Genomic DNA, 144,179 nt, shown 5'->3' with positions numbered 1-144,179 from the left:
CTTTCTTTGCCTAATAGATTACACTTGTAAAGAAAAGTATTAGAACTGTCAGATAAGGAAATATTTTATTAATCAATTTGGCTGACAATGTTACAGCACATTGCTTCACAAATGGCTGATGTGGAACTTCCGGAGCACTAAGAATTTCTGAAGTGACTTATGTACTCATACGCTTTTAAACCTTAGTGTATAACCACGTTGCAATTCCAAAACCAAATTCACCCGAATGCCTAAGAGAGCGCATCATAAACCTGTACTTCAATTTTAATCCTTAGGGGGAAAAAAACAAAATTAAGAATACAGATTGCTTCAACTCTTCTCTAATACCCTCGGGATCCGCCGGGATCTCAAACTTCAAACACCTACCATCAAACAGAACCCCTTTATTGGAGGGACAAGGGTAAGTGGTTAAGTTTCTGAGAGATCATGCTGAGATATTCATTTTCATTTTCAAGGTTAACCTAACTCTTTTATGAATTGCTGTCTATTGGAAAAATGAACTGAAAGTCCATTAGAGACTTTCTATTCTTCCACTTCATTGGGCTAAGAATTGGCCTTGGTCTTAGGGGTAGATAATTCAGCCAGAGAGTAATCCAAGAAACAAAACCAAGTCCACTTGTTTCATCTAGCACTTATTATGGTATGTCCACTGATCCTGCTGATATCCTGACATGTTCTTTTTAATGGCATTTTTTTAAAACCATGAAAGTACATATTATTTTATCATATTTCCTCAGTTATCATTTTTCCTCAAACTATTATTGTATATTTTAGATAATCTTGAAACTAGTTTATTGTAGTAAGAAATTTAAATATTTCTAGGTTGTTTTAATTGTTGTCCACACTAAGTGAAGTTTTAAATCCTTATTTGTAGGAATGAACATTGCTTTGCCTGTTAAATAAAAACTAAAGGAAAATGAGAATTACTTGTAATTAAAATAGAATATAACCACATTTTCCAAGTTGCCATTTCAGAAAGTTAATATATCAGTGTGCCTTTAGATCATTTTTTCTTTTATTGTAAATCCAGATTTCTAATAGAATTAAATAAAATACTTAAATTGTATGACAAAATAATTCCATACCACTGAAAACTTCTTCAGCCATGACCTAAACTTTTTGTGATTTGTCGTGAAATTTTCCCCTAATTTTTCATGTATGTAAGTGTAATATAAAAGCTTCTTTACTGTTTTCACATAATTAATGGCTTGACTGGCATTTTATCTTTTAAAAAAAATGTTCTCTACTCACCTTCCCTCTAAGTGCAAACAGAAATAATCTTGATTTACTTTGCATACCTTATAAGAATTTTAAATGATAATGTGTGCTGCCTCTTATACTTTGGTTCTGCAACTTTCATAATCCATCTCTAACATTGTTCTTAACTGTGGTAAAGCTACTTGAAATATAAAGTGATGAATGAATTAGCGTTGAAATTTTAAGAACAGCGGCTAGTACCACATAACACAAAGCAGAAGGGCAGTATCTGTTCTTTTTCACTGATGGAAACATAGGAGGACTCATTATAATGGCTCACTATGATTATCTCTCTCATTAACAAAGAAGTTAATGGGATGGCTTGCTCAAAAACAAATGATAAGATGTCTTAGAATTCAAAATTGTGGTTGATAATAGATGGAGGAGAAGGCAGGCCAAAAAAATGTCAGGCCTGGGAGTCAGCTAGGTTGATGGTTATGGAAGTGCATTGGGTGAGGAAGGGATGGGATGAGGGGTGCAAGAAATCAACTCTTCTAGAGACAAGAGTGCATGGGGGGGGGGGGAGACAAAAAATTAAACTTTTATATTACCTTATAAGAAAAGACAAGCATATTCTAAGGGATCATGTGGTAGAGAGAATAATGCACCCCCAAAGACGTCTGTGTTCTAATCCTGGAACCTGTGAATATGTGATGGCAAAGGGAATTAAGGTTGCTATTCAGCTGACCTTAAACTAGGGAGACTTCCCCTGGAGTATCTGGGTGGGCCCAATGTCATTACAAGGGTCCTTAAAAGTGGAAGAGGGAAATAGAAGGGAATCAGAGAGAGAGATGTGACAGGGGAAGCATATCTTGTTATTGGCTTTGAAGATGGAGGAGGGGTCCCCAAGCTAAGCAAAGTGGGAAGCCTCTGAAGTCAGGCAGAAAGAGCAAGTTATCACCTTTGTTTCATTCAGGTCCTCGACAGATTAGATGATGGCCACACAAACAGGGGAGAGCAATCAGTGTTACTCAGTCTAAGGATTCCAATGCCAATCTCTTCTGAACACGCCCCCACAGACACACCCAGAAAAATGTTTAAGCAAATATCTAGGTACCCGTGGCCCAGGCAAGTTGACACATAACATTAACTATCATACACACACACACACACACACACACACACACACACACACACACACTTTATTTTATTTTTAAACAGCCCTTATTTTTAATAATTTGTTTTGATTCTAGGCTCATGAAATTCTCCCTTATTCTCATTTCTGAAGACTCAATGAGCAAGAAATTTCAGGATTCAGAGAGTTGACTGAAGCTATACTACTGATTTTCTCTCTTCCAATACCACATAAATTAAAACACACATATCTCAAAAAATAACAAGTTCACCAGTAAACTCCAAAAAGGGGCAGAGTCTGAAAATACCAATTTCTCCCAAAAAAAAAAAAGGTACCAAGGAAAAGAACTCAAAGCAGAATCAGTCAGTGTGCCATGTAAGTCCTACCCTTCCCCCCTCACATCCTGACAACAGACTAGTCGGTCATCAAAATCATGACCTTTCTAATACCTCCATGTGTTCATTTTCTATTGCTGCCATAATAAATCACCACCAATGTGTCAGATTGAAACAACAAACATTTACTACCCCACAGTTCTGTAGGTCAGGAGTCTGGTGAGCTCCACTGGTTCCTCTGGCCCCGGTTTCACAGGCTGAGATCAAGTTGTTGGCGAGCTGGACTCTTATCTGGAGTCAAAGAGGGAAAGAATCTTTCCAAGATCATTCAGGCTGTTGACAGAATTCAGTTATTTGGGCTGCAGGACTGAGGTTCCTGTGTGCTTGCTGGCTGTCAGCTCCTTAAAGCCAATTGAACGCTTCATCTTGTTACACCCCCCCCCCCCCCCCATCTTCAAACTAGTAACTTCCCCTTGAGTGCTCCTCATGCTTGAATCTCTCTGGCTTCTTCTTCAGAGACAGCTCTTCTTCCTCCAGCGACAGAAAGCTCTCCGCTTTTAAGGGTTTATGTGATTAGATTGGGCACTCTTGGATAAACCAAGGTAATCTCCCGATTTTTTGGTCAGTAACTTTAATTACATCTGCAAAGTCCCCTTTGTCGTGTAACATCACATAACCGTGGATTTGGGGCATTAGGGTACAGACATCTTTGGGGGAGAGAGGAGCCATTCTACAGACCAAACCCCATGTCTAAAAGGAGCTAACTGCAGAGTGGCGAGGGTACCATCTTTCCCCTCTTCTGACTCAGGGATACCACAGATAATTTCTAGAGAGAAATGGGACACAAAGTCCAGAGCTACACATACCAACCTGCAGAACCCACCTCAAATGCAAAGACATTCCCCCCTAGGAATGGAATGCAGCCCCCAAGGAGGTGGGAGGAGCTGGGAATGGCTCCACTGGCTTACACAGTCTTGGGCGTGATAGCAGAGCTGAGGTCTTCCAGCAATGGCACCACACCCCCTTAGGTGAGCTGTTTCTCAGGACCCCACGGTGCTTTGGTGCTACAAAAGAAGTAGATGGATCACCAAAAATGTCCACACTCACTCTGTGGAGCAGTGGAGAAAGTAAATGTGTCAAAGGTATGGTGGAAAGGGACGTAAGAATCCTCCCACATTCTATCAGAGCAAATAACATTTCTAAGCACAGCCACCCCAGCATAAGCATGAGAAAGGAATGGCATGGCAAGTATTTACCCAAAGGAGTTGAAAATGTATGTCCCCACAGAGAAAGGGAGAAAGGCAGCAAGGAAGGAAGGGAGGGAGGGAGAGAAAAATCACTGGGGGAGAGACGGGGAGAACTAGCATGTAGAAAACAAGAAAAACAGGTTTCTTCTTTATATGTAGATATAAAACCTAAGAGAGAAAAATCCCCAGTGTTTCAAATTATTTAGAACATTAACAAAAATGCTCAAACATAGATTTTTTTTTATAATGACATGAGAAGTTTGCAGGTTTAATGAAACAATTTGAGGACCTAAACAGTATTATCAAAGACCTAATGGATGAATTTTTAAGAGCAGGACACATAATACACATGGCCACAGATTGAATAACTGACATGGAAGAAAATTGGAGGTAGTCACAGTGAAGACAGGTGAAAAAGATGGAGATTTTAAAAAATCAGACAGAAACTAAAAATGATGAAATCTAGATAAAGATAGTCCGGTATAATTGATGTCTGAAACAGGAAACTCCCCAAATAATGTTGAGATCATCCTTAATGAAAAAATATTCAATAACACTTATTAAAGATAAAGGCAGACAGGCATAGGGGCCACCACAGTGGGATTTTACAATGGGGGACAGAGATTGGGCTCAACTCCTAACCCAGCACAGGCACATGGGAATTTATTGCCAAGGAGCAGGGAGAGGGTCAGTGAATGGAAAATTACCAAGAGGAAACGTCAAGGTACAGGAGATTCTGGCTAAACTGACGGGACAGGATTCTTTGCTGAAGACAGGCCAGGATGACCAGACCTCACCTGGATGGCAAAGGGTGAGGAATCTGATCAGATATCAAGGGTGGGGCTGATTCCGGTTACACTGACTTAACAGGGTTCTTTCTAAAACTGGATTTTACAAGGAAGGGCACAGGTGGGCTGAAGAGAAGATGCAGGAGCCTGACTCAAGTTTGGTCAAGCAAAGGATCTTTGTCAACCCCCTATTCCCCTTGCCCTGTCTTTCTACTGACAGGAGAGACACTCCACTCAATTCCCTTAGAGGGGAAAATATGAAACATCAATTTTATCTTTGTTCCGTCCTTTCATTTCATTTTCTCCAGGGTCAGAGTGATTTATCTGAGGAGTGAATTTGGAATAAAGAACTGGAAATGGTGGATGGGTGCCTTTTGGCCCTTGCTTCTGATCCGCCTGTGCACAGTCTGCTCTCCGTCTCAGAGCATGTTGGAGAGCTGTCTGGGAGGCATGAGGCAAGGGAAGTAAATCTGTCTAATTCAGGAGGAATGTCATAAACCCACATGGCCTCAGCCCGCAAGTCATATTTTCTGGCTTTACAGTAATAAAGATAACATATTAAACTTCAATTAGTCTGTCTCCTGGGTCTTACTTCTTTTTTGCTTTCAAGTTTGGGAGGGAAAGAAATGGTTGATATTCATAGGTTCTCCTAAATCCAACAGAATGTTTTTTATTAAAAATATTCAAAGATATAATACAGAAAAACCTTCCTAAAATGAAAAGAACTTTAATATGCCAAGTGAAAGAGTATATGTGTTTCAAGTATATTTGTTGTATAGTATATCTCACTTGTAACTATCCTATTTTATTGATTGATTGACCTTCAAGGATAAACTTTTAAAATAGTCACATATTCCTACAGAAAAAGCAAATATCTTTGAAGAGGACCTAGATATAAAGCCAAGATTTCCTAAAGACAACTATCCACAAAGTCCTAGGTGAGTGATATTATTTAACAGAAGAGGCAAAAATGAAGTATTTTGTTTGCTTCTTTGACATTATACTGAGAAAGCCTTTCACATTCTTCTTGATTAGGTAAATATTTGCTCATAATCGTTTTTGTTTTTGTTTTAAATATTTTTATTGATTTCAGAGAGGAAGGGAGAGGGAGAGAGAGATAGAAACGTCAATGATGAGAGAGAATCATTGATCAGCTGCCTCCTGCACGCCCCACACTGGGGATCAAGCCCACAACCTAGGCATATGCCCTGATAGAGAATCAAACCATGACCTCTGGTTCATAGGTTGATGCTCAACCACTGAGGCATGCCAGCAGGTCATAATTGTATTTTAATATATCTGTTTTCCTCTTCTATTTAACAGCTAAGCCAACTGGAATCTATTTTAGTTATTATGGAAGCAAAGAATGAATTTTAAATTTAATCTTTTTTCTGAATATTTAGCACCTGTCTCAAGATAATTTTAAAATGATTCATTCTATCTTACATTGATTTGAAATATCAGCTTAATGAAGATAGTAAAAATATCTATTGCCCAGCCAGAGTGGCTCAGTTGGTTGAGTGTCATCCTATGTACAAAACGGTTGCCAGTTGGATTCCTGGTCAGGGCATATACCTGGGTTGTAGGTTTGATCCCCGGTTAGGGCACATACAGAAGGTAACGGTTTAATGTTTCTCTCTCACATTGATCTCTCTTTCTCTCTCCCCCTCAAAAAAAAATCAATAAAAACATATCCTCAGGTGAGGGTTATTTAAAAAAATAAAATAACCTGATTAAAAACTGGGTCAAAGACCTTTACAGACAACTCACCAAAGATGAGTTTCATATACTTACAAATAGCTGGTAAGTATATGAAAAGGTGCTCCACATCATATGTCATCAGAGAAATGCAAATTAAAACAACAATGAGATATCACTACACACGTATTAGAATGACCAAAATCCAGAACACTGACAATACCAAGTGCTGGTGAGAATGTGGAGCAACAGGAATTCTTATTTATTGCTGATGGGAATACAAAACAAAGCATCCACTTTGGAAGCCAGTTTGGTAGTTTCTTACAAAATTAAATATCCTCTTATCATACAATCCAGCAATCCTGCTCCTTGGTGTTTACCCAAAGGAGTCGAAAATGTATGTCCCCACAAAAGCCTGCACACAGATGTCCATAACAACTTTATTTATAATTTCCAAACTTAGAAGCAACCAAGATGTCCTTCAGTAGTTGTATGGATGAACTATAGTACATCCAGATGATAGAATATTCAGTGCTTAAAAGAAATGAACATCGAGAGAGAACCTATATGGCAGCATAGGTAACCATCTGTACTTGCCGCCTCCCACAAACACATCAAAATTACAACTAAAATACAGAACCACCAGAAAGCTGGCTGAATGGAAGTCGTACTAGAGAAGTAAAGAAGAAAGCACACTGAGACTTGTAGGAGGTGCGGAGGCGTGGAAGGGTGGGCCAGCACCCACGTGGGCTGCTTTTTTCATCAGAAGGGAGATCATCTCTGCAGAGGCTGCCCAGTGGAGCAAGGGGTCCCAGCCCCACACCAGACCCCCAGCCCAGGGTCCCAGAGCTGGGAAAAGAAGTCCCTACGGGCAGTAAGAACTATGGGCTGTAAACACCAGTGCAGATTGGAGCTCAGTGACACAGAGGCTGCTGGAGACCCAGCTGCTTCTCTTAAAACACGGGCACACAAACTGAACTTACAAGATCCTGCTTCCTCTGAGCTCCAGTACCAGGCGAGGCTCTGGGGGACCCAGACATATGAGGAGAAACTGGACTGTCAGGTATAGGGGCAGGAACTCGGGGGCGGCTTTCTTCCAGACAGAGGTGCTCTCAGGGATCATTGTTCCGATGTTGGGACCTCTCGGGTTGCAGGACACCATTTCTGCCAGTCAGCCATTCCTGTTTGCTCCACCCTGGTGATTCCCTGAGACCCCGCCCCACCCAATTTACAACCCCACCCAAGCTGTGTGCAGCTGTTTGCAAATGAATGGCTTATCCTTTCTCAGGCTAAAAACCTGTCAAACAAGCTGCAGCTGGGTCAGAAGCCCCAAATCTATCAATAAAAGGCCCAAGACCCGGCACCAGCACCAGCCTCAGCCTGCCTTGTTTCACAGTGGGGCCTCATTTGGGCACTTCCAAACTCAATACAAAGAGGAGGACTCTGCAGATCTCTCTGTAGCTCCTGCTGGGTCACCTTCCTGGAGACCCAAGAGCCAGTGTACCCAGTGGTTAGTGTCAGGCCATAGCAAATTACATCTGTACACATCCACAACTGACACACTCAAGGGCCAGACTCAGTGAGCATCAAAGCCCCACTGAAGCAAGTCCTGCTCCATAGGGATGTCTCCTGCATAGCAGCTCTCCCACTGTAGTAGCAGCTGGTCCCCACAGCCAAGGGACCTAGAGATCAATTTTTCCCAGTGATACTAGCAGCAATGGGGGCTCAACTACAACAAGACTGTGCTCATCACCCACAAAGGGGTGCACCTAGAGTGTCCAGCTCAAGTGATTGAGGAAGCTGAGCCACTGGCCCTATAGCACACCTACTACACAAGGCCACTCTATCAACTCAAGGAGACTTAGCAGCTCTACCCAATACATAGAAACAAACACAGGGAAGCAGCCAAAATGTGGAGACAGGGAAACGTCACAAACCAAAGAAATGGAAAAAAGCAAACTACTGGATATAGAGTTCAAAACTACTGTTATACCAGATGTACTGGTTAATAATGTGGATTTTTTTTCAATAGATGGAGTACACATATGTTGATATATATGCAATTTGGTATGTATGCTATTTTGTTGTATTGACAACAAGCTTCAAAACTTCATAGGTCAAATTTGCTGAAGGTGTTAACATCATAGATATTTTTATGCTTAAAAATGTCAAATTTTGTGCCAAAAAAAAAAAGCATTTGCAGGAAGTTTTAATTCATTATTTTGAAGAAAAGTGCTGCTGAAAGTTATCGTATACTTCGGGAAGCTTATGGTGAACATGCTCCATCTCAAGATACTTGTGAATGCTGGTTTAAACACTTTAAAAGTGATGATTTTTATGTGAAAGACAAAGAACGTCCAGGTCAACCGAAAAAGTTTGAAGACCAACAAGCATTATTGGATGAAGATGCATGTCAAACTCAAAAAGAACTTGAAGAAAGATTATACGCTGCTCAGCAAACAATTTCCGACCATTTACAAGCAATGGGAAAGATTTTAATGGAAGGAAAATAGGCGCCACATCAACTGAACAAAAGACAAATGGAAAACCAAAAAGTCATCAGTAAAATGTTGCTTCAAAGGCACAAAAGAAAGTCTTTTTTGCATAGAATTGTGACTGGCGATGAAAAGTGGATTTATTTTGAGAATCCAAAATGCACAGAATCATGGGTTGATCCAGGTCAACCATCAGCATCGACTGCAAGGCCAAATCACTTTGGAAAGAAGACAATGCTCTGCATTTGGTGGGATTAGGAAGATGTGGTGTATTATGAGTTTCTAAAACCAAGTGAAACCGTTAATACTGATTGCTACTGACAACAAATAATCAATTTGAACCATGCTTTGATCACAAAATGACCAGAATGGGCCAGAAGACATGAAAAGTATTTTTGCTTCATGATAATGCACCATCACACACTTCAAAACCAGTTAAAGACACGTTAAAAGATCTTGCCTGGCCAAAACCGGTTTGGCTCAGTGGATAGAGCGTCGGTCTGCGGGCTGAAAGGTCCCAGGTTCGATTCTGATCAAGGGCATGTACATTGGTTGCGGGCACATCCCCGGTGGGGGGTGTGCAGGAGGCAGCTGGTCGATGTATCTCTCTCATCGATGTTTCTAGCTCTCTATCCCTCTCCCTTTCTCTCTGTGAAAAATCAATAAAATATATTTTAAAAAAAAAAAAAGATCTTGCCTGGAAAGTATTAACCCACCCACCATATTCACCAGACCTTGCTCCTTCAGATTACCACTTGTTCCAATGGATGGAACACGTACTTTCTGAGAAGCACTTCAAAACGTACGAAGAAGTGGAAAATTGGGTCTCTGAATGGTTTGCCTCAAAACAAGAAAAGTTCTATTGGGACGGTATCCACAAATTACCTGAAATATGGGGGAAATGTGTAGCTAGCGATGGACATCACTTTGAATAAAGCACTTTTGATGTTTCTCTTGAAATTATAGTGTTTTCTTTAATTATAAAATCCACATTATTAACCAGTACACACAGGTTACTCAAGAATCTTCTAAAAACCTCCAAGGGACTTAGTGAGATTTCAAGGATCTTAGTGAGAATGCCAAAAAAATGAAAAAGGACCCATCAGAAATTAAGCATACAATGAATAGTATACATGGATTCAACAGTAGACAAGAGGATCCCGAGAATCAAGTCAACGATTTAAAATATGAGGAAGCAAAAAACACCCAGCCAGAAGAACAAAAAGAAAAAAGAATCCAAAAATATGAAGATAGTGTAAGGAGCCTCTGGAACAACTTCAAGTACACCAACATCTGAATTATTGGGTTCCAGAAGAAGAGAGAGAGCAAGATATTGAAAACCTATTAGAAGAAATAATGACAGAAAACTTCCCCTACCTGATGAAAGAAATAGACTTACAAGTCCAGGAAGCACAGAGAGTCCCAAACAAGAGGAACCCAAAGAGGACCACACCAAGACACATCATAATTAAAATGCCAAGGGCAAAAGACAAAGAGAAAATCTTAAAAGCAGCAAGAGAAAAGCAGTTAGTTACCTATAAGGGAGTGCCCATAGGACTGTCAGCTGATTTCTCAACAGAAACTATGCAGGCCAGAAGGGAGTGGCAAGAAATATTCAAAGTGATGAATAGCAAGAACCTACAACCAAGATTACTCTACCCAGCAAAGCTATTATTTAGAATTGAAGGTCAGATAAAGAGCTTCACAGACAAGAAAAAGCTAAAGGAGTTCATCACCCACCAAACCAGTATTATATGAAATGCTGAAGGGTATTCTCTAAGAAGAGGAAGAAGAAGAAGAAGAAGAAGAAGAAGAAGAAGAAGAAGAAGAAGAAGAAGAAGAAGAAGAAGAAGAAGAAGAAGAAGAAGAAGAAGGTAAAGATAAAAAATATGAACAACAAAGTGGCAACAAGTACATATCTATCAACAATTGAATCTAAAAATCAAACAAATAAAAATATCTGATGAACAGAATAAACTGGTGAATGGAATAGAATCAGGGACATGGAAATAGAACAGACTGATGATTCTCAGAGGGAAAGGGGTGGGAAGGTGCAGGAAGAGATTAAACAAAGATCTTATATGCATGTATGCATTACCTATGGACACAGACAATAGGGTGGTGAGGGCCTGGGGCGGGGTGGCAACTGGGTGGAGGGGAGCTATGGGGGGAAAAAAGAGGGACATCTGTAATAATCTCAACAATAAAGATTAATAAAAAGAAAGAAATGAGCACCAAGTCATGAAAAGATATTGAGTAATTTTAAATGCATATTACTAAGTGAAAGTAGCCCATCTGAAAAGGCCTATGTACTGTATGATTCCAACAATATTACATTTTGGAAAATCCAAAACTATGGGGACAGTATAAAGGTCAATGGTTGCCAGGGTTGGAGTGAGAGGCAGGGATGAATAGATAGAGCACAGGGGATTTTTATGAAAATACTCTAAATAATACTATAATGGCAGATACATGTCTAAACCCCAAAGCATGTACAACACTAAGCATGAACTAAGGTTAACTATGAATTTGGAGTGACTATGATGTGTCAATGTTGGTTCATCAATTACAACAAATGTACCACTCTGGTTGGGGGATGTTGATAACGGGGAAGTTATGCATGTGTAGAGGCAGGGGTTATATGTGAAATCTCTATACCTTTTTCTCAATTTTGCCGTGACCCTAAAACAGCTCTAAAAATAAAGTCTTTAAAAAATGAACAAGAGTATGAAACTTATCCTGGATATTATTGTTCATCCTTGGACACTTGCCCAGGAGATGCATGGTACTAGGATATTTAACTTCCTAAACGATTATATTAATGTTTGCACACAATTCATTCCTCCCGGGGGGGGGGGGGCGAAGTTGTTTATAGACTGATGTATTCACACCTTTTCTCCATATGATATATATATCCCACAGGGGGTGTGCAGTCCAATCATCTTGTTTACTAGTAAAGTCCCCTGCAATAATTTTTCCTTGTTTGCTCCTAACTTAGTACACAATTAAGTTCACATGTTTAACTTGCTTTCAATTATTAAGTAGTGCTTTTTTATTTTGAGTTATTTTTGCTTTATGTATTTTCACAAGTAATTTGCATGGTTTCAAACCCAAATATACAAAACAAAGTATATCATATGGGTCCTCTGTGTTCTACAAATGGACCCAATGGGAGAACTTCTTGAATTCTTTTAGATCTTTTCTCAGTTAGGGTAATTTGTAAATATAATTTCCAAGGACAGTGGTAAAGATGGCTTATAAATGCAGCAAGAGTGATTATTTAATGAAGTAAGAGTGATCATTTAGAGAAACAACAAGAAAGCAACAAAGAACTTTAGGGTTTAAGACCGTCAGATTTAGATTACCAAGAGTGGTCAAAACTTAAAAAGTAGACAGGCAGGTTTTTCTCACCAGGTGCATTTATCCCGTGTTAATCATTATTTCCCCAATGGTCATAGATTGGTAGTCTACTTCTAAAAGTCATCTGTCTGTGCTGGTGAGCTTGGGTTAGCGGTCTACTTACCGTCAGGAAGGTATTTGTTTATGGACTGAAATGTTCCTGTAAAGCCTGAGACTCAGGATGGGTGCAGCCCTTTCCTCTATGGTTCTAAGGCGGCCTTTCTTGGATGTCTCTTTCAGAAGACACGATATTCACCTGTAGTTTATGGCAGAGATCTTCCAGCAGCATGAAGGGAAAGTAGGAGGCAGCTCACCGAAAGGCTTGGATTAACTGATTACAGTAACTGTACAATACAGAATGGGGAAGAGAGAACACACACACACACACACACACACACACACACACACACACATATACAGGTCTCCCCCAAATAAATGTATACACGCTTTAACAGTGGATAGCTCAATTTTGAAAATGAAATGTATTTTAATAAACCCTGCCTTTATAATTATTCAGAGAGAGAGAGAATCTCTACTGGGGTAATATATAAATATGTGGGTCTACATAATTTTGTAAGGACTCAGATCATTATAAAGCATAATAATTATGTATTATAAAATGTTTTTCAGACTGTAAACACATTGACAAATCTTTAGGACTTTTTTATTTCACCCCTCAAGTATGAGCCACAATAGTCACTAATGGACAAGTATATTTTATTCTAGAAATGAAATTTCATGTAACTGTTGAATCTTTGTGTCAGTTCTGTGTCAGGTATTTTTGAGATGAAATGAGCATTGACTTTGAGTAAAGCAGATTGCTGTCTATAACATGGGTGGGCTTCCTCTAATCAGTGGACGGTCTAACTGACCTCCCCCAAAGAAATGTAAATTCAGCCAACATCCTGCCTACTGACTCCAACTGCACCATCAGCTCGTCCCTGGGTCTCCAGCCTGCTGGTCTACCCTGCAAATTTGGGACTTGTCAGCCTCTGCAATCACCTGAGCTAGTTCCTTAAAATAAATATATCTCTCATACAAATACGTTTACTTACACATGTACATACATACACACAAATATGGATAGGAGTATATTTCTACCCATTAGAGAGAGAGAGAGAGAGAGAGAGAGAGAGAGAGAGAGAGAGAGAGAGAGAAATACATCACAGAAACATATTTTATGTATACTTTCTAAGTACTTTTTTTAATGTACTGACTTTCAAATGTTTGTCTCTAAACTGTCGACAAGCACTTATTGTTGAGCTAATTTTAAAATATGGAGCATGCCAAATATATTTCAATATTTACAGCATCCTCCTTCGATAAGGTGAGGAATTAAACCATTAGTACTCCCTAGAAACCATCTGGGAAACCTCAAGGATGAACTGGGTGTCAAAGACACCTGATATTGTCATTTCTCTGAGGTTAGCCTCTGATCTTCAGAAAGTAATACCAAACATTCTTGTGAGAGAAAATTGGTCCTACAAGCAAATGATAAATATAGCCTGTGTTATTTCATTAACAAAAGTGACAATGCAATATTTAAAAAAAACAGAGCCAACAATAAGGTATAAGCATTAAGAATTTTAGTACTTCCTGTAATTAAGAGCCCTTGTTGTTTAACTTAAAATAACAGGTGCTCAAGATTTAAAGGAATTCATAAGGTGAGGCTGAATGAAACTTTCTGAGCAGAATATAGAAAAGACAAAGAATAATAATTTTTCCACATGGAGAGCAGACTATCTGAAATAATTTTATAGTTATTAGTCCTTTATTTTCTACTAGTAGCCCGTTTGCACGAAGATTCGTGCAATAGACCTTCATTCACCTGGCTGTCTGCACCAGTTTTCTGCCGGCACCAGGGACCCAGGCCTTGGCTGTGGCCACCACCTTCTGCCTTTTTCAGAGTCGGGGCTTGGCCCCGGGCGGTGGCCTTGGGCTCCGCGGCACCCAACATCCTTGCTAAGGATCGCAGGAGCCGACCCCCAGTGGTTTCCTGCGATCGGTGCAGGCTCCCTGCTGGTGCCCAAGGCCCGGAAAGCCTCGGCCCTTGGGACCCCCGGGAATGGCGGGAGGGGCCGGGCCACGCCCCCCCAGGTGGCTGATCGACCCCGGGACCCCCGGGAGGGGCGGAAGGGGCGGGAGGGGCCCGGACACGCCCCCCCAGGGTGCCGATCGCCCCAGGCACCCCCGGGAGCAGCGGCATGGGTCCGGCCACGCCCCCCGGGGTGCCCATGGGCCCGGCCACGCCCCTCGGGGTGCCGATTGCCCCAGGCACCCCGGGGAGTGGCAGCATGGGCCCGGCCACGCCCCCCCCCCGGGGTGCCGATTGCCCCAGGCACCCCCGGGAGCGGCGGCATGGGCCCAGCCACTTGACACTGCCATCTTGAACTTCTCAACGGCGGATATGCCACCCCGAGTCCCGCCCCCAGCCTCCTGCCGGCCCAATCGTGGGCATAGCGGAGGTGCGGTCAATTTGCATGTTTCTCTATTATAAGGTAAGATTATACTTAAGCTCCTTTTGTTTATTATCAACATAGCATCTATCAATATATATCTATATTATAAAGAGGTAATATACAAATTAGGCCGGGACTCCATAACGGGTCATGACCAGACAGGAGGAGGTTTCGCACGCAGGTGAGGCCCAGAGCGGAGACAAGACAGAGGCAGGGGGGCCTGCCTGAGCCAGCGCGGTGGCTCAGGCGGCCCCAGAGCAGACACAGGCGGGGGTGGGGGGGAGTACACTGAGAGGGAGGGGGGGCCGGGGGACGCTGCGAGTCAGGCTTGGGTCTGGCCCCCCATGGTGCCATCCAGCCTGACTCCCGGGGCAGCCAGCGCTGCATGAGTCAGGCGCGGGTCTCGGTCTCCCCTTGGGGTGCCTCCTCACCCGGCGGGAAGCGGGGCACATCCTCGTGCGATTTCAATCACGTGCTGGGCCTCTAGTATTATATATAAAGAGAGAAGAGTACAATGGTAAATAACAACTTTTAAAGTAATAAACTTCTGCTTTAAAATATGCAACTGTGACAGCAACATACAGCCGATGGGAATGGGAGGGGGGGCCTCTGGGAGCACCTCCATGGAGAGAGAGGTGTTACTATTAAACTGTCATCACAGGGTGCCATCACCACAGCACAGTGTGACATCCCAGAACTGAGCAGCTTGCAGAAAGCACTGCCTCTGGTTTACCGCTCCGCCAAGAATGTACTGCCGTGGAAGCTTTTCTGTGCAGCATTCCTCTAAAGACATTTTAGCAATGTGCTACTGGCGTGTGGTGTGGGAAGCATCAAAGACCTATCCTACCAGAATCTGTAACCCTCCCTGTGAGCAGCACAAACACACAGGGATTCCCCGTGACCACCTTGGGAACCTGTATTTGAGTTGGGAAATGAGAAGGAATTTCTGTGGTCTAAATTCAAGCCACTTGTGATGACTAAGTTTATGTGTCTACTTGGCTAGGCCACAGTACCCAGAGATTTGGTCAAAGATTCTTCTAGGTATTTCTGTGAAGGTATTTTTGAGATGAAATGAGCATTGACTTTGAGTAAAGCAGATTGCCGTCTGTAACATGAGTGGGCTTCCCCTAATCGGTGAACAGTCTTACTGACCTGCCCCAAAGAAATGTAAATTCAGCCGACATCCTGCCTACAGACTCCAGCTGCACCATCAGCTCTTCTTTGGGTCTCCAGCCTGCTGGTCTACCCTGCAAACTGGGGACTTGTCAGCCTCTGCCATCACCTGAACCAGTTCCTTAAAATAAATATATCTCTCATACATACAATTTTACTTATACATGTACATACATATTCTGTCTCTTTTTTTATGTATCTTTATTGATTTCAGAGAGGAAGGGAGCAGGAGAGAGATATATATAAACATCAATGATGAGAGAGAATCATGGATGAGCTGCCTCCTGCACGCCCCACACTGGGGATCAAGCCAGAAACCCGGCATATGCTCTAACCGGGAATCAAACCGTGACCTCCTGGTTCACAGGTTAATGCTCAACCACTGAGCCAAGCCAACTGGGTGGTTCTGTTTCTCTTGAAGATCCTGACAAATACACTGTTTAAATTTGCCCTGGGAAAATGTTAGCGTTAGATCCATTACCTTGCCAATACCTAGGGGAAGGTATTCAAAACACTGAACACCTTGGGCACCAAGTTCTGAGGAAATGGTCACTTCATAAAAACTAGTGTTGCCTAAAGGAAAGACAATTGATGTCTCTGAGCATCAGGTCTTCTGTGGGGCTTCAGATACACTCCTATTGTGTAAAACGTGCTAATCCTTAGAGTGGAGGACCAGTGCCCGGGACAGCAATGACCTGGGCCCTAGAAACTGACACTCCAGCTCCGTGGATATGCTCACTGTGCTTTGAGGTATGAGGCATATGTGGTAGAACAAGATTCTGACCTTTATCAAGCTGTCTTCCTCAGATTTCTATCATTACTCATCCTGACCTCTTTTGGGTCACCATTCCTCACAAAGAACCCAAATTATTTGTAAAGATACACTGAAGTGTTTACATTACCCTTTGAGTGAAGTCATGTGGGTTTCTTGCCTGGCTTAATCATGGGGGGGAGGGCACTTCCATTTTACTGGCAACAGTGAAGTTGGTTCCCCTAAAATACCAGGGTTAGCAAGTGTTCATCTATCAGTTTTGTTTGCTTATCTTCATAGAAACTTCCCTCTTACTGTCTAGGGAACATAAACAGAAGGAGCACAGTAGTCTTGGTGGTACAAATTCTTAAGATACAGGCAGCACAATGAATTCCAGGAATAAAGATAAGGCCATTGTGGCTGAAATACACTAAGAGTGGGAATCTGTATGAGATGAGGCCCAAGGGGGAAGTGGGACCCAGGACTTAGCAGGACTTAGCAGACCAAGTTGGAAGTTTGGAATTTCTCCTGAGTGCATAGGCAAATTTCGAAGAGTTTTCAGTAACATCTCATGTAACATTTCAGTAGGTTTTTAAAAGATCACCCTGGCTACGTATGCGTTACCAGAGAGAAAGGGGGAAGCAAGACAGTTGACTAAGCAAAAGAGGATGGTGGCTTGGACTAGGGTGGTAGCATTGGAAATGTGGTGTAGAGGTACAGTCCATAGGATTTTTCAAAGAATTTAATATGTGAATGGTGGCACCAATTACTGAAATGGGCAAGACTATTGAGGGATAAATGTGGCCACATAAATCAAAAGCTCCAAACTTCTGAACTTGAAAATTAATTTCTACTATTCTTTATTAAGGGCATTCATAAGTCAATGAATTTTTATTAGTACATATATGTAGAAATCTATAAAAATACTATATATATTCTATATGCTTTATTATCATCCATAAACCCTCAATTGGTTGACTCAAAATTATACCTCTCTTTAGGTTACCTTTGAATATATACACTTGCTACCCTTCTGTTGGCCCCGGTCTCCTAGAAATGTTAATTTAATTCAGGACTTATTAATTACTTGTGCTTAATACTAAGTACTATGCTGAGTATTACGAGGAATAGTAATGCACTAACTAAAACATGAATGGAATTCTTGAAAAAGTTACATTTTCATTAGCAAGACAAAACCAAACTGATGATGCAGCTAAATAATGAAATCAAATGATAAGTATTAAATACAAAACCTACTAATAGATTTGTGACAAAAAGTTTAGACTGTAAGGTTGGAAAAATCAGGGAAGACTTCGTGGAAGCATAAAAAAATGGAACTCCAACAAAAAGCTGTGTTCAAAAAATAGGGTAGAAATCAGCAGGACTAAAGCTCTGTTCACTAATATCAAAGATATTGGACACTTTTACAAAAATTACAGTCCTTTGAGGCTTCAGTGAATACAGAATTGTTGGAAAATTAGGTCTTCCAATTACATTTTTCTAGTAATCAGATCACCTGAAAGGATTTTGTTGCTATTTCAAAGATAATTGAGTCGGGAACATATTGAGTTGTGTTTCCTGTTAAGTACATTAATGCCATGTCACCTTTTGGCTATTTCTACGCTACTTCTATTACCCATTTGTCTCCACCAATGCTAACCCGGAGCTCAAGACTAGCTCTGGTTTCCACAGTTTACTGTCACTATTCATGCTCCTCCCTGAGATCCACGTTTTCCCATTTCCTAAGCCCAGCACTGACTCCTTCTTAAATTATACTGAACAGAATGGACATTAGAATACTCTTCTTAAAACAAACCTGGAGCCCTAGCTGGTTTGGCTCAGTGGCTAGAGCATCAGCTCACAGGCTAAAGGATCCCAGGTTTGATTCTGGTCAAGGGGCATGTACCTGGGTTGCAGGCACGATCGCCACCAGGGTACATGTGGGAGGCAACCAATCGATGTCCCTCTCTCACATCAATATTTCTCTGTTTCTCTCTGTCTCTTCCTCTTTCTTCCACTCTCTAAAAATCAATGGAAAAATATCCTCGAGTGAGGATTAACAACAACAACAACAACAACAAAAAGAAAACAGATCTGGAGATGAAGAAGAAGCTGCAAAAGAGCCACTGGAAATATTTAACTAATTTATAAATAAGACTCTGTGAAGAGAAAACTGGGATTATTTTATTTATTTATAAGGATATAAAGAGAAAACCAGACACCATTACTATAGTCAATGAATGCTATGGGTTGAATTCCATCTACCTTCAAATTCATAAGGGTGGGATCCTCATCCTATAGGATTAGTGGCCTTAAAACAACAGAGAGCGAGAGATCTCTCTCCATTTGCATGCTCTGAGGAATGGCCATGTAAGAACATGGCAAGAAGGTGACCTTCTGTGAGGTAGGAAGAGAGTCCTTACCAAGAACCAAATTGGATGACAATGACACCTTGATCTTGGACTTCCCAGCCTCCAGAACTATGAGAAATAAAATAAGCCCCCCAGTCTACGATATTTTGTCATAGCAGCCCAAGCTGACTAAGACAGTGAGCAACATCAGAGTTTGCAGGGTGGTTCCATTCCAGGTGCCTCATTTATACACCTGGACTTCAGCAGAAACAGAACACAAGAGTGAGTTGTGACAGTGCAGGTGGTCATTTCAGGGGGGAGGGGGAGAGAGAGAGAGAGAGAGAGAGAGAGAGAGAGAGAGAGAGAGAACAAAGAAGACAGTGGAGAGTGATTTACTATGAGTGACTCATCAATTCACCAACTGAAGCTGAGAACAGTCAGGCCAGGGGAGTAGAGATAAGAACACGGCTGAGGTCAGATACTGAGCGAAGTGAGTGCCACGGGGGTGGGCAGAAGAATTTTCTCTCTATGTGATGATTGTCGGCAGGGAAGCAGAACAGTTCCCTGTCAACATTGTTCATGAGCCAAAATGTTTTCAGAATCTCAGTTCAGTCCGAAGACCCTAATTCTTCCTCCATTACATGAAATTTTCCAACAGACTCGGACAACCGGGCTTCCCAAAACATTAAAAAAAAAAAAAAAAAAAGGAAGAAGAAATGGGTCTAGAACAAACCAAAAAAAAAAAAAAATTACAAAAAAAGTATAACCATTAAGGTTATGAAAGAAGTGATCTACAGAAGGCAGCTTCTCATGAGACAAGTGATGCACACAAATGATGCGAATTAGCACACCAGACCCTGTAGCTCATCACAGTAAACACCACTCTCCTACTCAGAACATGGCTTCATCCTCCTGTGCTGTGAGGAGGGGTGAATGGAAAGGTACAGTTGCAAGGTGAATCCTCTGTAATTTGTACATTTCACTGATTTGATGGAAAGAGATTTTTAAAGGCATCCCAGCATTGAAGAGTGTCACATAACCCCCTAAACCAGTAACCCATTTCCAGAAGAAATGTGGGTGAGAAAAACACGCATTTCAGATTTGAGCTGCCAAGATGTTATAGGCAGTGAAAGGAATACAATTGAATTATGATAGAATGAAAAACCCCAACTTCTGATGCTTTGTGACTGAAAAATAAAAACAAACACTCTTTATTAAGTCTGACCATCTCTGAGGCAACATGTTTAGCCTCAGGCATTCATTGTGGCTGTGCCACTGGTGGGGTCTAGAGGAAGCCGACTCAACCCGCTTCATCCCCAGGGAGAGAGAGTGTGTGGGTAAGTTCACAGAGTAAAGAATTCTCTCCATGTTACTGTCCAACAGAGTGCAGAGTGAACTGACACCCTTGTGCTATACTCAGCAAGTGGGTCCATCCTGAAATGTTAGTCTAATTATCCAACCGCCATCTAGAAAGTATTCTCCACTCTGAGAAATGTGTCTCTCGTATTCTTACAAAGGCCTGAGCTCCAAGATGAGTTTAGTACTAAGCTCCCAGGGAATTTTTTTCCCCCATAATTAATTTTTTAAGGAGAGAGATTATAGGCTGGTTCCTAACCATTCCCTGTGATTGTTGTGGTTTCTGAAGAATTTCATGAACTTCTGGTGTTTGGGGTAAGACTTCTTCGTCGGTATGTAGTTGTGCCAGCTGCCACAGTCCATTCATCATTATCTATAATAAGTAATACCAACAAGTCCCACTTTATCTGGGAGGTCCTCGGTCTGACCTGCTCAGCCTCTGGTGAACATGAAGAGTCAACAGGAGACATAAATAAGGAAATTAGCCCTGGATTAGTTTGCTAGGTCTGCCATAACAAACCGGGTGTCTTAAACAACAGAAATGTGTTGCCTCACAGTTTTGGAAGCCACAGGTCCAAAATCCAGGAATTGACAGGGTTGATTCTTTTTGAAGGTTCTGAAGGAAGGATCTGGTCCTTCTGCTCTTGGCCACCTCCTCTCTGTGTCTCTTCACATCGCCTTCCTTCTGTGCGTGTCTCTTTCTCTACACACGGCACTTTCTCTTATAAGGATACCAGTCCTACTGGATTCGAATCCCACCCTAAGACTCCATCATAACTAATTACATCTACAATGACCTTCTTTCCAAATAGGGTCTCAATCTACGGTACTAGGGGTTAGGACTTCAATATGTAAATTTGGGGGAGACACAGTTCAACCCATCACGACATCAGTGGGATAACACTGCGCCAATAAGTGGCCCTTACTTTCCCAAGCTTTTCTTTGGAGCAGGCACCCTGTAGCTATCATCTTATTTCATCACTATCTCCCTGTCTTGGTCTGCTTTGGATGCCATAACTAAATACTATAGGTGGACGACTTAACAAACATTTATTTTCTCAGTTCTGGTGGCTGGACAACCCAAGATCAAGGTCAAGCAGGATTCATTACTTGGTGAGGACTCTCTTTCTGGTTTGGAGGCAGCCACCATCTCATTGTGTACTCACATGATCTCTTCGTAGTGCAAATGTGGAGAGAAAGGGAGCTCTGGGGTCTCTACCTCTTCTTTAATTTTTGTTAAGCCTCAGCTGAGGACATGCTTATTGATTTTAGAGATCGGGAAGGGGGGGAGAGAGAGAGAGAGAGAGAGAGAGAGAGAGAGAGAGAGAGAGAGAGAGATCAATGTAAGAAAGAAACATTGATCAGTTGCCTTCCCATACACCCTGACTCGGGAATCAAACCAGCTACCTAGGTATGTGCCCTGGTCAGGAATTGAACCCACAACCTTTCAGTATGCAGGGCGATGCTCCAACCAACTGAGCCACACTGGCCAGGGTTCTCCCTCTTCTTAAAAGCACACCAGCCCTATCAGGTTAGGGCCCCACCCTTACGACCTCATTTAACCTCTATCACCTCTTCACAGACCCTCTATCCTAATACAGTCACATTAGGGGTTAGGGCTTCAATATACAAATTGGGGGGCAGGGCCCATAATTCACTCCCTAGCAATCCTCAGTGGAAGCCATAATTATCCTCATTCTCCAGGTGAGGAAACTGAGACACAGAGAGGTTAAGCCCCAAGTTCCAAAGCTAGAACTAGTGTAAAATGCAAGTTGGTTGGACTCCAAAAATCCAGTTATCTGTCCACCATTACTAGGTGTCCCAAACTAGGACCTAATGTGAGAAAGGGGACATTTTGAAAGACTTTGCAAGTGTCATTAACCAGCAGAGGTATCAGGGATTCCTTTTCCCTCAGCCCTCTGCTCCTTCTCCAGCTCCTGGACAGACACCTATGGGCAGGCACTGAGACTGTGCTACGGAGCTATTCGCCGGGGACGGACCTGGGTTTGAATCTCAGCTTCACTACTCACTATGGCCTAAAGCAGTGGTCGGCAAACTGTGGCTCTCGAGCCACATGGGGCTCTTAGGCCCCTTGAGTGTGGCTCTTCCACAAAATACCACGTGCGAGCACGCACGTACAGTGCGACTGAAACTTCGTGGCCCATGCGCAGAAGTCGGTTTTGGCTCTCAATAAAATTTCAATCGTTGTACTGCTGATATTTGGCTCTGTTGACTAATGAGTTTGCCGACCACTGACTAAAGCAACGCGTTGAATCTCTCTGTGCCTCATTGCCCCTCCCTCCTAGGACCGTAGTGAGGACTGAGTTAACACAGGTAACGAGTTTTAGAACAAGGCCTGACATGTGGTACCTGCTTTATAAATGTATTTGCCATCATTGTAGCCATTCTTTTTTGAATTACCACGAAGAGGGAAAATATGAGCCTTCAGATTACCGGGTTTTAAGATGCTCCCAAGTTCCTTAACCAACCGGGGCCATCTCTCAGTTAAGGACTATGTGTTCTGACATGCATTTAGGGGTTCTAGAAACTAATTTTCTGACATGGGCTTAATACAAACTACTCTCAAGCGTCTTTTTCCTTTGGGATAGAGATCCCAGTATAGGGGACTTGCGCTGGAATCCAGCAGCAGCTGGTCTTATCTACAAAAAAAAAAGTCACATGGTGATGATGCTAAGTCCATTCTTGACTTCCCCTCCTCCTTCCCGCCTCCTCCCCCAGCCCCCGCCCCCAGTTCTTTCTTTTTCCTCAAGGTCTGAAAGCTTATGGAACTGAGGCTCAAGAATGAGTTATTCAACTAGGCTTGCAGCCTAAACGTGCCATGGTTTAGATCTAGTGTATCCATTTCTATCCGATGTGTCAAGCGGCCTGTTCCAGGAAAATGCCCCCCCCACCCCCACCCCCATACTTTGGTAGAATGAGGGAGGGTAAAGGAGAGAATGAAAGACAAATTAAAAATGACTTGCTCCAGGCATGCGTCCTGGGGTGGGAAGGCATACTGGTGAGACCAACCTTAAAGAAGATTCGAACCCTATATTCCAGCATCCCCAAGGATAAATGTGGGTAGTAATAGGCAAGGCAGGAATCTACTCAACTACTCAACCCCACGGGACACATCCCCAACCCAACGCTGACCCTTGAAGGTAATGATGGGAGGGGTCCCCTGGAGGAGTCACTTGACCTTTGCCTCCACTGGGAGGGACACGCGGGCCCCCGGCTGGTTCCGTGGGGGCAGGAAAAGCCTCCTGTCGCTTCTCTTCGCCTCCCCCTTCTTGCTCCTCTGCAAGGATCGCGTCAAGACACCCCCGCCACCCAGCCGCAAAAAGTGGCAACTTCCCCTCCGCCCGTCCGAAGGCGCGTTTGAACGCGTTTCCCCTTCATTCAGAACAAAGGCTGGAGTCCGAGCCTCGCCGCGCGCGGGGGGACAGGAAAGTACGCGCCCGGTGCCGGGAGAGAGAAAAAAACACACCCCGAGGGTGACCCGCGAGAGCGAGAAAGGGGGAAAACACCAATCCTCCTGGCGCTGGGCTTTTCTCGACTTTTCCTTTAAAAAGAAAAAAAGAAAAAAGTTTTTCAAGCTGTAGGTTCCAAGAACAGGCGGGAGGGGGGCGAGGCGGGGGGTTTTACAGAAAAGGCGCCTGGTCGGTTATGAGTCACGAGCGGGTTATAAAAGGGTCGCACGTTCGCCGGCGCGGGCTTCCTGTGCGCGGGCAGCCGGGGCGCCGCGCGGCCCGCCACGTCGGGCGGCCGCCTCCAGCGCGGGGACGGGCGTGGACGTGGAGCGGACTCGCCGGCACAGCGCGTGGGGAAGGAAGGACGGAGGCCGTCCCCGGCCGGCAGGTATGCCGCTTCGCCCTCCGCCCGCCCGCTTCTTTCACCCGCCGGGAGGTGGCGGGGCTGCGGGGCCGCGATCTGGGGTTGGGGGGGGCGGGTGGCGCGCACGTGGCTGCCGGGTGCCCGGCGCGGCCCCGCGCGCCCGGGAGCGCCGGCCCGAGGGGCGCTGTCCGCCCGACCTCTCGTCCGGCACCGCTGGTCGCCTCGCCGGGCGGGGATTCCTGGGGGCAGGGAAGGTGCTGCAGACCTTTGCGCTCAGCCTCTCCGCGGTTTCCTGACTTGGGAGGGGAGGTACCGACGACCTGGCGCTGGACCAGCTTCGCTACCGGAGCGGCCAGACAAGTGTGCGGGACACGCTTAGCGGCAGGGTGGGCCCCGGGGGACTGCCTTCAAAACAGGGCTCTTCTGTTTTCTTTTGAAAGGTGACTAACAATATACTCGAATTTTATAAAAGTTAGGATCATAACATGCTAATTCGATTTCATGTCTTCAACGCATGGACGGGAGGACTGAGCAGAGGTTCAGTGAGCTTCTGTGTTTGTTTGCTCCCATGAAGGGTGGGGTGGGTAGAGCGCTTTGGTTATCTCTTTTATTCTCTCAAACCCCTGGCTGGTCTCTATCCTCCACATGGTACAGCTGCCAAGGGTGGACCAGGTCTTGTGAATTTTATATCATCGAAAGCATATAATACTATAATCACAGTAGGATGCTTATGCATAAAATTTAACCTGGAATTACTGAAAGTGAGAGCTGACAAAGATACAAGTGAGAATCCAGTCCTTAAAAAATGAGGAGCTGAGGCCCGGAGAGGTACAGTTACTTTTCCCACATCATACAGCACATCCAGGATCACCTGTGATCTGAAGAGGCCGAGGGATCTAATGGTGCTCAATTTAGCTTATATCTTGTGTCAGATAGATGCGGCTAAGTGGAGCAACATACTTTTTACATGGCATTGTGGAGCCATTTCAAGCCAAAGTTACCCCATTCATTACTCTGAAGTAGTGCCTCTTGCATCCCTTAACATAATATGTAATCTGGATGAACGAGGGTGGCTGAACTCTTCACAACCTGGGGACTGGCCTTGTAAAATGGATATGTGTAAAGTATCTAATTGCTTGTCTGTGTGAACAGTAATATAAGCTAAAAAGTTGACCTGTCAATTTCCTGCCTTTTGTCTAAATTGACAGCCACAATAATAGACAATTGGCAGGGTAGGTGGTGGTCTCCCCATTTTGCCCCTGAGGATTTGGGGCTCAGAGGACTTGTGTTCTCTAGTAAGGTCACTAGGTCCTTCGTGTACAGCCTGCTTTTGGGTACGGATGTGGGATGTGGGATGTGGGATGAGGGGGTTAGGGGTGCAGACCACAAGCCTTTTGTCTCTCAGTACGGGCTCGTTTCAATTACTTTGCTGCCTCCCTGATTTCTTTCAGGGGACCAGGGCTCATTTAGTAATTACTTCTGCTGCCTGGAGTACTCCATAAAGGCCAGTAATAACCAAGTTCCCTCACACGGTGGGGTCAGCTCCCCCTGGCCACAGGACCCAGCTTCCTAACCACACGTTAAGAAAGAGGCACATGAGCACTGGCTGAGACCTACACTGTTTCAAGGGAGAACGGTAACACTAGCACAGACTTCTACTCTTGAATTTACTGGGCTAATTAATTATGTGCCAAAAGAACCACTTCTTGGTCTTCACAAAAACAAAATCCCGCCCTAGCTGGTTTGGCTCAGTGGATAGAGAACATCGGTCCCCAGTTCGATTCCGGTAAAGGGCACATGCCTGGGCTGCAATAGGGGGTGTGCAGGAGGCAGCCAATCAAGGATTCTCTCTCATCATTGATGCTTCTATCTCTCCCTTCCTCTCTGAAATCAATAAAAATATATTTTTTTTTTAAAAATCCCTAAGTGCTACCTTCCCTCTATGGGAAGGCCACCATCACGTCTGCCTGTGCCAGACACTCTTCTAGATGCTGGAGAGGAGACAGACGTGAGTGGGCCCCACCCTCATGAATCTAAAAGGGAGGGGAAAGACTAATAGGACATGGCGATGCGATTTTATATTGTTTCAGATGCAGTCACACCAATACTGACACTAGCTAGAATGTGCTGTGAATTTCGCCATTCTTTATTTTCCAATGGCAACCCTTCAGCTTTCTTCACAGCTCATCAAATTGGTCTTCTGTGAATCAAAAAAAAAAAAAAAAAAATCCACCCAGAAAAGCCCCAGGTCTTAACTTTTGAAAAGTTTTTTCATCAGCTATTTTATGTCATGACTAAGATCTACCATTCCCTTTAAAGGAGGTTTTTTTTTGCGTGTTAGAGTAACAATTCTTAACTCCTTTTTCCCCCTGCCTCACATCTAATGGAGATTACCTATGCTTTTCCCAGAATTTTTATTTTTTTAAATGCAACCTCACACACAATTTTGCATTCGTGTCAGTGGCTCCAGGTTTCCTTAAGTCTCAGCCGTGACCCTCCTGGGGGGTGGGGTTGCATGACCCCTGTGTAAACCTAGGAGGACTAGGTCACTGGAACGGCAGAGTGGTGTGTGGACTCTACCTTGCACCTGGACTGAGCACCTCTGTCCCAGACTCGCTGGCGTCGCTACAGTTTTGTGAGTCACCGGCTATGGCTTCGCTGAAACTACTGGTTTTAGTCACTTCCCTGCGTTGATGTGAGGCTCGCAGCCCTCCGTGCAGAAGCCTGTCCTGGGGAGAGAGCCCCAGCCTGAGAACCACCTCAGGTTTCCAGTCCCAACTCTGTGCAAATTCCCGTGTCTCCTTTTTCTCATCTCTAAAATGGGTGGCTGGCACTGAGTCATTTCTGAAGTCCCTCAAACCGAGGAAACTCTACGATTCCAGTATGACTGCCACCTCACTTCACTTTCATGCGACTCCTAAGACACAGCTGGACTCGGTGAACTCCCATCCCCCACGATCAGAGACAGTCAGAGTAAGTGAGTACCAACCAGCAGAACTGACTAGAGAATGTACACTGAGTGGCCAGATTATTATGACCTCTGAACGCATAATAATCTGGCCACTCAGTGTACTTCTCTTGAGTACCTCATTTATTTGACATCAAAGATACTGTAAACCGTGCACCTGATCCGTTTTCCGCTTTGCACTGGCTAATAGAAAGCTCGGGGCAAATAGGTGGTTGATCTCCAGCAAAAGTCTAGAATTCTTTTGGTACCCATTTGAGATACAAATACACTGAGTGGCCAGATTAGTATGCGTTCAGAGATCATAATACTCTGGCCACTCAGTGTATGTCTGTCTTCTACTGGTCTTATTGGCTTCAGAACTGTCGCATCTGCTGAAATTGGATGGAATAAGAAAACTGTTAAATTTTAAAAGCCTCTCTTTACCCCACCTTTTCACTGACTACATCTTCTATACAGTATATTCCCTTTATCTCAGACTCCTAAGGTAATGCGACACGTTTAATTTGATCACTGCTGTGTAATTCTCACCCGCCATGAAACACTTTTCCCATCAATCTTGTCTTTGGGCTTACAGTATTCGGGGCCTTGAGCACAACCACCCAAAAGCAGGTTTTCCCTCAAATCAACACACCCCGTGCCTGAGCAGTTCAGCATTCTCACTCACGACTCCAAGATTCTCAGCAAGGTGCCTTTGAACCAAAAGGCACCATTCCCACCTTTACACACAATGACACACTCGCCGGATAACGAGGCTCAACACTGGCCAAGTGGAATGGTTTTTACAGATTGTGAATATCTGTGCCAATTCCGAAAAGCAATATTCACATGTGGGTGCATAGGGTTAAGGCGGTGGCAGAAGCAAGAGTTACTAGTCAAGAGTATCAAACAGCTGATTTAATGAAATGGTGATGCTATGTTTGGATAAGGGGAAGCGACTGGCTGCAATGAGTCGCCTTTGTGCCATTTCTCCATTAGTGAGAATGGTCTGTATGCATAATGGGTCCCTGGCTGTCTTAACAAAATGCTTTGCTCCTTTATGTTGCTCAGGTCTCTATCCTGCGGTGTCTTCCCTGCCAGTGTTTAACCTATTAGGTCACTTGTCTGAGCTGCATCTCCCCAGGTGTAAGCAGAGGTTTAATAATACTCATTCCTAAGATTGTTACGAGGAATGAGCGAGTCCATGTACGTCAAGCAGTCAAACTAGTGCCCGGCCCTGGGGTGTCCTGCGTAAGTGTTTGCCATGATTAGGTGTACGTGGATGATCCTGTTTATGCTACTAAACCAATCTGGAAAGTGAGGTACAAAAACAGTCTGGGAAAGTCAAGTGCATAGGGACAAAGGATTCTCTAAAAATTCTTGACAAGGTAAAAAATGGTTTGGTTTTAAAGAGTTAAACAGTTTCAGAATGAATTTTTCTTCTTAACCCGTAGAAAAATCTACTTCCGAAGAAACATTTTTGGTGTATCTTTGAGCAGTTACTTATTCCTGTTAGAGATTAGGAAACCAAAGAATTACTTTGATTGTGCATGTATGTGTTTTTCGATAACCTCTGATTTATGTAATGATTCAGTTATACAGTAGTAAGCATATCTTGACTGTACTTTTAAAACCACACGTGGTAGATACACAGATACTTGCAGGTGTTCATGACTGATGGCATTGGTACCGTGGCGAACATCCATGGAGCCCTGACAATGAGCCCAGTACCCGACTGTATGCTTCATTCATTGTGTCACCTCGTCTCCCCAACGACCTTTTGAGTAGGTTCTATCATCATCATCTCCATTTTTAGAGAAGCAACGAAGACGTAAACATTTAAAAAGAGGCTTACATGATCAAATATCACACAGCCAGTAGCGTCGCTGGGGTCAGGAATGGAACCCGGGCAAGTAGAAAACAACAGAATAACACCGCCAGCCCTTTCACTTAGATCCACTAACTGTGTACAGTTGCCCCGTTTCTCTCTGTCCCTCTCCACCTGTCTCTGTATGGCACGGTCTGTGTCAGACCTGCCAGGCATGTCCTGAGAAGAAGAACCTGTGAACACACATGATCACAGCATCCAAGTGTAGTTTTACAAAGACAGGAACAGAAGCTAATCTTTACCTACAACTTCGGTTGGTTTTTCTGGTAGGAGTCCCCATCTTGATCCTACAGTGACGATACGTGGTGGACTGAGACCCACGCCTGGAAGCCTCTGGATGTTAACAGTCCATCACTAATCTAGAATGCCAACACACCTCATTCATATATGTCCACATTTATGAGCTTCCATTACACTGATCCTCCAGGAATCTGAATGTCAGTTAAAATCTCACTCCAGCCCTGGCCAGTTTGGCTCAGTGGATAGAGCATCGGCCTGCAGACTCAAGGGTCCCAGGTTCGATTCTGGTCAAGGGCATGTACCTTGGTTGCGGGCACATCCCCAGTAGGGAGTGTGCAGGAGACAGCTGATTGGTGTTTCTCTCTCATCGATGTTTCTGACTCTCTATCCCTCTCCCTTCCTCTCTGTAAAAAATCAATAAAAAATATATATTTTTTAAAAATCTCACTGCAAGGCTCCAGTGCAGTGTGATGAGTAGTCTGAGAGGATGGAGAGAGGACTAACCACCTGAGGGAGGGCAGAGAGGGAGGGTCACATCGGGAGCTGACGGGAACCCAGCCTCCAGGAGTCTGCTGTCTGTGAGAGAAAGAGATTAAGGCCCGATGGACAAGTCCATGTGTGAGGAGCAATTTGAAGTGGGTATCGAGTGGCTCAGTGCATGTATGAAACTTTGTCTCGCGAGGACACGCGCAGGAGTGCCAAGCAGAACCCTCCTTTGATGTGTGAAGGTGTTGACTAAAATGTTGTGGGGTGGAACACGTAAACAGTATGGTGTTTGCCTTGTAACACAGGGCATCCTCTACGTGTAGCATCATAAGAAAACTAATTTTTAGTTTTGACACCAAACCTTTTGTTCCCAGAACTTGCTCAGTTTGTCTGGCATCGTTCTCAATTCACAAATCCTTCCTTGCTTGGGATCATTTTTGGTGTGTAGAAATAGAAAAATATGAACTGTGACATTTTTCAGCATTAAAAACCAGGCAGTTTTTACTGAAACAAGTTGTAGAACTTATTTACAAATTAAATAACCTACCCATAGTTTTATTATGGACAGTGACTAATACCTTCACTTTTCAGATAAGGCTGTGGAAAAACACAGGTTGGAAATATTATCCCCCAGAGTCATTCTGTGGAGTAAGCAGGAGAGTAGGCAGAGAGCCCAGCTCCGCGTCTTGGACCAGTGACCTCACACTGGCTCAGCTTCAGGCCTGAAACTCTGGGAGAATGTTATCAAACATGGATAAAAGCAAAGGGCGGGAGGGAAAGAGCTGGCGGGGGCCGGGGGGGGCGGGGGAGGGAAGGGTGCAACATGTTGCTTTAAATCATGGTTTTTCATTCGTATTTCATATTTACACAAAAGGTTTTCCATATGTCTAACAACCTTTTAAGAACACATTTCCATAAGAGAGTTTTAACAATAATTTTCTCTTTTTCATTCATAATTTATTTTCGATATCCTGGTTTTTAAAACTGAAAAATGCAGCACAGTCCTCTAAGGCCGAAATTCTTTCTCATCTGTGCATTCACAATGAAGTAGTCACTCAGTATACTGTTTCCATAGTGATCCTGTGATGCCCACATTAGCTTTCTCCTGAGACGGTCCAAAAGTACGTCACACACTTAGTTTTATGTGTGAATATATTACTGGCATATATCTTTAAAAACACTCATTTCCTGAATTTCAAAATATAGAAAGGTATGTTATATTAGAGCTATTTCATGTGCAAACCAGTCTTTTCAATAAAGAGCTCTACCTTTGGAGTAGTAGGTATCTTTGTTAAAGAGTTCTTAATGAGAACTACCAAGAGAAGGGTTATTAAATTTTTGTGAGAGGAAAATATGCTATAGTGAATTTGTAATTTTTTCCCCAGCAATGGCTTATTCAGGGAATTTTTCTTAAATGTCAAGTAATCTTATCATTCCCCAAGAGGTCAGGATATTTTTTTTAGAAGATGGATATGGCCCAGTTAGTGGCCATCTCAATCAGTAGCAGGCCTTACCATCAATCCCCTTTTACTGATGGAACTCTGTACATTGAAGAGGAAACATATTATTCTGCCCCATTTTCTGACAGCACAGAAGTTGACCTAACTTTAAAATCAGTTACTGAGATGTAACACAGAATATACTCTACATAAAACATGTGATTAAAAAAACAAAACACCTCCACAGGAATAAACACACTTCAGGAAACCAGCCACCTGAATATTTCTTTTGGTCAGAGAATAGTGAAGGCCTTTTTTAGAGAATTACTGGGAAATTAAACAATGAGGTTTTAATAGCATGTGGGAAGACTGAAACACAAAGGACTGAACTAAAACTTAGGTAATATTGTTTTCAACACTTAATTTGTGGCTATTTTATGGTGGGCATGAAAAAGATGAGCTCTCAAACTGTTTTGGGTCTATCCTCATCTTTCCTCTAAATCACTTTACCCCCATGAGAACTTACCCACCTGGGTCCTCCGGCCTCAGTCCTTGACCGCTGCTTCCAAAGATGACTGGCTAACTAGCCCAATAAACAAGTCCAAGTTGACATGTCAATGGGAAGGTCTTCTACGCCACCCTTTCCTCCTTCTCCAAATTACTTCATTGCGTGTCAAGAACAGCTTACCTGAAACCTTACCTGCCACCCAGATCCTCCCACCCAAAGGAGATGGTTCTGGTCGTAAGACATTCAGACTAGGCAGAAGGGAAGCAGTATGGAGATGTAGAATTTTCAGAGGAGCAGGTCCTTGAGGCTTCATTGTTTGCAGTCACCTTCATCTTTTGACTCTAGGTCAAAAGGTAATCAAGAGATTGTCATTCCAAAGAATAACTAAGACAAGACCAAATTTTCTCAGGATCTTAATATTTAGATACTTACATTAATCTTCACTGCAGATTTTCATGACTTAATCCAAACAGCAACTTGAGAATATAGGGAATCAGAATGAGTTCTGGTAGGGAAAGCCAGACACAGCTTTCTTATACAATTAATTATATGCTAAGTTGCTTTTAGCAACATTGAATTCCATTTTAATGATGCCAGTTTTTACTGGTACAAAAGAAAAATAACAAGGGGAAAATATTTAAATAAAATTATCTAAACCATCATTTTAATTTTCAAAAGTGTAATTTCATTACTTTTTCACTTAGAATGGCTTTGGAGCTAGAATTTGTATGACTTCATCAATATAGGATCGTATTTTTCAGTAGAAATAGGTGTACATTCACTTTGTAACAACAAATTAATAGTTTCCAAATATTTAAACATTTTGGGGTCAATAAAATCAAGGGAGTCACATGATGGCTTAGTTATGAGATTCAACCATTACGACTATGGCATGTAGCTTTGGTAAGCAAATAGTAAATGGTTAGTGCTGAGAATAAGCAGCAAAATGAAAAAAGAGAAATTTATAAAATTGTGGAAGGATATAACTTATGATTCATATAGGAAAAGAGATCCTTAGTGACAAACTTAGGAATTATTCTGCTATTAATATTGCTGATAACATCTTTCTGACTAATAAATAAAATAAGAGTAAAAGGATAGCCCTGGCCAGGTGGCTCGGTTGGAGCATTGTCCTTACACCAAGAAGGTTTCAGGTTTGATTCCTAGTCAGGGCACATACCTAGGTTTCAGGTTCAATTCCTGGTCAGGGCACATACCTAGGTTGTGGGTTCTATTCCCAGTCAGGGCACATACCTAGGTTACGGGTTCAGTCCCCAGTCAGGGCGAGTGCGGGAGGCAATCAATTGATGTTTTTTTCTCTCACATCAGTGTTTCTCTCTCTCTCCCTTTCTCTCCAAAATCAATGGATCTCAATTATGTATAATTCTTCTTCTGCCACTCTACCAGCTGGGCGGCTGTACTGATTCCAGAAAGAGCCAGTTCATTTCTTATTACCTCATGACATCCTCTGCCCAGTGCCTTGGCTAACAGATTAGCCTTTGTTGCCTGGGATCACTGATTTCCACTTGGACACGGCAATTCTGTTGTTGGTTAGCTTGAGTCCTCCTCGCAGCCCAGTCAAACACACTGAGAATAAACACAGCTTCAACACTGAATGGCCTTCTGTCCCTTCTCATGTCTAAAAGTCCACTGAATATACTTTCTTTAACAAGCTATTCTGGGATAGTTCCTCTTTTATCCTGTTTATTGGGGTATGTTTGTCATCCACCGTTACGTTTTAAAGGAGATTCAAGATTGTGGAGCATACTTAGGCAAACTGCTCCTTTCTCTGCAGTTGTAGGAATTCATTGTGCCTGAGCAGCCCAGGTAACACAGTATCACTGTTTTTGTTTGAGCACTGAGATCAAAAGGGGGCCTGTGTGATGCTTTTTATTTCAGCAAACCTTTCATTCAACCAATAGAAAAACAAAAGCTGTTAGAGTTTAATAGTATAGCACATTGTGAAAAACACTTGTCACTTTTTGAGTCCTCTCTAATCAGGCAACTTATATGTATAGTGAAAAAAAAGATGAAAGAGGAAAAAGATGATACTAAATGTATTTCTTTTAATACATCTGCTCAGATGTCACCTTTAAAGAACAGGAGAAAAAATATATGGGTAGAATACCATGCAGCAATTAGCTTTAAGTACAAATCAAACCAAGCTCTTTAAGAGACGCTTGGATTATATTAGTTTGGGAGGAACTATCATTAGGATATTAATATATATGTATTGAATATTTATGTTGGCCAAGGTACTGTGTGGAAGGAGGGGGGGGAAAAAGTCCTTTTTATAATCTTGACTGAAAATCAGTAAGATGAACTGAAATTCTGAATTGACATCATTTAACTCAAAGCTCTTCATCACTAAAGTCATTCATCTCCGGTAACAGAAAGTTTTTTTTAAAAAAATCACTATCAGTAAGAATGATATATTTCCTTGGTCTGGAAATTTCCAAGCCACGATCTTCTGCCCTACCAAAATATATTCATTGGGGGAATTTCTAACTTGATACATTTCTTTTGAACTTAATCACAATTTCACATCTCGCTTGGTTTCGTGATTAAATAAGGAGAAGGGGATCCCCCTCTTGCACCGAAAGAGGCCACGCACTTGAATGACACCCTAACTTCTAGGTTCTGCTACAGGCACACCGAAACCAGAAGCTGGGGGAGAAATGTCACTGTGTCCGAGAGCAGGCTCATACACTAACAGGAAGTAGCAAATTCATCTTTTTTCTTTTTTTTAATCCCCTCGTTGCTGAAGTATTTTGAGACACAGCACTCCTTTAAGTCACACTTCCTTTACGTAGATCAAAATGCAAGCCACGGGGCGACGCTTTCCCCAGAGGAATGGCTATGTAACAGATGGGGGACATTTTATGATGGCTTCACTTGGAGGGAGGGCCTTCATTGCCTGTAGGCTATCCATCTCCTGAAAAAAAGGTAAGAAAGATAAAACCTCAGCTACTCATTACAGGGTGAAAACCTAGCCCAAACTCTACCTTTGCCTTTCGGCATTTGGGGAGTCCGAAGAGTGGTTTTGCTTTTAGTTTAAAGCTGACACAAATCATTCAGAACTACAGAACAGGATTTCACACATAAACTTAACAACAGGCTTCAAATACGCTGAAAGGTAAAAAAATACATATATATGTATATCATCTTTAAATTGCCAATTTCTCTACCCTTTTTAGCAAATGACTTCCTGGGATTTAATAAGCTCTTTCCTTTACCAGAGGTAAACAGAAAATAAAGACTATTTTTGCTTTCGGATGTCTATCTATCCAACTTAGTAACTGCAAGTGGGTACACAACCACCTCCCTCTCTCTCTCTCTCTTGCAGGTGGCGCTCACCAGGAAGGGGAAATCTGTGGTTTGAATTCTTCATGCCTCATCCTCTGAAAGCCGGAGGCCTGCTGGAGGCTGTACGCTGTTAATGCTAATCGTGATAGGGGTTTTTACCTCCGACTGACTCCTACATGTTAGCATTAACAGGGTACGGTGCCTGATACTAGCATTCACACGGAACAGATGTGCTGTGGGAGGAGGACGAAGAAGCATGAGTCACCCTGCTGGAGAGACTCGGCTTCGGGCTTCATTGTAATTTGTTAAGCCTTCATCTGGTCCCTGGGCAGTTCCACCTAAAACTAAGTTTTAGGAGTCGGGTCATTTAAAAGATTTATCCGCAATATGTATTCCGAATGGGAACATTGTTACTTGAATCGTCAAGCACACATCTTTGTTTTTACCTTTAAAGGAAAACGCATTCATGTCATTTTTAATTCTAAGTTGTGGTTTGTTCATTATAACTGCTCACAAACACTTTCAAAGCTTCAGCTGGAAGACATGGGAACTAAAGACATTCTGAAACAGGTTTCTAGGATGTTTTTGTTGTGAGAAATTAGAAGGACCACTGATGGTCTAGCAACACTTTTAAAAAGATTTAGAAATTAGTATTTCCCCCATGTAGTAACTTTCTATTTAGACAAATTCAGTTTAAAATTAATACTTTTATACAAATTGCAAGCTATAAAAGTAGTCACAGGGATATAAAGTACAGCATAGGGAACATAGTTAATCCTATCTAATAAAAGTATATGCAAATTGGCCATCACTCGAACACACAAGATGGCTGCCCCCATGTGGTTAAAGATCCTGCCCTCATGTAGACACAAGATGGCCACCACAAGATGGCCAGCAGGGGAGGGCAGTTGGGAGGGACCAGGCCTGCAAGAGAGGGCAGTTGTGGGCGATCAGGCTAGCAGGGGAGGGCAGTTGGGAGGGACCAGGCCTGCAAGGGAGGGCAGTTGGGGGCAATCAAGCCTGCAGGGGAGGGCAATTAGGGGTGACCAGGCCAGCAGAGGAGGGAAGTTGGGGGCGACCGGGCCTGCAGGGAAGGGCAGTTGGGGGGGGGGGGGAGGGACCCAGGACTGCAGGGGAGTGCAGTTGGGGGGTACCAGACCTGCAGGGGAGGGCAGTTAGGGGTGACCAGGCCTGCAGAGGAGGGCAGTTAGGGGTGACCAGGCCTGCAGGGGAGGGCATTTAGGGGCAATCAGGCTGGCAGGGGAGGAATTAGGCATCAATCAGGCTCAGGGGAGTGGTTAGGGGGTGATCAGGCTGGCAGGCAGAATTGGTTAGGGGCAGTCAGGAAGGCAGGCAGGTGAGCAGTTGGGAGCCAGCAGTCCTGGATTTTGAGAGGGATGTCTGACTGCCCGTTTAGGCCCGATCCTACCGGGATAGGGCCTAAACGGGCAGTCGGACATCCCTCGAGGGGTCCCATATTGGAGAGGGTGCAGGCTGAGCTGAGGGACACACACACACCCCGTGCACGAATTTCGTGCACCGGGCCTCTAGTAATGCTATAATAGCTATGTAAAGTGCTCCATGGGTACTAGACTTCTGATGGAGATCACTTCATAAGGTAGATAAATGTCTATGCACCATGTTGTATACTTGAAACTAATAGTGTATGTCAACTATAATTGAAAAATAAATTTTAAAAAATACTTTTATTTGAACCTTAAGAGGAATAGAAAGGCTATTACACTGAATTTGTATTTCTAAAATGAAATATTTTGATCAATCAGCATGGCAAATGATGTGTGAGAGCTAACTCCTGGTCTTTTTCCTACAAAATACAAAGACTTAATTGAAAAATTTTGTATCTGAAATTAAGTCCCAAACCTAGGTTCAGCAGCTTAGCCACATCATAATGCCCAGGGGTCAGAGAATCCACTTTTCTTCATCCATGGAATGGGACTAATCCTTTACAAGGTTGGTGTGAGGCTCAGAAGATAGAGAACTGTTTTGTAAAACATAAAGTGCTACATTGATGTTATAATAAACATAATCTAAGAACTAGTCCTCCCACTTTGTTAGAGAAAAGCTATTGATTTGATTGACAGAATTTTTAAGGTTTGGATCTCCATACAATTTTTCTCCATAATTAACTATATCATTTACAAATAAATAGCCAATTATAATTGTTAGCATGTTTAGTATATACTTGTATTAGCAACTCTTCTCAACATTTTGTCCAACAGTTACACACTATAACCAAATAAATCTCTTGAGTCTTTAGTGATTAAAATTAATTTTATGGCCTTTTGCAAGGTACAATCTGTAATTTCAGAAGTTATTCACACAGAGAGAGACAGTGGGGAAAAAATTATGAGAATCTTGAGGGGAACATTCCTGACTCCTAGGACATAGTCTTCTCACCGAGGGCACCTCCTTGGCCTAGCTCCATTTCTGTTCATGTTGTGTGAGCTGCCAAGATAAATTCTCCTCTTAACCCTTGGAAAGAACATTTGGCTCTGTGGAGCTCCCATGTAGGTGTGTCACATTCAAGGGTGTTTCTTTGGACTATTCCTTTTTTTTAAATATTTTTACTGATTTTTAGAGAGAGGAAGGGAGAGGGAGAATGAGTCCTGCACTCCCCCCCACCAGGGATCAAGTCCACAACCCAGGCATATACCCTGACTGGGAATCGAACCAGCAACCTTCCGGTGCATGGGACAATGTCCAACCAACTGAGCCACACTGCCCCGGGCTATTCATCATTTCATCTGCATGTTTATCAACAAGAATAGTCCTTATTTCGAGTCCCAGTTCTTAAAAAAACTTTGTTTGCTGCATAAAGCCACAAAGTCCCAGAACGTTAGGCCTGGAATAAGACTAATCCAGAATTGCCTTTCTGCTGTTATAATGAAAAGCTATGACTAAGAAAAACTGCTGCAGAATGCCTTATATGAGGAACACTAGAATACACTACATGAAACGTAAGCGAGTTAATCTCTCTAAGCCTCAGTTTCCTCATCAGTAAAATGATGAATGTATTTCATAAGGATGGTAGGCTGACTGAAACAGTGCATGTGAAGAGCACAACATCTGTATAACTGTGTATGGTACTAGGTGGGGACCAGAACTATCAGGGGGATCACTATGTAAATTATATATTTGTCTGACCACTATGCTGTACACCTAAAACTCATATAAAATAATGTTGTATGCCAACTGTAATTGAAAAATAAAAAGAGCACAATATTTATTATGCATTAAGTGTTAAATAAACAGTAGCTTTAAAACTTTGTTCATTGTAACTGTTTCAATCGTCTAAATCAAATATCTACCATAGCAGATCTCCCCAAGGACACAAGCTCCGATCTATCCCTAGTCCCATGATATCAACCCAGGGAACCTAGATAATGCCAGGGTCTCTGGGTTTTCACTAATGCCCAACTCTCCTCGGCTTCTAGTTCTTGATCTGGTCTTTGATGCAGTCCTCCTGACCAGTATACCCAACCATTCCAAAAATTCTTGGAGCATGAGTAAGACTGGGTGTGTTTGGTTTGGAGGAAATGTTAAGTAGCTATGAAGTGTGTGTGGGGGGGGTGGGGGGGTGCAGTGAAAAACAAAGGGTGGCTAAAGAAAAAGTGGGTTCTGTGGTAGATGGAGAAGGTAAAAAGAACCCAATTTTGTACACGGAATACTGAATTGAATGAGGCACTAAAATATGCAAGACATGGTTTCTTCTTTTTAAGAATTGAAGAATGTCAAGGGAGTTGTCTAGGATCTGACCCACTTTCCCCAAAACTTGCTGAATTAGAGACCAGGCCTTTCCTATTCACTGTCAGCAGCTATATGAACCCAGCAGCTAAAAAAAATACAAAGAAAACATAATAGAATAAGGAGGGGAAAAATGAAGTCAGGGGATTGAAGAATATGTAGAAAAAATACTCTAGGAATATTAGAATTTTCCTGAAAATAGGAGATAACCAATACCTCAAAGAAAGTGGGATTACTTGAAAAGGGAGCTTTTAGGAAATAGTAAGTCCATAAATGGGAAGTACTCAAAAACAGCTTATGTGGTTCTCAACCAATAATGACTAGAAAACAGTGAAACCAACAGGTAAAATTTACACATAAGTGTTCCGTTTCCCACTTTGGATTTCAAATTCTCTCATGGCAATAAGGATAAGGAAATAATGTTCACAGAGAGGGGTTTTTTTTTTTTTCCCCATTACTGTTGTGTTTTAAGCTGGCCAACACATATTCCTAACCACCTAAGTAACAGATGTTTTTGAGGTGGCTTTCTCAGATACCATCCCAATGATGTCTTCTGTATCTCCAATCATCCTTCCTTGCAGTGCTCAGTAATTTCCCAGTCCTCTAGCACTTAACGCACTGCACTGTGATTTCTCTTGGTGTGTGAATGACTGTACTAGAAGAAGTGATACCCTTAAGGGCTGATCCACCATCTGCACATTCCTATCCCACTCAAATGTTTACTGACTCAATGCACCATTATTATTCCAAGTCCAACTGTAAAAACAGAAATGAGTGTAAATATGGTGAACATTTCACTTTATACCGATAGGCTCAAAGATGTGGTTTTTGATGAATAATAATTCATTATAGCAAATAAAGACTGAAAAGTTCTGCATATAACTGAAGAGAGCTAGGGCAGTGATTCGCACCTCGGAGACTTGTCAAGGTGCAGGATCCCAGGCTCCCACCCCCACCTTTGTCCCCCGAGATTCTGATTCTGTAGTGGAGGTCAGAAACTACCTTTTACCAGGCTGACCAGGTGATCCAGGTGCAAGTGGTTCATAAACTAACTCTGAAAAGCTGGTTTACACCCAGCGCTACTGCTGATATGGCAATCAGGAATGGCGCCCAGCAGAATCCATACAAATTTAATGTCAGTTTACACACCATTCACTGTATAACGAGAGGTTCTGTGGCATGGGCTGAGTGATTAGATGCCCTGTCGTTGACCTCTTTGGGGGATGGCAGCAATTAAATTTCAGGTCTTGTTATGCCTCCCCAACGAAAACATCCTAACCATCTCAAAAAATCCACCTGACTTGAAAGTTCCCCACAGAAAATAGCTGCCCTGTGTTCTAACACCAGCTGCAGCCAATCAATGGCTATGTACTGCCCAGACTCAAACTACAAGCTCCTGTTTGGAGCAGTAGTTAGGAGAGGTCAACGAGAAGGGATTGGGTGCCAGTTCCACCTTGCAAAGAGTGCACTGACTAATGAAACAATCACAAAATATCACTGCCATGCTGTCTCCTTCTTCCACCCCTGTGCTGACAAAGCTTCCCAACCATTATACTCAGTCTCCACTTAGGAAAATCCTATCCTTTCCTAAATGCTGTCAACTCAGCAATTTCTATTCCCTTAGCCCGTGCCAAGCACATAGAAAATGAACTCTGAAAAAGGTCACACCCAGAAATGATCTTTCTCCTCTGTTCTCAAAAGCTCAGCGTGTAGCTCCCCTGTACAAGTGCTTCACATCATGCCCCACACGTGTTATTTGTGTAGGCGTTGCCCTCCCTTCTAGATCGTGAGCTCCCGCAAGAAAGGAACATCAGTTTAAACTTCTCTCACGCAGCTCGGGGCCTTGCTCACAGTTGCCTAAGTGGAATGGGAAAATGTATCCAAGTCTCCACTGACTTGGGAAACACAGCCTGTTCTGATGCTGGAGACTATCTGTACCTGGCATACAATCCCAACTTCAGGAACTGTTTTTCCATGTTTACTTGTATAGATGCATTACAGATAGCTCAAGCATCAGTTTGGCTTTTCCTAAATTCTGCAAATCATGAAGGTAGTCTCCATATTTATTTTAAGAAAATCCATAGTTAAAAATATGTAGCTATGAAAACGTATCCTCAATGGTTATCAATAAAAGAATGAATCAACCATAGAGAATATGGTAAATGGAATACTACAGCGCTCTACGTATATCAACCATCTCTGCATGTTATTACATGTAGCAGCATGCTAAACATGACAATATAATGCTGAGTAATAAGAGCAAAATGCAAAAGGACATGTATCATGAACCCAATTATGTTTAGTTTTAAAACAGAAAATTGTATTTGTAAATCATGAAGAGTAAGGATACGCAGGATAGTGTTTCTTCTTGGAAGGAAATGACATGAGGAAGACTTTCAATGAATAGGTAGGTATACTGCATCTGTTAAACATGAACAAGATTCTATGAGCAAGCAAAAGAGCTTTCAGAAAGGAAAACATGCTTGACATAATAAGAAGTTTACGTTAAAAAATTAGAATATAAATGCAAGGAAAATAAAAGAATACAGAGGACCAATAAAGGAGATCCAAAATCCAACTAAATGGTGTTAAGTAAACAGATAAAATAAAAAGGGATAATTTTTTTAAAGAAAATTTCCTAGAGCTCAAGACAGATGTCAACATTGAAAGTACCAAGATGAAAAAAGAGATAGAGGAAGATATCAACAAGTGGAAGAATATACAATGTTCATGGGTTGGTAGAATTAACATCATTAAAATGTCCATACTACCCAAAGCAATCTATAGATTCGATGCAATCCCTATTAAAATACTAATGGGTTATTTCGCAGATCTAGAACAAATACTCCAAAAATTTATATGGAACCAAAAAGGACCCTGATGAGCTGCAGCAATCCTGAGAAAGAACAAAGCTGGAGGAATCACAATACCAGATATCAAGTTATACTACAAAGCCACTGTAATCAAAACAGCCTCATACTGGCACAAGAACAGGCATATAGATCAATGGAACAGAACAGAGACCCCAGAAATAGACCCAACCCATTACGCTCAATTAATATTTGACAAAGTAGGCAAGAGCATACAATGAAGTTAAGACAATCTCGTCAATAAATGGTGCTAGGAAAATTTGTCAGATACATGCAAAAAATGAAACTAGCCCACCAACTTACACCATACACAAGTTTAACTCAAAATAGATAAAAGGCTTAAATGTAAGATGTGAAACCATAAAAATCCTAGAAGAAACCATTTTGAGGCAGCAAAATCTCAGACATCTCTCATAGCAATATGTTTGCCAATACAACTCTAGGACAAGAGAAACAAAAGAGAAAATAAACAAATGGACTAAATCAAAATAAAAGCTCCTGCACAGCAAAAGAAACCATCAACAAAATGAAAAGGGAGTCCATTGTATGGGAGAACATATTTGCCAATGACACACCTGATAAAAGATTAACATCCAAAATATATAAAGAACTCATACAACTTAACAAAAGGAAGACAAACAATCTAATCAAAAAATGGGCAAAGGACCTAAATAGACACTTCTCCAAACTGGACATATAGATGACCAAGAGACATATGAAAAAATGCTCAAAGTCACTAATCATCAGAGATGCAAATTAAAACAACAGTGAGGTGTCACCTCACACCTGTCAGAATGCCTACCATCAACAAATCAACAAATGACAAGCTAGCGAGGATGTGGAGAAAAAGGAACCCTAGCACACTGCTGGTGGGAATGCAAACTGGCGCATTATGGAAAAAAGTATGGAGTTTCCTCAAAAAATCAGATATGGAGCTTCCATTTGATCCTCTGATCCCACTTCTAGGAATATATCCAAAGAAACTTGAAACACCAATCAGAAAGAATATATGCACCCCTATGTTCATAGCGGCACAATTCACCATGGCTAAGATCAGGAAACAGCTCAAGTGCCCATCAGTAGACAAGTAGATAAAAAAAAAAAGCTGTGGTACATTTGCACCATGGAATACTATGCAGCAGTAAAAAAGGATCTAACTTACCCTTTGAGACAGCATGGAGGGACCTGGAGAGTATTATGCTAAGCGAAATAAGCCAGTCAGAGAAAGACATGTATTATATGAGGGAAGGCAGGGGAGGGTGGGGTTGGAGTGAGGGGTAAGAGATCAACCAAAGGACTTGTATGCATGCATATAAGCCTAACCAATGGACACAGAAAGTAGGGAGGTGAGGGCCTGTGCTGGGGGGTGGGAATGGACGGGGAGAGGTCAATGGGAGGAAAAGGAGACATATGTAATACTTTTAACAATAAAGAATTTATTAGCATAACCAATGGACACAGACACTGGGGCAGTGGGGGCTTGCCCGGGGTGGGAATGGCTGGAGGGGGGGGGGGCAAATGGGGAAAAAGGAGACATATGTAAAACTTTAGACAATAAAGAAAAAATAATTTTAAAAAATAAAAGAATTCTTTTAAAAAGCTGTGGTACATTTACACCATGGAATGGAATACTATGCAGCAGTAAAAAAGGCCCTCTTACCCTTTGAGACAGCATGGAGGGACCTGGAGAGTATTATGTTAAGCGAAATAAGCCAGTCAGAGAAAGACACATGATCTCACTCATATGTGGAATCTAATGAACAAAATAAACTGATGAACAAAATAGATCCACAGACATAGAAGCATGGAACCGACTGTCAAATCTCAGAGGGAAGGCAGGGGTAGGTGGGAAGAGATCAACCAAAGAACTTATATGCATAATCCAAGGACATGAGAAAGTTAATCAAGGGAACAGGAAGATATGGACTCTAGGAAAAAGTAGATTCCACCCAGGGGTGAAGAAATAAATCTTGATATAAAACCTGTGCACTAAACCCAGAAAGCAAGTATTCAGACCAGAATGGGAAATTTTTTAAAATATATTTTTATTGATTTTAGAGAGGAAGGGAGGATAGAAACATCAATGATGAGAGCATCATTGGTCGGCTGCCTCCTGCACGCCCCCTACTGGAGACCAAGCCTGCAACCCGGGACCCTTCAGTCTTCAGGCCAACACGCTATCCACCCAGCCAAACCAGATAGGGTGGGAAGAAATATTTTGGCAAAATATTTTTAATATCTCAACTTGCCCAAGGCATGAGGAAACAGGTACTTTGTTGGGACTGTCGTTTGGCAGAAGCTTTTAGAGGCTGGGATCTGGTAACATCTGTCACTAATTCCACTACCAAAAACTATTCCTACAAAAGTACTGACACATGAGCAGCATAGAGTAGTACATAAGAACATGTGAGTGAAACCACTTAGGTTCAAATTCCAGCTTTACTACTTGTCAGTTCTATACTCTTTCAGTTTCCTTGTTTACCAAATGGAAACACCTACTCAACAGGTTGTGAGGATAATATAAAAGGTTCCATGTGAACCACCAGTATATAAGAAATAATCAGTTAACTTAGTAAATAATCTATCCACAAAACACTTGCCCATTGTGCACAAGGATCTTTACTGAACCACTTTAAAGTAATGAGAAATGGAAATAACTAGCATCATCCTATTTGTGTTTTTAAAAGATTACATTTGTATTTGTACATTTATATATATAAAAGTCTAAGCAATCGGCCGACTGCCCGGTAGGTATGATGCACACTAACCACCAGGGGGCAGACGCTCAACACAGGAGCTGCTGAGTGACAACAACTTTGCAGAGTGCCCTCTCGCACTCCGGGACCCCTCGGGGGATGTCGGACAGCTGATTTCGGCCCAATCCCCTCAGGCCAGGCCGAGGATCCTGCTCACTCCGCAGACTCTTTGAGCCCCAGAGACACCCCAGGTGTGGCCGGCTGGGGAGGGACAGTGGGAGGTTGGCTCCAGGGCATGTCTGGCCCATCTCACCCAGTCCCACCCCACAGGCCACCTTCTAATTAATTTCCTTTCAATGTGCACGAATCCATGCACCGGGCCTCTAGTATATTTATACATGTAGAAAGAAACTAAAAGGAGAAAATAGGCCAGAGTGTTACATCTGGGGACTGAAGGGACAGGTTATTTCTGTGTGAAATTTTTATTGTGAACAATATGAGCTGTTTTATCCTTTAGGGAAAGAAAAAAGCAAACATCAGTATAAATCTTAGGGAGAAAAATAGGTGATCTTTATGAGCACACACAAATATTACATAAAAAACTTTTATCTTAATTTACTATACATGTTTAAATTTTAGGAAGCTACTAGGTAGATGCACTTTCATCTGCAGGTTTAGTTTGATCTTCAGTTACCTGTAAAAACATAAAATAGCTTTACTTTTCCAATAAGCAGTTTTCATTTTATCCTTTACCCACCATTTAAAATCATTCCATAGTCCTCTTACAATGACCTTTGCCTGTCTCCTTCAATAGTAATTATTACTGAAAGTTAAGTAGAAAGAGAAGAAAACTTATAAGGCCAAGTTCTCAATATAAATGATGAAGTAAAGCACAACTCCATTAAAAATATAACCATATAACCTGAGGCTATAGCTAGACTTCTCCAGTTTGTCATTTTATTTTTCATCTATAAAATGAGTCATTAGAAATATATATATTATACATATATACATACACACACATACATATATATATATATATATATATATATATATATATATATATATATAGAGAGAGAGAGAGAGAGAGAGAGAGAGAAATAAAATGAATCATTAATGTAAGAAAAACACCAGCAGAACTGTGACAAGGTATTTTAAATCAATCTATTTTCTTGGGAGGTATAATTCTATTCTGAACATAGAATATTACAGGCTTAGTACTAATAGGTATCTGTATGTTCATACAGTAAGTCCTCACTTAATGACGTCAATAGGTTCTGCGACCTTACATCAAACTACGCATAAAGAAACCAATTATACTGTAGGCTAACTGATACAAACAACAGTTAAGTTTCTATAGCATCTTATCTTTATAACAGAACGTTAAAATGAAGGAAACAACCTGCTGTATATTTACTCTATGTCACTCAGACACATCAATCAAACAGGACTAATCTATTCCTTATCACCCAAAAACCTGCTCACCTCCTGCATTAACTATTTCAATGAAGGCTCTACCCAGTTACCCATGCTGGGCATTGGAGAATCCAGTTCTCTTACCTGATAGTCAATCAACAGTCCTACTAACTCTGCCTTAGTAACTTTCACAGCCATTCTCGCTGCCGTGCCTGAACTTTAGAACCTCATCATCTTCTATCTCCCTAAGAAGAGTGCTGACTTAAGTTGCAGCTACTTTCCACACCACCCCCAGAATGAGCTTTTAAATGAATCATCAGGAATAGCTGCCAATAGGTCACTTCCTGTTAAAATTCTCATGACCCCAATCACCTTCAGGAGGGGGATGCAAAAGCTAAGTCACCTTTAGGAGAGGAATGCAAATTCTAAATCGGGGAAGATGAGCCCTTGATACACTGTTTCAAAAAATTTCTTTGGACTCATCACCCACTCTACATGTGACTGTACATTCGGATTCCTCTTACATTCACCATGCTCTCCTTACCTCCATGCCTCTATACAAGTATCACCCCCAATGCATCCCCCAGCAAATTACCTGTCTGGCCCACTTTCATTCATCCTTTAAAACCAGCTTAAGAGACTCTGATTGCTGGGAACCCTCCTTAACCAACCCCCCAGCTTGGTTTGGGTTCCACTCCTCTGTGGGAGTCCCATAGGTACACCTGAACTGTCTGCTTATGTCTAGTTACTGCATTAAAGTAACTTCCTTGGAGAAAGTGAATTGATTGTATTCATTTTTGTATGCACAGGTCCTGCCATAAAACACTCAGTAAGTGCATGTTAGCTGAATCAATGAAACATGTTTAACCTTGTAGGGAGCAAGCAGCTCTAGGGTCAAGCCTCGGGCTGACCTGTGGCAGGGCCACAAACAAGTCCTAGCCTTGAGGGCAGAGCTCTCCTAGCATAATTAAGCCTGACCTTGTAGCCCTTCCTAATTCCTTCCTAATAGCTAATGGGCTGTGGGAGGTGCAGCAAGTGTTGGCAAAACAAGAACATTTGTATACATGTTAATCTACCCTGTTTTAATCAGACTATAAAATAAAGCATTGGCTTGCAGGCTGGGTCTTTTGTGTCCTCATCCAGGCTTGGGAGATCCACCGAGCCCCAGCTGTATTCTCTTGTCTGTCTTTTCTTCAATCCTTCACCACCCCTCCTCAGGTTCACCCTTGGCCATGCTGGCACGGCACATAACCTACTCTTTTTAGACAAGCAAAATGGACAGAAGAAACCTGAACCAGAATAAATGTTTCTACTAGTCTAGGTTCCTAGGTCTGGTATTTTTATGCATTTTTCCTTGCTTTAAAGTATTCAGTTATTATCCCTTCTTGAGTTTCCCTTAATTTACACTCATTCCTTCTCTTTCCTTCATCTAAAATGATCATTGTAACCAACCAAAGAGACAAAGTTATTCCATCCATTCAAATATACTCTCTCATCAAAATTACATAAATTGCCGAAACCGGTTTGGCTCAGTGGATAGAGCGTCGGCCTGCGGACTGAAAGGTCCCAGGTTCGATTCCGGTCAAGGGCATGTACCTTGGTTTCAGGCACATCCCCAGTAGGGGGTGTGCAGGAGGCAGCTGATCGATGTTTCTCTCTCATCGATGTTTCTAACTCTCTATCCCTCTCCCTTCCTCTCTGTAAAAAATCAATAAAATATATTTTAAAAAATTACATAAATTTTACACAAAATCATTGTGACTAACAGTAAGTTCTATCTATAAATTTATTAATAAAAACTAAGTATAAACATCACCATAAAAATAATCAACAATTATTGGGTAAGCCCCTGTATGTCAAATGTTGGGCTCAAAATTTGGGATTATACATACATAACAAGCCCTGAATGCATTAACAGACTGAGTGTAAATGCACAAGCAAAAACAAGCAGAAAACAACATGAGGAGGTATATAATCATGCCGAAATTGTACAAATGGATATTTGGTAAGCAAGTACTCTGAGAACATTTCATGGAGAAGGTGAGACTTGGATGAGGTATTGAAGAGTGAGTAGGATGTAAATAGACAAAAAGAGAGTGGGAATGAAATCCAGATGGAAGAACAGTGGGGAAGAAATGAATAAACTTGAAGACAAGTTTGATGTGTGCTGATTAGTATGTTTGCAAGCTTGATGGAAAATTAGGGGAACTAGGAAAGGCTTCATGCAATGCGGCTGGATTACACGGGACAGCTATCAGAGAATTTAAGTAAAATATCAATGCTTAACCTATGAAAGGGTGAATAGGGATAGTAATGGTCAAGAAAAATCATCATTCCTACTTATGAAATCTAAATGGTAATGACAGCATAAACTACAAAAACACAAGTAATTAAATTTGTTTTTTCAGGACATTTGCACATTTAATGTCAATAGTCAATACAGCTTTAAAATACATCTGACAAATCTTAATCCTTAATGTTCATTAGGTATACAAAAATATTACTGTAAGACCCAATTAACACCATTACAACCTTTAAGAACTATTACTACTATATAGAATATTCTTATTTCTCTTCAAGTTCTATAGTATCATTTCCATAATATTAATAAACAAACTCAAAAGAGGATCACAAAGTACAATTTTTTTCTTGCCAAAATACTGCTGGGTAAACAACCACAAAACTGCTTTAGCTACTGAGACAACTAATTAATTTTTTCTTTCTTTCTCTTTCTTTTTTTGTTGTTGTTGCTTAATTTCAATAAATGTCTTTGTAGAAGAGTACTCACTGGCTGTCAAAAACACTTACCAATTTCCGAGACCTTTCCAACAGCTTAGTCCATATCGTAAAATGTGCCTTGAAAAGAAAAGATTTACTATGAAAAATAAATCAGTAAAGTTAAAATAAAAGGGGCTGAGTCTTTATATATATACTAGAAGCCCGGTGCACGAAATTCGTGCACGGCGGGGGGTTGTCCCTCAGCCCAGCCTGTACCCTCTCCAATCTGGGACTCCTGGAGGGATGTCCGACTGCCCGTTTAGGCCCGATCCCTCTCACAATTCAGGACTGCTGGCTCCCAACTGTTCACCTGCCTGCCTTCCTGATTGCCCCTAACCGCTTTGCCTGCCAGCCTGATCACTCCCTAACCACTCCCCTGCCAGCCTATTTGCCCCTAACTGTCCTCCCCTGCAGGCCTAGTCACCCCTAACTGCCCTCCCCTGCAGGCCTGATCACCCCTAACTGCCCTCCCCTGTAAGCCTGGTCCCCCCCAATTGCTCTCCCCTGCAGGCCTGGGTCCCCCCCAACTGCCCTTACCTGCAGGCCCAGTCACCCCCCAACTTCCCTCCTCTGCCAGCCTGGTCACCCCCAACTTCCCTCCCCTGCAGGCTTGATCACCCCCAACTGCCCTCCCTTGCAGGCCTGGTCCCTCTCAACTGCCCTCCCCTGCTGGCCATCTTGTGTCCACATGGGGGCAGCCATCTTGTGTGTTGGAGTGATGGTCAATCTGCATATTACTTTTATTAGATAGGATCGAGACAATAAAAAAAAAAAAATTAAGACCAGAATTACAGCCATACCCAAATTGGATGACCTGAAACTTTCACTTTACTTACTCTTAAGTGAACAGGTAAAGAGAGACCCTGGAATCTTCGTACAAGACTTGACCCGGTGGCCTGCAGATTGTGAACCGCTGACACTTCAAACTGGGAACAAATACTTGTTCTTGGAATAAGAGGGCCTTCGGTCACATCAATGAAGTCACCAAATCTGATTTGATTTTAAAAATAAACAAATAAAACCTCAAAATCAAATGATTTACAATACATTGGGGGGGGGGGGGGGGGGGAATCTATCCATTCTCTTCATTGCTACGTCCCTAACCAAGAGCATTCTACATGTCTCGATTCAGTCTCCAATGGCCATGACATAAAAATCTCAAGTGAAGAAGCTAAACTTAAAGTTAAGTGAAACTTCTCCTAGATTAGCATTGATATAACTAGAGATTTTTAAGATCACTAAGCACATCATGCTATCAAGTGGATCCAATGTCTAAAACGGACAGCTTACAAGCTTACAACTCACTGCAGCAGAGTTTAGAATTCAGTATATAGGACAGAAACAAAGGAGTTTTCTAGAGAAAAAAGTTAAGTCCAAATCAAGAAAACATGAGGTTGAGTAAACAGTCGCTGACCATGAAATGAGTTTGCATAATGTGTTGTCTTACCTCTCTCATCCCCAAGTCGGAAAGCACATTCCAGTTTAACTTACTTATATATATTATAAGTGTAACTAATTAATCAGATTATCATGTGCAATTCATAATTATGGATATTTTGCTCAACTTCAAAATTATCTCTTAAAAATTACATTTTTAACAATGATTTTCAACCCTTGAGATACAGAAATAAAAATAACAATAAAATGAGGAACAGAAACCACAGCTGTTTCTGAAAATAATTTAAAACTCCCAATTACTACTATATCTAAACAACAAACAAAGCAATAAAATAAGGTAATGAGAGTAACAAAACAGGATACAAGTTCATCTTTTTTAGTTGTATACTACATTCAGGTAGCAATAAAGCTAAACCTTACTGTAAAATTAGCATAGCAGCCAATTTTTCTATTTTTACTTACCTGTGCAGCTTGACTATTCTCTCAGGATTCTGAGATGCTTTCTCTTCTATGAGATCTACTTTATACCTGAGAAGCAGCAAGAAAAATATTTTAATTATTAAAATACAAAAAGGAGCCCAGCCAGCGTGGCTCAGTGATTGAACCAGAAGATCAAGGGTTTGATTCCTGGTCAGGGCACATGCCCAGGTTGCAGCCTCGATCCCCAGTGATCAATGATTCTCTCTCATCATTTATGTTTCTCTTTCTCTTCCTCCCACTTCCTCTCTAAAATCAATAAAAATATTTTAAAAAAAAAATACAAAAAGGAGTTTAAAGAAACCCTTTCTCGTCCTCCTCAGCCAATTTTTGAAAGAACGGTTTACATTTAGGATGGTTTACAGTCCACTTACTGCCACACTCCTTCTGCCAGAGTCCCAAGCATTACTGAGGGAGCCAATTCCCTTGCATACTTATACCTCCCAACCCACCTCAAAGAGATGCTCCTGTCCTCTGGGAGCCAAAGCCAAGCCCGATCACTGACACATGAACCACTCAAAACTCTTCTGATCTCTCAAACTTACCCCAAAACCATCTCCTCCCTCCCTCCCTCCCTCACACATTCAGTTAAGTTACCAAAGTCCTGCACGCCTCTGCTAGATTCTGGCAGCTGAGTACGGGAAAGGCAAATCCTAGTGTACGTGGCATAAAAGCCTACAGTGCTGTCCACTAAGGTAGCTATGGAACACTTACATGTAATCAGTCCTAACTGAAATGTGCCTCAGTGTAAAATACATACCAGGTTCTGGAGACTTAGTATGAGAAGGAGAATATAAAATACCATTGCCATTTTTAATGTGGAAATAGCATTTTAAATATAGTTTAAATAAAATTTATGATCAACTTCACCTTTTTTAACTTTTTTTTAATGTAGCCTCTAGAAAATTTAAAGATAGCTCACATTATATTTCTCTCTCTCTCTCTCTCTCTCTCTCTATATATATATATATATATATATATATATATATATATTATTGATTTCAGAGAGGGAGAGGGGGAGAGATATAGAAACATCAATGATGAGAGAGAATCATTGATTGGCTGCCTCCTGCACACCCCCAGCTGGGGATCGAGACCACAACCCAGGCATGTGCCCTTGACTGGAATAGAACCTGGGACCCTTCAGTCCACAGGCCGATGCTCTTATCCACTGAGCCAAACCAACTAGGGCAGCTCACATTTTATTTCTATTGGGTAGCATGACCCTAGAATTTTGGCATGGTGATCTGATATATTCTGATAATCCAAGGAATTTCTTATAGAATCAATGGTGTTTTGGTTCTATAGTACTATTTTTACTCTCATTCAGTTAAAATAGTGTATTAGTACTGGTTTCTAAATACACTGGTTCCAGAATATGCTAGAAAATAATGCTTTTAAAAAAAGAGTTCCACAGGTTAATACATTTGAAAATTATTGTTTTCTATATCCACTTTGGGAGGGTTTACAGTAAATTTTTTTATACCACCATCCTCTGAATTCAGTATGTTTTTCAGCATATTAACTAATGTCTTATGAAGAATACTCCTGTGGCATATCACTTTGAAAAATGCCAAGCCAGAGTATCAATTAGGGAGGTTTTCATGACTATTATAAGCTCAATTTTTTTTATTTTTTCCAACAAAATTTGCTTTGATTTATACTTTTTTTCCTGAATTTTTATATTCAGCTTTTAAGAATATAAAAAATATATATTTTTTAATCCTCACCCGAGGATATTTTTCATTTATTTTCAGGGACAGTGGAAGGAAGGAGAGGGGGAGGGGGAGGGGGAGGGGAGAGGGAGGGGGAGGGGGAGGGGGAGGGGGGAAGGGGGAGGGGGAGGGGGAGGGAGAAATATCAATGTGAGAGAGACATATCATTTAGTTGCCTTCCACTTTCACCCCAACCAGAGCTGGGACTTGACTGGGAATCGAACCATCAACCCTGCAGTGCACAGGCCAATGCTCTAATTGTTGAACCACACCGGCCAAGGCAAGAACATAAAAATTCTTAAGAACTGAATTTTCTTCATTACATATAACTTTGGGAGGTTTAATTTCACTTTAAAGGAAGCCAACACGTACCTGTTGTGTTGAAATATTTCTAATGCTACTTTTGCATCAACTTCCAGAGTTTCAAATGGGAGGTCTTTATAAATTAAAGTATTAGCATCTTTTGTGAAAGAATGTAGGTTCTCCTTAAAAATGAAAAGTATTAACATTTGTAACAATTTCCTTAAAAGTATTTCAACATAAAGCAAGTTAACTAAATTATATGTTTAATATTGTAAATCCAACTAATACAAAAGCAAACCAAATCTGTCAGGAAAGGAAGTTATTAATTTGCAATAATTAAGTATTTGGATCATGAAATATAGGGCTAGCAATTTCTCCCAACTCTACAAATTATAAAACTTGAAACTTATTTTTAATTAAGATATCAGCCTGTATTAATAATTATTAAAGATAATCCTATAAGAAATTTTAATAACAATTTCATTCAAATGAAATAACCTCATACTTACTACAATGATATAACAAGTAGGAATGCTAGTAAATAGTAAGATATAAAAGTCTGTTTACACTATGAGTAAAATTAAGCTTTTTAAATGCATATGGAAAAATTGTTTATGTGATTCAGAAAGTTTCACTAGGAAATGTAATGCCATCGTTAGCCCTGTGTAAAATATACCAGACTGTACTGTGGGCATCCAAGTTTAAGGCTCTAGCCCCCCCCCCCCCCCCCACCACCACCACCACCACATCAACCAAGAGAGTTAATCTTCTATATTTTATATTCTGGTCATCTTGAAAACCAATATTTTAAGGAGCAGCAGAAACAGTACAAGAAAGACAGCATTATAAGCAAAGGTCAAGCAGAACATAAAGGTTCCATACAACTGACCATGCTGTTGTGAGTGCCTTCGTTCATATGTCTCTATCTTAAATACACTGAAATAGCAATAACATTAGATAGATAGATGATAGATTCATTCCTTTAAATACCCTCAATTTGCAGTACCATTCGACAATACTAACATAGGAATCATTCTACCAAAGAAAAGCATGGACTCTAAAATTAATACTCTAAAGGGTATACTTACTTTTGTTGGCATCCACTCATCAAGCCTCTTATCCAAAACTACATCATAGCAGAAAGCTCCAGCGATTACTGTAAAACCAACCAAAACAAAAGCAAAGTCAGATCTGTTAGGGTATAAAGTTTCCAATTTGCAACAACTGAATATTTTAACCATAAAATGAAGGGTTAGCAATCTCTCCCAACTCTACAAATTATAAAAATGTTACCAGTACCCCAGGTGCTTGCCAGAGTTCTACCAACTTTCCCCCATCCAGAAAATTAACTAGTTTGTACTTAAAATCATTTATTGAGATTTTCAAATATTTTTGTTTGTACATACTTATACATTTTAAAAATGTGATCCTAGTACACATACTATTGCAAAATCCTAGTTTTATCAAAATTACAAAAAATATAAACTCTTTCATCTCCCCAAAATGATGGCTCTCTCCAAAGTTGTGGCCATTTCTGGTGACATAGTACAACCTAAGCTGTACTGTAGCTTTCTCCAGAAGTCTATTTATACTCCCATTTTGTCATCCTCCACACGTTCAACTTGGAAATAAATGCTTCAAGTGGTAAGAAATAAACACAGAGACAATTAAATTACATGAAATTCACATTCAAGAGAAACATTCTCCTCTAATTCTATTACATTAATTATTGACTTTCATAATTAAATAGGATGGATTTTGTTGCCCATAATAAATGGAATGTAGGTATGATGGTAATTTATACTAGATAAAAATTATACTAGATGTACCAGTTAATAATGCAGATTTTTTCAATAGATGGAGTTACACATATGTTGATATATATGCGATTTGATATGTATGCTATTTTCTTATATTGACAACAAGCTTCAAAACTTCATATGTCAAATTTGCTGAAGGTGTTAACATCATAGACATTTTTACACTTAAAAATGTCGAATTTCATGCCAAAAGAAGAGCATTTGCGGAAAGTTTTAATTCATTACTTTATTTTGAAGAAAAAGTTATTGTATACTTCGGGAAGCTTATGGTGCACATGCTCCATCTCAAGATACTTGTGAACGCTGGTTTAAACACTTTAAAAGTGATGATTTCGATGTGAAAGACAAAGAACGTCCAGGTCAACCGAAAAAGTTTGAAGACCAACAATTACAAGCATTACTGGATGAAGATGCTTGTCAAACTCAAAAACAATTGAAGATTAAACGCTGCTCAGCAAACAATTTCCAATCATTTACAAGCAATGGGAAAGATTTTAAAGGAAGGAAAGTGGGTGCCACATCAACTGAACGAAAGACAAATGGAAAACCAAAAAGTCATCAGTAAAATGTTGCTTCAACGAAATGAAAGAACGTCTTTTTTTCATCAAATTGTGACTGGCGATGAAAAGTGGATTTATTTTGAGAATCCAAAATGCACAGAATCATGGGTTGATCCAGGTCAACCATCACCATTGACTGCAAGGCCAAATCACTTTGGAAAGAAGACAATGCTCTGCATTTGGTGGGATTAGGAAGATGTGGTGTATTATGAGTTTCTAAAACCAAGTGAAACCGTTAATACTGATTGCTACTGACAACAAATAATCAATTTGAACCACTCTTTGATCGTGAAACGACCAGAACGTGCCAGAAGACATGGCAAAGTAATTTTGCTTCATGATAATGCACCATCACACACTTCAAAACCAGTTAAAGACATGTGAAAAGATCTTGCCTGGGAAGTATTGACCCACCCGCCGTATTCACCAGACCTTGCTCCTTCAGATTACCACTTGTTCCGATGGATGGCACATGCACTTTCTGAGCAGCACTTCAAAACATACGAAGAAGTGGAAAATTGGGTCTCTGAATGGTTTGCCTCAAAATAAGAAAAGTTCTATTGGGACAGTATCCACAAATTACCTGAAAGATGGGGAAAATGTGTAGCTAATGATGGACATTACTTTGAATAAAGCACTTTTGATGTTCCTCTTGAAATTATCGTGTTTTCTTTGATTACAAAATCCGCCATTATTAACCAGTACACCTAGTAAATGAACTCTATACAACAGCAAAGATAGGTACCAAAATATTCAAAGATTACAAAAAGTATATTTAAATGTGTACATTACCAGGCACTTCTGGAGCTCTGACCAAACTGACCAAGTATTCGTCTTTGAACGCCCTCTCTATCACACAGCCCATCATCATGGCACAAGACCGCCAATAAGCCTAGAAAAATAAATGTACAAAGATTCAGAGATCTATTCAACATTAACATTTAGGTTGACTTTTGACTTAGGAAACATTTCTCAAATATCTGTCCATCCTCAGCACGTAGCAATAATGACCATCAGTCCATAACATTATCTATGCCAAGCTAAAACCACAGAAGAATGAAACACCAACTTCATGTTGTTAGCAATGTTTCTGTGCAATTATCAGACACTATGTTTATCAACCAACAGTTTTATTATCTGGTAGTAACTTTACTTTTCACCCAGGATAAAGTTAACTTGTTAATAAACATATGCTAAAGTAAAATAAATATATTAACATATACCTGTCTATAACATATATAAATATGGAGGGAAAACTCAACTTTCTAGTATTATTTATTATTCCTATCCTATACCTAACATCATGTACATCACTCACATTAAACATATTTATAGCAAAGCAACCTCCTTTTCCCAGCACTCTTTGATCCAGACATCCTCATAGAGTACAATGCAATGACCTTGTCAGAGTCGTAGAGAAGCATGAGTCCTGCACATCTGCCCACCTTATGCCCCATACAAGCACTACTATAGCTGAGCACTGACTTTTACCAGCCCTTTTCCACATCTGAGGACAAGAGTGCGGCTCACCTGGCTGTGTGGCAGACTGCTCCCGAATGTATTCTACAGAACCACATTGCATACACTAAGATTAAGTATAAACACGGTCCTTGAAGGCCAAGTAGCAAAATGTACTTCTTCATCTATGCTACATAAATGTTTGTAATGTCTGATGGACTCCAGAGATAGAATGCCTAGGTTCAAATCCAGGCTCACCACTTCCTAAACTGGCAACCTTGGTCAAGCTAGTGAACTTCTCTTTGTCTCAGTTTATTTGTCTGAAAAATAGGGATAACAGCACCTATTTTTACAGGATTTTTATGAGGATTAAATGAGTTAATACCTATAAATCATCTAAGACAGTACCTGATACATAATATATATTCAATGTTGGCAATTACTATTGTCTGTCATTTTCTTATTTATGTATTTCATTTCTTTTTTTTCCCAATTTTTTTATTAAGCTATTATATGTGTACATATCTTACCATTGCCCCCCACCCCCACCCCACTCCCATTATGTATTTCATTTCGATAAATATTATTAAGTACCTACTACATGCCAGTTAAGGACAGAGTCCCATAGGGACATGATCCCTGTCTTCACAGAGCCAAATTACATTTAATATTGTAGCTAGAATTTAAATTAAAATATTATACCTAGAGACATTAACCAAGTGTTGTGAGATTCTATGAGAAAGAGATTAATTCCAGCAAGAAGAAACTAAGGAGGTTCTACAAAGCAGGTGGCATTTTAAAAGATAAACAGGATTTTAATTGGGAGGAAAGAAAATACTCAGAGTTGAAGGAAGAGCTTCAACAAAGGCAAGTAGGATAGCACAGGATAAATTATGACCAAGTCCTCTAATGTAGCCGGAGCAAAGAGGAAGTGGAAAGACGCAGTGGGAGGTGAGGCTCAAAGGTAGGCTGAGGTCAGATCACACAGGTCAGTTCCTGGAAAGTCATGTGAACAGTTATGTATGCAAGTTCTTTAGTGGTAAGTGACATGAACCTTAGTCATGTTACTTAATAAAACTCTTATAGGACTATTAAGAAGGCTTTAGTATTAAAAAAAAAAAAAAAGTGGGGGGGGGGGGGGAGGCAGAGAGTTAAAAAGTTCTTGAAATAATCCAGAGAAGATGGTCAAAGATTGTATTCCAACAGTAGCATGGAAATGAAATCACTCACTATATAGAGGGTGATCAGTAAGTGCCAACTGAACAAAGACATAAATGTAAAAGGCATGCCATATCATTTCCACAAATCAAAATACAGAGAAATGGATGCTACTGGTATTATCTAAACTATGACAATGCCTAATCTAACAAGTAAAACACAATCTAGTACAGGACATTTGACCTTGGCTATATTTGCACATTTCATATTCCACAGAAAATAGATTTTCCTAAAAAGGAGAAGAAAAACACTGTGTGTGAAGGAGGGGAAAAGAGAATATGGAAACAGAAATACCTTATTAACTTCTCCTGGATCACGATCTTTGAAAGTAAGAAACTGAATTTCACAGGGCTTGGTCAAAGGCTTATACATGTCCCACGGCTGTCCGTCAACAAGAGCCAGAATGGACTTCTTGCAGTACCACTCACTTAAATCTAGAAATTTAAAATAGATTTAAGGTTAAAATCTAACAAAACTCAAAGTGAGAAACTACATGTTTAAGTGCTACATTATGAAATAAAACAATAAAAGGCAAGATTCTGCAAGTTGTCTTTTTTTTTTGGGGGGGGGACATAAAAGTATTATATATTACATCTGTAACCAATAAAAAAATACTACCCAACCCACCCAATATATTGCTGCTTATTAACAAAAGTATCCAAACCATTTACAAAACTCATTAAGGCTGAGTCAAGTTTGAAATTAACTTGTCAATCATTAATTAATAAAACAATTTTCCAAGAGCTACACTGAAATATTCAGAGAGCAGCAGCATGGATACATTCGGATATATGCACACACAACTTAGAAGGAAAAACGTATAACTATACTTTCACAGTAAATCTGTTCTAGGTGTGTTTGGCGTCTTGCTCCCAAACTCTCTCTTACTTCCCTAATTAGATGGTTTTCGAGTACATAGCTACTCAAAACAGTGGTCACACTACAGGGTCTAAATTATCATCCACTACATCAATGCCATAAAGGCAGGGATCGTGTCTATTCTTGCTCACTCATCAGCATGTCCAGAGCCTAGCACCAGGCCTGAAATGTACAGGTACTCAGCAGAACTTCACTGACGGACAGAAGGTATGAATGACAAGCAAGCCTCAGGGCAGGGGTCATGCTGAGTGTGGTTCAGAAGCTTCATTCATCTCTACTCGATGTGAATAAAGCTCCTTAAGGGCCTGGGCTTCTCATATCCTCCTCTGTAAATCCGAACACCTATCAGATAGCAGAGGGTCAATAAATGCTCGAAAAACAAATAAGTAAACCATTATCATAAACACTAATTCAAATGCCAGAGTAAACAAACACTGAGAGTGTAAACTGTATGGGCCAACTTAAGCTGATAACTAAAGTCACTTAAATGGAGTCATTACCGAATTTTTCCAAAAGTTTGAACAATGAAGCTAGTCATCTACATGAGTGAGAACATGGGTGTATAACTATTTGGGGTGGGGGCATTCTACATTAAAATACTACCAGTTCTACCAAAGCCACTATACAAGCATTCTGATCAAAAATAAAAACACAGCGGTCCCGTTCCCTTCGTTGTCACACCACATCACACACACAAACATGTTTACCCCAATCACATCCACCACAAGTGCATTTCCACGCCCACATTTACCACATACATGCAAATGTACACAAAAACACAGCACACAAAGAGGCAAGTGGTAAGGAGATCATTTAAGTTAGCTTCTGAGGACTAGGAAGGAAAAGAAGCCAAACTAGCTGGTCACTGCAGCCAGGGGAGTCCCTTTACCCCAAATGCTTTACTGAGACCCTCATGGTGACTGAGGGCCGCCTAAAAGGGACAAGCTAGCCTGACCAGTGTGCCTCGGTGGTTGAGCGCCAACCTATGAACCAGGTGGTCACGGTTCAATCCTCAGTCAGGGCACATGCCCTGGTGTCGGGCTTGATCCCCAGTGTGGGGCGTGCAGGAGGCAGCCATCAATGAACCTCTCTCATCATTGATGTTTCTCTCTCTCTAACCCCACCCTTCTCCCTTCCTCTCTGATATCAATACAATTTAAATACATAAATAAATAAAAATAAAAGGGACAAGCTAGCCCAACCAGTGTGGCTCGGTGGTTGGGCGTCAACCTATGAATCAGGAGGTCAGGTGTCGGGCTTGATCCCCAGTGTGGGGTGTGCAGGAGGCAGCCGATCAATGAACCTCTCTCATCATTGATGTTTCTATCTCTCTGTCCCACCCACCCTTCTCCCTTCCTCTCTGAAATCCATAAAATTTAAATACATAAATAAAAATAAAAGGGGCAAGCTAATAGTAACCATGTTTTCAGGTCCGCCCTCTTCTACCCTAGACTTAGCCAGATCCAAACCAATACTAGCACCATCTGGGCATGATAGGACCAACCTTTGGAGACCCACAGTACCCCCAGGAGCTGGAGCCACAGTGAGCGGACAGCAAGGTGCCAGAGGGGAGGAGACCTTCCCGGGACCTTCAGAGAGCAGCCACCGCATCCGCTCCCCGCCCAGCTTCGGTGAGAACGGGGAACACTGCGCCCTGCCTCGTTACTTACGCATGGCACAACTGTAAGGCGTGGAGACGTTTCTATTCATCACAAACGTGGTGCCGGGGTCCGTTTTCCCAACGAGTTTAACCTCGATCTTCTCGACCCGGGGAGTCAGTGACGACTGCCTGTCTTTCTCTCTATTAAAGACATCGTTCTGCATTTCTACCAGTTCGGCCGGTGACAGCTGAGAAGCTGCTGATGTTGCTATACATCCTGCGTGGAGATTACGATACAATCAGGACGCGGAAGAAAGGAATAACCCTGCGGTGCTCCCGCCTCGCCATCTTCCTACAACAAGGAAATGAACGGGACACAACGGACTGGTGCACGCCGTGGGCCCCAAATGCGTGCAGCGACCAAACGAAACCACTTTCCTGCATTCGTCCCGGGGCCGCCCTCCCGCCCGGACCCACGCCGGGACTCCGACTTGGCGCTGTCGCCGCCGGATCTGCAGGTCCCGCCGATTTCCTCGGTCCTGTTCCCGCCCGGGATTGACAATGAGGGGCCAACAGGGACCAGGAAAGGGAGCCAAAACTAGGGCCGTCGCTGGGAAGGTGAGCCAAGCGGCCGCTGTGATCAGGTCTTGGGGGGCGGCAGCAACGCTCCGGGAGCCCGGAGGCCCCACGCCAAAAGTACCCGTATCTGGGCGCGAAATGCTGAGCTTCTTTTTAAAAACTCCCAACAGCAGGGCTTGGCCAGGCGAGTCGAGTACTGCAATGGGGAACAAGGACATGGTGCACCCGGACGTGGGCTCCTTTCCAGAGGCTCCCCAAGCTCCAACAGCGACCCGCCTCCGACCTCCGCGACCCCCTGCCGCCCGGGGACCTGCACCCTCACGGCCGGAGGGGGCGGCCGCCGCAACCGGGACTTAGAGCCTCCTCCGCCTCGACCCCGCGGGGCCTCCCCGGGACCCGCCTCCGGCCCAATCTGGGCAGACCCCCATCCTCGGAGCCTCGCTGCCCGTCCCCACGGCCGCTGACACTCACTCCAGCCAGCGCCGCCCCCGGGGACGGCCCGCCAGAGCCGCGACCCCCAGAGCCCCACGGCCATCGCTTCCGTCCCGGCCGCAGGTGCCGCCGCGCGTGGGTCCTCCTGGGTCCTCCTTTCCCCCCCCGGAAACACTGAGCGCGCACTCGGGTTCCGGGGACAGTTTCGTTCCGGACCCGCGCTCGGGCTGCGCGCCGCCGTCAAGGGGGCGGGATCGCGGCTTCCCACGAGCCATCGCCTAAGGTCTGGCGCTCGTTGCAGGGGTGCGGAGGGGGACGAGGGGGTGCTGAGCCCCTCGGGCTCTGCGGGGATCGAGTGTCTGTTTTGGAGCCGCGCTGCGTGCCACACGGGTCCTCACCCTCCACCGTCTGCGGGTTCGAGCCCGGCCCACGAGCGAAGTGCTTGCTTCCCGCAAACAATATACTTCTTTTTTTTTTTAATATATTTTACAGAGAGGAAGGGAGAGGGATAGAGAGCTAGAAACATCGATGAGAGAGAAACATCGACCAGCTGCCTCCTGCACACCCCCTACTGGGGATGTGCCCGCAACCAAGGTACATGCCCTTAGACCGGAATCGAACCTGGGACCTTTCAGTCCGCAGGCCGACGCTCTATCCACTGAGCCAAACCGGTTTCGGCACAAACAATATACTTCTGGCGAGAAACGTTGGCGAATGTTTACGCTTCCGTTTACTCTTGCTTTCGTGGTCAGCCCGGCTGGCCACGCCGATGACACCTTCTAGTTCGTGGCTTAACTCTCGGTTTTGCAAGGATGGGTTTTTAGGTCGCCTGCACCGGCTCTGCGCCCGGGTCCTCCCATTTATTTAGCCGGAATGTCTCTTGTTCACTTAATAGATTTTTGAGAGTCCTTAGCTGGTTGGATTCCAGGTAAGGGCACATGCCTGGGTTGCGGGCTCGATCCCAAGTGGGAGGGGTACAGGAGGCAGTCAATCAATGGTTCTTTCATCATTGGTGTTTCTATCTCTCTCCCCCTCTCCCTTCCTCTCTGAAATTAATTTAAAAATTTTTTTTAAAAAAAAATAGGTATTTGAGTGAATGAATGAAGGAACGAATGCCCTTGCAAAAAGTTGCAGAGCAACTAATTTCGTTGTCATACCAGAGTGTTACTGCTGTTGAAGTAAGCATTCCATTGGTAAAGTGTGAAAATGCTCTTATTCAGCTCTAGCTGGTTTGGCTCATTGGGTAAGAGCATCTGCCTGGAAGCTCAAGGGTCCCAGGTTTGATTCCAGTCAAGGGCACATACATGCCCAGGGTTGTGGGCTTGATCCCCAGTAGGGGGCGTGCAGGGGGCAACCAGTCAATGATTCTCATCATTGATGATTCTCTCTCATCATTGATGTTTCTATCTCCCTTTCCCTTCCTCTGTGAAGTCAGTAAGATATGTTTTTTTCTAAAAAAAGAAATGCTTTTATTCAAAGTTGTTCAGTGCTGTGACTTTTCTCGAGGCGTGCAAATTGACAAATTCAGCCCTTGGCCTTTTCCCCCTCTGCTCTTTGACTTGCAATGGGAATATACTACCACCAGGGGGAAGCACCGAGCTAAGGAACATGTGCTATAATAAAACAGGGAACTGGGCTAAAATGGTTATAAGGCACAAACTCCAGTTATTAGATAAAAATACTAGGGATGTAATGTATAACATGGCGACTATCATTAACAGCGCTGTGTTGTATATTTGAGAGCTGCTAAGAGAGTAAGTCCTTAAAGTTCTCATTACAAGGAAGAAAAAATTTTATTACTTTATGAAGTGATGGATGTTAACTAAACTTACTGATTTTGCAACATGTACCTTAAACCTAAGCAGTGTTGCATATAACTTATAAAACTGAAATTTAAAAAAGACCCATACCTAGAGAGATCTGTCTCCATGGCCCGGAATTTATTTCACAGCTGCGCAGGGAAAGTGTAATTATCTTCACTTTTAAAGTGAGAGATGCAACTGTTTTTATCCAAATATTTGATTTTACATTTTTAAATTAGTACACATGTACTTGCTTGGAAAATAAGAAATACGTTATAAGGTACCCAGTGAAAAGTTTCTCCCCCAGCTCTTTTCCCCATTCACAAGTTCTTACCAAAACCTCCCATAGGGTGGCACCATGATTAATTTCTTGTGTACACTTGAGAGTTCTTGATGCCTCTCTCTGATAATTCACATATATACATAGAGTTAAATGGGTAAGGATTTTAATAGAGGAAATACCTGTGAGAGACAACGGGAAGGAGCCAAGTACGATGGACCGCACGGGAAAGGGAGAAGGAAGGAAGATAGAGTGGAGGCATTCTTGGAGACCTGTGCAACCTAAAGAAGATTCCTTGGGGGGAAGGGGGAGGTCTTGAGCCAAAGTCCACCATCAGAGGGGCCCCAGTGTCCCAGGAGCAGGGTGCCTTAGAATCCCACCACACTCAGTCTTCAGCTGGAAGCTGGGTGGGGGGAAGTCTGAGCAAACATGATGGGTTTCAGTTCAGCAACTGGGGCCTTTGGTCAGTCATGCTCCCTGTAAGTGAACGTCGGTGAAGCACAAATAAGCTGTATTTCAGAAATCAAATAATGGAAGAAGCACTTGCTGTGTGTTTACATTCCCTGCATAATCACACACACACACACACACACACACACACACACACACACACACACACACATCCTACGCTTCCACCTGTCCTGACAGGTGAGGATGGACTTGCTACTCCTGAGAAACGAGAGAAAGAAGCAGGTGCAACCCATGGCTTTTCTTTCCATTCATATGTAACACCCTGGGGCTTAATGGTACCTTTACTTCATTCCTTACCAGCTCCTCAGTGGGCTGAGGTGGCATGGTGTGTGTGTGTGTGTGTGTGTGTGTGTGTGTGTGCGCGCGCGCGCGCGTGTGTATGTGTTTTCAGTTTCTGGAGAAATGAAATGCAGTCAAATATAAAGATGTACACATAGTTCTCTTCTGCTACCACTCCTTAAACCATCTCTTTCCTCCTTACATCTCAAGGAGATCTTCCCAACTGTAAAGAGAACCAAGGATCCAGACCACCAAGGTATAGACTTTCTCGTGGGTAATATTTTCTCTTTCATTTTACAAAAATAAAAAGTGTGTGGAAATTGTGTTAAGAAAGTCAATTTTTGCATTTCTTACCTTCAATGACAAATAGTGTTTAGTACAATATGAGTAATTCAGTAAGTCTGAAAAATCATAAATTAAGCCACAAGTTGAAGGGATTATGGGTAGTAAGGGTCATTTGTTCCACCCCCTCGTCTACCACATAGAGAAGATGAGTTAAAAAAGACTAGTGTTTGGCTCAAGGTCATACAGAATGCTAGTGTAGCATCTGAGATAATTGGAAACACCAGGGTATGCAGAAAATGCCAGGACTCCTAAAATTGGCATCTGCTCTCTAAAATGCTCTGAATCATCCCACGCAGCAGCAGCCACACCAAATCCTTCATGTCATAGTTTTGTGAGCACTGCAAGAATTCTGCTCCCATATGCTTAGGGTTTCAAAGATGTACTAATCCCCCAAACACATGTTAATATGGATGTTCTTTGATGAAAAGGGACAGATATATTCTTCAACTTTTCCTTCACCACCACCCCCATTCTATTTCACAATGAGAAAGCCTGTTAGACCACCTACAAGCTCACTTAGGGGCTTTTAGGATGGGGGTTCATGGCTCCTGGGAGTGGGAGGAGGATTGGCTAAGGTAATGCTCTTTTGGTGAAACAAAATACTTTCCTCCAGAATCCTTCTTTCTTAATTATACATAACTTCCCCCCCCCCCCACCCCCGCTTTAAAGTCCTGAGTTTTCCTGTCATATTCCTTATCCCTTGGCTATGACACTTGCCTGTCCTCACTCCTCTCCATCCTTGAACTCCCCTGAAAACCATGCAAGCTGAGTGCTGATCGCCCAAAGCCACCTACACCCACTGACTAACTCATAAAGTGCAACATGGTGAGCGAATCAAGCCTAGGTTAGTTCCCACATCTCTTCTCCTTCTCCTTCTCCTTCTCCTTCTCCTTCTCCTTCTCCTTCTCCTTCTCCTTCTCCTTCTCCTTCTCCTTCTCCTGTTTCTGCTTCTGCTTCTTCTTCTATATTTTTATTGATTTCAGAGAGAGGAAGGTAGAGAGAGAGAGAGAGAGAGAGAGAGAGAGAGAGAGAGAGAGAGAGAAAATATCCATGATGAGAGAGAATCATTGATCAGCTGCCTCCTGCACGCCCCCTACTGGGGATTGAGCCTGCAACCCCGGCATGTGCCCTGACCAGATATCACACTGTGACCTCCTAGTCCCTAGGTGGACACTCAACCAGTGAACCACACCAGCCGGGCACATCTCTCCTTCTTAACCCCATGACTTTGTGTTATCGGAGAGCAAGCTAGGAACATTCCAGGACAAGCAGAATAGGGAAACGAAGACAGGTAGTTACACAGCAGTTTGCAGTCACCTAGTAAATCCTATCTTCCCTAAACCAAGGACACTGAAGAGTAAATGGTTTGCACTTCTCCCCAACCAGAGGGAAAATAGCTTAAATCACCCTACTCAGGGAGACAGATAACAGAAATCCAATTAGTGCCATTTGCCGACCACAGCCAAGGACAAATTAAGAGAATAAATCTCATTTGGTTCATCAGCAAAGGTTGATGAATACTCTGTAGATCCTCCCGAAGACCTACCCTAAACGCTCAGCCTTTAAAGCCCCGGAAAATGAAAGTCCCAGCATGCTTTCCCTCCAGGGAGCACATCCATGCCATTCCCTTTTCCCCATAGGCACATGCCTCCTAAGCTCCAAGGGACCCCAGGAGACTTGCAACCAGGGGAGCAATGGGCAGCGGCAGCTCGTCCTGGGCTAACCCCCAGACCCTGTCCCCAAGGCCCCCTTTTCTCTGGTTTCCCAGTGAACCAAAGCAGCCCAGCCTGGGCTCTCCTATTGTTTCTTCTATGCCCTTGTTCCAGTGTCCCAAGTGCTTTTGCTGCAGTCAGTAACTTCTTGCTTGCTTTTCTACACTTTGTCTCTCGATTGAAATCTTTCTTTCAAGATAAGAACAGAGGTTTCATCCTCATCTCAAGGGTAACATTTGGACAAGTTGAACCACAGTAACCAAAAGCTACACTTTTCATACATCTTTGAATTTGTGACTGAGGTCTAAGGTCATGACCTCTAATCTACCATCTTTCTTTCTTTCCAACAAATACCTTTCTTGTTTTATATGCAAAAGCTTTTTGAACCGGGCCTGGCATTTACCTGTTGGAGTCATTGCAGAACATGCAAATTCAAAGCCAGTAATTTTGGCTTCTTAAAATCTCATCACTTTTTGGTTCAAAGGGCTGGATTTTATCTCTAAAATTCTGTTATAAAGGCTTGTACTACACGGTTCCATATCTTCAATTAGAATGAGGTGGTGTAATTGGCTCTTCGCTGTTCACTCCTTTAGATTCCTTCTCTCTTAACTGTGTTTACATTTTTTGTTGTTTTTACATTGTAGAAGGGACATAATCTCTCTATAAAAATTCAGCCATTAAGGCCCTAGCCACTTTGGCTCAGTGGATAGAGCATCAGCCTGCGGACTGAAGGGTCCCAGGTTCAATTCTGATCCAGGGCATATATCTGGGTTATGGACTCAGTCCCCAATAAAGGGCATGCAGGAGGCAGCCTGTCAATGATTCCCTTTCATCACTAATGTTTCTCTCCTTCTCCCTTCCTCTCTGAAACCAATAAAAATATATTTTAAAAAGATTCAGACATTAGGAACATGTAGAGAATAAAGTGTGAACGTCCTGTTTTCCATTCTTGCTGCATTCTATGGCTCTAGCTAGATAGCTATATCTCAGATATTCTTATTTTTCAGTCCATTATTTAATATCTAACTGCTCCAATCTGACATGAGTCAGGTTATTCAAATAAGTCTCCACATAGAAGTGGCCAGGCAGTGAAATGTATGGACAATAAGGATAAAGCAATAAGACTCCCTGGACAATTCTCTCTGTGACAACTGTGGGAGGATTTTGATAAGTGTTGGCAGCAGGGCACTGCATGTGATGTGGAGAAGGAAACCTTGGCATTCAAACAAGCAAATGGTTTGGCAACAGTTTATGAAATTTCTGCTGTGCTGGCAAATGCCAGAGACAATTTCTCAGACTACAGAATTACTAGACATGACAGGTTTGAGAATGTTTCACAATTGTCATCAAAGTAAGTCATCCTTCAAAATTAGAAAGTATTGAACTCTTAGAATAATTGTCACTATTTTTAAAAAGTTTATGAATTTAATTTGTTCATACCAAATGTTGCCTGGCCGTAAAAATCAGAGGCGAAATAAAGGCATCCAAGTAAAATTATAAGGCAGTACTACTGGTGGGTTTCTATTGAATTATTAGATCTTCTTCAGGCCAGAGTTAACCCCCATTTCTTCCTAAATGTATAGCTATAAATGCCTACATTAAAAAATGTATCAAATCAATAGCTAACTTCACTCATTAAGGAACTAGAATAAGGAGAACAAAATAAACCCAAAATTAGCATAAGAAAGAAAATAATACACCCTAGCTGGTTTTGCTTAGTGGATAGAGCATCGGCCTGCAGACTGAAGGGTCCCAGGTTCGATTCTGGTCAAGGGCACATGCCCGGGTTTCGGGCTTGGTCCCCAATGGGGGCTGTGCAAGAGGCAGCTGATCAGTGATTCTCTCTCATCATTGGTGTTTCTATCTCTCCCTTCCTTTCCCTTTCTCTCTGAAATCAATAAAAATATATATTTTTAAAAACAAAGGAAATAATAATGATTAGAGCAGAAATCAATGAAATAGAGAAAATCATGAAACCAAAAGCTGTTTCTTTGAAAATATAAACAAAATTGACAAATATTTAGGAAGACTGACTGTCCCCAACTCCATAAAAAAGAGAGAGAGAGAGAGAAAAAAAAAACATAAATCACTAAAATCAGGAATGAAAAAAAAAAACACACCACACTTTTCCAAACTTACAGAAATAAAAGTGATTATAAGGAAAACAATGAACAACTGTATACCAACAAATTAGGTAACTTGGATGAAATGGGAAATTCCTAGAAAGACACAAACTACCAAAACTGACTCAAGAAGAAGTAGAAAATCTAAAAAAGCTTATAACAATTAAAGAGATCAAATGATCCACTTAAAAACTTCCCACAAATAAAAGACCAGGTTCAGGTTACTTTCCTGGTGAAGTCTACCTAACATTTGAAAGAGAGTGAATACTAATTCTTTATAAACTCCTTTTAAAAAATATATATTTTTTATTGATTTCAGAGAGAGGAGAGGGAGTGAGAGATAGAAACATCAATGATGAAAGAGAATCATTGATTGGCTCTCCCCTGCATGCTCCACACTGGGGATGAGCCCGCAACCTGGGCATGTGCCCTGACCACGAATCAAACCATGACCTCCTGGTTCATAGGTCTACACTCAACCACTGAGCCACACCGGCCAGAGTACAAACTCTTATAAAAGATAAGTGAGGCAGGAATAATTTCCATCTCTTATAAGACTAAAAATGCCCCGATACCAAAATCAGACAAAGGCAAGAAGATAGAGGGGGGAAAATCAACAAAATACTTGCAAACTGAATCCAATAATGTATAGAAAGATTATGTGTTATGACTGAATGGTATTTATCCTAGGAATGCAAGGGTGGTTTAATATGAAAAATCAATCAATGTAACAATCTATAAATAATATAATAAAGAACAAAAAAAGCACATGATAATCTCAATAGATGCAGAAAAACCACTTGCCAAAATCCAAGTAGCGTTTTTAGACATTTTCTTAAAAGCCTTCATGACATTTCAGTACCACTGATATACTGCATATCTGGTTAAGCTTTTTTCACCCTCCTCACATAATTTCTTCCTCTTTGGGAGCAATATTATGCCCACTGAGAGTTCATGGCCCGGAATATTCAGATTTATATGATAAGAAAATGTAGGATGAGCAATCACCTCAAATGCCACTCTTTCTACAGCTTATTTATTGTCAGTGGCAGCAAAGGATGCAGCTATTCAATGACATTGGCCTACCGCCTTGCTCTTTATTGTGGTCCTCTGATCATCCTAAAATGTAGGATGAGCAATCACCTCAAATGCCACTCTTTCTACAGCTTATTTATTATCAGTGGCAGCAAAGGATGCAGCTATTCAATGACATTGGCCTACCGCCTTGCTCTTTATTGTGGTCCTCTGATCAGCAGCACTACCATCCCCAGCCTCACCTCAGAGCCGCTGGATCAGAGTCTGCGTTGTAACAAGATCCTCTGTTGATTCAGATTCACATTAGAATCTGAGAAGCACTGGTTTATAGGACAGTGTATAATCCTCCCTCTGTTGGGAAACATTAAGATAATGTGTGAATGGAAAAAATATGTGTAGACCCGAAGAGTAGTTAAGTCCTCCCTGCCCCTGACACCCGTTTCTCTCAAGTTTTTTTTTTTTTTAAATATACTTTATTGATTTTTTACAGAGAGGAAGGGAGAGGGATAGAGAGCTAGAAACATCGATGAGAGAGAAACATCGACCAGCTGCCTCCTACACAGGATGTGCCTGCAACCAAGGTACATGCCCTTGACCGGAATCGAACCTGGGACCTTTCAGTCCACAGGCTGACGCTCTATCCACTGAGCCAAACCGGTTTCAGCTGTTTCTCTAAAGTTTTGACTATGCAAGTTTATTTCTTAAAAGTCAGCAGTATTATTTTTTGAACCCAGAACCGGCTGTCATTTGTCTGTCTGGCTGCCTGTTTGCCGAGAACGGTTAATTTTATTTACTTCTCCTGAGCAAGTGAAATCCCCATGAAGTTGTGTCTCGATGCCTTGCCTCCCATCTTTTTCTCTGCTTTGTTCTTTATCTCCCCCAAAGCAGGGGTTGGAAAGAGCAAGATAGAAACAAGTCAAGGCCTCTGTAAAATGAATCACGCTTTGAGAGTGATCGCTTTTCTTGGAGCCGGTAACACAGTAAAGAGTTTTTATCTATTAGACTATTTGGAAGAGCCAGCAAGCTTAGCGTGGGAGAGAGAATACCAAATTCATTTCATACACTTTGGTTCTTTGTTTATGAAGATGAGGTTAATTTTTTATTCTTTTTTGTTACATATATAAAATTTTGAAGTGTGCGTGAAACATTTCAGCCATACAGAAAAGGAGAGAAAATAGTATAGCAAATGCCATCTACCCATCTCCTAGGACCTAGGTTAACCTTTTTGTCACTTTTTGCTCCTGTAATTTTCTAAAGTATTTTAATATTTTACAGATAATCTGACCTTTTTAGAACCCCTACTTTTTCTGTGTATCTTTTTTTAATGGCATTTTATTACATAAAAGATGGAGTATGCTTAACTAAGACTTTTGAGGTTAAACTGGATGGATTGTTCAGTTCTACAAAGCTTCCATTATTATTCTCATCACTGTTTCCCCTACTAACAGGAGACAAGGAAAAAAAAAAAAAAAAAACTTGGACCTGTTGAATTAGTCTGAGTACCAGCTGAGACACTATTTTGGGTGTTTCCAGAGGAGCTCTGACAACGGAAAGCAAAGTTCTCTTTAATTTTAGACCATTAACAAAGACTGTGGTCAAGCTAAGCCAAAAACCAAGCTCTCCTCATTGAAAAAGCTGTGGGAAGATTTGGCTATATACCATCGGCCTTTTCTTAATTAAGAATCTCAGTCAGCCCAGCCACTGAGGCTCAGTGGTTGAGTGTGGACCTATGAACCAGGAGGTCACGGTTCAATTCCAGGTCAAGGCACATGCTGGGTTGCAGGTTCGATCCCCAGTAGGGGCTTTGTAGGAGGCAGCCAATCAAAGATTCTCTCTCATCATTGACTAGAGGCCCAGTACATGAAAATTCATACACTGGAGGGGGGGTCCCTCAGCCTGGCCTGCCCCCTCTCACAGTCCAGGAGCCCTCAGGGCTATGAGGTAATCAGGGGAAGGCGACACCCCAATCACACCTCTGCTACTGCCACTGCCGGCAGCGCAGGCCTCAGCTGGCCCTGGTTACCTGAGCCTCAGGCGGCCCTGGGCAGCTGGGCAGCCATCATTCAAGGCTTGCTTGCACCTCGGGCCAGCCCTGGGCAGCTTGGGGGTCTGAAGGGACTGGCTGTGGGTGCTGCCATCTTTGAGGGTATGGCAGTCATTAGCATATTCCTTCCTTATTGGCTGTGGGCACTGCCATATTTGTGAGGGTGTGATGGTCAATTAGCATATTCCCTCTTTATTAGACAGGATGTTTCTCTCTCTCCCTCTCCCTTCCTCTCTTTGAAATCAATTAAAACATTTTTTAAAAATAAGAATCTAAGTCAACATATTGAAGTTTTTGAATGCAGAAAAAGGGAATGGAGAGTAGAAAAGAGAAAAGTGGTGATAAGAGGAAGATCAGAAGAGAGAAGAAAAGAAGTAGATGGTCTTATAAACTCCAACTCAAATGCTATAATCAAGGCAGCTCTTTCTTCTAGCTTCCTAATTCCTTTCTAGTCTAACATACTAGGTGTACTAGGACAAAATTACTAGTTAAGTATGTCTTTTTTTAAAAAATATATGGTTTTATTGATTTCAGAGAGAGGAAGAGAGGAGAGAGAGATAAAAACATTGATGAGAGAGAAACATCAATCAGCTGCCTCCTGCATGCCCCTCACCAGGGATCAAGCCTGTAACACAGGCATGTGCCCTGACCGGGAATTGAACCGTGAACTCCTGGTTCATGGGATGACACTCAACCAACTGAGCCACACCATCTGGGCAAAATTAAGTATGTCTTAAACAACTTGTAAGAGAGAGACAGTGTATGTGTTTTCAGTGGCTGGGGGGAGAGGGGACAAGAGGAGAAAGGAAAAAATCTGCAGTAGTTGAGTGCCGGTTTCCAGCAGCAATATGACCCGATATTGTCATCAGAAGACTTGTTTATTTTTCGTTTCTGAATTTGAAGACTCAAATATAAGAGTAGAGTATTTTATAGTTGCCAATGCCTTTAAAACCACATCCTCTGTCCCAGTTTTTGTATGTGACGAACCGAAGTTCCAGAGTGGCCATCTGAGAGTGTCTCCAGGAGGAACAATGCAGTTTCTGGACAGACCAGTCTATCGGCACTTTTGACTTTTACTGCTCCAGGAGGTTTAGTCCCTATTCCAGGAAGGAATGGCAAGGGTGGCCATTTCTGCCTTGACCTCATGGGGCGTTTCAGAAGTCTCACTACTCTCCACCATTGTGTTCACAGGCTCCAAGCCAGCAGACACGCATTCGAACCTCTGTCCCTGTGACCATTCCCAGCACTTCAGGGAACCGTAGCCGGGCCGTCTTTATAATATTTCACATCCACAAAACATAATATTTTTGACAAGTGCTCCAATTCCTAGGAGCACTCACATCTATAAGGCACTACACAAGCCTTAAGATTCAGTGAAACATTGAGAGGGCTTTAAAGGCGATCATATGAAAAAATATATATATATTTATGACTTCTCCAGAAAAACATCAATCTTGGCCTGCGTGGTGGACAGAATGTTGTCACAGTGTTAACAGCAGTGAAACTAATTGTTAATCTGCTGCTGCTCTTCCAGTCAGCTACTTTTCATCAGGGCCAAAAAGAACATTCTAGCAAGACTAAAACTATCCACCTGGTTTAAAGGGGACAGATCCAAGAACACAGTGGGATTCTGAAATCTTTGGGAGTGAAATGACATCATCCTGTTCCTTGTCCATCCCGTCTAAAGTTTGCCCTAGCAAGGTAGATCAAGTTTATTCCTGTCCTCTAAGCCCTTCCCAACGATCTTTTTTTCTCTCTTAGGTTTCTCAAGTTTATTTATTTTTTCTTGCTCAAATGTATTTATTTATTTATTTATTTATTTATTTATTTATTTATTGGGAGTAATGGTGATCTTTTTAAAAAAATATGTATAGCTGCTTTATTTATTGTACCAGTATTTTCCATGAATTTTTAGAGAGAGTAGAAGAGAGAGGGAAAGACAGAGAGAAATATCGATGTGAGAGAAACACATTGATCAGTTGCCTCTAGCACACACCCTGACCAGGGCCCGAGCCTGGGAGGACCCTGCAACCGAGGCATGTGCCTTTGACCTGAATTGAACCCAGGACCCTTTGGTCTGCAGGCTGATGCTCTATCCACTGAGCCAAACGGGCTGGGGCTTTATTTATTTTTAATTAATCTTTATTGTTGAAAGTATTACAGATGTCCCATTTGTTTGTTTGTTTTTTCTCATTGACCCCCTTCACCCTGTACCCACCCCGCCCAAGCTTTCACCACTCTATTGTCTGTGTCCATGGGTTATCCTTCCCAACGATCTTAGAGATGAAAGGACACAGTTGAGATGCTGGTAAGAAAAGTTATTCTAAGTATAGAATTTCATCAGCATTAGGAATTTGATTATGCGTGAAAATTAAAGATTTATGCAGACACATCAGAGAAAAATGTGTTCAGGATTCATAGTAAACACCAAGTGAATGATAAGCAGCCTGTTTTTGCTACATGTTCTCCCATTTATCTGCCTTGCGTGGGAGTACATGCTAAATTCTGTACTTCAAAAGAATGCCTGAGGACTAGGCCCGAATAAAAAGGGCTACAGTAAGAAGAAAAGATAAAGAGAAAAAAATAAATAAACGGGGTAGAGTGGATTCAATCTTTTTTTCTGAACTCCAAGGCAAATTAACTGAAGTGCAAAATAAATTTTTAGTCATGTTTTTCTTTGTTGGCATAATGGCAAAAATACTCTCTTAGCCAATGGGCAGGGGATAGAATATACTACTAAAACTCAAGTTTTCTTGTTGCATTTTGGCCATATGAATCAGAAACTTCAAAAACTGCCTGACCTTTTTACTCACCAACTGCACTGAGACAATAATCAGACAAGAGTACAAATATATAAGGATATGCATCACAGCTTTCTTATTTATAAATTAAATTAACATTGGTTAATAACATTATATAAATTTCATGTGTACAAGTTTGTAATAACACAAGATCATTATACTCTACTGTGTGCTCACCACCCAAAGTCTAGCCTCCTTTCATCACCATGTATTTGACTCCCTTTACGCTCTTCATCTTTCCCCTCTTCATCTTTCCACTGCCCTCTGGTAACTACCATACTGTTGAAGCTATGAGTTTGGGTTTTTATTTGTTTGTTGCTTTCTCTTTTATATCTCACATGTGAGTGAAATCATATGGTTCTTCTCCTTTTCCATCGGATTTATTTCACTATTTATTTCTCAAGAATCACCCATGTTGTTGCAAATGGCAATATCTCATCTTTTTAATGCCTGTGTAGTATTCCTTTGCATATATGTACCACATCTTCTTTATCCATTACTCATCAAAGTACACTTATGTTGTTTCCATGTCTTGGCTATTGTGAATAATGCTGCAATGAACATATATCTTTACCAATAAATGTTTTCAAATTTTTTAGGTAGATACCCAGAAGAGAGATTGCTGGGTCATATAGTAGATCTATTCTAATTTTTGAGGAACCTCCATACTATTTTCCATAATGCTTGCATCAACTTACTCTTCTTCCAGCACTGTGCAAGGGTTCCCTTCACTCCATATTTTCTCCAACATTTGTTATTTCTTGTCTTATCTATCTATCTATCTATCTATCTATCTATCTATCTATCTATCTATCTATATAAAAGCCTAAGCAACCGTTACAACCAGTCGACTGAACAACCGGTTGACCCGTCACTCTGATGCACACTGACCACCAGAAGGCAGATGCTCAATGCAAGAGCTGCCCCTTGATGGTCAGTGCGCTCCCACAGCCAACCTCCCGCATCCCTCCCCGCAGCCAACTGGCCCCGATTGGCCCCCGAATTGCCAGCCAGACTGAGGGACCCCACCCATGCACGAATTTGTGCACTGGGGCTCTAGTTGATAATAGTCATTCTAATAGGTGTGAGGTGGTATCTCATTGTGGTTTTGATTTGCATTTCCCTTACAACTAATGATGTTAAGCATCTTTTCATATATCTGTTGGCTGTCTGTATGTCTTCCTTGGAAAAGTGTCTATTCAGGTCCTCTCCTCATTTTTCTTTTTGTACTTTTTTATTTTATTTTCTTCCCATTTTTAATTAGACTGTTTTGTTATTGTTGTTGAGTTGTATAAGTTTTATATATATATATATATATATATATATATATTGCAGTAGATTGATTGCCTTGGAAAGGTGGGTAGAAGAGTGGCAGTAACATGGCAGTGATGTAGAGTAAAGGCTTTAGATATAAGCAGATCATGTCTTGTTCTGTGATTAACCAGCTGGATGTCCTAGGGCAGTGATGGGCAACCTTTTGAGCTTGGTGTGTCAAACTTCACCAAAAAACTGAGCATAACTCGGGTAGTGTGTCACTTTGAGGAAAAAACTAACTCCAAGTCTCTAGTTGCAAATGTTTCATCCTCAGGAGCAGCAAATGTTTCATCCTCGGCATGCGGCCGCGTGTCATCAGAAATGGCTACGCGTGTAAGTGCTGACACGCGTGTCATAGGTTCGCCATCACTGTCCTAGGGGAATTTATTGGACCTCAGTCCAACTCTTTTCCTTTGTATGGATAATTAAAGTAGGTAATGAAAATAGAGTACTTAGCAATGAGATTGACATAAAGAGATATTGAAGCTTAGAAGGACTATTGATTTTAAAAAGATATTGTTGGGTGTTATAGACTGAATATTCGTGTCCTCTCAAATTTTATATGTTGAGATCTGAATCTCAGTGTGATTATACTTGGAGGTGGAGACCTTAAGGAGGTGATTAGATCCTGAGGGTTGAGCCCTCAGGAATGGGATTGAAACCAGCCCAAATGACCCTCAAGGTTTTTTTGCCTGCCTCTGTGAAGTCAAACACATGACACAGGTGCTGATGGAAGGACAGTGATTTATTCAGGTGCCCACCTGAAAAGCTGGCAGGCTCATGCCTTAACATCTCAGGGCAGGCAAAAGGCTTTCGTAGGAGGTTCGTGGGGAGAGGGGAACTAAGGAACTCTGGTGGCATGCAGTTTCGAATTCCAGCTATCAGGTGGTTCTGATATTATCTTTCAAGTGTGTCAGCATCTGGCGGGTTTGTTTGTTTGTTTGTTTGTTGTTTTTCTCTCTGCCAGTTTTATTGATGATCTCTGGGTACAGGATGTTGCAGGCCTGGCCAGCCATTGGCGTCTGCTATACTCCTGTGGTCGAGGCCAGCAAAAGGAGAACTGGAACTGCTGCTGCCTGTAACATGCTTATAAGGAAACTGTCAGTATGAGTTCCTTTTACCAGTTCATTCATATATTTTATTCTAATTCCATTTCATGGGTTAGTCAGAGTAGTATAAAGCTTTTATTCCCGCCCACTGGCATGGCTCAATGGTTGAGCGTCAACCTATGAACCAAGGGGTCACGGTCCAATTCCTGTTCAGGGCACATGCCCAGATTGTGGGCTCAATCCCCAGTGTAGGGCGTGCAGGAGGCAGCAGAGGTACAGAATAATCACACTCTTGTCAAAGATGTACAGATATTCATTAGTAGCTAAATAATTATTGAGCATTTACTAACTGACAAGCACTTCATTAGGCAAAGAGAAATATAATAACGAGCCAAAAATTAGATGGGCCCTGACTTCCTGGAGTCTACAGTCTACAACTGGTTACTGATTGTGATCAATTGAGTGTAAAATCCCAGTGATGATGCCAGAGAGGAAGCGGGTAGTGAAAACTGGCAATAGCAGGATTTGATCCATTCAGAAGTCCAGCATTTCCTAAAGAAATGGCAGTTGAGCAAAGACAGAGGGTAAGTCAGCCTTGACCAGATGAGATGGGGGTGAAAGAGGTACAGTGCACAGCTAAGCACATTGAGTCTGGAGTCAGCCAAGTGCCCTTCCAAACCGCATTCTGCCATCACAAGCTCCTGGGATCCTAGGCCTGTCGCGCAATCCCTCTGTCCCAGCAACTTCACCTGTAAAATGGAAATAATAGATGTCCTTATTTAACATGATTGGTATGAGGGCTGAATGAGATAATATGAGAAGTGCTTAGCGTAGTACCTAACATGTAGCAAATATTCAATAAATGTTAGATAGTACTTAAGGGGGGAAAAAGGAATAGAGATCCAAGTGCAAAGAGGGGACCGTGTATGCAAAGGCCCATGGGAGTGTAATAATAATAAAAAAAGAAATGAAGCCCTGATGTACAGAATATATATATATATATATATATATATATATATATATATATATATTTCCCAAAAATGTATACACACACTTTGAATAATTATAAAGGCAGCATTATTAAACTACATTTCCTTTTCAAAATTGAGCTGTTAAAGTGTATACACAATTTTTGGGGGAATCCTTGTATATATACTATGCTTTTTCCTATACATATATACCTTCTCACTTAAAGGGAGCACTTTATGGCTTCTCTTTGGCATATCTGAATCACTAGCATCACTACTCTTGCACTTTGGGGCCATTATTAAGTAAAATAAGAGTTGCTTGAACACAAGCACTGCCACACTGAGGCAGTTGATCTGATACCCCAGGTGGCTATGAAGTGGCTAACCAACAGGTGGGTTGCGTATACAGTTTGGATACTCTGGACAAGGGGATGATTCACATCCTGAGGGGAATGGAGAGATTTCAGCACATTACTCAGAACAGCACACAATATAAAACGTACGAGTTGTTTATTTCTGGGATTTTCCGTTTACTATTTCAGGCCACAGTGGACTGAGGGTAGCTGACAATATGGGGGAAAAATTGCGGAAACTACAGTATATTCTGTTTTTATTCCAAAAGCTGCTGGCAGCCGTTGAAGGTTGTAAGCAGTGGCACTCCAAAGTCCCCATCATTCTCCCTCTCCACCTCTGTGCTACAGCCCCACTTGCCTACTTGGGTTCTCTAGTACTTGTCACCAGGCCTTTCACATAACGTTCCCTTTTCATAGACTGTTCTTTCCACCTTTGTCCTCCTCGTTCCTGTATTAAATATTTTTATTGATTTCAGAGAGGAAGGGAGAAGGAGAGAGAGATAGAAACATCAATGATGAGAGAGAATCATTGATCGGCTGCTTCCTGAACACCCCTCACTGGGGATCGAGCCCACAACCTAAGCATGTGCCCTTGATAGGAATCAAACCCGGGACCCTTCAGTCCACAGGAAGACGCTCTACCCACTGAGCAAAACCAGCGAGGGTCTCCTAGTTCCTTTATATTTCAGCTTAAGTGTCACTCCCTGAGAGAAGCCTTCCCTGATCTCAACTAGGTAAGCACCTTATGAATACCTCCCTTGGTACACATGCTCGCTTTGTCTGATTGATGTCTGTCTCTCCCGCCTACATCTCCCCGGGTTGAGACATTGTCTATGATTGCACACAGTTACGTCTCCAACCGTTAGCACAGTGGCTGGTCTATAGTAGGTGCTTATTTCATATTGGATAATGGAAGACAGAAAAGATGGAAGAGAAGGAAGGAGGGGGGCAAGTGGAGAAATTGAGGGGGGCGGTGTGGAGAGGTGATGATATCAGTTCAATTTAGACTTGATTTTAAATTAAAAATTTTTAAGTCAGTTTTCATTGATTTTGAGTGCTGCGTCTAGGAACAAATGTTCTAAAAACAGGGAAAACGATTTGAAATTTAAAAAAAGGCAGCTCACACCTGGCTGAGGTGGCTCAGTGGTTGAGCATTGACCTATGAACCAGAAGGTCACGGTATGACTCCCGGTGGTTTGGGATCACTAACTGTGTCAATGTGGGCAGGTTACCAAGTCTGAGTCGCCTTTAAACCCAGACGGAGACATATGATCCTTTGGCAGCCAGCCAGACTCCCAAAACATGCTTCCCGTATCCCCAGGTGCTTTATATGCAGCTGGCCACTCAGAACAACTGAATATGGATCATGCAGAAATGAGATTCTTCTACTGATTTGGCATCTGGAGTTTACCAAGTACTTAGCGATATCGGTCAGTCATCGGTAGGGTTATTAAAACATGCATCATCTCACCTTTCCCAGGCTTCCTCACTGAGTTGTTGCAGAGATCCAAAGAGAAAATGCATGTGAAGAGATTTTCAAAACATCAAGTGTCAAACAAATGAGTCTGACATTGCCATTATAGAGATCAACTACCAGCATTCAGGTTGGCTTTTTCTTCTTCCTAGAAGGGAAAGAAACATTTCATGGGAGTCCACCTTCTCTGATACCTCAGTGAGTCTTGGAAATCGGACAAACCTGGGTTTAAATCTGGCTCAGTTATTTTACAGATGCCTAGTCCTAGGCCAGGGACTGAACTTCTCAAAGCCTTTGTTCTCATCTGTGAGATCATCAATAACACCACCTCACAAAGTTGTTTTTTAGATAATGCCTGGAAGTGCTGTGCACAGTGCCAGGCATATAGTACTTCATACATGTTAATGTTTAATATCATCACTGTCTTTAGGAGTATTCTGAAGAGCAGTGACCCAATGGAAGAATCACAGAATTGAAAATCTTTCAGCTCTAGAACCCCAGATCCAAGATGTTGAGTTAGATGGCAGAACTCCCTGCAACCCAACAGAGCGTTCTTACTCCCCTCACTCCCTCCAGCATTAAGGCCATTTATTAAGTGTAGTTGTCCTTGGCAAGGGATTTCTGGGGGGACAGGGAGGATCAGTTATAACTTGGGTCAAGTTCTATATGAGATGGCCAATCCATTCCGAGACAATGTAGAGAGAGCTACACTGGGGACGGCACAGGAAAGACATAGCTAGTGTTCATTCCAGGCCTGCTCTTTTCTTATCTTGCGGGGTGATCTTGAGGAAGTCACTTCACCATTTTGGGCCTTATCATCCTTAACTCTGAAATGAGGGAAGGAGTTATGTAAGAAGGGGATGGAGTTAGAGATCGCCTCTAAGTTCTCTCCACATGTCCGGTGTTATGATTCTATGCTGGTAGACTAATTGGTGCCTGTCCATCCTTTGTTTGCCCCTGGCAAATGTTTGTTAAATGCTAGCTCCTCCCCCAAGTAAAGTCCATTTTAAAAATAATTTTCATATTATCTAAATCCCTATGAAATTTCTAATTGTCATTCAATAAAAAAACAACTATTAAGTCAATAGTAACTGCACTTTAAAAAAATAAAACATTAACAATTGATTTATTGATCACTGATGAACTTCACATAATGGGCAGGTAGAATCACCTTAGTGATATTGAGTAATCTAGACGAAGAGAACGTGAAAGAAGGAAAGTTCCTGCTTGTAGTAATTAGAACCAGGTGAGGCAAATTTTCTTTTCTTTTGTTTTTTCAATATTTTATTGATTTCAGAGAAGAAGGGAGAGGGAGAGAGAGAGATAGAAACATCAATGATGAGAGAGAATCATTGATTGGCTGCCTCCTGCACGCCCCCCACTGAGGATGAGCCCAAAACCTGGGCATGTGCCCTGACTGGGAATTGAACCATGACCTTCTGGTTCATAGGTCAACACTCAACCACTGAGCCACGGCCGGGCAAAGCTGATTTTCTTTTCTTCTTCTTGGAAGAAAGTTTTGAGCACAGAATTGTTATAATGCACTTGAAGAAAGATGTCCCTTTGGGAGAGTAGCAAAGGCTACAGGCTGGGGACACCGTGAGCTTCTCGGAATAGGTTTACTTATCTGGAAAGAACTGTAGTTTGAGCACAAGCAGGAATGTGCTGTGGGCACATCAGAATGGAATGTTGAAATCAGGCTTATTCCAGAAAATGATCGGAGGAAGTAATGATGAGGGATAAGTGAGTAATGAGGATCCCTTTAGTTAAAGACTTTAAGTTCTATCCATAGGAGTTAAAAGTTTACATGAGAGACACTTGGGAATTGTGTGGTTTTGAAAATGGAAGATTTTTTTTTCTCTTGTCTCTAAATTGCAGTGTGTGGGCACACTTTTTCTCCACACCCATGAGAAAAAAATAACCCATCCAACACAGAAATACCAGATCTAAAATGCTGTGAGGAGTCACTTCATTTAAACACAGCCCTTCTCTGTGTTGCTTCTTTGAGGCAAGGTGCCTGGAACATTACTTCAAATTCAGAATTAGAGTGGGTGGAAAGAATGAAAAATGGTAAGATGTCCTAAAGCACCAAGTCCCTGTTTATGTCCACCTGACAAAACCACTTTCAGTGTCAGAGGAAAGCGATTATGACACGTGCAGGCGGGGGGAAGGCCAGCATCATCATGGAGACTAGGACAGACGAATCCCATGCTCCCAGGCTAGGGATTCTCCCAGGCAGAACAGTAGTGAAACCAACTTCCAACCACTCACTCATGAAGCAGAATCAACTATTGCTGTTCTCCTCACCATCCTGCTGCTGTTTGTAATCATTTCATTGTTTTTATCTTATGCACTCGTTTTATACTTTATTAACTGTACAGCACAAGCCTATGAATTCTTTCTGCAAGTTGATTTAAGGCTTGCTTTTTCTATTGTCTAAGTGGTCAATGCCCTCACAATTATTAAACACAGAAGATAATTCTCAATCCTTTTTTTTCTTTTCCTTTTAGCATTTGACACTATCAACACCTACACATTTGGTTCCTGATTCTCTCCCAGTTCCTCTCGTACTTTTTAAACTGCTCTTTCTTGTGTTCTTTCTGAGGGTCTTCTTTTTTATTTGTTTCAGTCGTGTTATCAGACTTTAATTGTTAGAGCAGTTTTAGGTTCATAGCAAAATTAAGCAGAAGATACAAAGATTTCCCATATTATCCCTGCCTCCACATGTGCCCTGGCCAGTAATCAAACTGGAGACCTCTTGGTGCATGGAACAATGCTCAACCAATGGAGCCACATGGGCCAGGGCTCAGTGTTGTTTTAATCTGCATTTCCCTGATGGCATATGCAGCATCTTTTCATGTGCTTATTTGCCATATTCTTTGGTAAGCTGTCTGTTAAGATCTTTGACCCATTACTTAATCAGGTTGTTTGTTTCCTTATTGTAGAATTTTAAGAGTTCTTTGTAGCCCTGCCTGGTAGGGATCAATTGTGGGGGCCATCCCATTCTCTCTCTCTCTCTCTCTTCTAAAAATCAATAAAAACATCCTCAGGTGAGGATTTTAAAATAAATAAATAAATTTTTAAAAAAAGTTATCAACAAACCCAAGGTCACCTAGACTTTTCTCCTCTGTTATCTTCTAGGATTTTTATAGTTTTGGGTCTGTGATCCATATTGAGTTCAGTTTTGTGAAGTGTGTAAGGATTATGTCTAAATTGCCTCCCCCCCCCCCCCATAGGTCTTTTTCCTACCTCTTACTGCATTTATTTCCTTAGATTCATCGTTAGATAAATATTTACTTTTATCTGGATTGCTCTCTTTTATTCACTCTCCAGTCTTCTAGAAAAGTCCTCAAATACCAGTTCATGGACTAGCGGCATCAGAATCAGTCAGGGTGTTTATTAGAAGTACAGCTTCATAGGTGCTCCCAAGATGGAAACTTCTGGGACTCAATATTTTAACATAATTTTAAGCAGGGAATCATATTTAAGGATTGTAGGTGATTCTGAGAGCAGAAAACTTTGGTGATCACTGTTCTAGGAGATGCTGATGATATTCACACTTATTTCTTTAGTCAATCCTAAGGGTTTTCTAAGCCCCAACATAGGGACACACTCTTATCCTTGACCTTGAACAAGCCATTGTTACGGGACTAAAGGGTCCATTTGCTGCATGCATCAAAGCCCAATAAGACACGAACAGGAATTTGCAGACAAGAAAGTAAGGATTTATTAAGGGATGGCACCAAGCCCAGTCACAGATAGCTCATGCTCAAAGACCTGGCTTCCCCATGGCTTCCAGGGGATGGACTATATAGGGAAAAAATAATTAACTATGGTGACTAAAGGAGTTAGGGTGGTGGTCTCTATTGATTGGTTGGTGCTAGGGTAGGGAGTAATTGATCATTGCATATGGTCCTGGTGTCAGCCATGGACTTGCTCTGTCCAATTTCACAAGAATTTATTCTGTGGCATCATTCTGCTTTCCTGGGTCCAGAGCTAAAACACAACTGAGGCCAAGATGTTGTCTTTAGTTTGACTGAAACTCTGTCTCTGTAGTCAATAGGCCCAGGTCCTTGTTTCTAAGACTACTGGAGGCTGATCATAACCTCACTGTCCTGAAGGCTTAATGATTAAGCAAGGGAGAGGGAGGTGGGTGAGTCAGGGAGCTGGGTGAGGCCAGTTTGAGTCAAAGGGAAAAAATCAAAATAAAAGGCCAGATTAAAGAAAATAAGGTTTCTGTGTGGTTACAATTTAGCATCTCTCAGCACAGTTTTCTCATCTATACAGTGAGGATGATAACATTTTCTCCCTTCCTGAGTTGTTGGGGGATTATGTATTGCACTATTCTGACTCCACCATTGAGAAAGCACTCAATAAAAAACAGCTGTCATTGTTTTCTGTCCTCCAGTAGCACTTACCATGTGGTAATAGATGTCTTCCCAGATGGGGCTCTCTCTCTCCTCAAGACTATGAGCTTGTTAGCAGCTAAGACACGGTCTTGTTCATCATTGTCCACCAGCATCCAGCACATGGTAGCCATTTGACAAATGCCTTGACAGGGTGACGAATACATAACCAAGGGAATCAGTTATGCACATAGTTCGTCACAGAATATTTTAAAATATGTCTTTTCTGTGTGTGTCTCTAGGGAGGAACAAAAGAGACATAGAGTTGTGGCAAGAATAAGAAAAGAAGATGCCAACAACTTTTCCTTTTTTTTTTTTAAATATATTTTATTGATTTTTTTACAGAGAGGAAGGGAGAGGGATAGAGAGCCAGAAACATCGATCAGCTGCCTCCTGCACACCCCCTACCGGGGATGTGCCCACAACCAAGGTACATGCCCTTGACCGGAATTGAACCTGGGACCCTTGAGTTCGCAGACCGATGCTTTATCCACTGAACCAAACCGGTCAGGGCACCAACACCTTTTCTTATGAAACATGGCATCTTTCTATTGTGGATGGTGGAAGGACACCAGGTGTTAGACGGGTGGGGGCAGGTAGGACCTGGATTCAGCAACCTCCGTACTTGAGTTCTGGCTAGGAAAGAATTCAGAGCCAAGACTCAGACTACGAGAGAACATGTATTTGGACAATCACAGAGACAGAAGAAGTAATTTGTAGAAGAAATGGGCTTAGGGAACAAATGATAGCAGTAAAGGAGCTTGGGAGTGAGGAAGGTCATGGTAAGGCACCCCCAGAAGTTCAGGCGGAGGGAGAAGAGAAAGCCTTAGGGCTGGGGGGTTCTCCCAGAAGGCAGAGTGCACTGGGTCCTCCATCCTAAGGGTTCTGAGGGTGGAGCTTTTAGGGGAGGTCCCAGGGGAAGATCTCAATAGAATATTCAGCAGCTTTCCAGCTGTGTCCTTTCAGGGTCTAGGTCTCCACTGATTGATTGGTCAGCACCAGGGCAGAGGGTCATTAGTCAATGCAGCTGGTCCTGAGGACAGCCATGGGGGCAGTCACTTGTCTGGTTTTGCTGCTTTTCTGGGTCTGGAGCTGAAATACAACCGAGGCCTAGATGTTATCTCTAGGGAGGAAAGGTCAGGGGGTCCAAATGGCATGACCATCTATATGCTAGGGGAGAAAAGGTCACCCTTGGGACGAGGCCCCACCCTACAAATGCCCTTTGCTAGTCACCCAGGGCTTTCCACCTGGTGGCCTTCTGCACTTGGCCCATCGCCCTTGCTCTGCTCATGTCTCCCTAACTGCCTTCCACATTTCTTGTTATTGCCAGAAAAATTGGAGTAAAACTGGAGTGAGTCTGTGGTTAGATCTGTGCCCCTTCTCCTTACTTGACTGCAGTATGAACTCTAACATTTTTGCCATTTAAAATAATTTAGCCGAAACCGGTTTGGCTCAGTGGATAGAGCATCGGTCTTCGGACTGAAGGGTCCCAGGTTCGATTCTGGTTAAGGGCATGTACATTGGTTGCGGGCACATCCCCGGTGGGGGGTGTGCAGGAGACAGGTGGTCGATGTTTCTCTCTCATCGATGTTTCTAGCTCTCTATCCCTCTCCCTTCCTCTCTGTGGAAAATCAATAAAATATATATTTTAAAAAGTTTAGTTGTTAGGTTTTCTTTCTTTTTCTTCTTCCTCTTTTTCCTCTTCTTCTCCTCCTTCTCCTTCTCCTTCTTAGAGAAGACAGGAAGGAGAGAGAGAGAGAAATAAAAACATAAGCCCTAGCTGGTTTGGCTCGGTGGATGGAGCTTCGGCCTTCGAACTGAAGGGTCCCAGGTTCCATTCCCGTCAAGGGCACATGGCTGGTTGTGGGCTTGATCCCCAGTGGGGTGCGTGCAGGAGGCAGCCAATCAATGATTCTCTCTCATCATTGATGTTTCTATCTCTCTCTCCCTCTTCCTTCCTCTCTGAAATCAATAAAAATATATTTAAAAACAAACACAAACATCAATGTGTGAGAAACATTGATCAGTTGCCTCCTGCACATGCCTGACTGGGGAACGAACCCAAAACCTGGGTATGTGCCCTGACCAGAATCGAACCCGCCACCCTTTGGTGCACGGGACCGCGCTCCAACCAACCGAGCCACACTGGCCAGGGCCATTTGGCCACTTGGACTTTCCTTTCTGGGCACTAAGCTGCCGTCACTGTCACCAAGGAAACAGCAGAGATGCCTCCTTCCTCACAGCTCTGCGCAGCCACACTCTGGTCGCCTTTGTCCACGGAGCTAGCTAAATTCTTTGTGTGCACACCACTAAGTCAGCCGTCGTCTACACAGACCTTTGCCCATTTTCCTACCTTTAAAAAAACATGTCCCCCAAAAGTAGATGTCTACCAATGTCTTCCTGCCAAGGGCCTTTTTTCCAGCCAGACCTGTCCATAATCTTGAACGCACCAGACATTTTTGGTCCCTTGGGAGCAAATATAAAAATTGCCTGTGTAGCCTTTGTGGTGCGGGCAGTATTAAGGGAGGGTCCACTTTAAAGCACGCAACAGAGCGTGCCTAACGGGTTTCCCTTTGAAAAGCACTGTGGACCAAAAATAAACCTGAGAGAGGGCAGCTGTGGAGGTGTAACATGTGGAAAACTCCACGGGCGGCCGTTACGTAACAAGGAACATGCTAAATATTTCACAGTTAGAGGAACTTCCAACTCCGACACGTGAACGGCCAAGGACACTAAACACACCTCAGCTCTCCGAGGAGCGATCGCGCCCACGGAGAAGGGGCCAGAGCCAGGGCTCAAACCGGAGACCTGCCCTCCAGCACGGCTCCTGATGGCTTTTTTTTTACCCTCCTACCTTGATTGCCTTTTTTTACCCTCCTATCTTGATTGCTTTTTTTACCCTCCTACCTTGATTGCCTTTTTTTACCCTCCTATCTTGATTGCTTTTTTTACCCTCGCGTCCAAGGCGGAGCAGGCGAACCCCATCTCCTCGGAGCGCCTCTTCGGCTGCTCCTCTCCACGCCAGAAATGTTCCCAAATATCTCCACCTCTAGGCTGCAAACCTAAAAAAAGTTTTGCGACAGGGAGGGCAAGAGAGGAGACGGGAGCCAGGCGGGCGAGCCCCGCCCGCCCCGTGGCCCGCACCGCCCGCCCCGGGCCCCCCGCCTCGGGGACAGCTGGCAGCCGGCGCAGGACCAGACACAAAGCCGATCCATCCCGGCGGCGCGGGGTGGGGGCGGCCCGCCGCCGCTTCCCTTCCGCTCCTCGCCTCCTCCGGCTCCCTCCTTAGGACCCAGCCGACACCTCCTCCGGCTTCCACGGCCCACCCCTCTCTCCCAGCCGCTACCCCCCAAGAAAGAAAGGCCCAGACCCCGCATGCCCCCCCCCATCCCGGGGCTGGGGAAGACCTGCCACAGGCAGCCAGCACCGAGAGCGCCCCAGGCTGGGAGAAGCTGACGTCGCTTCGGCGTTGGCCCCTCCCTCCCATCCCCTCCCCTCCCCTCCCACTGCTCCGGGAGCCTCGCCTCCTCTCCCGCCCCAGAAGTTCAGGGGTCCCCGCTCGGCCTCCCGCGCTCCGGCCGCCGGGACCCGCAGCCTCCGGGAGCAGCCCCCTCGGTGCCCGCGAAGATGGCGAGGAGGAGCCGCCGCTGCCTCCTCCTGCTGCTGCGCTACCTTGTGGTCGCCCTGGGCTGTAAGTTCCTCGGGGACCTCCGCTCTCCCTCCCGCCGCTGCCGGGACCAGGTCCCCCCGGCGCGCCAGCCCGCGTGCGGGGCCGGCTCCGACTCGGGGCGCGGGGGCGCCGCGGGGCGTCGGACTTGGCCCCCTGCGGGCCTGGAGTCGGGGGTGCGGGCGGGCTCGGGGGCGGGGGCCCGCGGACTTGGGCTTAGGGTCCGGAGCATCCGAGGCAGTCAGTTCTCTAGTTGGAGAACGCGGCGGGTCCACCCCAGCAGGTTCCTGCTCATCTGGCGAAGTTGGGCTGAGTTTTCCAAGACACAGGGACGCGATCGGAATGCGGAGCTCACTGGCTGCTTGTAAGATGCTGAGATCCCAAGATGGCATCACTCGGAGGCGGGCGCCGGCCACACCACGTCCGGGAGGAGGGGGCCGCGGGGCAGTGTGCCGGGGGCTCCCGAGGGTCCCCGCCGGGAATGGGCGGTGCACGCGTGGGGCTGGGGCGAGGGGCACTCCCGGCTGCTGAGCCCGGATCACTTGCATCCTCTCCACCTGCACATCTCCATTCAGTGCAAGTCCCGTCTGGGGGCTCCAGCCAGCTCCGTGCACCCCCCCCCCCCCCCCCGCAGGGGAGGTCCGAGGGGACGATTGTTAGAAAGAGGCCGAGCCAGGCTGAATGGCCGAGAGGCGGGTAGAAGGGAGGGACGTGTCCCATCGCCGCTTTCACGGGATGGTTCTAAACAGGATTTTCGAGGACTCCAGGTTCATGCGATTTTAAATCCTGAGAACGTTTCCTATTTTGTTTTCTTCTCGTTAACTTTTTAGGAAAATGGAGGAAATGGCACTAGCTCTTAAGCACTTAAGCAATGAAGTCCCTTTTCTTTCGCTTGGTTCCTTTTGGTCATTTTTCTCTTCCTTTTCTTCTTTTTTTTTAAATAGAATAAGTTATTCAAGTTCTGGTAATAGACTATTTCAAATAACCTGCCAGATGAGCGTCTAATACCATAATGCGATGACTGTTTCTCACGCTCTTAGTGCCCGAGTGGGTGTTGCTCAGCTGAGTGTGATGGGAGCTTTGGCCCTTAGTGAGGCAGAAGGTGCAGGCGGTCTCAGTAACGGGGCCCATGCTCACCTATAGGATAGAAAATCACACCGGGGAAGCCAAGCTTCACAATAAAACCAGTATGTAATTTTGCAGTGTCAAGCGGTGTTACTTGGAACACACAGAGAAACAAAATGCACGAATGCTGAAAGGCAACAAAGAGTCAGGCTGGAGGACTTGTAACGAAACTGCTGAGAAAGTTGTGTATTCGGTGACCATCCTACATTTCAAATAAAACAGACTGTGACTTCAGTGTAGAATTGTCACTAGTTAACATCAGAGAAAACGGTGTTAGTGTGCTATTCTTCTTCAGTCATCAGAGTAGAAACGGTACACCCCAAGTTTGAAGTTGTAGCCAAGGAACAACCAACACAGGCTTGGATGGATGAGCCGGGTAACCTCCTCCTCAAGTTTTGGGTAAATCTAACACTTTGGCTCCTTGAATCCCTGATTCCTATAGGGAATGAATGTGTAAGTAAGGCGGGGGAGGGGGGGCGGGGGGAGGGGGGGCGGTCTTTTCTATCTTGTTCCTGGGATGCCCAAAGGCCTGGCATTGCAAGAATGTCTTTTTTTCTTTGTCTTTTTAAAATACGCTTTTAACATTTATAACAATTTAGGTTTAAAGAGAAATTGCTAAGATAGTATAGAGAATTCCTATTATACGACACCCACTTTCCCCTATTGTTAACAGTTTACATTAGTATGATACATCTGTCACAATTAATGAACCAGTATTAATATATTATTATTAGCTAAAGTGCACACCTAGATTTCCTATATTCTTACCTAATGTCTTTTTGTTGTTGTTGTTCCAGGATTTCATCCAGGATACCACATTACATGCAATAGTCATGTTTCCTTAGCTCCTCTCAGCTGTGACAGTCTAAGACTTCCCTTGTTTCTTATGTGAAGTATTTTGTAGAATGTCCCCCCATTGGTATTTCTCTGTTGTTTTTCTTATAACTAGACTTAATGGTTGTGGGGGTTTTTGGTGGTGTTGTTTTGGAGGAAGGTCGCAGATGTAAAGTGGCATTTTCATCATATTACCCTAAGGGTACATACAGGGTGTCCTAAAAAAAAATATATACGCATTTTGAATAATTATTCATTCCATGGGTTAAATCTGAAAAGAAAGAAACATCAATTGAGCTATCAAAAACAAACGTGTGTATACATTTTTTGGGACATCCTATACTATGAATATGACTTATTGTTATTGTTAACCTTCATTACCTGGATGAGGTAATATATATCTGGTTTGTCCACAGTTATCTCTTTTTTTCCCTTTCACACTGTTTTTTTTTTTTTTTAAGGAAAGTCATTAGGTACAAATCACACTTTAAGGAAGAAGAGTTATGCTCCACATCCTTGAGGATGGAGTATCTCCATAAATGATTGGACTTCTCCTTGGGAGATGTGTCTATCCCTCCCACATTCAGTCATTCATTTATTCATTCATTTTTATATCAGTATGCACTCATGAACATTTATTTTACACTTTGGATTATAGTCCAATACTATTTTATTTATTTTAGTGCTCAGGTTATTTCAGCTTTGGCCATTGAGTTTTTTCAGTTGGTTCCTTATGTCCCTTTGACATATCCCCACCACATACACACACACACACACACACACACACACACACACACACACACATTTTTCACATTACTTTTCTTTCTCGCATCACAAAGTATTCCACACTGATCTTGTGTATTTTCTGCGTGGGTCCCAGAATCAGCCATAACGCCAAAGAATCCCTGGTTTCTTTCATTGTCAAATGGTATTAGAAACCGAAATCTGGGCAGGAGGCATGCTCATGGCTAGCAGGGTGTTGTTGGAAAACAGGGATGTTTTTCAGGGCTGTTTCACTCTACAATCCTATTTGTGACCTATCCACTCGTGTCCAGATCCAGAAACAGTGTGTTGAAGGCTCCCATGTATGTCAGACACTTTTCTAAGGACTTTCTTGTATATCTCTTGTTAAGGTCTCAACAAACGCATGAGAAGGAACGTATAATTTATACACATAGTGACCCCAAGGCTCAGGAAAGCTAGCTTGCTTGTCTAAGCCCACTTATCGAGGCTGGAAAGAGATAGAACTGGAATTTAAAGACCTGAGAATTTTTTTTATGGATAGCTGGACTTCTTATCTTTCTATCTGAGTGCTTAACCCTCTTGCCATCTTTATTCCAGAATAGAGTGGAGTAGATTTAGTGGAACTAGTGGCTTTCTTATGTTCTAATTACATACTTATATTTTTAACATACATCCAAATATAACTGTACCACTCTTCTGTCTCAATCTTATCGTGTATGATACCATGCTTATTCCATTTTTTATTTCTGTTTGTCTTCCTCTGTAGTCTGGAAGATTATTTTTGTTCTTGCTACTGTTATTTAAACTATGCTTTCAGTGTATCTATTGATATATGGACATTTATTTGTGTGTTTAGTTGAATGATATTTTTATTTCTCACTAAAATGGAAGAGAATTTCTTGATGTTTGCTCACCACTGGAGGTCCAGGGCTGAGCGAAGTGTCTGGTATAAATATATGTGTGTTGATCTGGGGATGAGTTAGAGTGGGTGAAAGAAATGGGAGGAAATTAACGATTATATTCTAAATCATGAAGCCCTAAGTAGGTGGGGTATCAGTTTTCTCTAAGGTGATATTTAAGCTGATACCTCAAAAAAACAAAAGAAGTGAATGTTTAGTATGAGGGATAGGGGGACAGGGGAGGAGATGTCCATGCATTCTGGTATCTTTCAAAGCCAAGGAGTTGAATGAGCATGAGAGCAGTGTGCTGTTCTTGACTCCGCATGACTGGCAGCAGCTGGTCCTCCGAGTGGACTGGAACCTAAGCCAGTCAACTTGGCCTGACTCATCTGTAATCTCTCATCAGCTGATAAGGACTGTGGGGTGAGGGTGGGCGGGAGTCTGGCTCTTCTGTAAAATTACAAGGTTCCTCCTCTGTGGTGGAACTGACCCAAAATAGCCACTAGGAGAGTTCTGCCCCCTGTAAACATTGTTTAGAACAAAGCTTTATAGTGAGTTTGCTGAAGAGAACTGGTTCCATCCTGCCATGGACATCTTATCTGATGAACATAAAGGTCAAATTGGGCTTGCTGGTAGACCCGATAACCATTTCCAGACTGCAACAGAAATGACCTTTTAAAAAAGTCAAGTCCTGGCCAGTGTGGCTCAGTTGGTTTTAATGTCATCCCGTGCACTGAAAGGTCACCAGTTCGATTCCCAGTCAGGGCACATACCTAGGTTGCAGTTGTAGATTTGATCCCTGGTCGGGGTATGTGTGGAGGCAACCAATCGCTGTTTCTCTTTCACATCAATGTTTCTCTCTCTCTCCCCTTCCCTCTCCCTTCCTCTCCCTCTAAAATCAATAAAAACTTTTTTTTAAAATGGCAAAACAAAAAACATCAGCATAAATAGGACCTGGAGTTTCCTAAGGCTGAGAAGACTCATTATTCCTCCACATGAGTGGTTTAATGAGAGGAGCCCATGTGAATTTACATGTGCTTGCCCTACCCACGGTTTCCATCGCTTTGGTTCTCTCCTGGGGGCCTTTTGGGTGGAGAAGATGTGTTGGGCCATAGACACAAGAGGCAGCTTCTCTTGTTGGCAAGCAGCCTTGCCTTGTTGAAGACAGCCCCGCAGAAGACAGTAAAGGCCATCATTTAAAATATCAATTCTTCTCATCTCACAGCAAATAAGGGCAATAATTATGAGCCAGTACTTCGGTAGAGTTGTACTGCCAGATTGATGTTTTGAGGAAGATGAGGGTGAGGATGGAAAGGGAGACTCAGAATTGGAGTCAAGTGCTTTTTGTGGCAAAACTTTAAACAACTTAAAGCTAGGCAATGTTTTCTTGGAAGGTGTTACTGCTAACCAGGCAAGAACTCAGAAAAACAACCCAGCTGTATTAGTTTCTTATCACTGTAGTAACAAATTATTAAACATTTACTACAGCCCTAGTGGGGTTTGGCTCAGTGGGTAGAGCATTGGCCTGCGAACTGAAAGGTCCCAGGTTTGATTCTGGTCAAGGGCACATGCCCAGGTTGTGGGCTCAATCCCCAGTGGGGGACTTGTGGGAGGCAGCCGATCCCTGATTCTCTCTCATCATGGATGTTTCTATCTCTCTCTCCCTCCTCCTTCCTCTCTGAAATCAATAAAAAATATATTTTAAAAAATTTACTACAACACAAATTTATTATCTTAAAGGTCTAGAGGTCAGAAGTCCAAAATAGGCTAACATCAAGGTATGGGAAGGGCAGCGTTTCTTCTGGAGGCTCTAGAGAGACTTTTAGTGCTCTTCCAGATTCTTGTGGCCACCTGTTCATGGCCCTATTCCTCCAGACTCAAAGCCAGCAATGCCAGGCTCCATGCCCCTGGTTCTCTCTCTTCCGCCTCCCTCTTCCAGAAGGACCCTTGGTAGTTACATGGGCCCACCAAGGTCATCCTGGATAGTCTGCTCATCTCAGGTCAGCTGTTAGCAACTTTAACTCTGTCTACAGCCCTGATTCCTGCTTACAATGTAAGGTAACATACTTACAGGTTCCTGAGAGTAAGATGTGGACATCTTTGAGGGACCATTATTCTGCCTACCACACCAACCCAAATGAGGATATGCATAGCCACTGTGTCATCAGTATTGTGGCCAAGAATATTCTAGATCCCATGGAGCAATGGTAACTTTTACCTCTAAGTTATAAGTCATAGGTTTATATACCAGTTTGATGGAACTTGGGGACTCAACAAGGGCTGAGTCACATATGTTATCGCCTGTTGGGAATGGCTAAAGGCATTTCCCCAAACCTGAAATGGATACATAAATTGATTATTTACTGCCAGACAGCTAAGGGCATTTTAATCTACATGTTATTGCCTCCTCCTGGCCAAACACCTGAACAGCGGGAGGTAATTCTTCCAATCTGACAATGGATGCTGTGTACCAAACCCTGGCCTTTAATGTGTATATCCCCACCTTGCCTTGGGACAAATTGTGTTAATAAAAAGCAAGGGGTCCTGAGACAAGGGAGAACTTGGTTTCTTTAGCCAAGCTCCTCTGGCCCCCATAATGCCTTCCAAAATTATGTTTCGTCTCTGGACTCTTGATTAATTTATGCACAGCCCTTCTCCAGGTTTCTGAACCCTTCTAGATGCCAGATCAAGACCACAGGCATTACTCTAATGCTGAACTCTGTGCTCACTTCCTAGCTGTGTGACCTTATACAGGTCATTTGACTTGTGTACGTGTGTATGCCTGTCAGTTTACCCATGGGTAATGGTGATAATCTCAGCATGTTTCCTCCACCCACTCCACTCCTCCTCACCCCCTTCCCATCTAATCAACAGGTATATATTTATACCTGCGACTAGCCAGGCACTGTGCTCAACCCCTGGACATACAGTGGTGAGCACACATCAAGAAATTTCTTCTCTTATGGTGATTTAGAAAGAATTAAATGTGTGTACATGTATATAGCACACTTAGAAAACTGGTACTGATATTATTGTTAAAATTTGGGGCATTGTAATTAAACATTCACATTCTCACTTAATGGATTTCCTCCATTTACGGGAGTCATATCCAAAGACATATAATGGGGTTGTTTCATAAGTATTATACTCATTTAAGTTGCTTATTTTACTTAATTTTATTATTTTAAGAATTTATTTTAAAATGTGGTTTTATTTTGTTTTGTTTTGTTAATCCTTACCATAGGATATTTTCCCATTGATTTTTTAGAGAGAGTGGAAAAGAAGGATGGGAGAGAGAGAGAGAGAGAAAGACACATTGGTAAGTTGCCTCCCACACGAGCCCTGACCAGGACCAGGGATCGAACCTACAACCCAGGTATGTGTCCTTGACTAGGAATCGAACCCATGACCCTTCAATGCACAGGCTGATGCTCTAACCACTGAGCACACCAGCGAGGGCTTAAAATGTGTTTTTTAAAGTGTTATTTATACTTTAAATATACTACATTGGTATCTCTGTCTATGAAAAGAATATGCTAGCTAGGTAAAGAGCCAGTTCTGCTGGCAGCAACAGCACTCACAGACGTCCAAGGGCATGAGCAAGCCTGAGGAGTGTGAGGGGATGAAAGCTCCTCGCTGCCAGGCCTGAGGACAGGGGAGGGCAAAGCCCAGCACCCGGGTGCTGGAGGGCCTTGTGGGACACAGTTAGGATTCTGCATTTATCTTGAAGGCAAAGAGAAACCATTGAAGGCGTTTCAGCATTGAATCTGAGTCAGATTTGCATTTCAAAAAGAGAACAGAGTGGATGGGAGATGGGGAATGGGCAGGATGGGGTGGGTGGGCAGTTGAAGTGGGGAGAGGTGCCGTAAGTGGTCCAGCAATTCATAAGTATTTTCATACAGCTTATTGAAATATATGCACACACATGTACAATTAAACATATACCCACACATAGTTGTTTTATATTTGAAATGTAGTGAATTAAATTAATCAGGAATTTGAGGAATTTTAAAATCGTGTTGTCGTGTTCCTGACTTTCTCTTCAGTTCCCAACATATAAACATGAAACAGTAGCTCTTGTTATCTTCACTCAGTTTTGTTCTCTTTCCCACTCCTGGGTTTGTCTTTCTTTGGTATTCAGGGTTTCCCAGTGTTGGCGCACCCTTAGGTGTGTTATATGATTTGCTTTGATGGAGAGAAGAGTGGCCATCTGTGTTATTAAGTGTGTGAATGCATGAGAGAGAGAGAGAGAGAGAGAGAGAGAGAGAGAGAGAATGAGTGTGCTCAAATGAATTTCTGCTGACAGGACCACAAAACCCTACTCTCAGCACCTTCAGGCTTCAGGCCAGTGAGCAGGTCAGAACTGTTCTCTAGTTTGAATTGTTCTTACATTTTATTTTATTTTTAAAATTTTTATTTATTGACTAGAGGCCCGGTGCATGAAATTTATGCATGGCTAGGGTCCCTAGGCCTGGCCAGCGATCAGGGCCGATCTGCGGGGTGACCGGCAGGGCGATCGGGCCCACCCCCCTCCCCCCGCCCCCTGCTGGCACCTGCCTTGGCCGGCCTGGGGCCTGCGGGCTGGGGGCAGCTCCTGCATTGACCATCTGCCCCCTGGTGGTCAGTGCACATCATAGCAAATGGTCGTTTTGCCGTTCAGTCCATTTGCATATTAGGCTTTTTATTATATAGGATTTGAGAGAGAGAGGAAAAAGTTGATTTGTTGTTCCACATATTTGTGCACTCATTGGTTGATTCTTGCATGTGCCCTGACCGGGAATCAAACTGTGACCTCCTGGTTCATAGGTCAATGCTCAACCACTGAGCCACACTGGCCGGGCTGTTCTTACATTTTATACACAGAAAACTCTGCTGGACTTCGTCCTGTGAAAGTTTCAAGACCTACACTCGTTGCTCTCCACTGCTCTGGCCCAAAAAGTCTTGAGCGGCTATGCTTGTGAGCTTAACAGACAGGAGTTTTAGCTCCTAACTAGAGTCTTGCCTTTCTCTCAAGTTTTTATTTGTTTTGTTTGAGTTTTCCAGATTTAGCCGAGGGACAGTTTGGGACAGATTCGTCTTTATATTTGTACGGAGTAGACGAGCCTGCGGGCCTTTCTCTGTGTGAGGCATTTTCCGTTTCCTCGCTCTCATTTTGTCACAACAGTCACCTGCTGTTTTTAATTTTAGCGTCACTCACACTGGAAAAACGTGGTAACTACTTTATTATGGACATACATAACCAAAGACAAAAAATAGATCATTGTTAAATGCCTTTACTTACATGTTTAAAAATATGTACATGGTAATTGATACTGCACAGAAAGGATATAAAATGAAAAATACAGTTCCTTGCTAGCCCTCCGACTTCTATCACAAGTAACCCACTCTTAGGTTTCTTGCATGTAGTTCCAGAAAAATAGGAGGGAGGGGGCGGTGAAATATAGTTGCAGCGTATATGATATAGTTTCTTTAAAATTTAAAATAAAAAATGTACTCTGCTTATTTTCTTCACCTTTCAACAAGTCAAGTCATATTATGTGTAGTATTCTTCGCCTCCCTGCAAACATTTACTACTAATAAACCGGCAACCCAAGACTAGGTCTCACAAGCAGGACTCATGATGACATCTTAGAGGCCTTTAAAACCCTAAGGCAAAATTCAGTAGGGGTTACCATCTAGTTAAAACCACCAAAAATAAGTCATGCAACAAAGTGATATAACAAAACAGGGGGAAATACACTCCCAGAACTGACCAAATCTGAGAAGGGAAAATCCCAACCCAGACACAATGGACAAGGCCAAAGAAGGGGTAAGGACCAATGCACAGGGCGGGCTGAGGCGCCAGCACCAGCTGAGACTGACACACAAGTGCAGGCTGGGCTATTTTTAAAGGAGACCAAGGGAGAAGCAATGGCCACAAATAAAAAGGGAACATGGTGAACTACCGGAAAGTGCTAAATTTGAAAAGGGAGAATGGTGCTAATGCTCTAACAAAGGCTCTCGAGACACTTTAAAATAGGATGGGATTCTAATCAGAAGTAGAACTGACACAATGGCATAAACAAGAACTCGAGTGTAAATAGACGGTAATCTACTTAATCCAATATTCAATGAATTAGTCTATTATTTAATACAATAAGGTAAACATGCAGCAAGCATGTCAAAAAATATATGATAAAAAATCTACATAAGCTCATTGGACTCATGAGATCATAATACTTTGGCTCCATATAATGCTTTTGATCCCAGAACCAGTCACGTGTTTTTGTGCCCCATGTGTGTGGGGGGGAGGGGAGGGGCGGGGGAGGGGGAAGGGGGGGGAGTGAACCTCTATGCCATTTACCACGATATATTTCTCCTCTCCAACCGCCATCATCTCTACATTATTGTCTTTGTTGCAATGTGCTCCATGTGGCCAAATGCAATTTCTCTCTGAAGGCCTAACTCCAAAATCCCTTACCTCTTCTCAGAAGCCTTCCCAACTCATTTGTTCTTCAAAGCCAGTCACCTGCATGTTGGATCCTGGTGCTTTGGGTATGTTCCTGGTTCTTTATGGCACTTTTTACATGTGCATCTCTCTGTGTTTTGAGCTTGTTGAGGGCAGAGACAATACACCTTTGTGTCTCTAGCACCTAGTGTAATGCCTAGCACTTAGTGATTCTTTATAGTTAAACTAGAGGCCCAATGCACAAAATTCGTGCAAGGAGCTCGGCCCTCACAGCCACGGTGGCTTGCCTCGGCCCTTGCAGCCCAGGCTTTGTCCAGAAGGACGTCCAAAAGGTGGTTTGGCTGTCTGGTCTAATTAGCATATTATGTTTTCATTATTATGGATAGAAGTGAGTAACTGGGCATGTAATGTTGACTTATTTGTTGGCTTCATAAAATTACATAACTTATTTTTTTAATATATATTTTTTTACTGATTTCAGAGAGAAAGGGAGAGGGAGAGAGAGATAGAAACATCAATGATGTGAGAACGATTGATCGGCTGCCTCCTGCACGTCCCACATTGGGGACCGAGCCCGCAACCTAGGCATGTGCCCTGACCGGGAATCAAACCATGACCTCCTGGTTCACAAGTCAATGCTCAACCACTGAGCAATGCTGGCCAGGCCATAACTTTTTAATAATAAGAATCCCAGGACACATGTAAATTTAACAGTCCCTAGTGAATGCATAATTTTACTGTTCTTAGAACTCCCTCCTTCCTGATTAACTGTGGCCTTCATAGAGTTACAAGGAAATATGGAGAATGGTCTGCCTTTTAGAGTGCTGAGGAATTTTTCTGATTCCTTGAAGCTTCCTTGAGTTAGTAAGCATTGATTAAAAATAGTACCTCCTCACAAGTTACCTGCGATATAGCACAGCACACGATGTTGGAAAATAGTAAAGGTGCTCTCTGGAGCAGGGAACTACAGATTTTCCCATCTTTTTTGACACTTGTTGATGTCACAGCAGTCCATGACTTATAACAGGAAAAAGTTTATAGAGAGATGAGAGGACAGGGCCTGACAAAGTGATCTTTATTTTCAAACCGAAGATGGTTCTCCTAGGCATTCCTGTCCAGTCATCATAGCATCTTCTTGTGGGATCTTGATACCTGGTCGTTAGCCTGAAAAATTCTCCCTGGATCCAGGTGGCTCATCATCTCGTTCCAAGGGTGTCACCTCAGAGTTCAGCATTCAACAAATGCTTAGCATAGGTACATCCTAAGAATCTCGGCTTTATTGAGCTATTCCTCCAGAAAAGCTTTCTGAAGATGCTGGAATCTTCCAACATCACTGTTGGCAGCACTGGCTTCTAACTTTTTTGATCCATATCCTACCTCTTATACAAAGAACGTAAGTTTCTGGTCATAAATTATATACATGTATTTCTGTACCAATATAATACATTAATTATCAAAACATACATAAATAAATACCAAGTGAATGAAATTAGCTTCTGGTAGATGTCTTTAGTTTGAATTGATACCTACTAAAATAGTAAAGAAAATTGATGTATAGGGTTTACTTAAAAATTCCTCAACAACAAAAAGAATATATGAAATAAATGTGGCAGAATCTTTATAACTGTTGAATTCCGATAATAAATACAGAATATTGGGGTTTATTGTTCTGTTCTCTCTACTTTGGTGGATATTTGAAACTATTCATAATAAAAAAAATTTTAAACCCATAAAAACAAAAAAGAGAAGAGCATGATAAATATAGAACAGAAATTCTAATATTCCCTTTCTTCACTCCTCTGGGTTTTCTTGTATGTCCCACCTTAAAGTCTACTGGTTTAAAGAAAAAATAAATAGACCAAAGTGAGTCTACTTAAAATATCTGAAATATGTTTTCCTAAACTCTTCACTTTAACCAGGGTGAGCAGTATAAGAAACCCAAATTTTATTTGAACAGCCCTCTTTTTAATCCATGCAGTCTATTTCACACTAGTAGAAAAACAAAATGCCTTAAACAAACATACACCCTATCATTAACTGGAACTCCAAGACACCGGGTTATACAGCAGAGTTTGTTAGTAAATCCACTGTACTAGTATAACAGCTATATTTTTATTCATGATGTGGTGTAGACCTTTCAGTTCATTTCACTTGAAGGGACTTTAATATTTCATTTCCTAAAATGTAAAAGTAACCATTAGGTGAGTGCATGTTATATTCATGTACTGATGGCAAGAAAAGGTAAATGCAAAAGAGAGTTGATTAAATTCCCATTAATTTTTTTTCTCTGTTTATTTCATGGAAGCTGGTTCAATCAAACCCTTTTGGTCAACGCTCTGGCTCCTGTAAATAACAAAAGAGAATACTTGCAGACTTCCTACAGGGTAAGGGCGTATTGCAGACTTCCTACAGGGTAAGGGCGTATCCAGCATTGGACATATCAACTCAAACACATTTCAAAATTAATCATGCTTTATACAGTATTCATTTAATGTTCTGATCCATGTCATTAATACCTTAAATCAAGTTCCAAATGAGTTTTTTATATGATTTAATTTCCTATAGTTCCTTTAACCCTGAAGATCTTAAGGCTGTCAGGATTCTAGAGAAGAGTGTGGATGTTGGGAAAGAATGGAGGAACTAGAGGCAGTTCTCTGCCCCATTGGAGGCAGCCTAGCGCCTGTGTCAGCAGCTCATGCCCGCCATCAATGCAGTCATTTATGTCAGAAGCTGTTTCCAAGCCAGATTGCATTTTCCCCAAACACGCTAGGAAGGGAATGTGATGTCACTAGAGGAAGGAGTTTCACTTCACCTCCCATTCCATTACCTCTTAATTTTCAAGTGGAAGAAAGATTGCACTAGAACCCCCTAATAGAATTTATATTTAGAGTACTCATTTTTAAATACATGTATATATATATATATATATATATATATATATATATATATATACACACACATACATACATATATATAATTGATTTCAGAGAGGAAGGGAGAGGGGAGAGAGAGATAGAAACAGCAATGATGAGAGAGAATCATTGATAGGCCGCCTCCTGCATCCCCCTCACTGGGGATGGAGCCCATAACCCGGGCATGTTCCCTGACCGGGAATCGAATCGTGACCTCCTGGTTCATAGGTCAATGCTCAACCACTGAGTCACACAGGCCGGGCAGAGTACTGATTATTTTAACAAATACATTGGATCTCTCTCGATTGTACTGTTTTATACATTCAACTATTTACCTTTCACTGTGAGATACCAAGATCTGCTGAGTGACAATGAGACCATCAAGACTAGCCTTTTTCATCATGTGGGCTACATTGTCTGAGGAAATATATTTCTGATTAGTAGAAAATAAAGGACAAATAATTTTGGAAGTGAGATACAGAAATACTTCCTTTATAAAGCAAAGCTGTCTCACCCATAAGTGTGTTGCATATAAATGTTTCTTTTCAGAGGACAATAGACTGATAATCTTTTACCTAAAACAGTAGCAGAGTTATTTACATCTTCCTGACACCATGACTCAGACATGTTCCCACTGACTGGGATGGTGGGCAGAACCACTTCACTTTTAAAATGGATCAGTTTCATAAACTGTATTTCTAAGTATCTTTATTTTGACAGTGGAACTTTACGATTGACTTTTACAGGAATTATATTCCTTAACTCTCATGTTAACATCCCTGTGCGGTACCTAGAACTATTTTTATTATCATTTCATAAATGAGAAACAGTCTTAGAATGGTTGTAGGGATATACAGAGGCAGGATTTGAAGACGTTACAAGTGCTGACTCCAAATCCTATTTTTTCCCTCCTTGGGAGACAAGGATACTTGGAAAGTGTAAGGAAAGGTAGAAGGCAGAGGAGATTTTAGGGCAAATGAAGGCGTTTTCTGGCGTTCACTCTGGCAGTCTGAAGAAGGCCTAAGGAGAGGAGAGAGGCGCCTCTGTCTTGTTATAGATTTAAAATCAGCAAGCAGTGAGGACGACCTGTCTGTAATAGTAAGAAAATAATGCAAATGTTATGGTTAGAATGTGGATAGTGTTTTAATTATCTTAATGTGTTATTAGAAGACTTTTTGACATTTAGTGTATTTGCAGTGTGGTTGTCTCATATACAGGGTGGGGCAAAAGTAGGTCTACAGTTGTTCGTATGGAAAATAACAGAATTCTATGTAATAAAAGGCTAATATGCAAATTGTCCCCTCGACTGGTAGTTCGACCGGGGGACAGGCCTGGCCAGCCAACCTCCTGTGGCCCCTTCCCTCAGCCCTGATCGGGGTGGGCCGGCTGGACCCCACCCGTGCATGAATTCATGCACCGAGCCTCTAGCAATTAATAAATAACAATACAAGAGTAAATTGTTTCATGTACTCACAACTGTAAACCCACGTTTGCCACACCCTGCATAAATGCCTTCCACATTCACAACTCAAATTGAAATCAAAGTAATATTAAACTGGCCCTAGCCAGTGTGGCTTAGTGGATAGCCAGTCTGAGAACTGAAGGATCCTGATTCAATTCTGGTCAGGGCACGTACATCGGTTGCAGGCTCAATCCCCATCTCTGGTCGGAGTGGTGTGGGAGGCAACCAATCAGTATGTCTCTCTCACATCAATGTTTCTCTCTTTCTCCATCCTCCCTTCCACTCTCTCTAAAAATCAATGGAAAAATATCCTCGGGTAAGGATTAACCTGAAGGGTGAGCCATAAGCCTGTAATAAATATTGCATGATCTGAAAATATTGTTTAAGTAAATGGAAAAAACATTGAACATGAGTTCATCCATGGGATTTATCAATATTGTAGTAAAATATAGAAATGTTTAAAAATGCCAAAAAATGTTAAAAAGATTTTAAAAGATTTGAGTTAACTGTCCTGAAACTTAAAGTGTGATATTAAGGACACATTTCCCACTGCCCTGAAGCCTGTGTATTCTATTGATAAGGATTTGAACTTAAACTGCTGACTTAGAGTGACTTGCCCTTGTAACCATACTAGAGGCCTGGTGCATGAAAATTCATACACTGGAGGGGGGGGGGGTCCCTCAGCCCGGCCTGCCCCCTTTCACAGTCCTGGAGCCCTCAGGGGTTGGAGGCGACCGGGCAATCAGGGGAAGGCAATGCCCGCATCACACTTCTGCTGCTGCCACTGCCAGTAGTGCAAGCCTCGGGTGGCCCTGGGTGGTTGGGCAGCCGCCATCCAAGGCTTGCCTGCGCCTCGGGCCAGCCCTGGGGGGCTGGGGGGCTGAGGGGACTGGGGACTCAGGAGGCAGGAACACAGAGTGGCTGGGCCCCAACAGGGCTGAGGGACTGGGCGCCGCCATATTTGAGGGCGTGACAGTCAATTAGCATATTCCCTCCTTATTGGCTGTGGGCACTGCCATCTTTGTGAGGGTGTGATGGTCAATTAGCATATTCCCTCTTTATTAGATAGCATGTCTGATGACGTATACTCCTCCCCCTCTCCAGAGAGAGACCGAGTGCTTACAAGTTTGCTTACTGATATGCCCATTAGCACTAATGTTAAACTTGAGATCTTGTTATGCATGTTGTTTACCAGAATCCCCCTACTCCCCCCTGGACTGCCGTGGGTACTACAGGCTATGTAAAGGGTCCCCGAACACCATTTGAATTGATCATTGCTTGATCGTTGGACGCCTGGTCCTTGCTGATTGCTTTGATCCCTGAGCTGCGCTGCTGGTTCTGATCACTGGAAGTTTATCTTCACTGATCGCCTTCAATTTGGGTGCAGTCCCTCTCCACACTCTGCTCAGATCCACTCTGTGTCAGAAGACAGACAAATGGTGGGGCCACAGATCGATCTGCGCTGTGCACAGAGATCTCTGAAGGCAACGCTGCTTCATTCCTGACCTGACCAGCCAGCCAGAGAAGGCGCCACTGCTGCCACCAGAGGAAGCCACATTTTGGGAGCTCCCTTTAAGCCTGTACCCACAGCACCAGGAATTTTGAGTAACAGTGTGCTGTGTGTTAATAAGCTTTGTGCCCACTGCAATGATAAAAGGAGAATAAATTGCTGTGTGAATTGCACCTGTAACTATTCGTGTGGCATAATTCCTCTGGCAGTCATAATTATTTACCTAATAAAAGAGTAACATGCTAAATGACCATACCTTCATGACGCCCACCAGTCAATCAGGAGTGAGTATGCAAATTAACCCAACAAAGATGGCGGGTTAATTTGCATACATAGGCACTGAGCAGCCAGGGTGGGGCAGGATGCTTGCATCATTGCCATGGCGACGATGCAGGTGTTCCACACCATCCCAGCCACTCTGGGCCTCTGGGCAGCGTGGGAAGGCAGAAAGGTGGCTCTCGGCCGGAGTGGAAAGGCGGCTCTGGCCAGAGCGAAGGCAGTGCCGGCAGCCAGAGGAACGAAGGCCCATTCTTGCACGAATCTTCATTTGTGCATCAGGCCACTAGTACTAATATAAGGTCAGATGAAATTGCCTACCCCGGTCCTGCCTGCATAAAGTAGTCTTTTTGCTAGCAACTACTTTGAATGTCCGAACACCTGCACAGTTAAAGTTTATCTCAAGGGATGTCTCAGATAAATGCCCCCTCCTTTCTCGGACAATCATCAGATTTAGTCACCCTAACAGCATCACAGATCATTTAAAAGGAAAATAGAAAAGTCCCCATAATTTCCTGGCCTTTTTTCTAAAAGTTAATGTTAAAAGAAACACATTTATTTGTCTTAAGTAAAATAAAGATTGTTATGTATCATGTATTTCCTAGGTTTTGTATATGTATTCTTTTTTTAAGTTGCTATGTGTTATCTGATAGTGGAACACAAGGATGTTTTGTCTTTTATCTCACTTCTTTTGGTACCACTTTGTAATTTCTTTTGTCTTTTACTATTTCGCAACCTTAGTTTCCATGGGAACGGGCTCAGTCAGACCGTATTTGGGACTCATTCAGAATGTGGAGTTAAGGATTCCTAATTAGGCGTCAGGCACTTATAGCTGAGTGAATATGAGTCTCTGTGTTACATCTTTGAAGGTGTAGACAACTGGGCTATGATTTCATGATAGGTTTTCATTTTCAAATATTTTAATCAAAGATTTGGATCAGAGAGCTTTAAAATCATTTAAGTGTTGTAGAACATGCTTGAACAAAATGAAGTATATTTAGGCATGCTGCTCTTGACAAATAAGGAGACTTAAGAGATACCAGTTATCACAGTTAAACTCATCAACATTGTTTAAACGTTTCTTAGCGGAAAATGTTATCCTTTGAAATACAGCATATTGTGAGTAGGAAGAATTATATTGGGTTGCAATTTAGAGCAGGTAAGTAATTAAAAGTCTAAGAGAGGTAAGACAGAAGATAACAGCATTGAAAAGCCTCCAAACTGTACAAAAAAGGTCTTGAATAAATCCTGTGTCCTCTTAGGTCGTTTTGTTGTGTCCACATAAGAAATGTCCAAACCTGTAGGGAATTTTTATGAGTTTATTTGAGCCTGAGGTCAGTTGCAAAGGAGCAAGATCTCAATGGATTGAAAAAATGCTCCCTTGAGAATGGCACTTTTGCAGCTTGTTTTATTTATTTGTTAATTTTAATCCTCACCCAAGGATATTTTCCCATTGAGTTTTAGAGAGAGTGAAAGAGAAAAGACAGAGAGAAATATCAATGTGAGAGAAACACATCGATTGGTTGCCTCCTGAACCTACCCCAACCAAGACCCTGGCTGGGGAGGAGCCTGCATTCGAGGTATGTGCCCTTGAGCAGAATCGAACCCAGGACCTTTAGATCCGCAGGCTGATGCTCTATCCACTGAGCCAAACCGGCTAGGGCTTTAGCTTATTTTACATATCAGAATCAAAGGAGGCGACGTGGGGGGCGGGGACGGGGTTACATGAAATCATGTATGGTAGATTAAAGGGGTGGAGGACAGCAAAGGAGGCAATCTCTTGGATTGGATAAAGAGTAAAACAGAGACATATTTTTTACATTGGCAGGGACAGGATAATGAACATTTACAGCACATAGGATGTACGTAGGCAACAAAATAACAAGGAATTCTGCTCTGGTGTGGTGGGAGATTGTGCTCTAAGGGGTTTAGAAGAGATTACTAATACTCTGACATTTCAAGAGAATGCTGTCTTAGATGCAAAAAGACAATAGGCAGGTACACTTAAGGACAAGATTGCCCTTTGGCAAGGAAGCTACAGGCCAAGACAGAACCCACACTTCCTTAGGACTTCTTATGTTCAGACCATCCTATGTGGACAGGTCTGCCATACTGGCCTCTCCAGAACTTGTCAGGTTTATTAACTTGTGGCCCCCTTTTCGTCTGAGAACAAGTACCACCAGCGGACTATAATGTACATCAGAGGTTTTACACTTAAAAAATTACTTTTATGCACCTGGCCAGCATGGCTCAGTGGTTGAGCACTGATCCATGAACCAAGAGGTCACAGTTTAATTCCCGGTCAGGGCACATGCCTGGGTTGTGGGCTCATTTTCTTTCTTTTTTTTTTTTTTTTAATATATATTTTTATTGATTTTTTACAGAGAGGAAGAGAGAGGGATAGAGAGTTAGAAACATTGATGAGAGAGAAACATCGATCAGCTGCCTCTTGCACACCCCCTACTGGGGATGTGCCCGCAACCAAGGTACATGCCCTTGACCGGAATTGAACCTGGGACCCTTGAGTCCGAAGGCCGACGCTCTATCCACTGAGCCAAACCGGTTTTGGCATGTGGGCTCATTTTCTAGTAGGGAACGTGCAGGAGGCAGCAATCAATGTCTCTCTCTCTCATGGATTTTTTTTCTCTCTCTTTTTCCCTCTCCCTCACCCTTCCTCTGTCTCAAAAAAAAAAAATCAATGAAAACGTATTTCAAAAATTACCTTTATGCTCACATTACAAAGGTTGTCTAAGTGGAGACCGCTCTCAAGTTTATAAACAGAGCTTTCAAGTGTCTGTTAGCTGAGAGTGTTCCAGTAATTCAATAGGGAACTCCCAGCAGGAGGGGTATTACTGCCCCAGGGGGCGCTGTGGAGTTCTGGTGGACTTACTTGATGGTCACATTGATCTGATTGGTGGGTGCTATTCATTTTCTAGGCAGGGACCAGTGCTGATAAATATCTGTGTGCCAGACGGCATTGTAAATAAAGACTTGCCCTGTGTCCCTCATCCTTCATCCTTGGCATGTTCATGTAAATAAAAACTTTATAACTATCTTAGCCTATAACTACACTATTTTACCTATAAACACAATTTTTCCCCCTGCACAGCCTTAACATATAACTAAATATGCAGGTTTCCATCTAATGGCTACAGTAGCTCTGTTCTTTATTTCCTATACTGTTTGGAATGGCTCCTGGTCTTTTTCTCTTAAATCTCTTTAACATTATCTGTATAGACTAATATTTGATTTTTTTCATTGTGTCCTCTAGTGTACTCTCATGTATAAGCACTTATAAATTGAAATATATCTTATTTCACTATAAATTGTATTCCTTTTATTTCTATTTAATATTAAAGGAGCATTATATTTAGTTTTCCTAGTTTCATATCTATATACATACACACATATATACATACTAGGGGCCCAGTGCACTAATTCGTGCACCTTGAAAGGAACAGTGGGCTGCGAGGCTGTGGTGGGCACATGGGCCCGCCCGGCCCCTCCCACTGCGGCCCCCCCCCCATCCCCTCTCTGCTGGTAGCCCCCGCTCCCACCACTGCCGCTCTCATGTGCTGACGGCACTGGCCCTGCTCGCACCTGCTGCTGGCGGAGCAATTGGGGCTGGCGCCAGCAGCGGGTGCAAGCAGGGCCAGCACTGTAAGTGGGTGCGAGCGGTGGCTGCTGCCCGGATCACCCCTCAGGAGCAGGGGTAGGTGGAGAAGCCCTCAGGGGCAATCGGGCCGGCAGCCGCCGCTTGCACCCACTGACGGCACCGAGTGATTGGGACTGGTGCCGGGCACCGGCAATGTGTGCAAGCGGTGGCTCTGGTGCTGGCAGCCAGTGCAAGCAGAGCCGTCACGGGCAGTGGGTACGAGAGGGGGCTGCCGGCCCCAATCGCCCCTCAGGAGCAGAGGGAGGTAGAGAAGCATCACTTGCACCCACTGACAACGCTGAGTGATTGGGGCCACGCCAGGCGCCGGCAGCGGGTGCCAGCGGCGGCTCCGGCACCGGCCGTGGGTGCAAGTGGGGCTGGTGCTGGCAGCAGATGCGAGCGCCAGGCAGGACTGTGGCGCACGGGAGCAAAAATTTTTCGGTAACCACCAGAGGCTTGCCCTGATGACAGCAACCAGTGCCCCGCCTTGGTCTGGTGCCCCCGCTTACCTGCTCCAATGCCCGCCATGTTCCATGTTCTGCCACCTGCTGCTGACACTCACTATGTTCCACGCACAGCCCCTGGGGGTCAACACACGTCATAGCGACCGGTTGTTCAGTTGTTCCGCTGTTCAGTCTATTTGCATATTAGGGTTTTATATATATAGATATAAACATATAAAATAATACATTATCTATCAATTTTGGTTTAGTAGAGTAAGCAGGCATCAAAAATTTATTACTGCCCTACCTGGTTTGGCTCAGTGGATAGAGCATCAGCCTGCAGACTAAAGGGTCTTGGGTTTGATTCTGGTCAAGGGCACATGCCTGGGTTGTGGGCTCGATCCACTGTAGGGGGGTGTGCAAGAGGCAGCTGATCCATGATTCTCTCTCATCACTGATGATTCTATCTCTCTCTTCCTCTCTGAAATCAATAAGAATATTTTAAAAATTAATAAAATAAAAATAAAGGACTGTGGAATGCGCCTGGTACATCATGGGTGACTTGAGCATAGGCTTTTGCGGGGGGGGGGGGGGGGGGAGGGGCAGTAACTGAGGGGGAAGCTGGAAAGACAGGAGTCAGTTCTGAAAGGCCATTGGGAGGAATTTGGATTTCATCCTTAATGCTAGGGGAAGCGTTTGAAGGAAGCTAAATATGATCAGATTGTACTCTAAGCAGCTCATTCATGTCCGAGTGAGACTGAATTGCAGACTTGTCCGCATCGATCTTGGTTCTTAGCTATTTCCCTCCTGAATCCAAGGAAGAGGCGTCTCTGCTGTTGAAAGCTAATTTCTTACCCGCGTTCCTGCTGCTCTTCCTCCAGTTTCCATGGGTCCTTTGCTTCAGGGGTTTATCCCCTCTCTCATCTTATCTTCAACTTCTCTTCATCACCACCTCTCTGATCACAGGCTGTATGTAGAATGCTCACGTCTCTACCATTTTAAGAGTGAATAAAACCCACCATGGTACTGAAACCGGACAACCAGTGGGTCCAGATTGCCTGTCACTTCTTGAGCCAATTCAGCAGAGACAGGGTGGAATCATATATGAGCGTTTATTCCAGTACTGCCAGCGTTATGGGAGAGCAGCAGGTCAGCCACAAAAATGGACACATGGGACTACATCAAAATAAAAAGCTTCTGCACCGCAAAAGAAACCATCAACACAACAACAAGACTGGCTATCATCAACCAACAACAAGCGCTGGTGAGCCTGCGGAGAAAAAGGAACCCTTGTGTACTGCTGGTTGGAATGCAGACTGGTGCAGCCACTGTGGAGAGAACAGTATGGAATTTCCTCAGAAAATTAAAAATGGAACTCCCATTTGACCCAGTGATCTCACTTCTAGGAATATATCCCAAGAAACCAGAAACACCAATCAGAAAGGATATATGGACCCCTATGTTCATAGCAGCACAATTTACCATAGCTAAGATTTGGAAATAGCCTAAGTGCCCATCAGCAGATGAGTGGATTAGAAAACTGAGGTACATCTACACAATAGAATACTATGCTGCTGTTAAAAAGAAAGAACTCTTACCATTTGCAACAGCATTGATGGACCTGGAGAGCATTATGCTAAGCGAAATAGGCCAGTCGGAGAAAGATAAAATTTCGCATGATCTCACTCATATGTGGGATATAATGAACAACACAAACTGATGAACAAAAATAGATCCAGAGACAGAGAAGCATCGAAAAGACCATCAAACCTCAGAGGGAAAGCAGGGGAGGATTGGGGAGGGGGGGGGTGGTAAGAGATCAACCAAAGGACTTGTATCCATGCATATGAGCATGACTAATGGACACAGACAATAGGGGAGGTGGGGTGGGGGCATGTGCTGGGGAGTGGGAATGGCCGGGGAGAGGCCAATGGGGGGAAAAGGAGACATATGTAAAAATTTCAACAATAAAGAATTTTAAAGAGGGGGCGATTATAGTCCTTGGATTTAGAGCACTCAAGAAACCAGGGTAAACTAATTCTGAGCAGTCTTCCCTGACAGTTGTAAAATACAACTGTTGAGCAATGCCAAGCCATTGTTTCTATGGTCTGTGCTTCAAAATAAATGCTTCTTGTTCCTTTGGCTTCCTGAAGACTAATCAAAGGAAACGAAGCAACAATAAGCTGGAGGATTTCCCTTCGTTTCCACATCTCTTCTGGAAGCATTTCTGCTAATAAAAGTTAATTAATATATCACATGTATGAAATGTAAGAACTACAGTTTTTATGAATCCTCATCAAACAGGAGAGTAGAAAAACAAAATGTATACAACTCTCATATTTTAAGAATTGACGTTTGAGAGAGAGGTAGTGTATGTGAGCAGGTGAGCGCTAAGTTGTTGGTCTATAAAATCTTTAGTATTTTAAAGGTTGAACTATCAGATAATGGACTCTGCAGACTGCTTCCTTTATTGTGGGTGGTCAAATCTAGAAAGCTAAATGAATTCATTAATACGAAGTCCATAAAGGTGTGCAGAGATGGATTATTGGAGCTCTCGCGAAGAAATTTTTTTTTAAATTTCATTCTTTCAAATTTTACAAAATGTGCTTACATTGCTAGGCCCTCCCCACCTCACCACAGGGCCTTGGGAGGTGCAAGTGAGAACCCCAAAGCTTAAGCCTCATTAAATTCCTGGTCAGCCCTGACTGGTTTGGCTCAGTGGATAGAGTGTCGGCCTGCAGACTGAAGGGTCCCAGGTTCGATTCCGGTCAAAGGCATGTACCTTGGTTGCAGGCACATCCCCAGTAGGAGGTGTGCAGGAGGCAGCTAATTGATGTTTCTCTTTCATCGATGTTTCTAGCTCTCTATCCTGCTCCCTTAGTCTTTATAAAAAATCAACAAAATATATTTTTTTAAAAATTCCTGGTCAGCCTGCCTGCCTTTATGTGTCTATTCATTATATCTATAACACTTTTAATTCAGAAAAAAAAATGAGAACATTAGCAGTGCTCTATCTTTATTGAAGAAATGCAAAGATCACCCTGGCCTGGTAGCTCAGTTGGTTAGAGCATTGTCCTGATATGCCAAGATTGGGGGTTTGATCCCTCATCAGGGCACATACAAGAATCAATCAATGAATGCATAAATAAGTGGAACAACACATTGATGTTTCTCTCTCTCTCTCTCTCTCTCTCTCTCTCTCTCTCTCTCTTTCTCCTTCTTCCATACCCTCTCTCTACAATCAATTTAAAAACATTTTTTTAAAAGAAATGCAGCCGAAGCCGGTTTGGCTCAGTGGATAGAGCGCCGGCCTGTGGACTGAAAAGGTCCCAGGTTCGATTCCGGTCAGGGCATGTACCTTGGTTGCGGGCACATCCCCAGTAGGGGGTGTGCAGTAGGCAGCTGATTGATGTTTCTAACTCTCTATTCCTCTCCCTTCCTCTCTGTAAAAAATTAATAAAATATATTTTTAAAAAAAGGAATGCAAAGATAACTTCATTTGCAGGTTATAAATTTAACAAATTGGTGATGTTAGAGAATCTTCTTGATACATTTTATACTAATCTTTGTAATACACAATTTGTATTCATAACTGCATGTTCATGCTTTCAAAAAGTAAAAACTTTTGATACATTAAATTGTTGTAATTCCCCAAATTCACTTAATGAGGCTGGGCATAAAGGTATAAAGAAAGTTTAAAACAAACGTCTGTCCTGTGGGAGGTGCAGAGAGCTTAGTATATGGTAGAGTGCTGTCTTCTCACATTTGTTGCTTTAGTGGATCTATAAACATCAACTGACTGCGGAATAACCATTTCACTCTCCCTTGAGCTAGACAGCCACTGAGCAGTCTGTGTATCAGCTGTCAGAGGACAGTTTGTGCAGGGATTCCCAGATTCCCACACGCTGGTGATTCAGAACCAGAGTTCAGAACCCAGAATTCAGAAACTCAGTTTTAACACTTTGCCCATAGCTGATCAAAACTCTGGAGAGCCCTGGCTGGTTTGTTTCAGTGGCTAGAGCGTTGGCCTGTGGACCAAAGGGTCCCAGGTTCAATTCTGGTCAAGGGCACATACCTCTACCTCCGTTGCAGGTTCTTCCCCAGCCCGGGCCCTGGTTGGGGAGCCTGCAGGAGGCAACCAACCAATCGATGTGTTGCTCTCACATCTATGTTTCTCTCTGTCTTTCCCTGGCTCTTCCACTCTCTCTAAAAATCAATGGAAAAATATCTTTGATTGAGGGTTAAACACACACACACACACACACACACACACACACACACACACACACAAAACTCTGGAGAAATGATTTATAGTGCCTGCTCTGAAATAGTATTTACTAGTATGTGACAAGTATATAAATATGTTCATTTCTGCTGAGAATTATAACTATCAAATACTGGTGGTTCTGGACTTTAAGTCCTGAAAAACTATATTGAGTTAGTAACTAAAGTTTCAGAACCAAGGGCAGTGAATGATCTTAAATTAAAATGTCATCAAGCACCCTAACCGGTTTGGCTCAGTGAATAGAGCATCAGCCTGTGGACTGAAGGGTCCCAGGTTCAATTCCGGTCAAGGGCATGTACCTTGGTTGGGGGGCACATCCCAGTAGGGGGTGGGCAGGAGGCAGTTGATCAATGTTTCCCTCTCACTGATGTTTCTAACTCTCTATCCCTCTCCCTTCCTCTCTGTAAAAAATCAATAAAATATATATATTTTTTAAAATGTCATCAAGCACTCAAAGCCTGATGCCCCATCTCCACTGTAAAGATGCACTTAACACTCAGCTCAGACCACATGAGACAGTGAAGATAGACCATCTCCCATTTTAGTGCTCTTCGCCATTATATCACGTGTCTATTTTTATACCTGACATCTTTAATAACAGTTTCTTATTTTACACTGATAGAGTTCTCACACTATTGTTTCTTGGTATCTTAGTCTTAGGGGAAATCAGAACACAGAATGATCGGCATGCCTTCCAGTGAGTATGTGATTCTTATTGGCATCAGATTTGTACAATGACATTTCTTCATTTTGTCTTGGGAGTCTACTGGATTTGAGTTGACTGTTATCTATTTAAAATCTAGAGTTCAGTCCTGGCTGGTGTGACTCGCTTGGTTGGGCATTATCCCATGTACCAGGAGGTTGCCAGTTCAATTCCCAGTCAGGGCACATGCCCGGGTTTCCAGCTGGATTGCTGGTAGGGGGTATGTAGGAGGCAGTCGATAGATGTTTCTCTCTCATGGATGTTTCTCTCTCTCTCTCTCTCCCTTCCTCTCTCTCTAAAAATCAATTAAAATATTTAAAAAGTAAAATAAAATATGTAGTTCATACCATTGGTAAAATAATTGTATTTGGCTGAGATTGTCACTTGGAGAATATCAATGAAAGTCCTCAGAAAATTTAAATAGCTTCTTTTATTTCCTACTGGGGACTAACTACCTGGTGAAGTTCAACCATTGATGGCCTTCCGTTGCTATTGGCCACCATTAAACAAGTGAAGATGTGCTGAAGGACTTTCCTTTGACATTTTTTAGAATTTGTTTTACATAAGAAGTTAATTTATTTACTTCATCTCTATCTAATATTACTCCAAAATTTTAATTGTCCGGTTGTTTGGGTAACAGAATGCCCTGAAAATTTCTCTAAATTTACTAATGCATGCAACTTCTATGAAAACAACTTTATACTCAGTTCTAAAATACAAATCGTCTTTCTTGTCCTCAAATGTTTTTTAAAACAGAAAAGGGGAGGGGACATAAAACTTCTGTGCGGCATGTAATAAACATACAAGTTTAATTCAAATTACTTCATTCACCACAGACAGTCTCCCACGAACATTTTCTCTGCTAAAAATGGCAATTGGTTATATACTCTCTGAATGATGTCGTTGCAGCCCTAAGGCTTGAAAATGGACGTGAAGCCATCTGCAGAGTATCTGGCAGTATTGTGTTTGGTCCTAGTACTTTCTCACAAAGCCACTACTTTGAGAATGGCTGGGCAGGGGGAGGGGGTGCCCTGTGGAGCCAGTAGAGCTAGATATAGATGCATATCTTGGCTTCCCTGCTTTATAGTATTGTAACCTTGAGCAAGAGCTACTTAACCTCTCTCTTAGTCCTCACATCTGTCAAATGAGGATATTAGCACAGTGGAGTCACATTTTACTTAGATGTTAGGTTCTTAAGGGGAAAATTTATTCATAGTCAAATCACCCTTAAATTCTTTAGGCCATCATTAACTCACCAGGACATCATTAACTCACCAGGACATCAGCTCTAAAAGTTAAGCACATCTTTTAGTTTTTCTTACACTTTGATGTGGCTTCACTTTCTCTGAAAATAGGGTATCAATGTCTCATTAAAAGGAAGGGCCATGGATGGCCATGGAGAGCATTATGCTAAGCGAAATAAGCCAGTCGGAGAAAGATAAATAACAAGTGATCTCACTCATTTGTGGAATATAATCAACAACATAAACTGATGAACAAAAATAGATCCAGAGACAGAGAAGCATTGAACAGACCATCAAACCTCAGAGAGAAGGCAGGGGAAGGTGGTGGTGGGGGGGTAGGGGGGACGGCAGTTAAGAGATCGACCAAAGGACTTACATGCATGCATATAAGCATAACCAATGGACACAGGCACTAGTGGTGCAAGGGCATGTGCTGGGGGGTGGGAGTGGCCGGGGAGAAGCCAATGGCAGGAAAAGGAGACTTATGTAATACTTTAAACAATCAATCAATCAATAAATAATACACCCATTTAAAAAAAAAAGAGGAAGGGCCAGAATGTCCAATATGAGAGGTTAGAAGAGGACATGTCTGTATGTCTGTCTCCCTCTCCTCCATCCCCACCCCACTCTTTAGACCTACTATACTTAAATGATGAGATAGATGAGTATATTATCTAACTCCTAAATTTATAAATTTTAACATAAATATTATCCGTAATGAATACTGGGTGGTATTATTTTGTTACTGCTAGCCCTGTGCATCTTTCTTATAGTTGTTAGTGTGATTGTATATCAGTGATTACTGAAACAGGAATTTTAGGGGACTACTAGGAGCCCAGTACTCGATTTGAAATCACGTGGCGCCACCCACCCTCGAGTCGCTGGTCGGGCCCTGCCTTGCTCCCCGGGCCCCGCAGCAACCGCGGCCGCTGCCGGTCCAGCCCTGCCTCTGTCTCTGGCCCTTGAAGCAGCTTCGGCCGCTGCTGATCAGGCCCTCCCCCAGCGTAGGTGTGCAAAGGCCCCTGCCGCCCCGCCCCCCCGACACTGCACGCACAACCTCCTCCTGTCTGGTCGACCCGTTATGGCGTCCTGGTTAATTAACATATTTCTCTATTATGTATATAGATAGGCAGGTTTAGGGAATTTTTAGAATTGGGGTCCATGGTAAAAACAGGGCTACAGATTGGGAGAAGGTACATTTCCATAATACAAGGAAGCCAGGTACAGTTACATTTCCATAAGACAAGGGAGCAGCAACAAGTACATTTCCATAAGACAAGGGAACTGGAAGTAGCCAAAAAAGGTCTATATTTGCAAAATAAAAAAGAAGGAAAAAAGCCCAAAAGGAATAGGAGGACAATAAGGGAGGAGGGCCTCAAAAGTCACTATAGTAACCAATTCGAAAGGGAATATTGACCAATCAGAGGGGATATCAGCGCACAGAAACTGCTGCCTTTATAAACCGTGGAAACAGGAAGTCGGTGGGACCCTTTCCCCCTCCCCATGTGGGAGTCTGTTCTCTGGGGCTCTTTTCCTCTCCCCACATGGGAGTCTGTACTTGTTCTTCAATAAATCTCCACCTTTGCTATACCACCTTCTGTTCGTGGATTCATTCTTCGACTCCAGCAGACAAAGAATCTGGGTTCCAGTCCAAAAATTCCGTATCCTTATCAAAACCACAAGGCTATTAATTTTTACTTTTGATAATTTATGAAATAATTTATGTCCAGTTTTTTATACCTTGCTTGTGTGCATGGTCATCTCTGTAACATATCGATTTTTGCTAAGTATGTTTTTAGTTAAAAGCATTCATTTAAACAACACTTTTATAGTAAATTTTAAAATTGTGATACTGTAAACAAGTATTTATTTTTAGTCAAACCAGATTATTTTAGGTAAGCGGTAAACAATATAAGAACTTTTATCCTTACCGTTGGGGCGGGGAAAGAAACACCAGGGTTTCTTTTGACTTCGCTGGGAGTTGTTAGCGGTTATGGAAGTAATCATCTCTTAGCCTCATCTTATGAATTTCTGCCAGAGGTTCTGGCACACATCCATAACTATTAAAGATGTTTTGTAGCTAACCTAACTTTAAAACAATCACCGACCTCAATCAGCAGACAATTTTATTTGTTTTCCTATTTAACTTGTTCTGGAAAATTGAAGGGAAAATAAAAATCACTTCAAGAAAGCAGCCAACAGAGACTATGCCTAACATCTGTTAGTGAAATGTTTATACAAAATCCAACATTTTGTTTTCATAAGGAGAGTTATTGAGTGCAAGTTTTAAAAAATTAAAACTGAATGCCAAGAGTAGGAAGGCTGAAACAGGATAGAAATCTTATAACGCATAAATTGTTTTATAAAGATTTAGAACGTTGTCTTTAATAAGTTCAACAAAAGTCACCACACGTTTTAATTCTTTTTACTTAATTAAAAGCAAACCTTGAAGTAAATAGAGTTAGAAGAAGGAAGGTAGCTAGGAGGAGATGCTTAAAAAATCACATAAATTAGTATTCAACTACCTATTTATTAATTCATTCAAACTAATCCTCATTTTAATTTTTTGTTTTGCTTTTACCTTTATAGTTTTGCCAGTTCAACCAGTCCTCGCTGTTTTAGTGTCTGGGACACATTATTTTTTTTCTGTTCAAATATATACATATAAAAATTATGAGGGACTTCAAATCTGAAGTTAACGGCTGTTCTTTTCCACAGAACTTTTGAAGTGATTTTTGAAAACTTTTCTCAAAGGAATATTAAGCAAGTGGAAAAATTGAAAAGGAGGGAAATGATTTAACCCAGTCCTAACCTTCCAACCTCAGACTGGATGAATGTTTGCCTCCAATGAAAGCTGGCCCAAGCCTCCTCAAGAAAATAAACACGCTCAGTGCGCCCTGCGGTGTTGGAAAAGTTCAAAGATACGATGATGAGGAGGAAACAAAGATCTTTTCCTATTTTGCCCAGACTTTTCCTTCAGCTTGTTTCAAAGGAATATGAGTCTTCATTGTTTTGTCTAAAAAGTACTAAAATCCTTTAAAAATGACAAACACCAGTCCTCATTGGAATTTCTCTGAGGGCACTAATTTACATGTTGCTAAAGGAAAAAAGAGACTTTTTCAAAGTGTGCTTTGAAAGTTTCACAGAATAATGGTTTGGAATCAGAATCACTGGCAAAAAATAAAATAAAATCATATTATTTAGATGTAGGTTATATGCAACAAGAATACATGAGACCCTGGCTTCCCCAGCTCACTTAGGAGGGATCTGGCTTGGCCAGCTTAGTCCTTCCCTTCCTCTGCTCTCTGAAGATCTGGACCCCGCCTGTAGACTATGGTCTACACAACAAAATCGGGGAAGGAGAGGAGAAGCTGGAAAAGAAAGACACAGGGGCTGGGGGAGCGGGGAAACTGGGGGAGGGAGGATCGGGGGGATGGGGGGGTGGGGAGGAGAGAGTTAGAGGAACACGGTACATATTCTGGTTTGGGACAGAAATATATGGGAAGGGGGAAAAGGATATTTAAAAAGATTGCTTAGCCCTAACTGGTTTGGCTCAGTGGAGAGAGCGTCAGGTTAGATTCCAGTCAAGGGCATGTACCTTGGTTGTGGGCACATCCCCAGTGGGGGGTGTGCAGGAGGCAGCTGATCGATGTTTCTCTCCCATCGATGTTTCTAACTCTCTAACCCTCTCCCTTTCTCTCTATAAAAAATCAATAAAATATATTTAAAAATCAATCAATCAATTAATCAATCAATCAATCAATAAAAAGATTGCTTAGACCCCTGCCTGTGAACCAGGAGGTCATGGTTCGATTCCCTGTTAGGACACATGCTGGGGTTGAGGGCTTGATCCCCAGTGTGGAGTGTGCAGGAGGCAGTTGATCAATGATTCTCTCATCATTGATGTTTCTGTCTCTCTCTACCTCTTCCTTCCTCCCTGAAATCAATAAAAAATAATTTTTTTAATGGTACCCAACCATAGAGAATTGTTGTGAGACTCAAATAAGTTAACATTTGTAAATGCTAGTAATGTCGCCTAACATCTAAGTGCTTAATAAATGTCATCTATTGTTCTTTCTCCTTCCTTCCTTCCTTCCTTCCTTCCTTCCTTCCTTCCTTCCTTCCTTCCTCCCTTCCTCCCTCCCTCCCTCCCTCCCTCCCTCCCTCCCTCCCTCCCTCCCTTCCTCTCTCTCTCTCTTTCTTTCTTTCTTTCTTTCTTTCTTTCTTTCTTTCTTTCTTTCTTTCTTTCTTCCTTCCTTTCTTCCTTTCTTCCTTTCTTCCTTTCTTTCTTTCCTTTCTTTCAAGATGGGTTGCCCAGGGATTGAACTCGAAAGCTAGGTATGTGCCCTGACCGGGAATCGAACCTGAGACCTTTCAACGTATGGGACTTCCCAACCAACTGAGCAACACCAGCCAGGTCTATTGTTCTTTCTTACGAGCCCATTAAGACCCTCTTCTCCAATCACTTCCTCCTCTCTACCATGAGGCTGGGGAGAAGGTATGATTTTTCTTAAACGTCTGCATCAGCTCTGATTCGTTTCCGTTTCCCTCATAGTCAAGGTTTCCAGATGTGGAAAGGCTGGAAATACCCTGCTTTTTTCTCTCTGGTTTTGGCTTCGTACATCCCCTCCTGAGGCAAAGAACACTTGGCTGCATAATGTGGGGGAGGGCAAATATTCCAAAACATTGTCTTGTACGGCACACGATTCTCAGTCTATAAATGGAAACTGATGAGTAAATAGATGGAATGACGTTACATCATGGGCAACACCTAAATTTCTGGCATGAGTGACCATGTGGATTGTGGTGTCTTTCACTGTGGTAGGATTTGTAGAAAGAAAACAACGTTTAGGTGTAAACATCTGAGTTTATTTTTGCCTATGAGTTTGTGGTTCTTATAGGAAATGGAGATATAGATATCCTATAGAAAGAGCAGTTTATGGACTTAATCTCAGGAGACAACTTACAGCTGGATATACAGATTTAGGACTTTTTAGCAAATAAATGGTTACTGAATGACTGAGAGTATAAGAAATTATATACAAAGGAGTTAGTTGAGTCAGAAAAGCCATTTCTGGATGGATGGATGGATGGATGGATGGATGGATGGATGGATGGATGATGGTGGATGGATGGGAAGAACCCACAAGGGATACAGAATGAAGATTAGTCATGTCACACAATCCAGGGAAGTCAACGAAGTCGGATGTCAGAGAGAGATTAAATAAGATAAACACTGAAAATTGTCCATTGGAAATGGCAACAGTGAGGTCATTTTTGCCTTGGAGAAAACAGGGTTGTAGATCTTACAAAGACAGAGGCAGATGAAAGCATGAACAGCGAAACAGCACTTCTAGTAAATTGTAGAAACACATTCAAGAAATAACCTTTAGGTTTTTATGATCAGTTTAATTTGGTCTGAGGTTATTTCATACATGATTTGGGGGTGAATAATGAATAGCAGCAGTTGGATCCTTTTATCTAAATTGTTTACTTAAGCTAACCAGCACGCATGCTTTGTATTCTGACTTTGAAGTAATTAATACCAGTCCAGTATTGCATACTTATGACACCTTCCTCAGTGAATTGCTTGCCTTCAGGAACCCTTCATTAGTGTTGGTTTGATCTGACCCCATTCACTGGATTCCTCTCAATAGTATACAATGTGGACGGGTATTATTTATGCATTCAACAACCATTTATTGTGCCTTGCTTTATGCTAGGCACTCTTCTATGTGTTCGGGCTATATCAGAGAGTACAACAGGTAAAAATCTTTCCCCAGTAGCATTTATATTTCAGATATATATACTTATAGGAAGTGATTTAAATTATTTTTAAATATGGTCATTAAACTGATGGTAGAATGACATCCATAACACACAATGATACATATCAAAGATTGAATTAGAAAGTTTTAATTCCTGGTTCTGCTACTTGGTTGTTCCAGTCTTAGTATGTCTAGTACGAAAGTCAATAACTATGTTGTATACCTGATGCTAATAGAATATTGTATGTCGACTGTAATTGAAAAATAAATTTTAAAAACTTTAAAAGAAAGTAATGTCTAGTACAGCAGGTCACTCTGAATATTGAATGTTATAGAATAAAATAAAGTATGTATGAACACTTGTAAAGTGAAATTTTGTATAAGGTTATGGGCATGATGATACACCATCATCATCATCACTGTATAACTCTCAGATCACGTTAGCCACTATAATCACCATAATGACCCATTTTCATATGAGGAAGGTACAGTCAGGGATAAGTTCCCAAAGCAGTTTGTATTCTTGAATGAGGTGCTAAAAATTAGTAGGTTTTATTGGGGGGACAATACCCTCTGATACTAGGTTATATATTAGCTGAATTAAGGACATACACTCTTGTTTAACAATCAGGCTTGTGGAAGGGTGTTGTCTATTAGGGGCCCTAATAGATTTATGGGTTCTGCTTTGGGAAATGTTTAAAGGGTAAAACCACCATACAGAACACAGAAGAGACATGTAATGGTTTGGCTTGGTTTTTCTTATTTTGATACTTTAAAACATAATGTGCCTTAGCCGGTTTGGCTCAGTGGATAGAGCGTCAGCCTGTGGACTGAAAGGTCCCAGGTTCGATTCCTGGTCAGGGCACATGCCTGGGTTGCAGGCTCAATCCCCAGTAGGGGCATGCAGGAGGCAGCCAGTCAATCATTCTCTCTCATCATTGATGTTTCCATCACTCTCTCCCTCTCCCTTCCTCTCTGAAATCAATAAAAATATATATGTTTTTAAAAAATATAAAAAAAACCATAATGTGCTACAAATTATATGAAACTGTCACCAAACTTGAGGCCTGTTTTCTTTAATATTGCATCTTTTGCATCCCATTCAAACATTTTAAAAAGACATCTTGTACTATTTTAATTATCCTCTCTGTTTTAATCTTCCAGGTCCAAAGACCTTTGGATTGTCTGACCCAAAAGACCATCAAGTAATCACAGCAATAGAGTATCAAGGTAGAGTACGTTACTGCTTTTCACAGACTGTTTTGTTTAAATGACCCAGGAGTATGGCACATGTGAAGTTATCTTTCTGTTTGTCCAGACCCTCTGCCTCACCTCATACTAATTCTTCTGCCTAAAATGCCATTTCTGCCTTGGGAACTCTTTCTCCACCTCTTCAATGGAAATTTTGGATATGCGATGAAAGACCTGATGTACAAGGAAGGTCTCTTATTACGTAAATTATCTGGAACAAAGCAAATCTAATTTGTGAAACTGGGGAGATGGAGATCTTGAAAATTTCCAGTCAGGTAGATGTGGTAAATGGAAATTAACACCGCAAACCTCATGCTATTTGATGTATTTAAAATGGCATGAATATAGCCTATTTTGAGGTGCCATTTTGCTGTTTATTTTAGCTTCTTCAAAATATTTAAGTTTCAGTTTTGCAAGATGAAAAAGTTCTGGAGGTTGGTTGCTCAACCATGTGAATATACTTACCATGACTGAACTCTACAGTTAAAAATCAAGATGTTGCCCTAGCTGTTTTGGCTCAATGGATAGAGCGTTGGCCTGTGGACCAAAGAGTCCCGGGTTCAATTCTGGCCAAGGGCACATACCCAAGTTGGGGGCTCAATCCCCAGAGGGGGACATACTGGAGGCAGCAGATCAATGATTCTCTCTCATTATTGATGTTTCTATCTCTCTCTCCCTCTCCCTTCTTCTCTGAAATTAATAAAAATATATTTTAGAAAATTGAGATGTTAAATTTAAAGTATGTGTATTTTACCACAATTAAAAAAATGTTAATGGTTCTAATAGCCAACAATTTATAAGGCTTTTGTAAGTTTACCTCAAATATTGACTATCCACTACTTTTCTAAAGTCTCTTTTACCTGGAACACAATAATCCTAGGAAAATAGAAGAATGTCTGTTTCTTAAATGTCATACTTGTTGAGGCAGAGATGGTAAGCATTTAAGAAACAAGTCCTGATGTCTGATCCCTTTTCTTCAGGCATGTCTCAGGTTCCCGGAGGTGGAGAGAGATAGGTTAAAGGAAGAGCAAAGATTATAGGTGAGGACTGGGGTGTGTAGGAATTAAATGAATTAGTACTTAACCAGTACTTACAATAGTACTTGGCACATTGTGTTATATGTGATTATTTAGTAAAAATATGCTATAATAAGAGTCGGCCTATTATTCAAAAATAACATCACTTAATAACAAATGACTTAAGTATTTAGAAAGTTCTAATATTTTACATGAGTAAGCTAATAAAATACTCTTATCATGGCTTCGTTTTAAATGGGCAGAGGTGAGAAGAGGAAATTAAAGATTGGAAGTAATTTGGAACTACGGAACGTACGTAGAGGCCAAAAGAATGAGCACATTGAGAGGAAGATGGGTCAGGATGCTCATGAGGGACACGGAAGTGAAGATAGTTTCTCCTACTTTTTACTTTCCTGGAGGTTCTTACTGTTGAGTGCAACGGGATACCAGTTATATTCTTTAGAATGCCAGTTATATTCTTTAGTCTTACATTCCTTTTTAAAAAACGTACTGAGCTCTAGCCGGTTGCTCAGTGGTTAGAGCATCAGCCCTCACCCTGAGGGATCACAGGTTCGATTCCCCTGGCCTGGTCTGGGCGCATGCAGGAGGCAACCAATCTATATGTCTCTCTCACATCAGTGTTTCTCTCTTTCTCTCTCTCTCCTTCCCTTCCAGTCTCTCTAAACATCAATAGAAAAAATATCCTCAGGTGAGGATTAACAAAATAATAATAATGGTAGTAAATAAAAAAACTTATTCAGGCGAAATTCACATAACATTAAATCCACCGTGTTAAAGTAAACAAGATAGTGGCATTGGTACATTCACAATGTTGTGCAACGATCACCTCCATTTAGTTTCAAAACATCGCTCCATACTAAAACTCTGTACTATTGACATTACTTTTTAAAAAATATGTTTTTATTGATTTTAGATAGAGAGGAAGGGAGAGGGAGAGAGAGAGAGAGAGAAATACTGATGTGAGAGAGAAACATCAATCGGCTGCCTCCTGCATCCTCCTTGCTGGGCATCAAGCCCACAATCCAAGCATGTGCCCTGACTGGGAATCGAACTGGTGACCTCTCGGTGCATGGGATGACGCTCAACCAACTGGGCCATACCAGCCAGGCCTACATTACTTTTTAATGGGTGTTTTATGTTTACTGTAGAAAATTCTGCTATAATTTATTGCAATCAAATGTTAGTCTTAGTCCCAAGTAAGTATTTTCTATCTTTTTGTTTCACCTCTGCTCCTTTTAATTAAGAATTACATTTTGATTCCATTTTATATGTGCCCCAATCATTCCAACTTGGCTCTCCATAAAGCAAAAATAAATTTCTATCTTCTACCACTTTTTAGTTTTAGGATTTAGGATATTGCATACAGTAACTTGATTTTACTTGCAGTCTAAAATATTTTATGATTTATGTATATGTGTGGTCCATCCAACTCATTTGGCTTTTTGTCTCTATCACTCTGATGTCAATAAATCATGAATTAATTCCTTCTTTCCAGTACTGCTGTTCTGTATCACTTCCCATAGTGGAGCCAAAAACAGAATAAGACTGAAAAAAAAAGGCAGATCTGTCAGGCTTATAAATTATATGAACAGCCTTATGTAGAGTGTCCAACCCCGAGAGCTATAAATTAGGGTTTAATAGGATGCTTTTCTCCACAGAGGTAATTTGAATTCTTCACAATTACTTTAGTAGTATCAATTCTCTTCTTGCATTATATAAGATTTTGATGATTTTTAACTTGAGCACAGAGAAGAAAATCAGAAAATAGTCAGCAGTACAGAATCCTAGAAAAACTGAAATTCATAGTAGCAAAATATTTGTGCTAATGCTTTATCAGAACAAAAAATTAGCCCTTGTTGGTGTGGCTCAGTTGATTGGGCATTGTCCCATGCACCAAAAGGTTGCCAGTTCAATTCCTGGTCAGGGCACATGCCCATGCTTAATCCCCAGTAGGGGGCATGCAGGAGGCAGCCAATTGATTTTTAAAAAAATATATTTTTATTGATTTCAGAGAGGAAGGGAGAGGGAGAGAGAGATAGAAACACTAATGATGAGAGAGAATCATTGATCTAGCCCCGTGGTCGGCAAACTGCGGCTCGCGAGCCACATGCGGCTCTTTGGCCCCTTGAGTGTGGCTCTTCCACAAAATACCATGGCCTGGGCAGGTCTATTTTGAAGAAGTGGCGTTAGAAGAAGTTTAAGTTTTAAAAATTTGGCTCTCAAAAGAAATTTCAATCGTTGTACTGTTGATATTTGGTTCTCTTGACTAATGAGTTTGCCGACCACTGATCTAGCCAATTGATGTTTTGCTCTCACATCAATGTTTCTCTGTCTCTCCCTCTCCCTTCCTCTCTAAAAAAAGCAATAAAAACAAACAAACAGTCACTAAACTTTAAAAAAAACAAAAACTAAGAATTACCTTTTCTCAATCTAAATGAAATAAGCATCTTAATGGAAAAACTTGGTGCATTTTTCTGTTTCAATATGGCTTATTTTGAGAAAATATGATTTATCTCTATATTATTGTCTTTGCTGTCTCAGAGGTAACATTTTAGTTCAAATCTAAGTGATTTTTTAGGTAAATTTGTAATGGTAATAAAGTGTGGATTTCTGTCATGTCGAGGCAGTCTTACCACTACAACTAAGACAAGCTCCTCATGTATGAAAGTAATAATGACCATTTATGGCGCATGTACTGTATGCAAAGTACTATGTGCCCCCAAGTACATAAATACATCATCTCATTTAAACCTTACAACAACTTTACCTATTGTGCAAGTTAGGTAATTTGCACAATATCACACAGCTGGTATTTGGCAAAGGTCTAACTTTAAAGCCTGTGCTAAAGTATATGATGACATAATTACCCTGAGGGCTAGATGCAGAATTATGCAGGCCTTGAGTGTTGACTTTGGCTGAGAAGAAAAAGGAGAGTCCCTGGTAGTTATCTTTTAAGTTCACTTGGTTCTTTATACTCAGATGTTGACCCCAGATTTACTGTTCCTCACAGGTCTGAGGGTCAAGGTGCTGGCACCTCAGGATCTGGGTCCTGGCTCATCCCTTGCTTAGAGTACTCCCCAAGAACCACATGGCGAATTCTAAATTGGAATTCTAGTTAGAATTCTAAGGAATTCTAATTCTGTCTTTTATTGTTATTATTATTATTATTTTTATTATTATTTTATTGGCTTCAGAGAGGAAGGGAGAGAAACATTGATGTGAGAAACATCAATCGGCTGCCCCTGCATGCCCCCTACTGGGGAATCAAGACCGTAACCCCTGCATGTACCCTGATCAGGAATCGAACTGTGACCTCCTGGTTCATAGGTCCATGCTCAACCACTGAGCCACTCAGCCGGGATCTAATTCCATCGTTTAAGTGTTTATTCAAATGTCACCTTCAAAATGAGGTGAATTCTGACTACGTTATTTTTTTAAATTGCACCCCTCTCTCCCAGAATTCCCATGTCTCCTGTACTCTGATCTACTCTATTTCTATAACACTTAACCTAGTATACTATATAATGTACTTCATGCTTTTCTGACCTCTTGCAAATTGTAAGATCCAAAAGGACAGAGATCTTTGCGTTGCTCCTTGACAGAGCTCCACAACAATATCAGATACATGGTAAGTGCTCGGTGTATTTTAGACAAGTTGCATAGTCCATTTCTCCACAGTTCACGTTCTCAATGCGAATGAGGCTGGAGCGGAGTCCACTGCCTTTAGGAAAATCCTTGGTTATGTTTTCGAATATAATTTCTGCAAAGGTTCCCCACAGAGCAGCGAGGACAGAAATTAAGAAGAATTCCCCAAGGGGCGGGTGTGCATGTGTCTAGTTAAATATGTGAAACAATTGAAAGTAAACGTATTCCTAAGAACTAGGAATATGGGCTAAAAATGAGTGTGGGTGTGTGTTTAATTGTTGGAAACTCAACAAAATACGGGAAGGAAACCTATCTAAAACTCAAAACTCCGGAAAGTCCCCACCCATTCTCCTTAATCAACAGAATGGAACTGTGTTTCCTCAGACCAGTTCCTCAGCACACGTTTGTCTTTCAGTATAATTGTAAACTTGTCTGTGAAATGATGTCTCTCTGTAATGTAAAACCTGCTTCTACATCTTTAGGCATCTCCGAAAACAACCTTGGGGTTTTTCCCCCTTGCCTTTCTTTAACCTACTTTCTATTTTCCATTACCTCTTATTCTATTTCTATAATTCTATCAATACATGTGGAACTAAAAAAACCTTAGCAACTACATAAAACAAAAAGAAAAATAATGATTCTATCACACATAAATCATCACTGGGTTAATATTTTTATATATATTAATATTTTCATATATATACACACACACACACACACACATACACACACAGGCTTTTTGTTCATACCTATGTGTATATTTTTAATACAACCAGGATAGTATGATAAGTATTACTCTCTAATCTACCTTATTATGTAATATCCTGAGTTGTTTGTTTTTTTAATGGCATTAAATCTGTTTACCATCAAAATCAGACATATGAAAGAATTTTACCATAATTTATCTGGATTGTGGTAAGGGGTAGGATTCAGCAACTTGTTAGAAGACAATATTAGTTTTGTATTAATATATTCTTAGAGAGGGTAACCAAAGAAGGGATCTTAGTGGGAATGTAGCCTGTTGAGGGGACATTTATGGGTGTGCACAGCATGGCCTGGGCTGGACTCAGTGCCTCTCCTAGGCACTGGTTATGAAGCATGCTCTGCTTACCTCCACCCTGGCGCTCAGCACATTGGACCGAAATGGCATTATCTGATTTGCCTCTTTTTCCAGACTATAAAATCCTCAAAGTCTGAGGCTGGAAAGAATAGGTAATTAATCATCGCTGCCATTTTAAAGTACTTACTGTGCATATATTATTGTGTTTGAAGACTCACAAGAATTTGAGATACTGTCTTATTTTACAGAAAGTAACTGATGTCCAAGAACTATGGAAAGTAACAAAGTATCACACAATTATTATGTGGAAGAGCTATAATGCTTTCAGTTTACCTTGGGGTTAAGCCATGTGGTACATGTTGAGGTAATTTATGAATGAATGGGTGGATGGATCGATGAAATGAATGGATGGATGGATGGATGGATGGATGAAATGAATGAATAGAAATACAAAGGAATAACTTAAGGATGTTAAAAATTCATTGCTTAATTAAGTGAAATATCATTTCAGAGGGACAATTTAGCAAATACGTGCTTTTGTTGTTGTTTCCAGAGGTTATTTTAACCTGCAAATTCCCACGGAAGACGCCAGCCTCCAGATTAGAGTGGAAGAAACTGGGGCAGAGTGTCTCCTTTGTCTACTATGGCCAGGATCTCAGAGGTAAGAAGCTGTGGACTCGAGGCGAGAGCCAGAGAACAGACACCAAGCGCAGCTGCTATCCTGTCGTTTACAAATGAGAACAGGACATAGCTGGCTACTGAAGATGTGTGTTTGTAAGTGGGAGAGGAAACCAACAGTGAGTGACGGAGACCTAGAACACAGCCCCCGGAACAGAGAACACAGCACAGAAGTAGGCGAACTCCACTGAGGCCCTGGACCCCTCATTGCTCAGCTCAGACCTCCCAGGTGTAAAATACAATTGTTCTTCCTCTCGAGAGAAAGGAAGACAAGGTGGTGCCGGTTGGGATGCAGGGTCACAGCTCAGTTATAATAACATCGTATCTCAGTATCTCCATCACTGCAACGCTCAGGGAGTAAGACTGAGAGGAGGGTAAACGCAACTACCTTTACCCAGTGCTTTCTCTTCTTATTTTTTATTTGTCTTACATTTCACTCCCTATTCTTCCTATTGACTATGTGATGAGCTTTTGATTTAAAGTGTAAATGGATGAAAGAAATGCTAGGATGTCTGGGATTTGTTGCACAATAACTTAGTGGTTCGAGTACAGATACAGTAAGACAGGCCACGCATTGATTGCTCTAAGGTGGGTGATTAAAGAAAATAAGTTTGAAATAGCAGCACCCATATGCAATTTTTAAGTTACGTTTATTGGTTGAAAAATAACTGCTTTGGGTACTGAAAGAAGTGACTTGAGGAAGGTAGTATATAGACAGTGACTTGTATTATTATCAACACCATTGTCTTCTTTTTCTAAAAGGTGACTTTAAAGATCGAGCTCAGATGATGGATTTCAGTATCAGGATCAAAAACGTTACAAGAAATGATGCCGGGAAGTATCGTTGTGAAGTTAGCACCCCAACTAACGAAGGCCAAAGGCTGGAAGAGAACACGGTCACTCTAGAAGTACTAGGTGATGTACTTGTATCTGTGTGATGACTGCTCCCTGCCCTCCTCCCATCACCCACCCTGGGGAAAATGGGGCAACGCAGGGCCCAGGCAGCAGAGTCACAGAGACCACCAGCACCATCTTCCCTGCAGAGTCTCGACCATTTCTCTCTTCACCTCATTGGCTGATGAACTGTGACCATTACTAATTCGTGATCACAAAACCTCTCTTCATTCAAGAGGGATGTAAATCTTAATGACCCTATACTGTACGTAGGAGCATTTTCCTGCAATAGCTTTCAGCCTATGCAGTATTTCTCCTACCACATAAGAGAGTATCCCATGAGACGATAAAAAAGCAGTAAAACAAATGGGTAGGCCAGGGGAAGTATTAGAAATTATTTGGTAAAGAAAAGAAATTAGCATTTATTGTGCAGCTACTATGCATCAGGCCCCTTCAAATATGTAATTTTACTTCATCGTCACTGACAGCCTGAGTTTCACAGATGAGGAAATAGAAGTTAAATGGTTTTCCCAAGGCCACACAGCTGGTAGGGTCAGGATTTGGAGCTAACCCCAAAGGCCTTATGGTTAATTACTGTAAAATTCACTGATGGATATTAACAGCTCGTGATTACTGTTGATAGAGGAACATGATCTTTGCTCCTTCATAGATGTTAGTATAAAATACCAAGCAAGAGGAATAAAATCACTTATATTTGCCCAGCCGGTGTAGTTCATTGGTTGATCATCGACCTATGAACTAGGAGGTCATGGTTCGATTCCCAGTCAGGGCACATGCCTACGTTGCAGACTTGATCCCCAGTATGGGGTGTGCAGGAGGCAGCCAATCAATGATTCTCTCTCATCATTGATGTTTCAATTTCTCTCTCTCTCTCTCTCTCTTCCTTCCTCCCTGAAATCAATAAAAAATAAAATAATAAAATAAAACCACTTCTTTTTTCTATATAATCCAGGCTCTTTCTACAACACTAGTGACATACTAGTAAAGAAGAAATTCAGAAAACCTTGCAGGAGAATCAGCTGGAGTATTGGCCTTCTATTGCTACAAAACAAGTGACCCCAAATTTAGCAGCATAAGACCCCACCCACTAATTAGCTCACGGTTCTGCAGATCAGAAGTCCGGCATGACCTGACCAGCTCTGTGCCCAGGGTTTTACGAGGCTGAAATCTTCAGTCTAACAGAAGAATGGCCAATTGTTCTCATGCTTTGAATCTTTCTTTTTCCCTTTTGCGATGAGCCAGAGAAAACCACATTTACAAAGTGATTGATTAGGTCAGCCCCTGTCGGAAACAGTGGCTTTTGGACCTTACCTGCATCACCCAGACCCCTTTGGAGTGGTACCTAGATCAATGTTTGATGGAATAAATGAGAGAAAGTATATGTATACCAGGGCTGGGGAATTTGGGGGACTGCCTTAAAATTCTGCTCACCTCTTAGAATTCTGGGTTTTCCTGGATTTAAGTTATCTAGTAAAGTCTGGTTTACTTACAAATCCCTGTGGCCAGATTCTCTAATTTGGCCAGTTCTAGGTATAATAGGATTAAAGAAGAAAAAAAAACCCTATTTATTTTTATTGATTTCAGAGAGGGAGAGAGAAACATCAGTGATGAGAAAATCATTGATTGGCCGCCTCCTGGTTGCTCCCCACTGGCACTGACTGGGAATCGAACCGTGACCTCCTTCCTGGTTCAGAGGTCAACATTCTACCACTGAGACACACCAGCCCAGCCCAGAATAGAATATTAGTTTGAGTACTGAGCCTGAAAAAATACACTCAGGTTTGATTTCTTTTGAATACAGTTGGTAATAAAACATTAAAACAGTTGGTAAGGGAGAAAGTAGATTGCTTATCTGAAGAATAGTTGTATTAGTTAACATCATGCTTGCTGTTATAACAGAAAAATACTCTCAGCAAGTGGCTTAACATAATAGAAGTTTCTCATGTAGGTCAAGTCTGAATGGTTGGGGCAGAGATTGTAGTGGTAGAGTTACATAATTCTACTTGATGAGATTATTAGAGACCCAACCTAATGTAGATCTGTTATTATCAAAACAGCTTTCTGAGGTCATCATGGATGTTGACACCTACGTGGTAGTGGGAGGGGGTGAGGAGTGAATGGATGGGGGGGGGGGGTGCAGGAGGCTTTTATGGAGCAGGCCTGGAAATAGCACAGAACTCATGCATATGGCAGCTAGGAAGCTGGCAAATGTGATCTAGACATGTGCCCGTGAAGAAAGGCAATAGGTCTTTTGAACAAGAAGCCAGTCTCTCTCACAGATGTCTAATGAATCTTCTCCTGGCTCTTAAATCCTTGTTTGGCTTGTAAATAACCAATACCATTTGACTCCCGTCCCTCAGTGGCTCCAGGAGTTCCAACATGTGAAGTCCCCAATTCTGTCCTGAGTGGAACCGTGGTGGAGCTGCGATGTCAAGACAAAGAAGGGAATCCAGCTCCTACGTACACATGGTTTAAGGATGGCACCCGCCTGTTAGGGAATCCCAAACTCGACGCCCAAATTACCAACAGCTCATACACAATGAATACGAAATCTGGAACTCTGGTGAGGGCATTGCAAGCCTTGGCCCAATAACGGTTCGGCATTTGGAGGGGAAAGAAATAATTGGAACTTAAAATGATGTAGAATAGAGGGCTGATATTCTTGCTTGTTAAGTGGAGAGAGGAGAGGGCGGAAGGAAAGATGGGGGTACATGCCCAGAGAAGGGAGGGAACGGGCTAGGACCAGAGATGGGAAGACAATAGATGACCGGGGAGCTGAGCACACAGTGACCTGGGACAGAGCAGGTTGAATCATGATGACGGATCAGGTCGTTCACTCCAGCTGCCTTCCTGGCCTGGAAAGGTAGCGTTTACCATGTCAGGGAGATGGACAGAAACTCTGGCGTGGGGGGGGGCGGGGGGGCCCTTACCCCAGTGCCAGCCATGTAGGAATGGTATTGCCGACCTCTGATAGGATGTCTGTGTCGTTAAACTCTTCCATAACTAGATCATCAACCATTGACTCGGTGATTTAAGAATCTATGACTTTAGATTTTCTCATTGATTGGAAATTTCACCTTTCTAGGAACACTGATGGCAACCTAAGAAATAAGCTCTTGAAAGTTAATGACATTTAAAAATTAAAGTATTTTTACCTTTTTCTCTCTGACTTGTAAGGTAGAGATGGAAGTCAAAATCAAGATCATTAAGCTGGAAGCTTTCTTTTTCATTCCAAAAATTTAACATGTCAGTTTTAAAATGTCTGCTTTCCCATACTGCAGAATTACTACCACAAGCATTATCAAAAAATCTTAAAGGCCCGGTAATAATAACTTTGATGAATTTTAAAAGGAGGGTATAATGTTTCCTTTTCTGCCTTCAACCTACAAGTGCATTATAACATTTATAAACTAGCTCCTCTGCTAAATAAAAATGCATATCGACAAACTGGCTAAATAACAGGCATATCCATGGATGTGGCTACTCCCTGAGGAAGGCCACGCTCTGGCCCTCGGGGCGTCAGTAGGTGAGTCAGCAGGTCTAGTGAAACTGGGCAGAAAACTTGCCATCACACTTTGCTATATTTACTTTTCCAATTTATTTTTTCTCAGAGCAGGTGATAAAAGCCCCAAGGCGAGTCTGAAATGATAACATTCACTTTCCTCAGTTACCCTTGAAATATCTTGTGATGATGTCAAGGGCAGAACCGGCTTAGTTTTTGAAAAATGGGCAGCAACCAAAACACCATTGTACGGTGACGGTGACTTCCTTTTAATGACCAGTTATAATGTGTTGGAAGATCATTGTTTTAGTCTAACTGATTGTTTGTACACACACTTGGCCTGGAGCTCATGGTGAATATTGTTGAAGTATTCTGACTTTTGGGGGGAGTGAGAGATGCTTCCATAGAGTTAAAATAAAGGAGGAAAAGCTTTAATCCCGCTACGCTGAAGTCTACAGAAAGGGGAAGTGGGTGGGTAGTGAGTAAAGAAAAGTGAGAGAGGAAAAGGAGTTAATAAGAACCTTGGCTATTCTTAGGAACATACGTTGCATGAAGAGCAAAGACCATGAGGGGGTGCTCCTTAAAGGCCCTTGGCTCTCATGGCTGAGCAGTGACTGCGGCCGTACTGAGGTGACAGGAGGCCTGAAGGAATGATTCCGAGCACCTTCTTCCTCTCTGTGCTGGACCTGGGGGGTCCTCTACCGAGTCCAGGCACCACTGCATCCACTCCCTCCTCCTTTCCTCCCTCCCTCCCTTCCTTCCTTCCTTCCTTTCCCTTTCCTCCCACCCTCCATCCCTCTTTCTCTCCCTCCCTCCCTTCCTTCCTTCCTTCCTTCCTTCCTTCCTTCCTTCCTTCCTTCCTTCCTTCCTTCCTTCCTTCCTTCCTTCCTTCCTTCCTTCCTCCTACTCTCTCTTCCTTCCAGCCTCCTGCCTTCCCTCCTCCCTGTTTTCCTTCTTATCTGTCTGCCTTTCTCCCTTCCTTGAAATCTTCCTGTCTCCTCCCCTCCCTCCTTCCCTCCGACCCTCTCCCCTTCCTTCCTTCCTTTCTTCCTTCCTTCTTTCTTTCCTTCCTACCTTCCTCCCTCCTCTCCTCCCTCCCTTCCTCTTTCCCTACCTAAAATTTCCCAAGGGGATAAAACTACTAACAGCAAGCATGAAACCTATATCAAAGTCTTACCTTTCAGTTAGTTTAGCAGGGAGTGGCAGGAGCAAGGGTTGGACTTCATGTTTTTAGAATTTTCAAAAATTCTACTCCTGATAGAATTTGTAATCCTATGAACCACATCGATTATGATTTTCCTGGGCTCCACATTGCCTCCTGGTGGTAGCGCTGGCTCTTTAGAAGTGTTAACAGGTGCCACTGCATTGAACTCAATGTGGCTTCGGAGAGCGTACCAGCCCTTTTAGGCCAAGTAGGCCTTCCCTTGCAGATGGGGTCAGCTAGGATAATTAGAAGTACCTAGAATACTTCTAGAATACAATGTACTATAAACTTTAAAGCATGCCCATTGCTTTCATAACTGTACTACTTTCCCAGTATCACACACAAAAAGATACTTCTCCATAAATCTTTCTCTGTCAAATTAAACAGGAGGCCTAGCTATTTACTCCCTGAAGCTGTGGGAGATTTTTGAATTCATAGTAAGAATACAAAGTCTTAAAGTCATTGAAAAAGAAAGACCCAACTTACCGCAAAAGTTCAAGGGACATGGAGTCTACTCACTGCTTAAAAAAATACATTTATTTTTCTTCCTTCCACAAAATTCCAGCAATTTAACACTGTTTCAAAACTGGACAGCGGAGAGTATTACTGCGAAGCCCGTAATTCCATTGGATCTCGCAGGTGCCGTGAGAAAAAAATGCAAGTAGGTAAGCATGAACTACTGGCAGGAACAGATGGTTTGCAGTTAGGAGGTGTAAAGAGTCGGGGGTAGAAGGAGCAAGGGGTGGGAAAGGGCTGAGTGGTTGGGAAGATAATCTGGAGGGAATGTTTAAAACTAGCATGATATGCTCTAACAGATTCAGCTCAGTGGATAGAGCGTAGGCTTGCGAACTCAAGGGTCCCAGGTTCAATTCCGGTCAAGGGCATGGACCTTGGTTGTGAGCACATACCCAGTAGGGAGTGTGCAGGAGGCAGCTGATCGATGTTTCTAACTCTCTATCCCTCTCCCTTCCTCTCTGTAAAAACAAACAAACAAACAAACCAATAAAATATATTTTTTTAAAAACTAGCTTGACGTAAGGAACAAAGATGCTGTTTTTAATCCACATATAATGCTAAATACTCTTGGCTTGTTTGGGAGATGGATTAAAACACCATCTTTGCTCCTTGCATCCAATTCTGGCTCTGCCATGTACTAGCTACATACTCTGAGGTGAATTATTTGACCTCTGTGCCTCAGTCTCCCCAAAATGGAAGTATAATATGCCATCCTCACAGGGTTGTTATGAAGATGGAAATAATATTTGAAAGTGTTAAGAGTAGCGCTGGCATATTGTGAACACTATATAAGTGTTGTCTGTTTGACTTGCTATCAGGTTATTATTGTTAATTTTGTGGATCTTGGGAAATACTGTTAGACTTACTGCAAAGTAGGTTCTCAAAAAAGATAATTATGGATCTAGGTTGCTATAAAAAGTAGCTGCTATATATTATGTTACACAAGATGAGCTTCTTAAAATCCAATAAAATTAGGGCTCAAGAATCTTTTCAGATTATAAGAGTTTCAGAACAAGCATATTATTTTTTCATTTTATTTTTAATAATTTGGTTTAATTCTTCCTGTGTGAAAACTGTGTGTTTTGAAAATGGAGTGTAATAGAGAGCTGAGATGGTACCCCAAGGGGTTAAAGGTCACTCAGGAGGGTTGTACCCTGAAGCAGAAGACTGAGGTTCCCCTTGGTTCAGGAGCTTGTCCTCAGCATTTTGGGGTCAGAAATTCATTTTTCCAATGTGCTTAGGAGTATGCAGATATGTGTGCAATAATGTATATTGTCTAAGTACAGTTAAATTCAGCACTATTTTTTAAGGAAAATATAATTTTAGGCCCATGGGGATCAGGCCTACGCTGTCAGTCGGACATCCCCTGAGGGCTCCTGGACTTCGAGAGGGAGCAGGCCAGGCTGACGGACCCCCTGCCCTCGAGTGCACGAATTTCGTGCACTGGGCCTCTAGTCTGTTATAAAAATTAACACAATGCAGTGTTTTCCTAACTTCATTCATTTATATATTGTCCTCATGGTTTTTATTGTAACCTGTACCACCTACATTATTACTATTTGTTTTTTCTTTAAATGGTCGTGTTTAATTTTAATGCCTAATTTACCCACCTCTTAAGAAGTAATATCTGTGATATTATGGTTTTTACATTCTAGTTACATTTTTCTAGCAGATATATAATAGATAAAATACATAACAGATAGTATTTTAATAGTTTGTGTTTTGTCAGTAGTACTGCTTTAAGTTACACATGATTTCCACATATCTACTCTTTCTGGTATAAGTTAGTTTAAAAGTTAAAATTTGTTTAATGCTCATCCATTGTTTCTAGGCATTTCACGCCCTTGGTTTGGAATTTATATAATTTGAAATACACAAGAATCCCTGAAATCTCATGTTCAGTTTTCTTTTTGAATTATCATTAATAACATAACCAAAAGCAGAACCTGTGAACTGTTCTAAAGAAGTTCTTTTTGAAGTATAGAAAGTATAGGTAATCGGCAAATTAACTTTTGAACCATGTTCTGAAAGTGAGTTATTTGTTCAGACTTCAAAAGCATGAAACTACCCATGTCTATGGTACAGCTGCAAACAGAAGCTGTTGGAACTTCTTCCATTGAAGGACTGCATCTGTCCTTCTCTTGGACATGAATTCATTCCTGGTTCATTTTGCATTCCAGATGATCTCAACGTGAGTGGCATCATCGCGGCCGTGGTGGTAGTGGCCTTAGTGATTTCCATTTGTGGCCTTGGTGTGTGCTATGCTCAGAGGAAAGGCTACTTTTCAAGTAAGTGATCTCACCCTTTGCTAGACAAATTCCTGTGGATAGAGAGTTTTCTTATGCGACACCGTTTCTCTTAAGAAGTGAGAACATTTTTTCTGCAGCCTATTTTTCCTTGCTTTTTCTGTAGTAGAGAATATCCAAGATGACCTGCAAGTGGGTCATGAAGCACCTTGGCAAACATAGGGAGCAAAGGCAGAGCTGCCTCAGCCCAGCGTTCCGGGAGGCACCACTGGATACGCAGGAGGCTCCCTGGCGTGGCCTAGTGCAGCGAAACCAAGAGATAGTCAACGTGGATGGTGTTTACCATACATGTACATGCACTGAAGATCCTTTTCAGTTAGGAATTGTATATCTCAAGTGGTAAATTGATTTCTAGTTTTATGATGAGACTAGCGTTCCCGTTGCAGGAAAAATCCTGCAATAGGGTTTCCCGCTGCACTCTACCCCGCCCTGCCTGCTCTCCTCCCTTGTCCCCGGCCCCGCGTTCTCTGCCCGTCCCCCTGCTTTTCTCCCTTCTCCGCCAGCCTGCTCTCCTTCCTTCTCCCCTGGCCCGCCTTCTCTGCCAGCCCGCTCTCCTCCCTTCTCCCCCGGCCCCGCCTCCGCTCCTCCCTTCTCCTCCCCCTGGCTTGCTTGCTTCTCCGCAGCTTTGCTCCCTTCTGCAGCTCTTGGCTTCTTTCTACACTGTCTTGATATGCAAATTAGCCGCCATCTTTGTTGGGGTAATTTGCATATTCATCCTGATTGGTTGGTGGGCGTGGCAAAGGTGTGGTCAATTTGCATATTTGTCTATTATTAGATAGGATATTTCATTGAAATCTGTCGACTGTTTTATCAGTGGATAACAGTGGAATGTTGAATGTCAAATTTAGCACAACTGTAATTAGAAGAGAATTATTCAGCAAAAACTAGAAACCTGTTACACTACAGTTGCTTCTGAACAAGGTTTTTAGTTCTTCATGTTTAGACCTCTGGTGATGCTAAACCCCAATTTGGTAATAGGTTTGATGTAAATGTGTGAGATTTAAAATTAATCTGTTTTATTCTCTTAATGCATTTCCTTTTTCCTTAGTCTTTAAAATTACCTGAGAGCTCAAAAGCTGTAAAACTCCCCCCATCAAGTCCATTGGGAATAGTGTATGAAGTAGAATTTTTAATGGAATAATATATAAATTTACAGCATAAACTAGTTTTAGATCCACTGTCTCATAGTAAACATTAATTTTGGAGTTTAGGTTTAAAATATATTCTATACAAAAATAAAACTTAAATTTAAAAGGGGTTTCGAATAATACCTTTAAGTAGGTATTGTCATAAAATGTTTCCATGAACACGGTTTCAAGGAAATTCTTTATAGTTAAGAACTGTTCTGTGGATGAATAATACTTGTTCTTTTGCATGGTACTACAAACTAGTCCTGTGTAACTTTATGAATGGAATCGGCTGAGTCCCCCTGCTGGCCACCAGTGAAAGAACAGACAAAAGATTGCTCAAAATTCTTGTCATCTTTATCTCTGCTTGCAAAGAATATATAAGTATTTTTTGAAGATTTGGTAAACATTATTTTCTTAAAATAATGAATTAAAGAATTGATTTGGGTGTTGGCAGTTCATTAGCTAAGAATGTTACTCCATTTTCATCTGGCAGAAAATCTAAGGAGAACCATTTTCTTGAACTTGCATTTCAGACAGGGTTGGGCAAACTACAACCTGTGGACCAACTCTGGCCTGCCACTTGTTTTTTTATGGCCCATGAGCTAAGACTGGTGTTTACAGATGAACACTGGCAATCTATTTGAAAATAGGGAACACTAACTTTGAACCTTAATTAAGAGGAATGTTAGCTCCCCCAAAGGAGAATTCCATTATTCTGTTAACACAAGAATTTATTATTATATTTAAAAGTTTAACCAATAAAAGTTTTTGGAAGTTTGTTTTTTCTTGCTCTATAATTACCTATGTGATATCCTCAATTTCACCTCTTGGCCCACAAAGTCAAAAATATTTGCATGTGGCCCTTTACAGAAAAAGTCTGCCAACTCTTGATTTAGAAGGTACAGATGTCAGCAAGTGAGAATCAAGATTGAGAAAAAGAAATGAAGCTTAAACTTAATGTTTATGTGGATCTGTATCATGCTATTTTAACTCTTGTACTAATGATATAAAGACCGAGAAAAAGAAACGAAGCTTAAACTTAATGTTTATATGGATCTGTATCGTGCCATTTTAACTCTTGTACTAATGATATATACTTATTCTTTTGTAGAGGAAACCTTCCAGTAAGTATACTTTCTTAAAATGCATGCTTTTCTTCCATACCAACTAATTTTCTGTTAATCATCTGTTCAAAGCCAAATGTGGGGAGTTAATTTGTGAAGGTTTTTAGTCCTATGGGAAGTGACTGTGACTCAGGTTCATCAAGAAATATATTGACCTCATGACTACTTGTCAATGATGTTTGACTACCTAGAGACGAAACACATTTGTTAATTTGACTGTATAGGCATTTCCATAGTACTACCATAAAAAAATAGATTTGCAGTAATTTGCTAAATAGAAATTTTCCAAGTAAAATTTTATGCAACCAACATGTTTACATTTAATTAAATACTGATTCTGTGCCCAACACTGTCCTAGGGACTTGTGGTGACACAGCAGCGAATGAAACGCGACGGGGGGGAGGAAACGACACACACACAAGTCTGTTTGCAAGTCTCTGTTTTGCATTTTCCACAAAAATCCTTAGTATAGTAGCCCTAGGCTCAACCAGATATACAGAGCTTCTCTCTCTCTCTCTCTCTCTCTCTCTCTCTCTCTCTCTCTCTCACACACACACACACACACACACACACACACACACACACACACACACTAATATTGTGTTGCATGGCTTTCTCTGTGGATGCTGCCTATAAATAAAGGACTTCAGTTGGGATTTCTGGCTTTTTCTTGTACCTGGCTACAAATGTTCATCTTCCTGTTGAGAAAATGTATGAAGGTAACATTGACCTAATGAGGGTATGTGTTGCAGACTTGGAAGTGATCATGTACTAAATGTCTTTTATATTCCACAAACAGGAAGAGTAACTCTGCATCTAAAGCCACTCCAATGGGTCAAAATGTGAGTATTGTTAAAGCATATTTATAGAATGGATGTGTTTAGGGAATAAGGCAAGGGAAGGAAGTAATTGTATGGAAGTAATGGGTTCTTTTCTTTTTTCCTTTTTTTCTTTCTTTCTTTCTTTAATATATTTTTATTGATTTCAGAGAGGAATGGAGAGGGACACAGATATAGAAACATCAATGATGAGAGAGAATCATTGATTGGCTGCCTCCTGCAAATCCTCCACCCCCATGCCCCATCCCACATTGGGGATCGAGCTCGCAACCCAGGGAGGTGCCCTGACCGGGAATTGAACCATGACCTTCTGGTTCATAGGTCGATGCTCGACCACTGGGCCACGACTGCTGGGTGCATTTTCACTTTTAATATACTTTGTACTAGTGTCTACCACTGGCCTTTCGAAGGAGCTGAGTAAATGTTAGCTTCCATCCCTGTCTGCGGTGGCATGATGCAGTTGCCCGGCATTTGTAGAGCGAGGAGGCTTTACCACACCATTATTTTTTCTTGTGGTGTTTTCTATTATTAGTCAGCCTTAGGGCTGGTATTATCCACTTCATTTTATAGATGAAGACATTAAGACACAAGTTCTCAGAGGATTACAGTGGCAGAGCTGGGAACCAGGCACCTCAATTTTGTCAGCTTGACCAAATAGCTCACTTCTGCACATCTGTGGTCCCAGGACACTCCTTTGGTTAATGAAAGCACTGAGACATTTTAAGGATGTAGAATATCCTCTGCTATTGCTGAAAGGAGAATCTCGGAAATCCTTGAAAAGATGCAATTATCTAACGGAGATGGCTAAGGGAACATGATTTAGACATTTGGGCCCTGGTGTACTTCTGTGTTCGTAAACACGACATAAAGCAGTAAATCCATTACTCAGATTTCGTAGCTCTCTGGATGTATAGTCAACTCTCTACGTTATTTTTCAAGAACACAGTGTGTGTATGGGGGGAAGGTTTCCAATGCTTTTAGGAGCCTAAGCCCTTTCTTGAGAAATAGAGCACTGGTTCTCTGAACTCCTTAGTACTCTATGGCAGGGATTCTCTTAAATTTCCTCTCTCTGGAGCTTGGGGTGGGGCATAGGCATCAGTATTTTAAACACTTGGGTGATCCTGCTGGACACTAATGTTGAACACCCACAAACTATTCTGTAGAGTTTTTTCCATCAAAAGTTTTTTTTAAATTATATTTTTATTTTTAAATTTATTTTTATTGATTTCAGAGAGGAAGGGAGAGGGAGAAATAGAAACATCAGTGATGAGAGAGAATCATTGATTGGCTGCCTCTTGCACATCCCACACTGGGGATCGAGCCTGCAACCCAGACATGTGCCCTGACCAGGAATCAAACCGTGACCTCCTGGTTCATAGGTCGAGGCTCAACCACCGAGCCACACTGGCCAGGTGTTATAATTCATATATAATGAATTCTTATAATTTCACATAATTCTGGTTTTTTGGGGGGAGGGCTGCCCTGTGCATTGGGTAATGCTTAGCAGCACCCCTGATCTTTACCCACTGGATGCTGTAGCACACCCCTCGGAAATAAGAGTTACCCTGCTCTAATTCCCACTCCTATTGCCTTACTGTTTAGGAACAGTTTCAAAGACAGTGTCTCCTAGTATTTAATTATTTAATTCCCCATAAAGTAGATTTAATTCAATATGTGCTGGTTTGAACCTGTAAGATTCTGATACTCATAAGATTTATATATTTCTTTAAATATAAATTAATACTGTATATATAAACTTGGCTTTTCTTTCTTTTCATAGGATTTCAAGCACTCAAAATCCTTTATAATTTAAAAGAATTCCACCTCTGAAATACACCAATACCACAGTTGTTCACAAGTTATTAAAATATTATAACACTCTGCTTTGTCTTACATTTGCAAAGAGGTACATAAGGAGATGAAATTGGTATTTTATTAAAATTTTTATGAACACTAAATCACTTGAAATTGTTATTTTAAACAGTCTGGTATTCTGGTCAAGAGGAAAACTATAATCACTTCTTCCCACCCCACGGCGATATCAAAATTACAACTAAAGCACAGAACAACCAACATTGAAAACCATCTGACATCTAGATGAACAGATTAGGTATAACTAAGAATATACATAAGCCACTCCCAGGCTGGTAAGAGGGGCAGAGACGCATGACGGGCTGGTCCCACACCCACATGTGGCCATTAAAAATTGGGAGAATATCTCGGCTGCATAGGTCCCCGCTGAGGAGCAACAGGTCCCAACCCCATACCAGGCCCCCCAGCTCAGGTTCCCGTGCTGGGAAGAGAGGTCCCCATAACTCCTGGCTGTGAAAGCCAGTGGGAATTGTGGCTGAGTGGGACCGAGGGATGCTGGAGTCCCAGGCATTCTTAAAAGCCCACACACAGACTCACTGGCTCTGAGCTCCAACACAGACAGCAGCACAAAAGGACATACAGGAAGAAACTGCGGAGTCTGGCATCAGGGCAGGAAGTGCTGGCAGAGGCCATTGCTCCTTTGCGTAGCCCTCCCCTTCACAGAGCCAGCAGGCAGGTGCCATATCTGAGTCTCCATCAACCTGGCTAACACTGTTCACCAAAGCCACCTAACTTTTGGGCCCACTCAAGCCAATTCCAGTGGCTTTTCCATACAAACAGCCTGTCGTGGTTCATACTGCGAACTTTCCTAAAATCACTCAAAGGTTCACAAACCCCAAACTAGCAGCATCTGGCCTTGGTGTGCCCTGTACCTCTCGCTAAGCAGCCCCAGGCCTGGCACTAGAGGTAGCCAGTCTCAGTTCTCTCCCGGCATCTGCAAGCCCAGCACAAGTGGCATCCTCTAGAGATCACTTTGTAGCTCACACCAAGTGACCCTGAGCAGGGCACAGGCAGTTTCTGACCTGGGCCTGTACCTCCCCAATATACCTGGTGGCCAGCTTCAGACCACACTAGTACCACTCAACCACCTCCACAAACAATACGTTCAAAAGGCAGACTTGGCAGGTACTAGAGCTCCATTAAAGCAAATCCTGCTCTGTAGAGTCAGTCCCTGCACAGCGGCTCCTCCACTGTAGCCAGTTCTCACAGCCAGTCAGCCTGAGGGTCAATCCCTCCCATTGCCATGCCAACAGCAATCCCTCAACTACGACAGGAGGGCACATACATCCCACACAAGGAACATACCTGGAGCACCTGGCTCAGGTGACTAGGGAGACTGCACCACTGGGCCCCACAGGAAACATAGAAAACCTATTACATAAGGCCACTCTATCAAGACTGGGAGACTAGCAGTCCTACCTAATACATAGAAATAAACACAGGGAGGCAGCCAAAATGAAGAGACAAAGAGTCATGTCCCAAATAAAAGGAGAGAACAAAACTCCAGAAAAAGAACTAAACAAATATGGAGACAAGCAATCTACCAGATGTAGAGTTCAAAACACTGCTTATAAGGATGCTCAATGATCTCAGTGAGAACGTCAACAAAGGGATAAGAAACATAAAAATAGAGATAGAAAACATAGAGAACACGTCAGAAATGAAGACTACAATAACCAAAATGAATAGATTAGAGGGAATCAACAATAATAAAGCAGAGGACTGAATCAGTGATTTAAAAGATAAGGTAGCAGAAAATGTCCAATTGAGCCCTAACCCGTTTGGCTCAGTGGATAGAGCCTTGGCCGGGTTTGATTCCAATCAAGGGCACATGCCTGGATTTCGGGCTCGATCCCCAGTAGGTGGCGTGCAGGAGGCAGCCAATCAATGGTTCTCTCTCATCATTGATGTTTCTATCCCTCTCCCTTTCTCTCTGAAATCAATAAAAATATATTTTAAAAAAATGTCTAATCAAAACAGCAAAAAGAAAAAAGAGTTTTTAAAAAATGAAGATAGTGTAAGGGGCTTCTGGGACAACATTCACATTATATGGGGTACTAGGAGAAGAGAGAGCAAGGAATTGAAAACCTATTTGAAGAAATAATGAAAGGAAAGTTCCCTAAGCTAGTGAAGGGAATAGACATACAAACCCGGGAAAGACCGAGTCCCAAACAAAATGAACCCAAAGAGGCCCACACCATGACACACTGTAACTAAAAAGGCAAATGTTAAATACAGAGAGAGAATCTTAAAAGCAGCAAGAGAAAAGCAGTTAGTCACCTACAAGGGAGCTCCCATAAGACTCAGCTGATTTCTCAATAGAAACTTTGAAGGCCAGAAGGGATTGGCATGAAATACTCAGTGATAAAAAGCAAGGACCTACAACCAAGATTACCCATATTATTCAGAATCAAAGGCCATATAAAGAGCTTCATAGACAAGAAAAAGTAAAGGAGTTCATCACTACCAAACTAGTATTACAAGAAATGTTAGAAGGACTTATTTAAGAAGGAAAAGATAAAAAATATGCATAATAAAATGGCAATAACTATATACCAACAATTATTTTAAATGTAAATGGATTAAATATTCCAATCCAAAGACATAAGGTAGCAAGATGAATAAGAAAACAATACCTTTACATATGCTGTCTACAAGAGACTCCAGATTGAAAGACACACATAAACTGAAAGCAAAGGGATGGAAAGACATTATATGAAAATGGAAACAAAAAAAAAAGAAAAGCTTGGGTATACCATACAAAATAGAGTTTAAAACAAACTTTGTGTATAAGAGACAAAGAACCCAGCAATTCCACTTCTGGGTATTTAGCTGAAGAAACCCAAAACTAGTTTGAAAAGACATGTTCCTTGCAACATTATTTACAATTACAATAGCCAAGATGTGGAAGCAACCCAAGTGCCCATCAATAGATGAATGGATAAAGACGTGGTGCATATACACAATGGAATATAAATCATCCTTAAAAAATGAAATATTACCATCTGCAACAGCATGGATGGACCTAGAGGGTATTGTGCTAAGTGAAATAAGTCAGATGAGAAGACAAATGCCATGTGATTTCACTAATATGTGGAATCTAAAAAACAAAATAAAACAGAAACAAACTCATAGACATAGAGAACATTTTGATGGTTGCTAGATGGGAGGGGGGAGGGGGAAGGGGTTAAGTACTTATTGGTAGTTACAAAATAGTCATGGGATGTAAAGTACAGCATAGGAAGTATAGTCAATAATTTATATTATAAAAGGCCAGTGGCCATAACGCATAATGATTAAATGACCAGTCACCAGGAGGTGCACTGATGGGTCTCGCAGCGTGGCGGGTCTGGGGTCTCGCGCAATTTTACGCACTGGGCCTCTAGTATTGTAATAACTATGTATAGTGCCAGGTGGGTACTAGGTTTATCAGGGTGATCACTTCATAAGTTATATAAATGTCTAATCATTAGGCTGCACACCTGAAACTAATATAATATTGTATGTCAACTGTAATTAAAAAATTAAAAAGAAAAAAATCAAATAGTTTGCACCTAAAATATAGTCTGGCTACTGGTGTGTGGACTGAGTTAAAAGAACCAAAATACATTGCAATATGCTGGGGTTTGTTAAATGTTAAATGTCCTAACTTCTAGAGAAAGTTACTAAAATATAT

The 144,179-nt window shown here is 42.0% G+C and overlaps 2 protein-coding genes and 1 long non-coding RNA gene across 5 annotated transcripts; 1 reads left to right on the top strand and 2 right to left on the bottom strand.

The window, feature by feature from the left end:
• Positions 1-44,908: 44,908 nt before the first annotated feature.
• On the bottom strand, positions 44,909-61,179 carry MRPL39 (mitochondrial ribosomal protein L39). The gene is made up of 10 exons (XM_079767178.1): positions 61,033-61,179; positions 60,053-60,259; positions 57,798-57,937; positions 55,620-55,719; positions 53,536-53,603; positions 52,517-52,629; positions 50,415-50,480; positions 49,391-49,544; positions 48,585-48,632; positions 44,909-45,054 (listed from the first exon to the last, which is right to left on the bottom strand). Exons 1-10 carry the CDS (start codon positions 61,094-61,096, stop codon positions 45,007-45,009), a joined length of 1,008 nt encoding a protein of 335 aa, XP_079623304.1. The 5' UTR covers positions 61,097-61,179; the 3' UTR covers positions 44,909-45,006.
• Positions 61,180-75,932: 14,753 nt separating this feature from the next.
• Positions 75,933-86,744, bottom strand: LOC307097177. The gene is made up of 4 exons (XR_013813344.1): positions 86,402-86,744; positions 83,462-83,687; positions 79,041-79,191; positions 75,933-76,997 (listed from the first exon to the last, which is right to left on the bottom strand). It is a non-coding gene; the product is annotated as an uncharacterized lncRNA (long non-coding RNA).
• A 185-nt stretch (positions 86,745-86,929) lies between these two features.
• Positions 86,930-140,592, top strand: JAM2 (junctional adhesion molecule 2). 3 transcript variants are annotated; one of them, XM_079767180.1, is made up of 10 exons: positions 86,930-87,140; positions 120,589-120,654; positions 126,971-127,078; positions 127,858-128,010; positions 130,371-130,573; positions 133,282-133,381; positions 135,413-135,520; positions 137,539-137,792; positions 138,592-138,634; positions 140,412-140,592. In XM_079767180.1, exons 1-8 carry the CDS (start codon positions 87,077-87,079, stop codon positions 137,562-137,564), a joined length of 828 nt encoding a protein of 275 aa, XP_079623306.1. In that variant the 5' UTR covers positions 86,930-87,076; the 3' UTR covers positions 137,565-137,792; positions 138,592-138,634; positions 140,412-140,592. The 3 variants fall into 3 exon arrangements, with proteins under 3 accessions (XP_079623306.1, XP_079623305.1, XP_079623307.1); XM_079767179.1 differs by having other exon boundaries at positions 135,645-137,792; XM_079767181.1 differs by lacking the exons at positions 138,592-138,634; positions 140,412-140,592 and having other exon boundaries at positions 137,780-137,811.
• Positions 140,593-144,179: the final 3,587 nt, after the last annotated feature.

This window comes from Cnephaeus nilssonii, assembly GCF_951640355.1.
Source record: "Cnephaeus nilssonii genome assembly, chromosome: 3".
In the NCBI taxonomy this organism is placed as follows: Eukaryota; Metazoa; Chordata; class Mammalia; order Chiroptera; family Vespertilionidae; genus Cnephaeus; species Cnephaeus nilssonii.
The sequence above is the reverse complement of the archived record's forward strand: the minus strand, read 5'-3'. Positions and strand labels throughout refer to the sequence as shown.

Coding starts and splice junctions, on each gene's coding strand:
- JAM2 (XM_079767179.1), top strand. CDS start 87,077: ATGGCGAGGAGGAGCCGCCGCTGCCTCCTCCTGCTGCTGCGCTACCTT. Junction 87,141..120,588: donor CCTTGTGGTCGCCCTGGGCT/GTAAGTTCCTCG, acceptor TTAATCTTCCAG/GTCCAAAGACCTTTGGATTG. Junction 130,574..133,281: donor ATACGAAATCTGGAACTCTG/GTGAGGGCATTG, acceptor ACAAAATTCCAG/CAATTTAACACTGTTTCAAA.
- MRPL39 (XM_079767178.1), bottom strand. CDS start 61,096: ATGGCCGTGGGGCTCTGGGGGTCGCGGCTCTGGCGGGCCGTCCCCGGG. Junction 60,260..61,032: donor CGGGGGCGGCGCTGGCTGGA/GTGAGTGTCAGC, acceptor ATCTCCACGCAG/GATGTATAGCAACATCAGCA. Junction 52,630..53,535: donor ATGAGTGGATGCCAACAAAA/GTAAGTATACCC, acceptor TTCATTTTTAAG/GAGAACCTACATTCTTTCAC.